Genomic DNA, 134,525 nt, shown 5'->3' with positions numbered 1-134,525 from the left:
TCAAGTCCAGGTTGCTGCTGCCAATTACACACTTTTGGCATGATCAGGAGTTGTGTAGGTTGGAGCTGGTGAACAAACCCAGGCAAGCTCATTTCAGCCACCCTGGAAGCAGGAGAGGAGAGGAAGGGGAGCACTGACTTCCCAAATGGAAAAATACAGGATCAATGTAGGGAGGGCAGCACTGGGGAGACAGGAGAGTTCAACCTTTTGGGTCCAACTAAGACCAGTCCTGGGCACACTCAAATTGAGTCCCTCAGGAAAGGAAAACAAAGGAGAAGCTCCTGCCTGAGCCAGGGAGGGAGCTGAGACCACTCTGCCCATGCAGGCAGCCCATGCCAGCCACCCAGTGTGCACCCCAGCCCACCTCCCTTCCACCCAGAGAATGTTGAGTCATCTGGGGGCCGTGCCTGCTCCAGTTCCTGAGTGTCAGAGGGGCCATTCCTTTATTTCCCACTCGCAAACAAAAGGCAGGACAAACCCCAAGCCAGAGGGAAGCAGTGTCCATGCCCAGCCAGGCTCAGAAACCCAACTGCAAGTTTGCAGTCAGTGGAAGTAGAGAGAAAAATGGCAGAAGTGCCAAGAGGTTCCAGGGAACCCCACAGGACACTGCAGGCACAACACAAACGTTGCCAAGCTGTGACTTGTGTCCCCACACACCCAGCACCAGAGAAGGGGCCACAACTATGTCCTGGCTCCTTGAATGTGAAGGACAGGAGCCCTCCCGCTCCCTGGGAAACCTGAACAAGCTGAGGGACAGGGCAATGCTGGAAGGCTCATGTTCAACCCCATTTCACCTGTTTGCCTTTCAGGATGTGCTGGGGCACAGGCACTTTGATCTCCAGGTCACTGTAGTCTTGGGACCAGGCATAATTCTCTCGTACGGCTCCGTTGTAGCTGTCAGGGTTGGTCTGGAACTGCTCCTGTTTCCTTGGGGGGGGAAGAGAAGGGATAAGTGTTGGTGAGATCTAAGGCAGAGGAAACCTTTGAGCAGGGTGCAAGGAGCAGCTCCACCATCCTGCCAGCAGGCTCAATGCCTCAGGACAGTGCCTGGTCGCTTCCTCACTGCTCAGGGAAGGTGCAGTGGGCAGTCCCAGGAGGCTGAAGGACCCGGGCCACCTGCAGGTGACTTGCACACCCTTCTCCCTCTGCCCCAGCTGAGGGTAGGATGCTGACAGGACAGCTACTGAGACACCTGATCATTTGGCTGCTCAGAAGGTGCAGAGCTGGTCCCCAGCACCTTCCTGGTAACTGTGCCAGCACAGAGCTCCTCTTCCCCTCCCTGCTGTGCCCACCATGCCTGGGACACTGGGGCAGGAGACTGTCACACACCAGAGGGTATCTGCTGCCTTCCGTCTGCTGCAGAGGTGATGGGCCATGGGTTCACCATGAGAACAGAGCTGGTTGCTGTCCTCCCCTCGATTTTGGCATGTCTGAGAAACCCAGCTGTGGAGATCTCAGGACAAGGATGAGTAGGTGGCTGAGAGGGTAGGATGGGATTTATCAGATCAATAAATAACAACCCGTGCAGTGTCTCATGCCAAGGAAGGAGACCTCCATCACACTCCTGGCCCTTCAAACCGGTGGCAGGCTGAGGTCCCCCCCATCAAGACCTCTCAAAGGGTTTACAAATAAAATAAAACCTCTAAAGATAGCTGTGGGGCTAACAAGAGGCAGTTATTTAAAAATGTTTGATACACACCTGGTCCCCACTCCAGTCACATAAACACAGGGCTGCAGCAAGTTACATAAGGGGGGGCTGGTGAGAAGTGCCCTTGGGGATCATGTCCCCTGCACCCCACTGCCTCCATGGTAGCCCCACACCAAGGGGCCCTCCCAGCAGCAGGCAAGGGCAGATCCCACAGCCCAGGCCCGGGGGAGATTACGTAAAATCCATCAATTTTAATGAAATTAGATCCTAAGCCGGTCGGAGGGAGCTGTCAGAAGAGCTCTGTGCACACTCCCCCCCATTTCTAACCTTCTTCTGGATGGCTTGGGAGGGTTTTACCCTGGGGGGTTCTGATCTCAGTCCCTGGGCAGTACCAGGACCAGGAGCAGCTCCCAGCCTCAGGTTGGTGATTTCAGAGAGCACCTCATGCATCACTTCGGGCACCTCGGCCTTGCCTGTCGGTCGCCCATTGGGTGCTCATTGCCATGGCAACGGGGTTGGCATTGGTCACCCATTGGGTGCCCATTGCCATGGCAACGGGGTTGGCATGGCAGCACCGATCCGGCACTGGCACACGGTGGCTCCAGCTGTCGGTTTCCCAACCACCCCCGGACTGGGGGAGTTGAACAGGCAGGAGGATGAGAGGGGAGACAGTGTGGGGCCATGGGGGTCTGCAGGGCCACAGGGGACTGTGGGGCCATAGGGGACTGTGGGGCCATGGGGGTCTGTGGGGCCATGGGGGTCTGTAGGGCCATGGGGTTTGTGGGCCATAGGGGACTGTGGGGCCATGGGGGTCTATGGGGCCATAGGGGACTGTGGGGCCATGGGGGTCTGTGGGGCCATAGGGGACTGTGGGGCCATGGGGGACTGCAGGGCCATGGGGGTCTATGGGGCCATAGGGGACTGTGGGGCCATGGGGGTCTGTGGGGCCATAGGGGACTGTGGGGCCATGGGGGTCTGTGGGGCCATGGGGGACTGCAGGGCCATGGGGGTCTGTGGGGCTATGGGGGACTGTGGGGCCATGGGGGTCTGTGGGGCCCCTTGCTCATCCTGTGGGAAGCAAAGGGGCTGCAATGAGGCAGCATTGCACTGGGGAGACATCCCCAAGGATTGTCTTGTGTCCCCAGGTCCTCACCATTCCCAGGGCACAGTTGTCCCTGCAGGAACCCCAGCTGGAGCAGGGACACTTCTCTCCTGGGTGACATCACCTGGGGCAGCTCTGTCCCTTCACGGGACGTGTCCCCATGGTGGGGTTTGCCCTGGCACTGTGCAGCTCTGTGAGGCTCCTGCCCCAGTTCCCTCAGGCCACACAATCCATCACAGCACAGCCTGACTGGGGCTTAGAACTTGCTGGCATTTTTTCCCCCTAAGAGAGTGTTTCCTTCTCATGGCTGTTTACTTCCAGGCTGTTCCCCTCCCAGCCTTCCCCAGACCAGCTCAAAGGGCAAGGAGGGAGCTCCTGCTGGGGCTGGGGCAGACACAGAGCACCAGAGATGGGAGAAGACCCAGCAGCAGAAAGGCAGCAAACACCTCAGGGCCACAGCACAGATAAAAAGGACCTAAACAGGATCCTGGGGCAGTCGTTTGCTGCCACACAGCCACCAAGTCTGTCCTTGACGTGTCTCCTCTCCCTTGGGAATCAAGTGCTGGTTCTGAGCAGACCCCAGTCAGGTCCTGGATGTTTCAGCCCTCCCAAGAGCTCACTGAGCACCATGTCACTGACCTGCGAGGGCATCAGTGGCTTCACAGCAGCCCTGGGAGCACTCGGTGTTCAGTGGGTGACATCCACAGAGAAGCTGAGACAGAACTTGTTCTGAAGTGACTCTGCTGAACTTCTCTTTGAGTGAAGAAGCAGCAGCTGCCTCCCCCCAGCCCTGACCACCCCCCACCCTGAGACAGCTCTGTCCTTGCTCTCTCCATGCCCTGACTGAGGCAGTGCTGGGGATGTCTCACAGCCACCCCTGTGCTGTGCACAGGCTGCTGGGGATGGCTCTGCCCCCCTGCCTTGTCCTCACAGCCCTGGGCTTGCCAGGAGACCCGTCCCAGCCAAACCATCCCATGCTCAGCTGGAGATGTTTCCCCTTGTCCCTAAACCTCCCTTCACCCATGGCTGCTGTCCCAGGGGTAAGGCACCCAAACTGCCAGCCCTGAGCCTTCCAACAGAGCACTGCCACCCAGCTCTGCTCCTGACATTCAGATCCCTGGGATACGAAATCAATGGGGTGACTTTGTACCCCAGAACAGGATCAGGGGGGAGACTCACAAGGTACTCAGTAAACTCCCTTCCTAGTTGAACCACCTGCTCTTGAGGAAATGAGGATTTGGGGTAGTAAATGCAGGCCTCAGCCTTGTTAGGCACCTCTGACAAGCAGCTGACAGCTCCACCATCTTCTGGAGCAATTCTGCCTTTCCTGGAGGTTTTCCAACCAGATTCTCCCTTGCTCCAACTGTGCTTAGCACATGCCACCCTTCATGCTGGCGGCACTCAGGAAATTGGACCCAGCTCCTTGGCTGGGAGGCAGTTTCCCTTGCTGGCCCCAGGAGACAGCCCCAGCTCCGGATGAGCTGTGCCACCACCCAGGTGGCTCCCTGGCCAAAACTGCCCCTCGTGTTGTTTCCACAGCACCACTGTTCAGCAGGCAAGGCAAGTCCCTGCCTCAGTACCATTGCTGGGAGACAAATCTGTCCCCAGGCCCACTAGGTGAAGCTTGAGGTTGGCTGCAGCGTGGTGTGGGTGATTCCTCCCGGCAGCCCGGTGACAGCAGAGTGGCTCTGGTGCTGTGGTCACTTTGCCGGGACCCCCAAGCACCCACTGGGCGGGGGGAGGTGGTGACAAGGTTGAGGAGAGGGAGAGTGAAAAAGCATCAGACTTAAAGCAGGGTTTAGCTCTGCGTGCACTTGGCTGCCGGGTGGTGGGGATGGTGTGGGTGGGTCTGTGTGTTCTGTCTTGTTTTATTTTTGCTCGCAATGTGTCATTTTGGGGGAGGTGAAACCTTTAACAATGCACCACGGAGAAGCAGCCGATCTGTTTTCCACTCCTTGGAGCTGTCTTAGGCACCAGAGCCGTTTCCCTTGCCTGAGGTCAGACCCCTGATGGACCTGAGGAGAGGCAGCAGTGTCACCAGGAGGTGCCACTTGAGCAAGGCAGAGCTGGCACCAGCATGCTGGCTGGATGCCCAGGGTCGAGCTGCACACCAGGCTCCATATACAGATTTCAATCCGTTTCCTATTCCAGGATTTCCAGCTCTGAGGGTTGGTGAAGCAGGAAGAGCAAGATGAAGGAAGAGAAAGGCTGACAGAGCAATCCTCTCCTCTGTGGACACGGGGCTCTGTCCTCAGCGTGCAACAGCTACAGCACCAGCTCTGCACAAGCACAAACCAAGAGCAGGAACCAAGCACTGAAGGATTTGGTTTAATGTTTTATACCAGGAGAAGCAGGCAGCTCACTGAGTTCCTACTCACTCAGAATTTTTGGTGCAAGAACATGAAAGTTGATGAAATAGATAGAGCAGCAGGGGAGCAGCCATCCATCAGCCCAATGCTGCAGGCTAAAGGGGGAAGCAGGGGTAGGCAGGTGCCATGGGAAGGAGATAACACCAGCCTAATCTAAGTGGACTTGGTTTTCTCCATTTAAAAAACAAAATCCCAGGGATTTTCAGAACCCCTTAAGGAACCTGATCCTCTTAGTGTGGAGCACCTTGGCTTTACAAAGCAGGATCCCTGCCCTCTTGGGACACAGGTGACAGAAGGGGAGGATATGCAGGCTTGCTCTGCAACCACTGCTGAGCTCCAAGTGGGGTCTGCACCCTGCAAGCCCCCCCCCCCGGGGGCCACTGCCCAGATACCTTCCAACCACTTGGCATTCACAGAGAGCTTCTTCGGGGCCCAGCCCCGCTGTTTGCTCTTAGTCAAGGTGAATTATTTAGGCAGCATTAAGGAAAATGTGTCAAGCCAGTTAAGTGATGCAGATGTGGAGGCGGGTGGAGAAGAGAAACAACCTCAACAGCTGAAGCTGGGACTGGCTGAGGCCAAGGAGGATGATGGGGGGAGGAAGCCAGACTGGTGCTGTGTGTACACCCAAACGGAGACCCAGACCTGCTCCCATCTCCAGGGGGAATTTGAACCAGTCCTGCCCCACCTACACTCTGCTACCAGAACACTCCCCTCGGGCCCCACAAGCACACCCCAACTACAGAAGCAAAGCTCTCCTGCCTCAGAGCGGGGAGAGAACAGGGGCAGAATGGTGCACAGAGCCACCCTGCCAGCAAACAGCAGAGAGAACCCTCAGCTCCCTACTTTAACCACTGTCAGAGGCCCCGTGTGATGCATGAAACCTTCTCCAAGCTCGAGAGGTTGCCAAGAATGGAAAGACCTCATTAATTAATAATGAAGTTCCAAGCAAGCAGGAAAAGGGAAAACCAGGCACAAGGCATCCGCATGCCTAACCCAAATACTCAGGGAGGGAGCGGGGCCTTCCGGGGAGACGCGCTGCACGCGGTTGTTCCACTCAGGGGTTTGGATCGGGGCTGTTGCTCCAGGACAGCAGCCCAGAGCCAGTGCCCTCCCTCAGCAGAATTAATCCCATGGCCCCGGCGCTGTGATGACTCAAGGAGGCACCAGCACACTCAGGAAGAGAAACTGCTGCTGACATGCAAGTGTCTGGGGCAGGTGGGTGCGCGGGCTGTAGCCGGGGGGCTTCTCCCCTCAGAGCCATTGGAAATGTGGGCCTTGGGGTGGGCTGGAGGCCAGGAGGGAAGGGGGAAGAAGGGCCTGAACACCCCATGACTCCAGCAAGGCAGCAGAATTCAGCTCTTCCCACAGCTCACAGCTGGCACTGCTTGGCTCATCCAGTCTCACTGGGTTTCCCAGCAAGGCCAGGGACAATGCTGAGCATCAGCAGAAGAATGTTTGCAGCCTGTCCCCCCAAAACCACTGCAATCTGCTCAGCTCTGCTGCTGCTGGGGGCACAGGGCTGCACCAGCACCGTGGCAGCAGTGCCCATCCTGCCCTGGCAACGGTGCAGGAGCCCCCAGGTCCTGCTCCCATCAGACCACAAATCCCCTCACCTTCCTCGTGGAACACCCTGGACCAGCCCTCCAGGGTAGCAATCATGGTCAGAGAAGAAGGGTGAAGGCTGGGCAAGCTGGGCAGGCAGCAGGAGGGTGGCAGGACCCTCTCCACATGGTCCTGACAGCTCCACATGCACTGGAATGCAGATTTCCAGAGCTCTGGGCTCCCAGCTCCTGTTCACCAGCATGAACAGGGGAAAACTTCAAAGCCACCTCGAGGCACAGGATGGTCTGTGCACCCTGTACAGCTCCTGCCAAGCCCCAGCTTGAGCTGGACTAGAGCCAGAGAGAAAAAGCCTGAGCCTCTGAGATGGACTGAAGTCAAATGCATCCTCTGCTCCTCGGGGTCCCAAGGCAGGTGCTGGAGCAGCTGAGCAACAGGCAGTGAAGCCAAAAGTTTAACCTCTTTGTAAAGCTGCATTTCCAGAGCTGCAGGGATCGTGTGTGAGGCCACCACCAGTCTGTGTTCAACGTGCAAGGAACCACGCAGGGGCCCCCCTCCTCCTCCAGATTTAACATCTTTTAGCAACAAAACACCAGGCCTGCTGCACTTTATCTCTGCTGGGTTTGCCCAAGAAGTGCCATGGCAGGAGGAATGGTTCCTGCGGGGTGAGGTCTTGGAGGCACCCAGTGCTGGGTGAAGCCACCTTGTGCAAGGAGGTACCCAGCAGAGCAGCTGCACTGAACCCTTCCCTCTCCTGCTCAGTTCACACCCACCATCAGCTCCAGGTTTCTCCCAGCCCAGGCATGTCTGTGTTGCTAAGGAAGAGCATCCCAAATGGAGCTCTGAAGGTCTTATTCTCCTGCACAGCAGACAGCAGTTCATCAGCAGTCCCCCAACTGCCCAACACCCTGGCCTGAGGGCTCCTCTGCACACAGCCCCAAGGTTGCAATGGTCCTGTGCTCAAAAACCAGACTGAAAACCAGAAGCCTTCCCCTGTACCCCCAAAGCCAGCTTGTGTAGCTCCAGCTCCAGTGGTGCCCACCACCAGCTTCACAGGAAGGTCTCCTTGCCTTCAAGAAGCCTCAGAGCTTTATCTCATCGCCAGGATGGGACCAACAACTGAGCATTAAGAGCATCCAGACACCTTCCCCCTGATTCACACTGGACCATGAAGCCCATGTGATGCTGCAGGGGCTGAGTCTCTTCTGCATGAGGTGCCCAATGTGCCCACAGAGGAGGCAAAGCCATCGCTGCCCAATCCAGAGCCCAAGCATGAATCAACCTGATCCACAGCAGCTGGAGCACCACCAGTCCCTCCACACAGGACCAGGATGCTCTGCCCTCACCCAGGTGACAGCTTGGCTCTTCCCCAAGCTCACACTCTTCCGGGGAGCTCGCAGATCTTCCCTTCCAGTTTCTGAGTTATTTAGGGAGCCGTTTGACAGAGCCAACTTCCTGACATTCGGGGAGCTGAAATGCCACCGCCAGCTCACAGGAGAGCTTCGGAGCATCGTCACCAGAGGACTAGATTTCACTGCTGCTGGAATATTTAGGTCAAGGACAGCAGGACAGGCCACTGTTGAGAAAAGTCCCCTGGGATCCTCATTGTTTGCACAGAGCCCATCCAACCTTGGGCTTCAGAGGTCTACCTCCAAAAGACCTACGTGTAGCTACACTGGGCTGGATACAAACAGAGCTCCTCTGGAAAAGAGGGATACGGCCAAGGAAATCCAAGGGGAATTGAGCAGTGGGAGCACAGGACAAGGTGGCCTCGGAGACCCCTGCACCAACACCACGACCTGGCCCAACAGGGCTGTGCCAGACCCTGGCCCTCCTGGTAGTTTTCCACATTCTATGTTTCCTTTGGTGAACGAAGAGATATTAAAGCAAGCAAACAGATATTGCTTTTTTAAATAAGAATCAGGCACACGCTGTCCCTCGGCCTCCAGCCCTGGGATTTTCTGCTTGTTAAGAGAAAAATTTATAGGTTTTAATTTAGTTATTTTTGGTCCCAGGACCTAATTTTGGAGCTCAGTACCTTGGTAGGGCAACCAAAGCCCTAAGCGATTCAGTGCATGACAGGGGAACTGGCACTCGGCTGCTGATCTCAGCAGCCCAACTGGAGGAGCCTCATTCCCCATGAAAACACTGGAAAACTGGGCCCTGACCAATGCCTCACCAGCTGTGAAAGGTTCATTAGAGTCAAGGGCTGCACCAGCCAGAGGGCTGGGAGGATCTCATGCTCAGGTCAAGCACTGCAGCCCTTGGAAAAGATGGTTCTGGAGCAGTTGGGTTCCCAGAGAGACGTGAGGATTATGTGTTAAAATAACTCTCCCAGTGGGAAGCCACGGCCTCTCCCTGCCTCAGGAACAAAGACTCAGCTTGGAAGGGATGACTGAACTTCAGAAGTTTCCCTGCTTCCCCCAGGGTAACCTGGGCAAATCCCTCCTAGAAGCCCAACAGGAGAGTGCTGCAGGTCCTGGCCTTGGTGCTCACCATGAACTGGGGACACTTTGCCTGTCCTCTCCTGGGTGTCTCAGAGGAGGGAGCTCTGGCCAACACAGGCCTTTGGAGTGCTGAGGTTTTCTTCAGGCTCATCTTCCTGGCCCACACAGGCTGCAGCTCCCACCTGGAATGCTGGTAATCAGCATTGGGAGGGGATGAAAAGGGTGTGAGTGATGCTCCTTGGCTAGAGCAGACCATGCAGCTGGAAGTTTCTTGGCCTTATGGACGGTGGGACAGCCCCAGAGCAAATAAATGGGGTAGGAGGTGGAGAATCCAGTGGTGGACGGATCTGCTGCAGGGTGGTGAACCTTCTGCAGGATGGTGCTGCCCAGATCCCAGGCGCATGGCAGTGGAAATTCAGAGACAAAAGGAAAAACCCATCAATCCATCAGGAGACACAAAGGACCAAGTGTTCGCTCTGGCTCACAAAGCTGCTGATGGTGGAAGAGAAACAGAGTGGAAGTGTCACTGCCTGCTCGTTCTGTTCTTCTCCTCTTCCCCAGGCATCTGCCACTGCTGGAGACAGGATCCAGGGCCAGATGGAGCTCGGCTGCCCCAGGTCAGGCTGTTCCCGAGAGCTGTGCTTGGGTCCTGCTCCTGACAGGCCTTGGTGGCCCCGGGGGAATTCCCCACTTGATGCCCCAGGTGCCTTGTGGCCCCTCTGCACAGCTCCTGCGTGTGAAAGGAATCAGAACCAGGACAGACTCTCCCTTAAATATGGATCAGGATGAGCGGCGTCTTTCTGGGTCAGGCTGGGAGAACAGCACAGAGCCTGTGCTCCAGTGGTGAGCTCACCAGGAAAGCCCACAGGGACATCAGGGCAAGAAACCAGTTTAACTGGCTGCTGGTCCAGATGGTCCCAGACAAAGCCTGCTGAACAGGAGCATTCATGGGATATGTGTTCTCTTGGAAAAGGCTGGAGAGAAGGTAACGTGGGATAACGCAGCACTGTGCATCACCACCTCCTCTCATCCTGCTCCTCCACTGAGGGTGCCCAGCAGTGCAATCCCCCTCCCGGCACCCCGGGAAGAAGGCAGCCATGACAGAAACCAAGCCTTCCAGCACCTTGCAACAACAGCAGCAACAAAACTCCATCTGGGTTTCTGGCAAAGCTGAGTCGTTGCTAAGTCGAATTAGATCCACACAGGAGCCTCATGGAAATTTCCCACAGTGCTGCTGCAGCATCTCAGGACGTGGCCCACAAAGGGTTAACCCCAACCTGCAGGAGGAGCTGCCCAAGCCCAAAGGAACACATTTCAGTTCCATTTTGCTCAGCAAGCTGGGACCTGGTGTTTGTAGGGCACTGCCTCTCTCCAGCAGGCACTGCCAGGACTGCAGAGCCTGTCCAGATCCCTCTGCAGAGTCCCATCCCATGGATCCATCCAGTCCAGATCCCTTTGCAGAGCCTCATCCCATGGATCCATCCAGTCCAGATCCCTCTGCAGAGCCTCATCCCATGGATCCATCCAGTCCAGATCCCTTTGCAGAGCCTCATCCCATGGATCCATCCAGTCCAGATCCCTTTGCAGAGCCTCATCCCATGGATCCATCCAGTCCAGATCCCTTTGCAGAGCCCCATCCCATGGATCCATCCAGTCCAGATACCGCTCCAGAGTCCCATCTCATGGATCCCGCCTGTCCAGATCCCTTTGCAGAGCCTCATCCCATGGATCCAGCCTGTCCAGATCTCTCTGCAGAACCTTCCTCCCCTTGTCCCAAGATGGTCTCTAACAGAGTAACCCACACAGCTCAGCCCTTACCACCCCTTGGCAGTATCTGGGAGAGATGCAAGGCTGGATGGCGAAACCGATGAAGGTGACACCTCCACCATCATGTGCAGACTTCCTGCCCCCACCTCCTGCCCCCACGCAGAGGAACCCTGAGATGGGGTCACAGGACAGGGGAGGAGACTGTACCCCTCAGTTCCTGCTCAGAAGGAACGAGCAGAGGGAGCCAGGAACTGGAGTCAGAAAGCAGAAGCTGAGCAGGCAGGGCCGGGCTGCACAGTGCCACTCGTGGGCTGCTGGGCTCTATTTTAAATGCTGTGTGGCAAATATATGCGGGATGAAATCCAAGCTGTGGGAAGGGGAGGGTGCTGGGTGGCAGAGGTGTTTAAAATTAGGAGCTGAGCTCAGGCAAGGGTGGCTTCAAGGAGCAGATGGGGGAAGGGCCAGGACCTGTGCGAGACGTGCAGCACATCAGCTTTGGCCAAATGCTCCTGGGCTGAGCAGCCCCACTGGGGGGGGATGTGAGGGGGGATGAGTGGGGTTTGCTCCCCTCTGCCCTTCTGGTGAGGTGGAGAGAGCACACGAGCCATGGTGACCAGGGAAGAGCAGCGAGAACCCCCAGGGCAGCTGGGAGGTGGGCTGAGGAGCTGCCTCCTTTGGTGACACAAAGCAGAGCTCAGGTTCCCCCAGTGCAGCTCCTGCTCACCCCCAAAAGTACCCTCCTTGGGGCATTTGTGGGGCAGTGCTCCCAGAGGAACTGCAGCACTGCAGGGAAGGTGAGGGATTGCTGGAGGTCTGGCTGAGCCCACAGCAGAGTGAGGCTCCCTCTGCACCCAAAAAGTGGCCTTGATTCTGCTCTCCCCTTCCTGATCAGTCCCAAAACACTGCTGCCATCTTGGCAAGGTGCTCAGGAAGAGCACCCCAGCACCAGGGCACTGGGAGGCCCTGATGGGAACTGGCAGATCTGGGCTGGGACCTGCCCTACATTCCCAGAGCAGTCAGGTTGACAGAATGAGTGAGTTTTAATATAGATTTTGGTGGCAGTGGTTTTCTTCACTGGCAGTGGAAGGGAGGAGGGAGACTGGGGGGGGGCAGATGGAAAATATTTTCACTTAAGATTTTTTCTGTCTTCTTGCTGCCTGAGCTGCACATTATTCATGCATCCCTCATAACCAGGCTGGTGGCTCTGGGTTTTGCTCAGGAGGGGCTGTGCAGAATTAAGCAGCCAGTTAAATTATTAATAGTCTGTCGGGGGGTGCCCAGGACACCCACTCCTGATCGTTGCCTCCTTTTGGGGGGGCTCCAGTGCCCCCCACAGGCACAGGAACCAACTACAGCCCTCTGACAAACCTGTTGGCTGCTCTGCCCTACTTAGAGCCCTCAGACACCCCCTTCTCCTGGCCTGAGAGTCACCAAGCTGTGAAGCCCAGGCTGATGCATCCCCGTGCACATCCCTCACACCCAAACCAGGTGGGTTTTACCCCATTTGTGAGTCCAGAGCAGTGGGAGCAGGCACAGGCAGGAAGAGGAAGGGAGGGCGGGAGGGCAGGGAGGCTCCAGGGGCCCTTGCATTCACCTGAAGGCACCTTCATTCCACAGCTGCCCTGACAGGAGCACTTCCACACTGAACCCACACAGGGCTCTGCACCCACACAGGGCTCTGCACCCACACACAGGGCTCTGCACCCACACACAGGGCTCTGCACCCACACAGGGCTCTGCACCCACACACAGGGCTCTGCACCCACACACAGGGGCTCTGCACCCACACACAGGGGCTCTGCACCCACACACAGGGGCTCTGCACCCACACACAGGGCTCTGCACCCACACACAGGGCTCTGCACCCACACACAGGGGCTCTGCAGCTGCAAAACAGACCCCAAAGTGTGTGGAGTCTGTCAGGGGCTGCTCACTGGTGGGGCCAACACAGATGCTGGAAGGGTGGGGGATGCAGGGACTGGGGGGCTCAGCTGTCCCTGGCAGACAGGTCCTGCCTCCATACCAGCCCTCAGCTTCCTTCCTAATCCCTCGGGATCTCCTTTTCCCAGACTCCACATCTGTTTTCAGGCACCTCAACACCCCCACAGCAGCTCTGCCCCCACAGCCAAAGGCTCAAGTCCAAGTTCCTCCTGGCAAACACTGTGGGGCTGTGAGGGGCAGAGGTGCTCAGCCAGCCCCAGCTCTGCCCACTCCCAGCCCCTCTCCCTCTCCTCTCCAGATGGGATGCAGCCAGGCTGCACACATGGGTCAGTGCTGTGGCTGCAGAGCTCTCCCAGCTCTGACAGGGCTTTCCTTGACCACTTAATTTTGTGCTGGGAGAGATGTCAGACTGACAGCCCAGAGCTCTGCACAGGTGGCAGAATGTGGCTTTTCAGGTGATTTAGTTTTTGGCTTGTGGCTTGTTTCTGTCCCGTGGGATGTGTGTCAGACCAGTGGAGTTAAGCACTGAGTCCTTCTCTCCCTTCCCACTGGATCAAGTTCTTTGGCAGGCATTTTTGCTGGGATGCAGCTGGTACCTCTCCCCTTACCCCAGCAGCTTTCACTCGGGGCTCCAACTCCTTCCATCATGATTTTGGTCCTCAGACCATCCCCTTCCACACACACCAAGGGCTGACAGTCCCCAAAGACTGCTCTCTGAATCCTCTCTGCCCCTCTGGGACATCAGCCACCCCACTCCTTCCAGGCCTTGGGGCTCTCCCTGCACATCCCATGTACCAGGGCAGCTTGCTCCCACTTGTCCTGGCCCAGAGGACAGGGATCACTGTCCCAAGCTGTCCCCCATGCCAAGCACCAGTGGGGATGAATGACAGCCCCATGTACTAGGAAGAAACCAGTGGTGAGTGGGTGGGAGGCCCTGGCAGGGTCTCCAGAGACACCAGGAAGGACAGAGGAGATGGCAGTGTGCCCACAGCATCACTTCCTGAGGCAGTGCAGACACAGGAGCCTGAGAGGGGGTGAGGGCTTTGCCTCAGCTCAGGGTCAAGGTGAGCAAACCCTGCTCAAGGAAGTAGTTTGTAAGGGCCATGCCCACCTGTTGGAGCTCCCCTCCCAACTGCATGGGGCAGCTGAGGAGCCACAGAAACCCCAGGAGGCCTCTGAAACAAGGACAGTTTTGTAAAAGCCCAGGCTCCTTATGCTGGCTTGAAAGTGACTGAGCCTGGCCAAGGAGCACAGGGAAAACTCTTTGCAGCCCCTGACTGATCTTCAGTCAGCTCTGCTCTGAGCACACTGAGCTCTGACCACTCCACACCTCTCTGAACCCAGTTGTGCTGCCCTGCACCAGGCCTGCCCATGCCCATGGGTGCTGTGGGCGTCAGTGTGAGCTCCTGCCAGGACATCTGTGAGAAAAGGATCCTGGGGTGGGGCAGAGGAGCATCAGCCCAGCAGGACACATGCAGGGATGTGTCACCTTCCTGCTGAGAGCAGAGCGGGAGCCACCAAACAGACCCTCCCGTGGGCACCCACAGGGGATCCCTCACAGCCCCCCAAAGGGGTGCAGAGGGGGCTCCCCCAGCAACACAGAGGGCCCTATGGCGGGACAGGGAACATCAGCTCAGTGGTTTTGCCAACCCCCCCCCAGCCAGGAGCACCAAAAAAGTAGGAGACCCTTACGTGGGCAGTGCTGCTGGGGCCGTGGCCCCCGGGGGCTCCGCCAGCCCCGGGCTGGGGGCTGCGTCCTGCGCTACGGCCGAGTCCTGCGTCCCCGCGGCTCCCCCGGCAGCTGCTGCTGGGACGGCCTCAACTGTGGTCTCTACCTCAACCTCCTGGGCTGCAGGGGACAGCTCCACCCCCTCGGCACACACGGTGGCCTCCTCCTCCTCCTCCTTCTTCCTCAGCTTCGCCTCCAGCTCCAGCTGCCTCTTCTCATCATCCTGCCGGGCCATCCGCTCAAAGACTCTGAATGCCTGAAAGATAAAAAGCAACCCAGGAGGTGACACCCCTGTCACCCCCCTGCCACCTCCCTGTCACCCCCCTGCCACCCCCCTGCCACCCCCCTGTCACCCCCCTGTCACCCCCCTGCCACCTCCCTGTCACCCCCTGCCACCTCCCTGTCACCCCCCTGCCACCCCTCCTGCCAGGGGAGAGGGAGCAGAGAGCACTGCAGAGCTGGACACTGAGCTGGGAGCCCCAACACTGCCTCAGTCCCCAGCAGCAGCCACATCAGACAGCTCAGGAGAAGGTCTGAGCTCCTGGGAATGGCTCAGGAATCACTGAAATTCCTCCAGCACGGGGGAAAGGGATGAGCTCTGATTCCTGGCTGGGACAGGGGCTCCAGGGCAGGCACTGCCCCTCCACCCTCCCTTCGCCCCAGGTCCCAGCACTCCCTGAGGGGCTCTTTGCAAGCCCAAAGCTCAGACCAAACCCCCGAGGTGCTAAGGAGATGCCCCAGGACAGGAGAAACTGCAGGATGGGTTACATGGAGCTGGCTGAGCCTGAAGGGACTGGGAGAGAAGGAGTGAGCTCATGTGGGATTCTGAGCCAGGACTCATTGGTTCAAGCCACAGAAAGGACATTGCTCAAAGAACCATTGCTCCTGCCCACAGAGGGGTGGCAGCTGAGGAGGTGGCTGCCCAGGCCAGCAGCAGGAAGTGGAATCCCACCTTGCAGTTTGCTTCCAGCACAGGCCAGAGGTTAAAAGTCCAATCCCCAAGTAGGGGGCACAGCCAGGGGGCCCAACCAGCAGCTTCTGCTACCCAACTGCCAGGCCTCTGCCATGAGAAACAGCCTGGAGCTCTCTTGCTTCCCAGCTGCAGGGCAGAGCTGGATACCCCAGGCTGCAGCAGGATGGGAGCTGCTCTGCCGTGGGGTCTGCTCCTTCCCCTTGGGATGAGGGCACACAGAACAGCCCTCTCACTCCTTCTGCCTTTCTCTGCCATGGCTCTCACCCCGTCCAGAGCCACCATGACCCTTCCTGGATCCTTCTCGCCTTGCCAAGCCCAAGCTCAAGCTGGACCTGCATGGATTGTGCAGGGCAACACCTCGGAACTGAGTTCTCACCCTGGGCTGTTGCTGGCCCGGGATGAGTGGGGTCAAACCCTTCCCAAGCTGCCCCCCCTTGCTCCAGGTCCCTCTGGCTGCAGCAGGGCCCCCCTGGCCAACACCTCTGTGAAAAACAAATGCTGGGGCCACAGCACTGCACCTCCCTCCTCGTGCCCCAAGTGGTTCCTGAGGGCCACACAAGGCTGGGCACCCACCGTGGCTGCCCCACTGACAAGTGCTCTGCACTCTGCCTTCCATAGCCAGAGGCCTCCTTGGGCTCCCAGGACACAGGGATTATCTTGGGGACATGAGGCCGGGGGTGACAGGGAGCTCCTGGTGCCACTGAGCACTGCAGGACAGTGGGCAGGGGTCTCTGGCAGCCAGCCCCTGCCAGGCCTGGGCAGGGCAACTGGCCCCCTCCCAGCACATGAACCCCAAACCCAGCAGATGAACTCCCGGTTTAATGAGCTCGTTCCCTCCCTGCTAATGAGCCTTAACGCCAGCCCGGCCGGAGCCCCGCAGTGCCGCCAACACCTGGGAAGGGCTCTGGCCATCTCACCCCCCGCTGGAGGGAGCTCAGTGCCGGCAGCAGCTCCCACCCGGCTCTTGGGACCCCGGGCGGCTCTCCAGGCTCCCGGTGCAGCCCCCCAGCCGGGACCGGGCTTCAGCGGGGGACGGCACCGGGCTGGCTCCGTCGGGCACTCCGAGCCCTGGGGCTCCTCGGCCTCTTACAGGGGCAGCACCCACCCCCGGCCTGGCCTTCCAGGGCACCTCTCCCACCTCTCCCTCCCCGGGACAGGGTCGGTAACCCGGGCGCTGCCGGGCTGCCCGGGCCCGCTCTCCCCCCAGCCCCGGGCTCACCCCGCTCGGCTCGGGAGGGGACAGACGCGGCCCTGCCAGGGCCACCACCGCCTCCCGCCCGAGGGCCCCGTCACCTCCGCAGCCCGCCGGGGGACGGCGGCCCCGGGACAGCCCCGAGGGCGCAGCAGGCCCGGGCCCGGGGCCCCCGCCGGTACCTGCAGGGCCATGGTCTGCGCCGCGCCGGGCGGGAAGCCCAGGCGGTCCCCGGGCCGCAGGAGGAGGCGGTAGAAGTCGGTCTTGCGGTAGAGGAACCCGAAGAGGACGCGCAGGAACTCCTCCACGTTGCCGACGTGCTGCAGGATGCCCAGCAGCGCCTGATCGTACAGATCCGTCAGCGCCTCCATGGCGGCTCCGGCACCGCTCACACCGCATCCGCCCGGACCCGCTTCCGGTCCGACCCAAGCTCCGATCCGGAACCCGTCCCGCGCGGTCACGTTCCGGGCCACGGGCGGACCCCGCAGATCGCCACGGGGGCACCCGTGGGACTCCCACCCCCCCACTGGCAACCGGCGGGTCCCCACCCCCCCGTGACACCCAGGGGACCCCCTGCTGCCCCCCCAGTGCGCAGAGCACCCACAGACCCCTATTGGCACCCGGGGGGCTCCCACACCCTCAGTGGCACCCATGGGACCCCCAGCCCCCCTCCCACTGTTCCCCGCGTCCCCCGTGTCCTTTCCACCAGGAGGAGTGGTGTCCGTGCTGTGGTGGGGGGGCAGTGTGGGGCTTTTGGGTCAGGGCCTGACTGGTGTTGGCCAAAGGTCGGACAGGGGGAGCTTGGGGGTCTTTCCAACCCAAACATCCCGTGGTTCTGTGGTTCTGTCCTGGTGCTTGGGGTTGTTCCTACCCAGATGCAAGGCTCTACACCTGCCCTCCTTGTAATTCCTTAAATCTTTCCCTGCCCAGCTCTCCAGCCTGCCCAGGTCCCTCTGAATGGCATCGCATCCCTCTGGGGAGTCAGCCACTGCTCCCAGCTTTGTGTCAGCAGCAAACCTGCTGAGAGGACACTGTCCCATCACCAGGGACATTGACAGAGATGTGGAACAGGACTGGACCCAGCACTGATCCCTGGAGGTCTCCATTTGTACCCTGTGCCCTTGCTCACCACTCTCTGCTGCAGTAAGTTCCCAACCCATCTCACTGCTCGTTCTTCCATCCCACATTTCCTGAGCATTCACGAGGATTTTATGTCAGACTGTGTCCAAAACCTTGCTAAGGGCAAGACAGACCCCATCCACTACCCTCCCTGCATCCCCCTTCAGTCACCACATCACAGGAGGCCATCAGATCAGTCAGCCAGGACTTAGAATCATAGAATCCTGGAATGGGCTGGGTTGGAAGGGACCTCAGAGCTCATCAAGTCCAACCCTTGATCCACTCCTGCTGCAGTTCCCAGCCCATGGCACTCAGTGCCACATCCAGGCTCTTTGGAAAGATCTCCAGACACGGAGAATCCACTCCTTCCCTGGGCAGCCCATTCCAATGCCTGATCACCCTCTCCAGAAAGAAATTCTTTCTCATCTCCAACCTAAACCTCCCCTGGCACAACTTGAGACCCTGCCCTCTTGTCTTGCTGAGAGTTGCCTGGGAAAAGAGCCCAACCCCCCCCTGGCTCCAACCTCCTTTCAGGGAGTTGTAGAGAGGGAGAGAGACTTGGTAAGTCCTTGCTGGCTGCTCCTGATAACCTCCTCCCCTTCCAGGTGCTTAGAGCTGACCTCCACGAGGAGCTGCTCCATCAATGTTCCAGGGATGGAGATGAGGCTGCCTGGATCTTCCTTCTTGCCCTTTCTGAAGTGACACTGACTTTCCTCCAGCCCTCAGACACCTCTCCTGATTGCCATGATCTTTCAAATATGATGGAGGGTGGTGGGGCCCTAACATCATCCTGCAGCTCCCAGCACTCCTGGGTGCATCCCAGAAGGGCCCATGTGTCCACATCCCATGATATCTTCCCACCTTGTTGGAGAATCTTTGGAAGAAAAGGGACATGTGAGCAATCCTGACTGTCTGGCTTTAGGCAGAGTGAGCTGAGGACCTCGAGGCCCAGCTGCAAGGTGTCCTGGTTTGGGCCAGGATAAAGGTGATTTTCTGTCTTGTACTTTTGCTTTCAGCTCAGTCTCTTGTAAGTAGTTGCACTTGATGAAATGAACTGCAAGTTCCTCAGACAGTGTGTGCTTCTGGGACTGATAACACTTGATGTTTAGAGTTACTGCTAGAGACTGGTGTGCAGAGCCAAGGACACTGCTCAGCTCTGAGGAACATTTTACCCTCCAGAAGGAAGAAAGAGGTCCCACCTGCAGCCTCCTTTGGGGAGGGATAGATGCCAGACAGATGCCAGAATTGACCAAACAGAGGATTCCATCCCATACACGTCATAGTCAGTATAATTTGAGGCATCACGAGGGCCAAGCCGGATTTCCTGATTTCCTGCTTCCCTTCCTTCACCCGGCATCCTGGGGGGATTCCATCTCTTCCTCTGCCTGTGGTCCTGATCCGTGCCAGCCTGAATCTGTGTGTTCCTGCCTCCAGCTCCTGACTGCTGCCGACTCCAGGAGTCCAGCCTGGACTTTCCCAGGGCTGCTCTGCAGCCTCAGTGGTGACGTGAGAGTTACTGGGGGGGAGGGGGGAGGAATGTGGTTTCCATTTTCCTGTGTATTTGTATATATTTAGTAATTTCTCCTATTTATCATTACTGTTTCATTAAAGTTGTGTAGTTTGGTTTCCAACCCATCAGTCTCTCTCCCTTATTCTCTCTCCTTTCTTTATCAAGGAGCAGAGAGAGATGTATAGAGAGCGTCTGTCACTTGGTTTAATGGCCGGGCCAGTGTTAAACCCTGACACAAGGTTCTTAAAGGATCAGCTCCGGGCAAAAGATAAGGGAGTTGGCAGCAGAAAAGAAGAAGAACAGGATGGGAAAGCATCACATAGACAGCACATAAACAGCTGTGTTTAACCAGTTAGATAGAGCCCTGTGGCATGTGAAGAATGTGTGGTACCAGTCAGCAATGTGCTTGTGTCATGTCATCACCCTGACTGTGTATAAAAGGGCTGCTGCTGCTCTCAGTAAAGGGCAGTACTGTGATTATATTGATCTGTGTGCTGTGCACACCACCTCATGGATTTCCCATCCTAGGAATGATTTCCCATCCTCACCATTACTTCTCACCCATTCCAGTAGTGCTTACCAATCCTTTCAGTAGTTCTGCATCCCAACAATGTTTTCTCAGGCTCCCTCTCCCAACAATCTCTCATCTGCATGATTGTTTCCCAGCCTAATGGTTTCTTAACCCAGTAGTTACCCACCCTAATAATTTCCCACCCAAGGATGAACTCCAGTCCCAAGGATGATTTCCCATCACCATGGTGGTTTCCCACCACAATGATGCTTTCTCAGCCCTGTGATGGTTTCCCATCCCAACAATCTCCTCTTCCCACAATAACATCCTGTCCCAATACTTTCCATCCCCACAGTGGTTTCCCATTGCAAGGAGAAACAGTTTTTAATGGAAAAAATCCCAAGCAAATGTGTCATGAACTATCACAGCGTGTCACCCCCAGCCCCAAAGCAATCCTGCCCAGGATCCAATCCCACCCCAGCCAGGTGCTCTTCGGCCTCTTCCCAGGATTTTCTGGGCTCTCCCACTGTTCATGTACCCCCTGCTAGGCTGGGATCTCCTCACAGCTCCTGGGGCTCCAGTCCCATGATGAATTCCTCGAGGCTGAGGATGGCATCTGTGGTCTCAGGGACGCTGTAGTCAGGGGACAGCAGCTCCGGGGGCAGCAAAAGGGAGGTGAAGTCAAGTGGGGGAGAGGCTCCGCTGGTGTCCCTGGGGATGCTGCTGGGATCATCCTGACTGATCTGGGGCAGTGCAGTGTCACCTGCCGGGTCCCCGAGGGCTTGGATGCAGGGGTTTTCAGGGACACTGGAGTCAGGGGACAGCAGCTCCGTGGGCAGCAAGAGGGAAGTGAAGTCAATGGGGGACACAGCTCTGGCGGTGCCCCCGGGGATGCTGCTGGGATCGTCCTGACTGACCTGGGAGCAGCCCAGCAGCATCTCCAGGGGCAGTGCAGTGTCACCTGCTGGGTCCCCAAGGGCTTGGATGCAGGGGGCAGGACAGGGACTGGGGGGGACACCGCTGCCCGTGGGGGTGTTCCTGCCCCGGGGTGTCCCCAGAAGGGCAGCTGTGCTGGAGATGCTGAGCTGTGCTGTCTGTCCCTGGATGTGCTTGTGGTTGGGGTTGGATGTGGGCAGCACCGGGTGGGCTGGGGGCACCAATATCCTCTGATTTCCTGGGAGGTCTCTGCCCTGGGGGGGCCCAGGGGCTGCCCAGGACAGGGGTGTCACCCAACCCCCAGGGCCCCAGAGGGCAGCAGTGGTGACGTGTCCCGGGCCAGAGGTGGCTGGTGGCAGCGGGTTGGTTCCCATCCACTGGGTGTGGAAGCCTTGGGGCTCGATGCAGCAGCTGCACGGTGCCCTCTGCAGCCCTGTGGAGGGGGAGAGAGGGGCTGGGCTGGGGAGACCCTCGGGGAGCCCCCATGGCCCCTGTCCCCCAGCTCTGCAGCAGGCAGGTTGGGAGCTGGTGGCCAGGGCGCTCCCAGGGCAGAGCTTGTGGGATGGTGGGATGGCCCCAGGTATTTAGGATGTTCTCTGGAAATGGGATCGGGTGCCCTCAGTCAGTTTGCAGAGGACACTGAGCTGGGTGGAAGTGTTGTTCTGGGGTCTGGAGGGGTCTGGAGATGCCTGATGGATGGGCCAAGGCCAATTGTAGGATAAATAAAGCCAAATGTCAGGTCCTGAAGTTTGGCCACACCAACCCCCAGCAGAGCTGCAGGGGAGGAGTGGCTGGGGAGCTGCCCAGCAGAGAGGGAGCTGGGGGTGCTGAGTGGCAGCCACAGCCTGAGCTGCTCCTTGGGGAGCCCTGGGGAGGCTGCAGCTTGAGCTCTGTGGGAAGTGTTGGGCACCACAGTGATGGAAAGACATTGGGGTGCTGCAGGGGGTGGATGGTAGGGCAGCTGGGCACAGGGAAGGGCAGGTGGGCTAGTGGGGGGGTCTGGAGATCTGGGCTGATGAGGAGAGGTTGGGGGGAGAGCTGATTGCCCTCTCCAAATCCAACTGAAAGGGTTGGGAGTGAGGGGGCTGTTGGCCTCTTCTCCCCTGTGAGAAATGAGAGGACGAGAGGTCATGGGTTCAAGTTGCTCCAGGAGAGGTTCAAATGAGATATCAGGAAAAATTTCTTGACCGAAAGAGTGGTGAAGAATTGGAACAGATTGCCCAGGGAGGTGATGGAGTCACCATCCCTGGGGGCATTGAAAAAATGGGTAGAAGTGGTGCTTCAGGAGATGATTTAAGGTTGGTTGGGTGGTTGGGTGGTTGATTTAAGGTGGTTAAGGTCGGACGTGGTGATCCTGAAGGTCCTTTCCAGCCATGATGGTTCTATGATTCTATGACTGGGCACGTGTCCTCCCAGGAGGGCAGGGACCCCCAGGGCATCCCTGCAAGGGGCAAAGGGCTGGGGGGATACCAGGGAATGCTGGAGATGCTGAAGGTGTGCACAGGGTGCCATAGCTGCTGGGGGACCCTGGGGGGGCAAAGGGTGCCCCCTACAGCGGGGGTGCCCAGGCTATGGGGAGAAGCTGAGCCTGCCCAGGCAGTGGGTGCAAGTTGGCTGAGGCTGGAAGAGCAACAAGAGCTGGTGGGCACCTCTTTGCCTGACCCAGGTCCATCCCCGGGCTGAGGGGTCAGTTCCTACCTTGGAAGCAGACATTTTCGGGGAGCACAAGGAACTGGGGTGCGGGGGGGGGCTGGGGGAGCCGTGGCTGTGTCCGTGCCATGGCAGCTCTTTCTGTTTGGTGGCTGCTAAGGACTCCCTGGCGTCTCCCAGGAGAGAATGTGGGGGCTCCCAGTGTTCCATCCCCCAGCCCCCCAAGAGTGTCCCCAGCTCCTGCTGTGGAGGGAAAGGGTGACAAGGGGCTGGGGTGACCCTGGCCCCTACAGGGCTGGAGTAGCTGGGACATCCCTGGGGGCAGTGGGACCGAGTGGAAGGAGCCTGAAGTAGTCAATGTCACGAGACAGAAGGAGAGCAGAGGGAGCAGAGGTTCAGGGAGGTCCCTGGCAGAGTCCCCTGGGGATCTGCTGCCGAGGGCTCAGGAGTGGGTGGGTGCTGCTCAGCCTTTGAGAGGCCCCTTTGAGCTCAGAGCAGGCAATTCTGTGCTGGAGGGCAAGCAAAAGGGGCAGAAGAACATCTTGGCTGAACAGGGAACTTGTAAGGGAACTCTGGAGGAAAAAGCAATCGTATGATCCTTGGCAGGAAGGTCAGAGCCATGGCTGGCATGAAGCTGAGTTGAAAGTGGTCAGTGTTGTGTCAGACAACAGGGAGGGCTTCAAGGAGCTTCACAGCAAGAGGAAGTCTAAAGGAAACACCACAGGAAAGTGCTGCTGATGGTCACCTGCCTGAGGATGGAGAACACAGGAGGAATTTGATGGCTTTTTTGCCTCAGTCTCTAATAACACCAATAGAGGGTGGGCTGCCCAGTCCCCTGGGCAGGGGACATCAGGGGACAGTGACTTTCCATTTGTGGACACTGAAATTGTCAGGTCAGCTGTATGGGCTGAATGTTCACAAGACCAGGGACTCACCCCAGAGCAGTGAACCCCAGTTCAGCAAGGCCCCTGCTCACTGAATGAAGTTGGTGGTCGATGGAGTTTTCCCAGATTTCTGTAGAGCTGGTGGAACTGACCTCAGCATCCTTCTGGACAAGTGGTCCAGCTGTGAGACAAGTGGGTGGAGGTCTGGCTGAAGGGCCAAGCTCCAAGTGTGGCAGAGAGAGGGGACTGCTGGCCTGTCACCAGAAGTGTTCCTCAGGGCTCAATACTAGGGTCAAAATGCATCAAAATGGATCGTGCATTTTGATCCATGATCTGGATGCAGGACCTGAATGCCCCGGGACCAACCTTAGTGACAATAACTCCCTTGTAGGTGCTGTTGAGGAACAAGAGGCCTTGCAGAAAGATGTAGAAAGATGGGAGCACTGGACAGTGATTTATGGGATAAAATTAAATGAGTCTGAGTGCTGGATTCTGCACCTGGGAGGGAATAATAATAATGAGCACAGTTATAGACTGGGACAAGAGTGGGTAGGGAGTAGCCCTGCAGAAGGGGACCCATGTCCCTCATTCCCACATCTCCAGGGCTTTAGGGCTTTGAAATCCCTGCAGGGATGATGGGGACTCCACCACAGAATCACTCTGGTTGAGAAAGAACTTCAAGGTCACCCAGTCCAACTCTTCCCCCATCACTGCCAGGGTCTGAAACCCCTCCAGGGATGATGGGGACTCCAGCCCTGCCCTGGGCAGCCTGGGCCAGGCCCTGACAACCCTTTCCAGGCAGAAATTCTTTCCCAGCTGCAACCTAAACCTCCCCTGGCACAACTTGAGTTGTGCCAAAAGTTCCTCTTGTCCCATCCCTTGTTCCTGGGGAGCAGAGCCCGACCCCCCCTGGCTCCAACCTCCTCTCAGGGGGTTGCAGAGAGCCACAAGATCTCCCCTCAACCCTCACAGCCCAAATAATTTTGAGCGATTATCTCACTGTCTGCACCTTCTTTCAATATTATTCCAGATGGCAGAGTAAAAGTGTATCTGAGGTTTAATCACAAGAGTTCAAATAAGGTTCAGTCGCAGTTTGCAGCCTAAGGCCTGAGCACTGCAGCTCCTCATGCTAAGTGCAGTTACTCGAATGCCAGGCAGTTTCCAGTTGGCCCAAATCTTCAACATTTACACCCGGAATTCCAGTACTCCTTTACCTAACCCCTGCCCTGCCCACCACCCGTGTCCCGTCCCCATCTCCGCAGCCACAGGAACTACATCTCCCAGCATGCCGCGGGGCACTGCGCTTGCGCTCTGAGCGGGACGCGCCGCGCTGTCTGCTGCTCCCCCTATCGGCTGCCTCCAGCGCAGCGCCCGTCTCCATGGCAACCGCTCCCCCCTCCGGCCCGGCCCCGGGGATCGGGGCCCTGGGGGAACTTCTGCTCCATGGAGCCCCGGGGTGCTGTGAGGTGGAAGGGACCTCAGAGCTCCCCCAGTGCCACCCCTGCCATGGGCAGGGACACCTCCCCCAGCCCAGGGTGCTCCAAGCCCCATCCAACCTTCAACACTGCCAGGGATGGGGCAGCCACAGCTTCTGGGGGACACCTGGGGCTCAGCACCCTCACACCAAACAATATCTCCCTCATCTCCAACCTCAATCTCCCCTCTTGCATATTAAAACCCTTCCCCCTCATCCCATCCCTCCAGGCCCTTGTCCCAAGTCCCTCCCCAGCTTTCCTGGAGCCCCTTCAGGCACTGGAAGGTGCTCTGAGGTCTCCCCATTGCAGCCTTCTCTTCTCCAGCCTGAACACCCCCAGCTCTCTCCCCCTGGCTCCAGAGCTGCTCCAGCCCTCCCGGCATCTTCAGGGCCTCCTCTGCTGCTGGGAACCCCAGAGCTGGACACAGCTTCACCCCACGGGGGTCTCCCCAGAGCAAAGTAGAGGGGGACAATCCCCTCCATGGTGGCCGAGGTGCTGGTGATGCAGCCCAGGACAGACGTGTTTTCCAGGGTGCCAGCACACATTGCTGGTTTGTGTTGGGGTTCTTATCACCCAGCACCCACAGGTCCTTCCCCTCAGGGCATTTCTCAGCCCGTTCTCTGCATCCCAGGTTTGTGCTTTCTCCCAGGAAGGACAGCAAAGTCCTGGCACAAATGGTGGTCAGGATGGTTGTGCCTGCCCTTTCCCCAGGTCGCTGAGAGTGGGCTCCCCAGCTGGCAGGGTGTTTGGGGTGAGCCAGGACAGTGCTTCCCCAGGTATCCTCTGCAGCCAAGACCCTCGATGGAAGCCAGGAGCTGTAGGGGAAGGTGGTGTTGCTGATGGCGGCTCCTTGCCCACGAGCTGTGCTGATGACAGACAGCAGCCCAAGAGAATCCGGGGTGCTGCATCCTCTGGGAGGACCTCGAGAGACCAGGAAGGGGTCCTGTAGTGAGGCTGGGGGCTTCCCAGGCAGCTGCAAGCACCCAGGTACCAGGAGGAGAGGGAGGAAAAGCCCACCTGGTTAAGAGCAAACTGCTGTATCTTGTCCTGGGGGACACAGCTCCAAATTCCTGTGACTTCTGAAAAGCAAGGGGGAGATAAGTCACACGTGGGCTCCGTACCCCCCAGTGCCATTCCAGCCCTGGAGCTGAAGGGGTCCAACCCCTCAGATCAAGCAGGGCCACCCAGAACCAGTTGCCCAAGGCTTCTGGATGTCTCCAAGGATGGAGACTCCACAGCCTCTCTTGGACAACAAGTTCCAGTGGTAGCACTGGAAATACATGTGGTGGGAACCCAGGGCTTTCCAGCAGCTCCTGGTGCTTGGCTTCCTATCCACTAAAACAGAGCAGCACATGGGAGCAAAGAGAGGTTCAGATGGAGAGAGTGGAAAGTGCAGGAAAACTGTTCTCAGGACGGGGAGCCTTGGCAGAGCCCTTTGGACATCCTCATGGAGCTGTGGGCTCTCCCATTCTCAGAAAAGCCAAGGGAAGGAAGCAGTGAGAGCCCTCGGGGAGGGCAGAGACTGATCAGCCCCTGCACAACTGGAGCCCCTCACAGCAGTGAGCCCCCCGAGGGCTTTTTATTCACTGAACTTTGTGTTATTTGTGTCCCCGTGGAACATGGGGTTGGAAGAGGGCGGGTTTGTGGATTTGTTTGCTTTCAAATCCTTAGCAGCAGGATTGTTTCACAAGAATTAAAGGAGGAAATTAAAATGCCCACCAGCTTCAGCAGGCAAGGGATGGAGCCTCCAGTTCAGAGTTGGGAAAATGTCCTTGGGGCTGAGCCATGTGAATATGGCTCTGGCCATCACTAGAGGGCTCCTGGGCTCTGCAGTGGCACGGCCTGGGTGGACACCTCAGGTTTGCTCCTCTTGTTCCTGCTCTGTCCCCTTCCCTGCCCAGGGTTCTGGGGACCCCCAAAGGAACCTCTCAAGGTGGGTGGGGTGACACTCCTGTTTCTTCTGCTGGTGCAGCATCTTAACAAGGGACAAGAGAGAATTCTTCCCTGCTGTTGTAGCATCTTGAAACCTCTTCCTGGAAAGGGCTGCCAAGACCTGGCTCAGTCCCCATCATCCCTGGAGGGGTTTCAGACCCTGGGGATGTGGGGATGAGGGACATGGGGTGGTGGGGCTGGAGCAATGCTGGGATGGGCTGGAGGATCTCCCAGGACTTTTCCAACCCGACCAATTGTATGATAAGCATGAGAGGTTGTGGCAAGGCTGGTGACACCCCAGGGAGAGGCGGGGAAGATCTGTGGCCCCGGGATGGTGGTGGAGCCTATGGGGTGGTCGGAAAGAGGGAGCTCACCCCAGTCCTGTCTCATGAAGGGAGGGAAAGAGATCACCCAGCAAGGGACATGGGGGACACCAGGGGTATGGTGCTCTCTGAAGGTCAGGGTTAGGACGTGTGGGACCTCAGGGCCTCAGATGAGGCAGATGAAGAGAGTGAGCACTGTGTAGGGGACATGGAGGAGGCACGAGACCACAGGAGGGGAAGGGGAGACAGGAGCCATTGTCATGGGGGGAAACCAGCAAAGGGGCACGTGGGGAGTATCTGGGCTCAGGTGGGGATCAGTGGAGATGTCAGCACAAGGGGGGGGAAAGAAGGGACTTAAGAGCATCACAAGGAGATGGGACTGATCCAGGATGGAGAATCATCAATTCACCAGTGGGGTGGTTTGGAATACACCATAAAGCTCCCCCAGTGCCACCCCTGCCATGGGCAGGGACACCTCCCCCAGCCCAGGGTGCTCCAAGCCCCATCCAACCTTCAACACTGCCAGGGATGGGGCAGCCACAGCTTCTGGGGCAACCTGGGGCTCAGCACCCTCACACCAAACAATATCTCTGTCATCTCCAACCTCAATCTCCCCTCTTGCATATTGAAACCCTTCCCCCTCATCCCATCCCTCCAGGCCCTTGTCCCAAGTCCCTCTCCAGCTTTCCTGGAGCCCCTTCAGGCACTGGAAGGTGCTCTAAGGTCTCCCCATTGCAGCCTTCTCTTCTCCAGCCTGAACACCCCAGCTCTCAGCCTGGCTCCAGAGCAGAGCTGCTCCAGCTCTTGGAGCCCTTCTCAGTCTTGCATTGTCACCTGGTGGTGCTGCCCAGCTGAGCTTTGGCTCTCTGCATGATGTCCTCTCCCTCAATGCCTTTCCCATCTTTACCTGAACAAGTCCATGTCCACTGTAAGCTCTAGAGTTGTCCTATATACTAAATATATACAAATATACAGGAAAATGGGTACCACAAGGGTTTCCAACCCATAAGCCTCTCTCCCTTATTCTCTCTCCTTTCTTTATCAAGGAGGAGACATTAATAGAGAGCATCTGTTATTTGGTTTAATTGCTGGGCCAGTGTTAAACCCTGACAAGAGTACAGATGTCAGCAGTGGCTGATGAGCTGTCACCCAGCAGAGGTTGCAGGGGGCTCCTACACACTTCAGATAGGCACCCCAGGGCTCCTGCAGCACCACTCCCACCCAGGACACTGCAGTCCCCCAGCCCATGGCCCACACCCTCAAATTCACTGACAGACCCACCTGCTGGCAGGGATTTCAGTCCATAAATGAGCTTTTTGTTTCCCCAGGAACAGAAGTATCACCACAGGTGACAGTAGTCAATATAAAGCTCTGCAGAGGGATCAGGACAGGCTGGATCCATGGGATGAGGTTCAAGCAGGCTCAGTGCTGGATCCTGCACTTGGGTCACACCAACCCTGGGCAATGCTCCAGGCTTGGGGCAGAGCAGCTGGAAAGTGCCCAGAGGGAAAGGAGCTGGGGGGTTGGACAGCAGGGTCTGAGGATGAGCCAGCGTGTGCCCAGGTGGCCAAGAAGGCCACCAGCATCCTGGCTGGGATCAGCACTGGGGTGGCCACCAGGAGCAGGGCAGGGATCATTGCCCTGTGCTGGGCACTGCTGAGGCTGCACCTCCAATCCTGGGCTCAGTTTTGGGTCAGAAAAGAGACAAAGAGGGGCTGGGGGTGTCCAGAGAAGGGCAAGGGAGCTGGGGAAGGGTGTGGAGCAGAAGGAGAAGGGTCTGGAGAAGTTGTGAGGAGCAGCTGAGGGCCCTGGGGGTGTTGATCCTGGAGCAGAGGAGGCTGAGGGGAGACCTTGTGGCTCTCTGCAACCCCCTGAGAGGAGGTTGGAGCCAGGGGGGGTCGGGCTCTGCTCCCCAGGAACAAGGGATGGGACAAGAGGAACTTTTGGCACAACTCAAGTTGTGCCAGGGGAGGTTTAGGTTGGAGCTGGGGAAGAATTTCTGCCTGGAAAGGGTTGTCAGGGCCTGGCCCAGGCTGCCCAGGGCAGGGCTGGAGTCCCCATCATCCCTGGAGGGGTTTCAGAGCCTGGGGATGTGGGGATGAGGGACATGGGGTGGGGGGGCCTGGGCAGTGCTGGGATGGCCTGGAGGATCTCCCAGGGCTTTTCCAACCCAAACAATTCTGTGATTCTATGAAAGTCTTGGGGGTCAGATATGACTCCTGAAGTGACACTCTGTGCTTGATCTCATGGGGCTGTTACCAGACCTGCTCACCAGAACTCTGCTGACACAGACACAGATCCCATCTGTGTTCCTGGATGCTTGGGAGCTGGGGATGTCCCTTCCCTGCTTCTGACCCCTGAATCTCCTGGTGTCCAGGCAGATCCTTCACCAAGCCACTGCACCTCTTCTCTTCCCAATAAGCCACCAGTCCAGTGGGGTCGTGGTGGCCTCGTGTCCTCTCTCCATTGGGCTGGGGATGGCTGTCATTGCCACAAAGGGGCCAAGCTGAGAGCCACAGCTGTAGGGTGGATGTCACCCCAGCTTAAGTCAGCCACAGTCCACAGCACCTCTGCTTAGAACCACAGAAGGCAGTGTCAGCAGCCATGGGAGGCAGGAGATCCTGAGCAAAAGACCCAAGATGGGTCTGGGTAAAAAGGAGAGAACTTAGGAGGGCTTTGAGGAGAGGAGTGAGAAGGAAGCACCCCCTGTGCTCAGAGCTGACCCTGGGATGCCCTGTGTTGCCTCTCACATGCCCAGTGCCCTTGCTCGGGTTCATGACTCCCTGGGTCCTTTCTCAGCTTTTGGGGTGCAAGAAGATGGCACCCAGGACCTGAGCCATGGCTTCTCTCAGCATCATTCAGGGCCTCAGTTTCCCCCAGACTCACCCACTGGGGACCAATGGGGCTGCCTGGGAGTGACAGGATCCAGGATGGGGTGGGGTCACCTCTGCTACCCTGGGGGGCTGAGAAGGGTGAGGGGATCCCAGGCTCCAGGAACAGCCCCCCTGACCTCAGGGCCACGCCGTGCTCTCTGTACCCCACACTGCACGTGGTCAGGGACACGGGGCCCGCAGGGACACAGGATGGACTCTGTCCCAGTGACGTAGAGGCAGAGGGTCACCCTGGCTGCTCCCCCTGCCCGCTGGTGCCACCCCAGGGCCCACGTCCCTGGCAGCACGATGGGCTGTGGCAGACTGTGACAGACCGGCCCTGGCCAGCCCCGCACCACTGACCCGTGCCCTGGCACAGCCACCGGCCGGACGTGGCACCGGGAGGTGATGAGCTGCTGGTCCAGATGGGCAACGGTCACTGCCAGGGGGCAAGGGGCTCCGGGGCCACACATGTGCACCCAGTGCCTGCTGGCACCACGTCCGGGCCCCACCGGCAGTGGGGTCAGTCCCCGTGGGGTGGCTGGGGTGCCCCTGGGGTGCTGGGGAGCACTGGGACACAGCCCACGGGTGACCCCGCATCACGTGCCCCCCGGCCTGGGGCTGGGACCAGTGCAGACTGGCCCAGATCTGTGCCAGACCCTGCCTGTTATGGGCAATGCTGAGGGCAGATGGGCCCAGCCGAGCCGAACCGGGTCAAGCTGAGTCAAACTGGGCTGAGCCGGGTCAAGCTGAGCCAGGCCCCGACAAGCCAGACCTGGTCGAGCTGAGCTAGACCGAGCCAGGCCAAGCAAGGCCAAGCTGGGCAAGGCCAAGTGGGGCCGAACTGGACTGAACTGAGCGGGACCGGGCCGGGCCAGGCCAAACGGAACCAGAACGGAACCAGAACGGAACCGGGCCGGAACCGGGCCGGACACGTGGTGCCGGGAAGCGCTGCCCGCGCGGGGGCGCGTACCGGCCGGCTCTCAGCTGGGCGTCGGCCAATGGCAGCGCGGCCCCGCCCCCAGGCGGCGAGCGGACCAATGGAAGCTGTGGGCGGTGCCGCGAGGCAGGCGCGGGGGCGGGGCCTCGGTCACATGAGGCTGCGCCGGTACTTAAAGCGCGGCGGGCGGCAGCGGCGCCGCCAGTCGGGGGCGGCGGGAGCGCTGCGGGACGGGGACCGGTACCGGGCCTGCTCTGCCCCGCTCATCTCATCTCGTCTTATCCCCTCCCATCGGTTCTTGCCAGCGGCGGGCCCGGCCCAGCCGGTGAGCGGGGGCGGGGCGGGCACATGGCGGCAGCGCTGGAGGACGGCGGGGGTGGCGGGGGAGGGGGAGTGAGAGTCTTGCGCGGGAGCGGCCGTTGCGCGGGAAGGGCCGGGATCCGCTTCTCCCGCGCTCAGCCCCATCTCTCCCGCAGGATGAAGAGCGGTGCAGGCCATGGCGTGGCTCCCGGCTCCCTGCCTCCGCGGCCGGCGGGACCCTAGAGCGGCGCAGCTCCCTCGTGCCCTATGACCACCCCCCTATTTAATTTTATACCTAACTTATTAACCACACCCCTCCCAACCATGGAGCCGACCCCCACCGTGCCCCCCGCCCCCATGGCGGCCTTCCTCTGGATGCTGATCCTGGGCTTCATTATCGCCTTCGTCCTGGCCTTCTCTGTCGGTGCCAACGACGTGGCCAACTCCTTTGGCACGGCGGTGGGCTCGGGAGTAGTCACCCTGCGGCAGGCCTGTGTCCTGGCCAGCATCTTTGAGACCGTGGGCTCTGTCCTCCTGGGCGCCAAAGTCAGCGAGACCATCCGGAAGGGGCTGATCGACGTGGAGATGTACAACTCCACCCCGCAGCTGCTGATGGCAGGGTCCATCAGTGCCATGTTTGGTGAGGAACTGGGGGTCCCCAGCGTGGGATGGGGATAATGCACACAACACGGTGTGACCCCGGGTTAGTTTCCTTACCGGGCTTCTCCTCCTCCAGGATCTGCTGTCTGGCAGCTGGTGGCTTCATTCTTGAAGCTCCCCATCTCTGGGACCCACTGCATTGTTGGGGCAACCATCGGCTTTTCACTGGTGGCCAAAGGGCAAGAAGGTGTCAAGTGGTCTGAGCTGCTGAAGATCGGTAAGTCCTGCTGGTGTGACCACCTCTCTGCGTGGCCTCCGTGTGTCCCCTGGGCTTCTCCTTCCCACAGCAAGGTGCTGATCCTGCCTCTTCTCTCCTAGTGTTGTCCTGGTTCATCTCACCCCTCCTTTCAGGCATCATGTCTGCAGTCCTCTTTTTCCTCGTCCGGAGGTTCATCCTCTTAAAGGTAAGGTCTCCCCACCCTGGTTTTTGACACCCTGGGGCTCCCTTGGACTTGCTGCTTGGCTTATGAGCACCACAGCTTCTCCAGACACATCATCCTCATGCTGACACTTGGCTGAGCCCTTCCAGGTCTCTTCTGTGACAAGTGAGACCTGGGAGGTGAAAAAGCTTTGCTTGGCCTCCTCCAGAACATCTGGGCCAGTTGTGCTCTGGCCTCAGTACAAGCTGCTGCACTTTCCAAGTAGCAAATTAGCCCGGAACTGCTGAGATCAGAGCTGCTCTGCAGGGCTTTTCCCAAGTCCTGGAGCAGGGCTGGACACCCTTTGTGTCATGCTGCAGATGAAGGCTGTGATTTGTTACTTGGCCAATGGGGCCACAATTGTCCTGCTTGCTGTGGAACCTGCTCTTTCTTCCTGGCTGGAGCCCCAGGTTGACCAAGGGGTGCTCAGGGAAACACTCTGCAAGCCCCGAATGAGAGGGCACTCAATGGGGGTTGGGATGGAGGTGGCAGATTTAGCTGTAGCCTTCCTGAGGTGATGCTGACCCTGGAGTACAGGATGCTGCCAGCTCAGAGCAGGGCTGCCCAGCGAGCAGAGGACCTTCAGCTTTTTCTTCTGCATATTTTAGGTTAACTTAAATTTTTTTAGGTCTTAGCTCTGTTTCTGCTTCAAGAGATGTTAAGATCTTAATTGCTGCTGGTTCCTACCTGGCAGCCCTCTAAAACAATTCAGCATGGCTGCTGTCAGAGTTGACCTGTGTTAAATGGCCCTTGGCAGCAGGGCTGGCCCCATCCCCTTCCCTCTGACCCTGAGCAGCCTGGTTGCTCTGTCAGCTCAGTGATGCTGGGAGTGTTTCTACCCTTGCTAGACCCCAAATGCTAGGCAGCAGCAGAGGTTGAAGTGCTCCTGCTGCTGGGGTGAGGGTCTCTCCATGCAGGCATGTGGTCAAATGAGGTGCTTTGCAAGTAAGGGACTTTTAAATTTTTAAAATTTCATCCAAGTCAGCTGGAAAGAGGCAAAAGCTTTGTCTGACAAATGATCTGGTCCAAAAGTGCCCCTGGGGAGTGGAAAGAAAACCCATCTCTGCAGCTGGGAGTTGCTGGGGGGTCTGTAGGCCTTCAGGAGCCTGCAGAGATGCTCCAGCCTTGGCATGGTGGGACAGCTGGTTGCTTAGAGGGAGTCTTGTGGGTGCTGGGGTGTTCTGGCCCCTTCCCCAGATCACTGTGTGGGTCTGGTGGTGGCAGCTCTTCCAACACCCCCATGGGTGGTTCTCTAGACGTGGTCACTGTTGGATGGAGCTGCTGGTGGAGTTGCTGTGGGTGGCTGGAGCCCCAAACTCCCCATCTGGGGGGGGGGGGTGGCTGCTGCGAGGCCCTGAGCTCAGCTTCCCACAGCACTGTCCCCTCTCGTGCAGGCAGATCCAGTCCCCAATGGTCTGCGAGCTCTGCCCGTTTTCTATGCCTGCACCGTGGGGATCAACCTCTTCTCCATCATGTACACTGGTGCACCCTGTAAGTACGCCTCAGAATACTTGAACCTTAAATTTAAAATTCTTTACAAAACCTCCATTAAATGCACGATTTTACCCCTTTTCTGCTTTACAGGGCTGAAATCTCCTAGAAGGCGGCCGGCCTGTGCCGGTTACAGAAGGCTGCAGGCTAGCGTGCGCCGAGTTCTGGGCTAGGTAGTTGCCCAACCAAAGAGATCTGCTCAAACTAAACCCCTCCAGACCTTTCTCCTTAGTCTTCCCGGGATAATGTGACTTCCCCTTCCCTTCTCCTGCCTGTGATAAAACTCGGGTACCCGGCTGCCACCCAAGATACTCCTCAGGCTGTTGGGAGCCAGGGTAGGGGCAGAGCTGGACACTCTGCCTGCTCCTTCACCTTGGGCTTTGGAGTAAATTAATTATCCCTGGCAGGAAGAGCTGGCACCTGTACCGAGGAGAGAGTCAGGCTTTCAGTTTGAAAAGCCAAATGGAAATAATTGTTTGGCTGTGGTGTAGGACAGGTTGTGGCAGGACCAGGAAGGGTTTGGCAGGGGACCTCCACCCGCCGGGGTGACTCTGTGTGAGCTGTTTTTGGGTTTCCTGTTGTGGAGGAGTCGCTGGAGGTGGGACAAGGGCAATCAGCTCTGGCTCCGCAGGGTTTTCTCTAAACAGTGGCTGGAAAAATTTTGGAAGGGTTGTCAGCTTCCCCTCAGCTTTCCAGGCTGGGGGAGGAAGCAGGTTGCTGCAGGGGGCAAGGCAGCCACACTGCTGCTCCAAGATGACTTGGTCATTTGGCACCTCTGGGACAGGTTTGTGGTTATCCTGAGCTGCAGGAGGTTGGGTGAGCTCCGTGCCACTCGAGTACAGGGGCTGTAGCCTTCAGTGAGTTGGGCTCTGTGAGCAGCTAGCCAAACATCTGGCTCAAGTGGCCACCATGTTGGTGGGGTGTGTCAGGAGCAGCGAGGTGTTGTCTGCAGGAGTTGGGGGTCATGAAGCACCCGATACCCTGACCAGGGGCTGCAGCACACCAAAGCTCTGCTTGAAGTCAGGCTATGTGTGTGCAGGCTGGTAACCAGGTCACCCAGCACCTCTGCTGCCTCCAGACTTGGGTTCCTGGGGGCTGCTGGAGCAGAACCACCTTCCCCAGCAGCTGAGGAGATGTGGGGCTCACCAGGGGGAGCAGCTCAGGTCTTGTGTGTGTCCCCCGAGCCCGGGGACGCAGTGCTGGCACTGCAGCAGCCCTGCTGGGTATGCGTTTGGGGTTTTTTTTGTTTTTTTTTTTTTCCTTTGACATTGCAGCAAGTGAGGAGAGGAGGGCTGTGAGGACGCTTCTGTCCCTGCCCTGGGCAGGTTTTGGCTGTGGAAGGGAGGGAAGAGTGTCTCCACAAGGGAAAGATGGGCTTTGGATGGGGGAGATGGTGACTGGGGGATGTTCTGCATAGGTTAAGCTCTTGGTTTTGGTGTGGTCGGTGCTGGTTTTCAGGCAGCCTTTCTCCCTGGCAGGTGAATTAGCTCAGGGATGTTGCAGGTGATGGGAGTCCCTGTGCAGGGAAGAGCAAAGTCGGACATGGAGGAGGCTTTTGGCTGGAGGTTTTCAAAGATCCGTTGTTTTATTTCCTAGTGCTGGGCTTTGACAAACTTCCTCTGTGGGGTATCCTCCTCATTTCGGCGGGGAGTGCTGTTGTCTGTGCTCTCGTCGTCTGGTTCTTTGTATGTCCAAGAATGAAGAAGAAAATCGAACGTAAGTAACACCTCTCTCTCTGCAATCCTTCAGGGAAGGGCATTCTGGGACTAACCAACTTCTTTTCCCTGTGGGAGATCTCATTAGCTGCAGGGCTGTTATTAGCAGGGATCCTCAGCTCCAGTTATCACTTAAGCTGCTCTGCAAACCCCGAGGCATCTGGAGCCAGGCCCTGCTTGCTCCTCACCCCCCCAGGCTCAGGCAGGTCCTCCCGGGGATCCCAACCCCCCTGGGAGGCTGAGGGGGCTGCTTCCCCATGGCCCCTGGGAGCTGCCCATATCCAACAGCCCCCTTCTCCTCTCCCCCAGGGAGCAGGAGCCAACCTGTCCCTTAGCCCCAGGGTAACCTTTAATCCTCCACATACCTGCGGATCAATCCCTGGCCTGGCAGAGACAGATCACAAGTTTCAGGCTGGGTGAGCTGATGAAATCTTTGTCCCTGTAGCCAAAAGAAATAAATAAAAAACAAAACCAAAACAGCTCTCTATTGAAAGGCATCCAAAAGAGCAGCTCTGCCTCCTGGAGAGGACAGGCAGTGTTCCTAGAGCTGTGTGTGGCCTCGCATATAAATCTCATTTGCAGTCCTGGGGCACTTAAGTAGCTGGAGATGAGGGGATAACCAGTGTCCTTGCTGGACTGGTGGAATTGGGGTGTGACTAACAGCTTTATGGCTGCCCTTGACATTCTTCCAGTTGTTGCATCTTGGGCTTAACTCCTGCCTGCAAGGCCAGCTGCTTGCCTGCTGCAGCCCCAGAGCATCACTGAGGGGGTGGGGGGCTGAGCTCTGCCTGTGCCGGATGCCAGGGTGGGGGGCTGGAGGCCCTTGCAGTAAGCAGACTGCCTGGGACATATTTGTGACAAGGAGATGTTTTTTTTTGTTGATGTCTGAAGGAGCTGACCTCATGTTTTCACCTGGAGAAAAACATGCCTTTCCTGGTAGAGGGGGAGGAACAGTCTCTGCTTCCCGGGCTGGGTGCCGCTGGTGTGGCTGCTCTGGTGGGACAGGAAACCAGCTGCCCAGGGTGGGGGGAAGGGCCCCCCCAGGGTTTGTCACCCACTGGTGGGAGCTGGAGGGGAGCCCAGGCAGGCAAACCCTGCCAGAGGCTGGAGCTGGTGGGTGCAGAGGAGCCAGGCTCTTCCCAAAGCACCTCGGGAGCAGGGCCAGAGCATCCCGCAGCCACCGGGATGGGACAAACATGGCTCCAGGAGGAACCTCTGGCCTGGGAAGAATGGGCTTAAAAGCCCCATAATGGTGCTCACCACACCCCGTGTGGGTGGTGGGGGCCTAAAAATAGGAGATGAGCTGACAGGGGACAGTTTGGTTGCTGTGCCCAGGACAAGGTGCCACTGCCCAGCAGTTTCCAAAGTTCAGGATGAGGGCAAAGCTGTAAATGTTTATTTGGCTCAAAACCGAGGGGTAAGGGGTGTGGTCTTGTTCCGGGTGTTGGATGTGTGGTGGCGGGAAGGGTTTGATGGCAGCTCTGTCCACAGGGGAGATCAAATCCAGTCCTTCAGAGAGCCCCTTGATGGAGAAGAACATCAGCCCCAAGGAGGACCAGGAGGAGCCCAAAGTGCCCCTGGGTGATGCCAAGGGCCCCGTTGCTGATGAGGGCTCAGCTGCACCCCCCCGGGCAGTGCTGGAGGAGCGAACGGTCTCCTTCAAGCTGGGGGACCCAGAGGAGGCCCCAGAGCAGGAGAGGCTCCCGAGCCTTGACCTCAAGGAGACCAACATCGACAGCGGTGAGTGGCGGGGGCCACGCAGGGGAGGTTCCCCTGACACCCCAGCTCCCCCCCGATGCTAAACTCTCCCCTGCTCTCCCTTGGCAGGAGCCGTGCCCTTGCCCAATGGCAACCTGGTCCAGTTCAGCCAGGCTGTGGGCCACCAGCTGAGCTCGGGCGGGCAGTACCAGTACCACACTGTGCACAAGGACTCGGGCCTCTACAAGGAGCTGCTGCACAAACTGCACCTGGCCAAGATGGGGGACTGCATGGGGGACTCGGGGGACAAACCCCTGCGCCGCAACAACAGCTACACCTCCTACACCATGGCCATCTGCGGCATGCCCCTGGACTCCCTGCGAGCCAGGGAAGGGGAGGAAGGGGAGAAACTGCCCTGGCCAGCAGCAGAGGCCAAGAAGAGAGTCCGCATGGACAGTTACACCAGCTACTGCAACGCGGTGGCTGATGCCCACTCAGCTGCTGAGGTTGACCTGAACACAGCCCAGGTGGAGATGGGAGTTGGCAACCGCAAGGGCAGCAGTGGCTCCCTGGAAGAGTGGCAGGACCAGGACAAGCCCGAGGTGTCCCTCCTCTTCCAGTTTCTGCAGATCCTCACTGCTTGCTTCGGCTCCTTTGCTCATGGAGGCAATGATGTCAGGTCAGTTGGGTCTGCGGGAGCTGTGGGCTTGCTGGCCAGGGCCCACCTTGCCCAGAGCCTCTGGCCCCCTAGCCCAGCTCTCCTTTCTCCCCAGCAATGCCATAGGGCCCCTGGTTGCGCTCTACCTGGTCTATCAAACGCGTGATGTGTCCACCAAAGCGGCAACTCCCATCTGGCTGCTGCTCTATGGAGGGGCTGGGATTTGCATTGGCTTATGGGTCTGGGGACGCAGAGTCATCCAGACAATGGGGAAGGACCTCACCCCCATCACACCCTCAAGGTAAGGGCTGCTGAGGGGTGGGAGAGGGTTTTTGGCAGTCCTGGAGCCCCACCCTCCATACTCTTTTGCGGGGTTTCGTTGCTCAAGTGGTGGAGCTTGGGGCACACGTGGCCAAAGAACAGCTCCCTTCATTCTGTGGGGGCTGTGTCTGGAGGTCTGGCAAGCTAAGGGAGGATCCTCCCTGTCTCTGTGCAGGGTCTGGCTCACCTCCTGCCCCCCCGTGGAGGATCTGTCTGGGGGGAGCAGCCCCAGCTCAGGCTTGGGCCAAGCTAAACGGGGCCGGTGGGGTCCTGTGCTGGGGTCACACACACTTCTGTCTCTGCAGTGGCTTCAGCATCGAGCTGGCATCTGCCCTGACGGTGGTGATCGCCTCCAATGTTGGCCTCCCCATCAGCACGACCCACTGCAAGGTAGGTGGGAGGACAGGATGGGAGAGGGTGCTGGCTCAGCTGTCCCCAGATCCTGGTGGCACTGAGGCTGAGCTGTGTGGGAGGTCCCCAAGTGAGCTGCTGGCTGCCCTTTGGATCCCAGCTCTGCCGTTTGCATCTCAATGCCGGGTGGCAGCTGAGTTCTCAGGGCTGGGGACACTCAAGGAGGCAACTGGAGAACAAAACCCCTTTGACGGGTTCCTGGGCCCTGCCAAGGAGCCGTAGGAACCCAAGCACCAGCTCCTGTCCCCATCACTCTTCTAGAAGGGCAGCCTCTTCCCCTTCCTCTCCCTGGCTCTCTGAGGGCTGGAGCCAGACCCTTGGCACCATCTTCAGCTGTCCCTGAGTGCCCTGGGGAGGGGTGTGGGTGCCTGTGTTTCCTGCTGCCGTGCTGAGCTGTGCCCCCTGCCCGGGCAGGTGGGCTCCGTGGTGTCGGTGGGATGGCTGCGCTCCAGGAAGGCAGTGGACTGGCGCCTCTTCCGCAACATCTTCATGGCCTGGTTTGTCACTGTCCCCATCTCCGGCCTCATCAGTGCAGCCATCATGGCTGTCCTCAAGTTGCTGACCTGAAGGTGTGAGCCACCCTCTGCTGCTCCCCTGCTGCCCCCTCCCCTCCAGGGGGTGGGGGGCTTGTCCTACCATAGCCAGCGGCTGCCCTTGGCTCTGCCTAGTATTGTCACTGAAATACCTTTTGAAATACCTTTTTTTTTTTTTTTTTTTTTTTTAAATGTCAATGTCTTGGCAGTAGGTCTCTAGCGGAGGGGGGTGGGGGTGGGCAGTGCTGGGCACCCACCCTTGATGTGACTCCCCTTGCTGCGCTCTAGCTTTAGATTAGCAGTTTTGGGAGGCCACTTTTCTTAATTTTAATGACTCAAGATCCTCTGGCAGTGATTCTTCCTTGAGTACGGAGTGGGGGCTGGGTCCTTGCCCGCCTCCTTCCCCGGGGGAGGCTGGGGGGCATCCTCCCATCGCAGGCTCTGCTACCTTCAGCTTTGCGCCCATTGCTGTACTGGTGCAGACATCAGCTGCTGCCCAACCATCCTGCTCTGGGGGGCAGCCCCTGGCACCCCCTCACTGCTGCTACCTCGGACTCAATAAAGATTTCCTTCGTATGCCAGTGCTGCCTGTGGTCTGGGGGAGCCCTGCCCTGTGGCCTCTGCCCGGCTCCTCCTTGGACTCGTGCCCTGGGAGGGAGCCGGGGCTGGGGCAGCTGATAAGAGCCACACGTGTCCCCTCGTGTCACGGGACTGCCTGCATCCCAGCCCTGCCTGGGGATTATCAGGGCCCTACACGTGTGGGGCAGCTCCTGGCCCTTACCAGCCCTGGAGCAGGAGCTGTTCTTGCCGAGCCCCTTCCATGTCCCCATCCCCAGGACCCCCTCTCCCAGGCTCTCTGGCCAGGGGCAAGGGCAGAGGCTGGGCCCACGTTAGTGGGTCGGGACCGGGTGTTGCAAGAGCTGCGGGAGGGCAGGGGGTGGCAGCGAGCCGAGGTGGGTGGGATGTGCTGGAGAGATAGGGATGTGGATAGCCAGGGGCTTGGGGCCATGCCCGGTGGGGTTCGGTGATTCACCCGGTGGTGTTTGGGTACGTGGGGTTGGGGAGGTTCCGGACGAAGGTGGTGACGAGTGAGTCTTCCGGGGACTCGTATGGGGACGTTTCCCCGGGGACCAGGCGGGACGTGGGTGACCCATCCTGTCCCGGTCCTGCAGGTGTTGGGGGTGCCGGGGGCGGCCCCTGGATCCCTCTCCCCGGTGCAGCGCAACTCCCGCCCCTCTCCTGGCGCCCATCGGGGCCTTGACCCCGGTTAATGATTCCCCAGCGGTCGGTGCCAGCGGCCCCGAAGTCAAACAGCAGCCCCGGGGGTCGGGCCGGGAGCCCGCGGCCGCTCCTGTCGCTGGCGGGGCCGTGGGAGGGACTTTCACGGGGGGCACGGCGGGGGGGGCTGTGGAGGCATGGACGGGGAGGGGGGCACGAGGGGGGGAGAACAGGCGAGGGGTCCCCTTTGAGGGGTCCCCTTTGAGGGGTACGCGGGGGCGGCACCGTCCCACTGGGGGGTGGACGGGGCGGGTGGTCAGTGCCCCACGTGGATGTGTGCCAGGTGGGGGTTTCTGCCCCAATTTGGGGATGCACTGGGGGCGGGGACAGAACACCCTGCTCCATGTGAGGGCGCATTGCCCTGTTTTGGGGGTTGCATGGGGCGTCCCCGCCCCGCTTCGGGGTTCCCCACCCCGGGTCCTTTGCGGCTGTTGCTCCCGGGGGGCCGGGCCGGGGCGGTCCTGCGGAGCCCCGTTAAAGCAGCGGCGGCCGGAGGCGGCCCGAGGAGGCGGCGATGGGCAGCGAGGGGCAGCGGGGCCCGGCGGCGGCCCCGGGGCAGGGCGACCCTCGGGCGCTGCGGAGGGACTGTCAGCATCGGTAGGGCCGGGGGCGTAGACAAGATGACGAGGGGGCTACGGGGCTGATCGAGGGCAGGAAGACCTGGAGCTGCGAGGGAAGATGGGGGGGGGGGCGGAGCAGGACCCGAGGGAAGGACACTGGGGGTGCAGGAATGGGGCAGGATGCAGCAGTAGGGAAAGGTCTTGGTGAAATCCCCCCCATATAGACATTCCGGGGGGACAGGCTGAAATAGGGGCCTCCCCCCGCCTCCGGCTCCATTTCCAGCTCAAAAGCCCGTTTTTCTGCTCCAATAATTCACTTTGGGGCCCCTGGGCCAGGACAAGGCACACAGCCCCTCTCCTTTTGGTGAAGGATGGGGGGGGGGGGGGACGTAGAGGAAGGGGGGGGGGGGGCTGCGGGTGGAGAACAGGTTTTTCCCTCCCCATGTCATCCCTAGACCTGAATACCCTATAACCCCCCACTTTCCATCCACCTTTCCTTCCCCCCCACCTCCGATCCCAGAATTTTTGTCAACCGGAGCCTGGCACTGGAGAAGATAAAATGCTTCGGCTTTGACATGGACTACACCTTGGCCAGTGCGTTTCTGGGAGGGGAGAGGGGCTGGGGCAGAGTGGAGGGTGGCAGGAGACCCCTCAGCCCCTTCTCCACCCTGAAGTGTACAAGTCCCCTGACTATGAGGAGCTGGCCTTTGCCCTGCTGCTAGAGCACCTCGTCTCAATTGGGTACCCCCAGGAGATCCTCTCCTACAAGTACGACCCCACCTTCCCCACCCGGTGAGTTTTGGAGATGGGGGAGAACTGGAGTGTGGGTGGTGGTGGGACACTCTCATCCCCCTCATCCTGCTGATGGTGTGTGGGGCACAGGGGACTGGTGTTTGATGCCCTGTACGGGAACTTGCTGAAGGTAGACTCCCACGGGAACCTGCTGGTCTGTGCCCACGGCTTCCGCTTTCTCAAGGGGTGAGTCTGGGACTCCCCTCCCTGGGGAAGCGCATGGGGTGTGTGGGTCCCGCAGCGTGGGGTGCAGGTTCCTACTCCCTCCCCAGGCCCGAAATCCTCCACTATTACCCCAACAAGTTCATCCAGAGAGATGACATGAAGCGTTTTCACATCCTCAACACCCTCTTCAACCTCACGGGTGAGTGAGGTCATACCCTGTTCCTGCAGCCCTCCCCAGCCCCTCCTGACCCCCACGGGGGGGTGGTGCCCCCACCTGCCTCCTCATGGCCCCCTCCCTGGCAGAGGCCCACCTCTATGCCTGTCTTGTGGACTTCTTCACCAACTGCTCCAGATACCTGAAGTAAGAAGGAAATGGTGGGTGGGGGGCTTGGGCCTGATGGATTGGGAAGGGCAGAATGGGGGGGGGGGTCTTCACCCTCTTCACCATCCCCACCCCCCTCCTTTTCTGGACCATTGCAGCTGTGACACTGGCTACAAGCACGGGAACCTCTTCATGTCCTTCCTCAGCATGTTCCAGGATGTGCGTGAGGCAATGGACCATGTCCACCTCTCGGTGGGTGCAGGAGGTGGGGGGCTGGGGGACAGGCATTGCTGGGGGGGCACATTGAAGGTACCTCCCCTGCTCCAGGAGTGCTTTGGCCAGCCCCGTCTGTCCCCTCTGCAGGGCTGCCTGAAGGAGAAGACACTGGAGAACATAGAGAAATATGTGGTGAAGGATGTGAGTGGCTGTGCATCCCCTCCATGGGACTCCCCCCTCCCCAGCTCGGTCCCCTTGGCTGCATCCCCGTGTTTCCCCCCCGGATGCTCCCTGAGCTGACTTGTCGCTTGCCAGCCCTGTGTGCCGCTGCTGCTGAGCCGCATGAAGGAGGTGGGGAAGGTTTTCTTGGCCACCAACAGTGACTACAACTACACTGACGTGAGTAGGGGGTGTCTGTGTCGTGTGTGGTCCTCCCCCTTCTGCTTGGGTCCAGCCTGTCTGGGGTTGGGGAGGGAAAGCAAAGCACAGGCAGGGCTCTGCCCTTCCCAGGGACTGTGGTGTAGACATAGGCTGTCCTTGCAGGCCATCATGTCCTACCTGTTTGACTTCAGTGAGGGAAAAAAGGTGAGTCTGTCTGGTGTGGGATGGGTGAAAAGTGGGGGGGATGCTATCAGCAGCCCCTTGCTGACCCCCCCTGTCCTCCGGCAGGCCGGGACCCAGCAGCGCCCTTGGCGCTCCTACTTTGACCTCATCGTGGTGGACACCCGTAAGCCACTCTTCTTCGCTGAGGGCACCGTCCTGCGCCAAGTCGACACGGTGGGGACCCCTACAGGGGGCACAGTGAGGTGGCTTCACCCTTGGGTGGACACAGATGCCAGCACACCCCCTCCTCTCGTCCCACAGGACACGGGGAAGCTGCGCGTCGGGACGTACACCGGGCCGCTCCAGCACTGCGCCATCTACTCTGGTGGTGAGCGTCCGGCTGGGCTGGGTGGAAACATCAAGGATGTGCCTGCACTGTCACCATCACTGTCCCCTTACCTCTACCTGCCACAGGCTCCTCAGACCTGGTGTGTGACCTGCTGGGTGTGAAGGGCAAGGACATCCTCTACATGGGGGACCACATCTTCGGGGACATCCTCAAGTCCAAGAAGCGGCAGGGCTGGCGCACCTTCCTGGTGGTGCCTGAGCTGGCCCGCGAGCTGCAGGTCTGGACGGAGAAGAGCGGTGAGCAGCACCCAGGGACATGGCTTCTGCTCAGCAGGGACATGGCTGGACCCAGGCAGGGGGGTAGTCTGGAGGCTCCTACCCCCCACCAGGGCAGAACTGGCCCCAGTGGGACGTGCCCCACACAGTGCCATCTGGCAGTGGGGGATGATGCCGGCCCTGTTGTCCTTGCAGAGCTGTTCGAGGAGCTGCGGAGCCTGGACCTCTTCCTGGCAGAGCTGTACCAGTGAGTGGGCATAGGATGGGTGAGGAGCATTGGGGGGGAGCACAGACACCCCTGGGGACCCTCCAGATGGGTCTGTCCCTCTCCAGGCACTTGGACAGTGGCAGCAGTGAACGCCCAGACATCAGCTCCATCAAGCGTCGCATCCAGGTGACACCCAGGACCCCTGTAACCATCCTGCCCATGAGGGGACACTCTGGGGGGGCATTGAGTGCCCTAATCACCTCGCTGCACCCACAGAAAGTCACACACGAGATGGACATGTGCTATGGGAAGATGGGCAGCCTCTTCCGTTGCGGCTCTCGCCAAACGCTTTTCGCCAGCCAGCTGATGCGCTATGCGGACCTCTACGCCGCCTCCTTCATCAACTTCCTCTACTACCCCTTCAGCTACCTCTTCCGGGCACCCCCTGTCCTGGTATGCAGCTCCCAGCTCCCTCTGCTCACCTGCCTCAGTATCCCAGAGTGGCACTGATGATGTTGGGTGGGCACCCAGCACCGTGGCCCCTCTCTGCAAGCCCTCTCCCACCACAGATGGCCCATGAGTCAACGGTGGAGCATGGCCTGCGGGACTCAGCAGAGGCTGGCACAGCCCTGGCACCCTGGCTGGCACAGCAGAGCCACCCCGGCCAGCAGGTGGGTGGTATGGGATAGGGGTATCCCCTGGATGCTAGTGGAGTGCTGTGCCTGCTGAGCCCCCCAACCTCTGTCACAGGTTGCTGGAGGCATCCAGGATGCCAGTGGGGGTGAGGAGGAGGAGGAGGATGGAGAAGCCTGAGCCTACCCCAGTATCTGTGGCTGCTGAGCTGGCAAGTGCCAGCCCCCAGGAAGGCATTTGGTGGCCCCAAATCACTCAAGGATCCAAGCCACCTATGGGCAGTCATCACTTCCAGGTGCTGCTCGTGTCTGGTGTCACATCTGTCCCCTTGCAGAAGGGCCCTTCTCTTGACTGTGGCAGGAGGTGGGTGAAGGGCCCCCCCCGAACCCCCTACAGCTTCCCAGGCATCAGCAGCTTCTCCATGCAGAGAGAGTGGGTATGGTTGGAACCCCCCCAGGGTGGTCCCAGCAGCTCCCGTCCCTCCTGCTGTGGGGCTGGGGCCCAGCTCTGCGGGGGGGGGAGGGGTGATTTCCCTGGGACTCTCTTCTGTTTTCTACCCTTTTCTATTTATAAGAGACACTCAAACTCCTGGCACCACAGAGATGTCAAATTGGCCATTGCAAAGGAAAACTGCTTTGTTCCCCAGCCTGGGAAGTGGCTGGGGGGCAAAAAGCAATTCCCAAGTCCTCAACCCAGCAGCTGGGACAAGTGCAAGTTCCTGGGCAGAGGGTGGTCCCTGTAAGACCTCCCCACTGCAGCACTGTCCTGCACCCAGGGGGTCTGCACTTGCCCCCTTCCCCAGACCTCAGCCAGACTTACAGCTCCTGCTCCCAGACTTCTTCCAGCATGGATATTTCTCAATAAAGACGCTGAGCCAAGGCTGGTGGTGGCTATGTCAGGAAGAGGGAAAGAATGGGATGAGGAGAGAAAGGTGACATCGGGGATTTCCTCCTTTCCCCTCACCCTAGAGCAGAGAAATGGTGCCAGCCCCAGGGACAGGCTCCTGACCAGCAGCCCCAGCACCAAGGACTCAGCCATACCCAGGCGTCTGGTACCCTGGCCTGCTGCACCACAGGAACCTCAGCACCCCTCATGTGTGTTGCCTCCAGCCCCCTCAGGGTGGGTGGGGAAAGTGCTGGGTCCCACACTCCTCCATCCCCCCAGCACGGCCAGTGCTGCTGCCCATGGCTCTGTGTATGCCTCAGTGGGGAACACCCAGCTGCTCTGCAAGTAGGGCTCAATGTGGCTCTGGAGCAAATCCCTCAGAACATCGCTTCCAAAACCCAGGGAGGTGCCTGGAGCACTGCAGTCTGGCATCATTCCCCAGCAGGAGTCAAGGGTGGTCAGTCCTGGGGCTCCCAGCTGCTGACCTTGCACAGGGCCACACACATTCCACCTCTACTGCAAGTTTTTATATATATCTAAACCAGTGCTTACATGTTTGAAACAAGCTCATTACATGCTACTCCTACGTATTTACATCCCAGGGGTGATGAGAAGTCAATGGAGTGTGTGCAAGGAACCAAGCTTCCCCCCCCCAGGAACCTCTCAGGAGAACTCTGGAGGATACAAACTCAAACCCTCCAGCTCTGCCACCTCTGGCAAAGCTTTGTTTTTCCGGAAGAAGAACTGAGTCTCCTCCTCAGCATCCAGGAGTTCACTGAGGGAAGACACTACAGGGTCATGGTCCTTCAGCATATCTGGGTAGTGGCTCCCAGCCCCATCTATCCGCAGCGAGCGTCGCACTGGTGTCACGAATTTCAGCTCCTGGCCTTCTAGAAACTCCTTTCCTCTACAGGGAGGATAAGAACTTTTGGGTAAATCCTGCAGAGGATTCCCCCAGAGCAGAGAGGGTGCTTGCTGCCAGGCGAGGGCAGCTGAGCCTTACCTGGACGCAGACTTAACTTGTAACTTGATGGAGAGGGGCAGGCTGAGTGGGGGCCTCCTGGTAGGGCAGGGAGTTGCTGCCACATGCTGCTTCTCACTGGAGCAAGGTGTTGTAGGCTCCAAAGGAAGGGGATGCACAGCCTCGTCCCCTGGCAGGAGAGGAAAAGAGCAGCAGCTGCAGAGGAGTCACAACATCTTGACACAGGCAAGGGCACCTTGCTGTGGGGCTGTGATGGGCTGGAACCATCCCCAAGGAATCTTGCCCCATTTTTGAGATCAGATTTCCAGCCTTTCACAACCATCAGTCTCCATCAAAGTCAGCAGGGACACAGCATGCTGGGACAGACTAAAAACTGTGCTGCCTCCCTGCCTGCAGCAGCAGGGAACCCTGTCTGCCCATGCCACCCAGCCCCCGCATGTACTTGTTACCTCCTGATGTTTGGTCTGTAGCCTTCAAAATATCAAGGACAACTTCTCTGAGCTCCTGGAGTGGCTGCAGGAAAAGCAGAGAGCAGGTCAAGGCAGGCCTGACTTGGGAATGGAGTCTGGAGTTACAACTGAATAGGAGAAAAGGGTTCTGCTGCACTCTGAGCCCCTGTGCTGGAGACAGCAGCCAAAGGCTGCAGAATTTCCTTCTCTAAGCAAGATTATCAGCACACAGGCTTGGCAGGGTAAACCCCAGCAGATGCAGCAGTTCGGAATTCCAGCCCAGAGCTGCTGTCATGTTGGTTCCAGCTCCAACACAGCACAGGATGCGTGACCTTCCCATGCTCCCCAGTGCCTGTCTATGCCCACCCAACACCATCTGCTTAGCTGGTCCCGGGACACAATGGGACCAGCACCTCTAAAGGGCTTTTTCACCAGTGACTGGTGAAACTCAACTCATCCCAAAACCTGGCCTCTGGATCTCAAGCAAACCTGCTGGTGCAGAGAGAGAATATGAGGAGCAGCACAGCCCCCCCAGCACTCACCGCAGCACCCGCGCAGACTGCAGCTTTGTACAGCCCTGTCACATCAAAAGGACCATTCTGGGAAAGGAGTTTTGCTTTGCAGATCCAGAACTTGGCAAATTTCTCTGCCTGGGGCACACGGGACAGCAGGGCAGAGACCTCCTCTGCCTGGGCACCCTGCAAGGAGAAGGGCAGTGTCCTGGAGACAGCCAGAGGCATGGGGAGCCACCAGCATGGCACTGTGCTCCCAGTGCTCTCTAGGAAATGAGCCTCAGAAGAGTCAGGTTTGAAAGTCTCCTACATGACCATGGACAGAGAAGAAGTTTCTAGCTTCAGTTTTGCCCTTGGTAAAATGACTCTTGTATTTCAGAAAGACATGGAGGGACAGAGCGCTCAGTGGCACTCACAGAGCCACTAAACCACAGAGCAGGGCAAGTGGTCAGCTCTGCCAGATGTGGTGCCCCACAGCAGCTGTGAGGTCCACCAGGGAAGCACCTCAGGCTGGCTCCATCAGTCCATGCTGCTTCCACAGGAATTCCTGGTGCAGAACGCACGCTGGTCACCAGGACACTGGCAGGGACAGACATGCAGAGGTTTTGTTCCCATGCCCATAACCACATGACCAGGTTTTGTACCAGTTTCACCATGAGTGTATCTTGCTGCCTGCCCTTGGCCATTCCCTAACTCCATGAGGAGTTCTACTTTTCCTATACACAATGTTACCCCTGTGGCACCCACAGCAAGCAAGAGCACTTGCCCCAAACTCCTCTGTGCTGCTGGGGGGCATGGCCCTTCTGTCCTGGGATGTTCCAGGAGGAGGCTGTTCAAGCAGCTCCTTTCCTACCTCCTCAATGAGCTTCAGGCACTCAGTGAATATGTTGTTGATCTTTTCCAGGAGGAGCTGCTCTGGTTTCTCTTGCTTCTCTTTCTCCTTGGTACTTCTCCAGGACAGCTTTGCTGGCTGTTTCTGAAGCAGCATCATAGGTGGACGTTTGTATGTCTTGCCTTTGGATGCCAACCACTCCTGCAGCTGTTTCCTGTCAAAGGACGATGGGATCAGTGTTACCACCCCAGCACTTGCCAGGCTACTGGAATCCCCTTGGAATCTCCCTCCAGCCAACTCCAGCTGCCCAGAAAGAAGCAGCACCAGTACATCTATCCTTAAATGCATCCAAGCTCTAGGATGGGAAGGGAAATTCCTCAAGTTTAAGCATGCTCTGAAGAGAAAGAAGAGAAGCTGTGCACTCTCTTGCTTGCTAAATCAGTGGGAGAGGAACCCAGAGACTGCCAAATCTCAAGCCCTCCCTCCTCTGGGGCATCAAGCTCCAGACTGGCATTCACCAATTCAGGGACTTTGGACCCAGTTTCTGGTAGATTGGCACTGGTTCACCCAGTTAAACACTTTAACCTCTGCTGTCCCCTGGAGGTGAGGACAGTCAGCCAAGGCTGCCACTTACTTACGATCTGCAGCTGATGGGGTCCTGGGGACACGCCTGGCCTGGATCCCTCCTGGCTTGTGTGCCTCTGCTTTAAGTCTGTCTCCCCCACTCCTAAGACCACTCACAAGTGATGGAGTTTTGGAGCTGTGCGTGCTGCCTGGCTGGTTTTGGGTGACTGTCACTTGGGATGCTGCCTTGGCATCCTTCACAGCCCCCTTTTCCAGAGGCCTTTGCCACTGCAGGGTCCCACCTGCTTTCAGGCTGGGTGTTGGGTTTGTGGGCCTCCAGAGCCTGCTGCTGGCTGGAGGCTTTATGGAATTTCTTTTAACTTGAGGGGGCCCGCTGTGGTGCTCAAGGCCTCCTACAGGAAGCCTGCCCTGTGGCTTTACTCCAGCCTCCCTTGCTGGATGAGTTTTTTCCTGATTTGCCCCCATTTTTTTATGTAGCAAATTAGTAGAAGCAGAAAGTGACCAGGGGGGCTGCAGTAGCTGAGTTTTGACACTTGGTTTTTGAGACATGCTCTTGGAGCCTGGCAGAGGTTTCCTGAATTTATCCTGACTTGGCTCTTGCCTAGCCTGGTGGCTACTAATTCTGTCCTTTGGGCCCGTAACAGTTCTTGACATCATAACTGAGCTTTGCTTGTGAGCCAAGACTCTCTTGTTTCCAAGATTATTTCCATCAGACTTGAAAACCCTGTTCAGCACAGGTTGAGCAGACCCCTGTGCTTGGAGATTTTCCTTGTTGCAGACCAGCCTGTCCTGCAGGCCCTGGTTGAGGGAGGAAGGTGCCCTGGGAAGGGCATGGTCACTGTTGGCCAGAGGGGCTGCAGTGGTGACAGTCTCCTGTGAGGGCTTCTTGGTCCTCTTTGGATTTGGGCGAGTAGAGGTTGAGGTCAGGAGCCTCCCTCTGGGCTGGGTAGGGTGGCTCATGCTTGGCACGTGCCCCAGGGGAAGCTTTGTGCCCCTCCTTGGCTGCTCTGGTTGCACCACTGCTGCTCTCTGGGAGGTGTTTGAAGGTTTTTGCTGAGCAGTGTGACCAACATGCTGTGTGGATTTGACACCAGGCTTGCCATTCCTCTGAGGGCCCTTCACCACATTCCTGGAAACATCCTTCTTATTCCTGTCAACCTGGAGAGACAGAGAGAACCTCAGCCCTGAGGAGACCTCGGCTGGGGCAAACCTGAAAGCTTGGTCCTGCCTGTGGACCCCCGGTGAAGGTCTGCAATGACAAAGCAGGTGCTGACAAAACAACAATACAGCACCCACCAGTGTGTGGGTGGGTGGGTGGGTGGGTGGATCTTCCAGTGCTAAGTTCCTCTGAAAAATAATGAGTTGAATTATTGCCATCTCTTCAGCAGTCTGCTGACTGCCCCATCAGGGTCAGGAACTCAGCACTGAGTTCAGAGACCCTCTTCTGTCCAGACTCAATTCAAGCATGAAATACAAACCAAGATTCAGATGGTTTCTACTTACGTGCTGTAGTTTAGACACTGGTGCTAAGGCTGGATCCAGGCAATTTGTCTGGTTCTTCAAATAGGGTCTGTAGGAAAACAAACAAGATTTCAGGTTATTTAACAGCTGTTGCAGAAATTATTAAATGTCTGAACCACCACTGGGTTCCTCAGTCACAGGACCTTACAAGAAGTTTTAAGTCAAGGCTGTCAAGGAAGTAGCATTCATTCTTTTTCTTTTGTGTGGAAACAAAAACAACACAAAGCATCAACATCGAAGGTTGTCAGAAATGTTGTGGCTTCCACTGAGAACAGAAGTAACCAAAATGGTTTCCCCAGGCAGCAATGCCTGCAGGCAGGAACCAGCAATGGTTTGGAGGCCCCCAAGGCTGCTGCCTGGGGCTGGCTCCTGATTTCCCCATGCCCAGAGCCTGAGCCACCAGGGACTTAGGGCACCTGGGCCATGGTTTGCTCTGCCAGGGTGAGCTCCAGTGCTGGTTCACCAGCCCCTCAGCTGCCCGGGCCCCCCAGCCTCTCCTCCTCCTCCTCTCTGAACTGAAACCCTCCAGCTGCAGGACACTGCAGGGTTCTCCCACTCCTCTGCTCCAGAGCAGGCAGCTCAGCCTTTAGGGCAGATCGATGCCTCTGCAGATGTTTTTCTGTAACAAGAGTCTGAAGAGCTCAGGTATGGTCCTGTTTGATACACGAGCTGTACTATGCCATAAAAAATGAGCATGAATCTTCTCTGTTCTTTCACCTGGGACTGGTTTGTTCTTTATGGACTCTAATCCTACTTCCCATTATCTTCTTCCCAAGGAGAAGTTTTACAGTGTCCTTTGCAGTACAGCACCACAAGAAATACTCCCAGAGAGGTGCACCCTTTCAAGCATCCAGATCTGCCAGCACATCAGCAGCTTCAATCAGAGCTCTGCAGCAAGGTGCCTGCCTCCCTGCAGCCTGCAAGCAGTGTGTCTGCAGGGAGTGAGGAGCCAAGGCAGAGATGGGTTTCAGAGCTGTAACTCATTTAAGCCTGAACCACCCTTTCTCCTAGACAGAGTTCTGAAGCAGAGTTGTTGGCAGAATATCAACCAGTAGGAAACGTCAACAGGCAAACCACCCCTCTGCTCCTGCAGCCAGGCAGAGCCCCCTCTGGTTGGTGCCCTGAAAGCAGGGACACAAACACGAGTGAATTGCTGTGGAATGATGGGATGGGCTGGAAAAAGCCCTGGACATCCCAACTGTTCCCCCAGCACTGCCCAGGCCCCCCCACCCCATGTCCCTCATCCCCACATCCCCAGGGCTCTGAAACCCCTCCAGGGATGATGGGGACTCCAGCCCTGCCCTGGGCAGCCTGGGCCAGGCCCTGACAACCCTTTCCAGGCAGAAATTCTTCCCCAGCTCCAACCTAAACCTCCCCTGGCACAACTTGAGGTGTGCCAAAAGTTCCTCTTGTCCCATCCCTTGTTCCTTGGGAGCAGAGCCCGACCCCCCCTGGCTCCAACCTCCTCTCAGGGGCTTGCAGAGAGCCACAAGGTCTCCCCTCAGCCTCCTCTGCTCCAGGATCAACACCCCCAGGGCCCTCAGCTGCTCCTCACAACTTCTCCAGACCCTTCTCCTTCTGCTCCACACCCTTCCCCAGCTCCCTTGTCCTTCTCTGGACACCCCCAGCCCCTCTTTGTCTCTTTTCTGACCCAAAACTGAGGCCAGGATTGGAGGTGCAGCCTCAGCAGTGCCCAGCACAGGGGGGGAAGAAGGAGGTAGACACTGGCAAGGCAAGAAGCCAGCTTTACCTCAGGGAATCATTGTGTGATTTGGGTCAGGAGGTACCTTTACAGACCATCTAGCCCAGCATCCTCCCAACTTACTTTGCATTTGAGCATTTCAGCCTTTCTTTGGCTGTTACATCGTCCTGGAACCACCTTCTCCGCTCTCCTGCAAGAAGACAGTTGAAGAATGCATTGCACAACCACATTACTGAGCATGTACCCCATGCTCTCTGCCCCAGCCTGGCAATGCTGTTCCCAGAACTCCCAGAGCATTTCCACACATGTGATGCTGCCCAGAGTTTCAGCAGCACATCAGACCCAGAGCTCCCTGATGCTCATAGCACGTGATGCCACTGAAATCATGGGGCCTGGTCAATGTAAAGAGGAGAAGATGCTGCTGATCCCACTTTGGCTCTGTACCCCATAAGCCTGCACCCCACCGTGGCCAAGCCCTTTAACACAAGCAAGTGGGACAAGCAAGAGTGTCTTGACAGGAGACAACCCTGACAGCTTCAGTTTGGCTGTGTATACAGGACATCTCCTGGCAGGACAGCCTAGCCAGGCTGGGCTCCAGCAGTGCCTGTCCCCAGAAGTGTCAGCACTGTTCCTAAAGCTCTCTCACCCTCGTTTGATGGCCCAAGTGCCCAGGGCTCTCAAGCCTCCCTCCCGAGCCCTCTGCCCCCGAGAACATTGCACCCTAAGTCTTCCCAAGAGCAGCAGGGCACCCCTGTTGCCTCTGCTCTCCCCAGCACCTCACAGCCCACCCCAAGCCCCTCCACCCCAACCCACCTCCATGTGCACACTTTGGCTGTGCCCCTGCCCATCCCTTCAGGCATGAGCGTGCTCACCCCAGCCCTCCTCCCAAGGCTCCAGCAGCCACCCAGCCCCTCTGCTCCCCACACCAAGCTCGGCCCACCTGCCCCATAGGGCCACCCAAGCCTCTCTGGGATCCCCCCAAGTCCCGAGCCACCAGCAGCCTTCGTTCCAGGGGCACCCAGCACCCCCCATCCTCTCACGGCCCCTGTACCAGCGGGGTGTCCCCTCCCCGCAGAAGGTCTGTCCCCCACGGCCCTGCTCCACAGGGTCCCCCGGAGGCCCCTTCGTCCCTGTGAGTTCCTGTTCCCCCTCAGTGCCCCATCCCGCAGAGCCGCCCCGGTTCTCCTCCCTTGGCCCGCAGCCTCTCACCTCCCGCCGCAGCCGCAGCCGCAGCCCCGTCCCGCTCCATGCCGGGCGATCGCCTCAGCGCAGCCCGCGGCCCCTCCAAGGCCGCCGCCGCCAACCGCCGCCTCGCGCCTATTGGTCACCGCCTTCTTCAAACTGACCAATGGAGAGCGCCAAACCGCGGGCTCGTGCGGGGCGGTCGGGGAAGGAGGGCTGTGATTGGCTGGAGGAGGGAAGGGGGCGGGGGGCGGAGATGTGGGCGGGGCAGACTCGGGTTCCGCCAATTAGCATGCGGGGGCGGGGCTTGGCCTGGAAGGGGCCGCACACTGTCGTGTCGTGACATGTCGTGATGCCATGGCATGCCGTGCCGTGCCGTGCCGTGTCGTGTCACACCGTGTCACACCGTGTCATATCACGCTATGCCATATTATCTGTGCCAGCCCATGCCATGCCACCCGGTGCTGTGTCTCCTCATGACACACCAGGCCATGGCATGCCACCTGCTGCCATGTGATGCCATGTGACGTCATGCCATGTCACGCCATGTCACGCCACGCTGCACCATGTCAGGCCATGCCACACGGCACCAGACCATGTCATGCCCCAGGTGATGTCACACCACGCTGCGTGATGTCACAGCAGGCCATGGCTCACTGTGCCATGGGGGGGGTGGCAGTGGCAGTGCCTGGGACAGCAGCGGTCCTGGGTTGGTGGAGAATCTTTGGAAGAAAAGGGACATGTGAGCAATCCTGAGTGTCTGGCTTTAGGCAGAGTGAGCTGAGGGCCTCGAGGCCCAGCTGCAAGGTTCTTAAAGGATCAGCTCCGGGCAAAAGATAAGGGAGTTGGCAGCAGAAAAGAAGAAGAACAGGATGGGAAAGCATCACATAGACAGCACATAAACAGCTGTGTTTAACCAGTTAGATAGAGCCCTGTGGCATGTGAAGAATGTGTGGTACCAGTCAGCAATGTGCTTGTGTCATGTCATCACCCTGACTGTGTATAAAAGGGCTGCTGCTGCTCTCAGTAAAGGGCAGTACTGTGATTATATTGATCTGTGTGCTGTGCACTGCGCCCTTCCCGACACTGGGTGGCTTCAGGGTAGCCATGGGGGCTGAGGAGTCTGCCTGAGAGGTCGTGTCCCTCACCTTGAGCTTTGCACTCAAGCCCCAGAACCCCAAAAAGCCACCAGAAGAGACGATTTCCCACCCATAACCTTCTGCCCCCCACAACATTCAAGGCCCACTAGAGCAATGAGCTGAGCTGCATGTCCTGGAACACTTTTTATTCCCCTCTGTCCCCAGCAAATACCCCTAGTCACAAACCTGCAATGTTTGCAATAAATTAAAAACAAGGGACGGGCACAATAAATAAGTAGAAAAGCAAGAGGTGGGTACAATACATCAGTAAAATAGGGGTGATTTGGCCCACAGGGCCCAGAGCTGCTATTTCACCTGAAATAGATGGGAGTTCTGGGGGTCTGTACTTGGTACATACAGCAGCAAACTGGCGACTGCCAGTGGGGTGGTTGTGGGTGTGGGGCCACAGGTGCCCTCAGTGCCCACTCAGCTCGTAGGTGGCAATGTTGACCTGGTCAGGGTGGTTGGTGATGCTGACAGGCTGGCGTGGCTGCAGCGAGGTGCAGATAAACCACCCGGGGAAGGCGGCCGACTCGAAGCGGGTGGTGCCCTCGGTGGGGCTGTCCAGGCGGTAAAAGATGAAGCGAGTCAGCTCCACGCTCTCAATGTCCCTCCTGATGTCAGCTTCCTACAGCCAGAGAGGTGAGGGAAGGATGGAGACCCCAGCCACCCAGGGATGGACTTGGTGGGACCCCCTGGGGGTGCTGAGCATAGGACAGTGCCCCCATTCCCATTAGGGGTGGGACCCCCTGCTCACCTCCAGCTGCAGCACGGGCTCGGCCCCACTCATCACACAGGACATGTAGAGATGGTAGCCCTTGATGCCTAAGGCCACTGGAACTCGCCCAGCCCCCAGGCCACCCTCTGATGCCTGGGGACGGTACAGAGCAATGTTGAGCTTCACTGCAGAGAGAATGGACAAGATTAAGGGGTGGTCCTGCAGCTGTGGGGTGGTCTAAAAGGCTGTGGAGTGGTCCCAGGGTCAGGGATATTGGGTAGGGGTTCTGAGCCCTCACCTTTCCGTCCGGCCGAGGGTCCTTGCAGGTGCAGGGCCACCAGCTGGGTGGGTGACTCCAGCACGAAGCACTTATGGTCGATATCAAAGATGTCAAAGGACTGGGAGCGGGTGTAGCGATAGACGGGTGCCCCAGCGCAGCTGACCTCCATCCGCTGGAAGGAGACGGGCTCTGGGGGAGGAGAATGGTCAGGGCACTGCTGATACACCCAGAGCATCCCTCAAGAGCATCCCCTGGATGGAGGTGCAGCCCCTTACCAAAAACCCTGTCCAGGAAGCCCCCAAGGTCACTGTCAACAAAGTCCTCGTACGCGGGCCGCTTCAGGAGCTTGGCCGTGGCCACCACAAGGACAGCAGCCCGGCGAAAGGTCCAGGTGGGGTGTTCATTGGTCACTGTCACCTGGATGTCCACTTCAGACGATGTCATCTCTGAGTCCAGACGGAGTTTCTGGGGAGGGAAGAGATGGGGTGTGAGAGCCCAGCTTCCCCATTACAAGGGTCCCAAAGCCATCCCCACCACCCCAGTGTTACCTTCTGTGGGCAGAGGCCTTCAGTGCTATAAAATATCTCCTCGTTGAGGCTGCAAGGAAGAGAGGGATGGTGAAGTCAGGTCCGGAGAGATGGTGAAGCCATGGCCACTATGGTGTCAGGGTGGCATCATGTCTCAGGTTCCCCCAGCACGGCCATGCTTACCTGCTGCTCTCCAGCGTGTCCAGATCAGGGACGAATGCCATGGCTGCAAAAACCCGTGCAGAGACCTGCTGGTGTGGGTGGAGTGCTGCGCTGTATGCTGCCTGCTCCTGCCTGTCCTGCCGGCAGAGGAGCTTGGCTGCTGTCTCAGCATGGCCTCAGCACTGCCAGTTTTCAAGGGCTGCTGGAAGGAAGCACCGTCAGAGTGGGATTTCCACCTTTCGCAACACCCGGGTTTGGTAAGTTCCTCCAGGGAAGGCCAGGGGGTTGGCTGCCCATGAACAGCACCGTGGCGCTGGGCAAGGGGCTGAGCATGGGGCAGAGGATGGGGATACTCTGGGGCTGCTGTGTGGGGCTGCTGACCCACCACAGCCCCATCCCTGTCCCCACCCCTGTCCCCATGGCAGTGACAGCCATGGCACCCGCTCTCACAGCCACCCGCAGCCGCCCTGGGAGGAGCTGATGTCGCAAGTGCTGAAGCTCCAGTTTCCTCACAGCTTCCTCTTTGCTGCCAGGCCAGGCAGAGAGTGCCCTCTGTCCCCTGTTCTGTCCCCACTATCCCAATGTCCAGGGGTCACAGGACCCCACTGTCCACTCAGTCCCTCGTGCCCACTGGTACCACCCTACAGACGTGGTCTTTGGAGATGGGGGATCAGGGGCCTTGGGGACGCTCCTTGTCCCACCCTGCTCCCTGCAGGATGCTCCGTGCCTATCGGGGTGTCCCGGTTGCATCACTGCGGCCAGGCCGGGGATGTGGGTGGCCAGGCTTACGTGGCTGCAGGCTATCAGGGTTTTTCCTGGTGCCTATTTCACTTCCTGTCTGTTTCCCAGGCCTCTCTCAGGGCTGGCCCGGCTGTGATTCACCCGGGGTGAAACCACTCCAGCCCCAGAATGCCCCGGCCCTGCGCTGCCCATCCCTGCCCACACCACAGCCCACTCTGCCAGGACCCCCACACGGCCCCATGGCTGCCATTGACCCCTGGCCGTGCCTGAAGGACTGGGGTGGCCCAGGTCATGAAGATCTCTGATGCCAGAGGATTGCCCACACCACAGTGGGGGTGCCCACCCCATGTGAGAGCCCCCCAGCCTGTGATGACAGTCCCAGGTCATGGCGGTGCCATAGCAAGGTCCCCAGGCCATGGCAAGGGTCCCCAGCCTGTGGTGAGGGTCTCCAGGACATGGCGGTGTCCCTGGGACACAGCAAAGTCCCCAGGCCATACCGGGGGTCCCCAGATCATGCTGAGAGGTTCCCAGGCCACACTGGGTGTCCTCAGGCCGTACCGGGGTACACGGGACATCCCCGGGGTTCCTAGGGAGCGGTGAGGATCCCCACTTCCAGGCGGGGTCCCCCGGTACCCGGGTTACGGCGGTAACCATGGCGACCGCCCCTCCGCCTGGCCCCGCCCCTCGGGCTCTGCCTCCCGGTGCCCGTCGAGGCGGGGGGCGGGGCCACGCCGTGACGCAGTGCGCGAGAGGCTGAGGGGCGGGGCCACGCCGTGACGCAGCGCGCGGGCGGGGCGCAGCCGGCGGTCGGTGCCACTCTCAGAGCCGGGGTCGCGCGCGGGGCGGACGGAGGTGCGAGAGGTACCGGGCGGGAAAGGAGGGGACCCGGGCGGGCGGCGAGGCTGCGGCACGACGCGGCGGTTCGGGGCGAGGGCCGGGGCCGGAGGGAGCGGGAGGCCGCTCCGGGGGACAACGGCCGCTCCCCGGTGTCCTTGGCGCCTCTGCCCGGGCGCCGCGGGGAGGGGCCGCGCGGACGGGCAGCTGGCGCGGCCAATGGGAGGGCGGCTCGAGGCCTCGGCCCGCTGCTATTGGCGGGGAGCGGCTCGAAGCCCGGGCGGCGGCGGCGGGCGCTGATTGGCTGCAGCGGAGGGGGGGGCGGGCCCAGCGCGCCCGCGCCTTTGTAGAGCCGCGCGCGGCGTGGGGGGGTCCCGCAGCCCCTTCCTCATTGACCCCCATAGCAACAACCCCCATAGCAACAACCCCCATAGCAACAACCCCCATAGCAACAACCCCCATGGCAACACCCCCTCCATGGCAACACCCCCTCCATGGCAACACCCCCCCATGGCAACACCCCCCCCCATGGCAACAACCCCCCCATGGCAACAACCCCCCCATGGCAACAACCCCCCCATGGCAACACCCCCTCCATGGCAACAACCCCCCCATAGCAACAACCCCCCCCATGGCAACACCCTCCCCATGGCAACAACCCCCCCATGGCAACAACTCCCATGGCAACACCCGTCCCATGGCAACAACCCCCCCATGGCAAGCTCCTGGGGTGCCCGGGACCCCTCCACGGAGCTCTCTCGGCATCCCTGGAACCTCCCCTCCGCCCTGCCCGTGTTTTGGGGGGTTTGAAGCCAAAAAGGGGAATTTTCAGCTAACTGCCTTTGGAGCTGCTGTCCCGGGTTTGCCAGAGGTCAAATTTAGTTCCTTAATCTGTGTAGCAGAACGCTGTTGCCCGGGCCAGCATTGATTTGTGGTGAATGTTTCTGTGGTGAGATTTGGGCTGTGATGTGGCTGTTGCCAGGACGGTGCAGCCTCCCGGCCCGGGCTGTGCCTCCTCAGGCCCCGGCAGCTGTAACTGCGGGGTGACCTTCGTGTCCACGTGTGGCCCCCATGTCTCAGCTGTGCTTTCCTATGCCCTTCCTTCCAGTCCTGCTGCTCCAGTTGGAATTACCTCATAAACATCTTTGCTCTGAGCTAGACCTGGTTTGTGGCCCGGCCTGGGCTCCTGCACCATTAGGAAGCCAACCCTCTCTATGGGAGGCCCTGAAAACTCTCCTGATTCTGCTCATTTTGGGTCAAACCCTGGCATTAACTCAGCTGTTCTCCAGAGAGGTCACCAGGACCTGCTGGAGGGCAGCACTGAAACCAGACACCAAAGCCCGAGCTCCTGCCAACGCTTTTGCCCTAAAGCTTTTTTCCCCTGCAGTGGGTGCCTGGACACTTGCACCTGGTTCAGTCAGTTCTGTAAAATACCTGTGTGTTTTGCTGCCTAATTCAAAGGAGGGAAAGATGGGAAAACCTCTGGTGCTGCCACCCTTGCTGTCCTGGTCTGACTGCAGGCAGAAGAGAGCAAGCAGCGTGGGAAGCACGAGTGGTCTTTCCCCTGGGTAAATCTGTATAACCCTCTGGCTCAAGTAAGAGTGACCCAAAGTCTTCCTCAGGCTCTTGGGTTTTGAGGCAGAAGTGTGGCTGCAGCCCTGCCCAGTAGCCCTAGCTAGATTCAACAAGGCAAACCCAGAAACCTGGCTGATGAAACCCTGGTAATGAGGGTGTGTTTATTTCCCCAGTCCACTGTGAAACTTGGTTTTAATCTGGTGAACACGATAGCTGCTTTGACATTGGGTTGCTCCTTGTTAAACTGTTTGGGGATATGGAAACCAACCACTTGGGTCACCTCCAGCCTTGGGTCCTGCCTCCTGTAGGAGCAGCTGGGTGGAAAGGGCAACTCCAAGAAGAGCTGTCTTTAAGTGCCAGCACCTCTGAGTTGTTTGTGCTCCAGCACTTTCCTCCAGGTCACTTTCCCTTGAGCTGTGAGTGTCAGTCGGATGTCTGTGACCAGGAACATGGTTAACCCCAGGCCTCCCTGTCCACACAGGGCTGCGCTCCACCAAGATCTGCAAGGTGGATGTTTCTGGGGGACCTTTGAGAGGTCCCACACCAGCTCCTGGTTCCTTTTCTGGGTTCTCTGGGCAGGGGAGAGCCCTTCTTTGGGTCTTTCAGCTGCCTTGGCTCTGAGTTTTGAAGGAGAAGTGATGAAGCAGTCTGTCCTGGATCCCACATCCCAAGTGCTTTGCACCACCATAGGTTTTTTCTTCCCAGCTTTATTCCTGTGCATGTAACATGAACAGGCAAGGAGAAAACTGTGGCCAAGCAAAGTGTCTGTGAGGTAACAGCAAAAATCAAAGTCAAAAACCACCTGTGTGAGAGAGAATCCAATGGAAGAAGCTTCTGTGCTGGGTTGGCATGATCAGTTGTCCTCCTGTGGCTTGGGCAGACCTGGAGGATCATGTCCTGCTGATGTGAAGGAAAACAGTGTTCAGCATTAGAACCCAGCTGGTGACAGGGTTTTTTTCTAGCACCCTCTGGGCAGGGTGCTTTAAAGTGTTTTTCTTTTAACTCCTACAACATCCCTGCAAAGGGGAAGTTGAAGGGCTGAAGTGTCCAACTCCTGTGGGAATCTGAGCTGCAGGGAAAGGATCTTCCTGTCAGGATTTTTCTGATTTTTCCTTATGCTGTGAATATGGGCTGTGTTTCACTGTCAGGCATGCCTGATTCTGTACCAAGGTGCTGATGTCAAAAGGTGCAGGTGGCTTTGATGTGCAGTGGCTTGTTTGAGGTTAGCACTGGGTATCTCAGAACAAGTCTGCTTTTCACTGCTGTGTCAGGGGAGATGGAGGCCCTGTGCTGGCAGGGCCAGGGGGGGCAGACTCAGCTGTGCTGGGATTCTTCAGCAAATACTTTTCCATCCATCGAGGGCTCAGCTGTGGGACAGGGTGCATGGGTTAATCCGAATTAAAAACTGATCCTAAGATCAGTTCTCTGAGCTTGGGGCTGGCAGGGGACAGAAGAGGGTGGCCTGTGCTTTCCTGTAATAATTTCTAACCCAGCTTTTCCTTCTTTCCCCACAGGAACTGGTGTGAGGTGACAGAACAAACATGCTTAACTTAAGGACTTGTGCAGCAAAGCTGAGGCCGTTGACGGCCTCGCAGACTGTAAAGACACTTTCCCAACACAGGCCAGCAGCACCCAGGACGTTCCAACAGGTCAGGTGCTACAGTGCACCAGTGGCTGCTGAGCCTTTTTTGAGTGGGACTAGTTCAAACTACGTGGAGGAAATGTATTATGCTTGGCTGGAAAATCCCAAAAGTGTACATAAGGTAAGGAGCAACCTGGCCAGGATATTGGCTTCTCTGTGTCTGAGCAGTGGGTTCAGGTAGGTGCACACCCCCCCAGGAGGACTGAATTCAGCCAGAGGGGCTGGATGGTTGTGGATGGTCCTTCTGCCTTGCCATGCCCTGAACAAATGACAGCGATTCCTGGAGCAAGAACCAAGAGGAGTTTCTCTGTCCAAGAGGGAACACCGTGGGCTTGTGGGACGGAGGCAGCATCCTGGATCACAAATGGATACAAGGACAGCCTTCTCCTGGGAATCCACCTTTAACAAGCTCCCAACGATTGTTTTTTTATTTTTTCCCCAGCTCTGATGGCTCATCAGTGGTGTTTGTGGGAGTGCAGGATGGGATGGAAGCAGGGAGGGTGTTCACACCTTGACTGGTTTTCCTTTTCTCTTCAGGCACGGATGGTGTTATGTGTTGGGGTGGATGGGCTGTAGCTAAGCTTGACTTAGAGTTCTTGTGCATAAAGCTGCTGATGTGCAGCCTGGGAGGGGACTGGGTCTGGTGGCCAGAGGGATTTCCACCAGCTGCTCCCAAACTTAAAATTAGGTGAGCAGCCCTGCCACGGGCAGTGGTGTGCAGAGGTCTGGATTGATCTGAGGTACAGGAGTTCCTCTGGTGAGGACAGCTCTAACATGGAGCCCAGCAGGTGAGGTCTGCACGGGGAAGAGGATTTCTGAAACCCAGGTGCATTTTCCCCCATCCCCATTGTTTCATAAAAATATGTTCTTATAGTGACCAAGTCTTGGCATTCCCCAGAGAGTTTTTAAGACAGTCTCATACATGTCCTGATGTAGGGCAGGGATTTTCTTTATTCAGCAGCACATGAGCAGTCTGCAAAGCAGGACATGGTGTTTAAATGAGCAGTCAAGGGTGAGTAAGGAATTTCCCACTCACTGTGGGATTGCTGAGTGTGTGTTTAATGACACTGATCCTGTGCATCCAAAACACACAGCCTGCAGGGTGCTGTACAGGTCTTGAGGTGGGATCAAAGCAGGATTTTCACAAATACTGACTTTATGCTGCTTTTGATGCCCACGGGGAGCTGAGCCAAACAGTACAGACTGGGGAAGCAAGTAGTGTGTTCAGGTTGTGCCTGGTGTAAAATGGTGGCTTGAAAGCTACCTGAGCACACATATGTGGTGCAGCCCAGGCCTTTAGAAGAGGAATGTTGCATTAAAAGCCACAAAGCCAACTGCTGTAATCTAACCTGAAAATGAGTGAGGGCACAACTGTCTTTGGCATAGAGTCTCCATGGTTTGGTAGTGGCTCTTTGGTCTACAGACACTGCTCAGTCTTGGAGGTCTCTCTGAGCTGATAGGAGAGTAAATATCAAGGGGGGCAGGTGGCTCGGAGGAGTGTTTGGGTCCTAAGGCCAGACCTCCACATCTCTTCTGCTCTTTTCTCCTCTCTGATGCAGCTTCACCAGCTCATCCTTCAGCTGGCAGTGCATGCCAGGAGTCCTACTCTCTTGGCTGAATAAATTCAGGGAGTGTAGTTGGAAGCAGCCTCTGGAGCCTCTGCCTTGGTGTGGATGGCTTCAAGACATCCAGCATCAAGATCAGACCAGGTCACTCAGTGTCTTGTTTACTCAAGTGTTGAGCACCTACAGGGTGGAAGTTCCACCACCTCGTCAGGCCCCCAGTCCAATGTTTGTGGTGAAGAATTGCAAGTGTGTGTTATTCACCCTGGGAATCAATGTCCCTTGAAGGGCTTTAAGTGCTCAATGAGCAGTGCAGGAGCTGATGTAAGATTTTGCCTTCAGCCTGGCTGGGAGTGGTTTGTGGCAGTAGAAGAAAAATTCTGAAATTCAAACAGGGTCTTTCTTGTTGCCAGGAAGCAAATCTGATGCCAATAGTGTAAAAAGCATGTCTTAGTGATTCCTTTTTAACCAAAATCAAGCTGGTGTCCTCTGTGGTAGAAAGGGAGTTGGACTAGGTGATCTTTGAAGGTCAGAATCATTGTATCTCAGACTGGTTTGGGTTGGAAGGGACCTTAAAGATCATCTAGCTCCACCCCCTGCCATGGTCAGGGTCACCTTCCACCAGCCCAGGGTGCTCCAAGCCCCATCCAACCTGACCTGAGACACTGCCAGGGATGGGGCAGCCACAGCTTCTCTGGGCAACCTGGGCCAGGGGCTCAGCACCCTCACCCCAAAGAATTTCTTCCTAAGACCTCATCTCAATCTTCCCTCTTTCAACTTGAAGCCATATCCCCTTGTCCCGTCTCTCCATGTCCTTCTAAAAAGTCCCTCTCCATACATACTTCCTTGCTGCTGAAGCAGGAGGTGTTGCCAAAGAATTTCCTCCTAATGTCTCGCCATCCTGACACCAAATTTTCCTCCTAATGTCCAAACTAAATCTCCTCTCTTTAAGCTTGAAACCATCCCCCATGCTCCATCCCTCCACATCCTTGTCCAAAGTCCCTCCCAGCTTTCTTGGAGCTGCTTCAGGCACTGAAAAGTGCTTTGTAAAATCCGGCTCCAGCTCCCAAAGTTTAGTGGTGGTGTTGATACCTGATGTTTGGTGTGGACTTTGCTGGTGCTCCCTGATGCACTTGGCCCTCACACTGACTTTTCTGAGTGGATCCCATCTTGTTCCAGTGACCCTGCTACCAAGATCCCTTCCTAGCCCCCAGCTTCACTGCTTTCTCCTCTCCACTCTTTTTTATGGCTCACCCTGTCCTGACTGGAACACCGAGCCTGGGATTGGGGTTGTGGCCATCCCTGGTCCTGGCTCACAATCAGCCCCTCTCAGCCCCTGTCCTGCCTGGCATGCCAGTGGAATGTGTCACCCTCTGTCCCTGGGAGGCTTTGGCCTCCATCCCAGTGGATGTAGGGTCAGATGTGAGGGTGGTGTTCCCAAAACCAGCGAGGCTGTCACGCGGGCCTGGCTTATCTGTTCCATGCAGGGAGCAGGGCCTGGCTGCACCTCCCCTGGCTGCTGTCTGCTGGTGGGGGCAAGAGGCTCAGCCAGGGAAGAGCTGGGGAATTTTTGCCATTGTCACCAAAACCCTACAAGACATTCAGCTGACACTGCTGTCTGGCTGAGTAAATTCATTCATGTCTGGTGAGCAGAGCTGGGGTAAAGAGGAGGTGAGGGTGGTGGTGGGCTGCTCAGAGTCTTGTGCTACTTCTGGCACCCTTCCCCTGGGAGCTGGGACACTGCTCCTGCTCCCTCCTTGTCACCTTGGGCACAGCCCACACGTCACCCCAGCACCCTGAGCAAATCACTCACTTTGAGGCAGGTGGCCAGAAGTAGGAGCTACCTGCAGTGGTACATCTGCCAGAGGTTCAGCTCTTCCTAAAGAGCAGCCCCTGTGTTCAAGTTGAGCTGATGGATATACACCAGACCACCTTTAACATGGACTCCCTGGCAGTGTCTTACACCAGGCTGGATGGAGCTTGGAGCAGCCTGGTCTAGTGGAAGGTGTTCCTGCCCATGGCAGTGGGGTAGACCTTGGTGATCTTTAAAGTCCCTTCCAACCTGAAACAGCTACTGTTTTCTAATATGCCATTTCTGCATGGCCATGCCCCTACTGGGCCCCAGGGAGGTGCCCTTGCTGTGACCTTTGCTGTGACCTTTGCAATCCTGCTCACAAAAAGGGGCCCAGGTGAAATTTGGTAGGGGTCACATTAAGAGTTTGAAATACTGGGGTTTCATCCCCCATCTTCAGCAGTGAGTTACCAACGAATTGAATGTTCTTGTTTATGTTGCTAAGGGCCAAGGTGATGTGCATAGTCAGTTAATGCCTTAGTGATGTTTATTGGGGTACCCTCAGCAAAAGTTTGTGAATTTGATTCAGGCTTCTTCCAGCCTTAAGCTCTGAATATAGAATCATCAAATCCCAGCCTCGTTTGACTTTGAATAGACCTTAAAGATGATCCAGTCCCTACGCCCTGCCATGGTCAGGGACACCTTCCACAGCCCAGGGTGCTCCAAGCCCCATCCAACCTTCAACACTGCCAGGGATGGGGCAGCCACAGCTTCTGGGGGCACCCTGGGCTAGGGGCTCAGCACCCTCACACCAGAGAATGTCTTCCTAAGATCTCATCTAAATCTTCCCTCTTTCAGCTTGAAACCATCCTCCCTTGTTGCATCTCCCAGTCTGGAGCAGCCCCAGCCCAATCTGGGGAGACCTGTGTGAGTGAGAAATGTCACCTCCCCCCTCGCCTCACCTTCCAAGTGGCTTTGTGGTGGAGGCTGGGACCCCCCTGTGTTCTCCAGGAGCTAAGTCTGATAAACTGACAGTCACACTGACAGTGCCCCCTGTGCTGGGCACTGCTGAGGCTGCACCTCCAATCCTGAGCTCAGTTTTGGGTCAGAAAAGAGACAAAGAGGGGCTGGGGGTGTCCAGAGAAGGGCAAGGGAGCTGGGGAAGGGTGTGGAGCAGAAGGAGAAGGGTCTGGAGAAGTTGTGAGGAGCAGCTGAGGGCCCTGGGGGTGCTGATCCTGGAGCAGAGGAGGCTGAGGGGAGACCTTGTGGCTCTCTGCAAGCCCCTGAGAGGAGGTTGGAGCCAGGGGGGGTCGGGCTCTGCTCCCCAGGAACAAGGGATGGGACAAGAGGAACTTTGGGCACAACTCAAGTTGTGCCAGGGGAGGTTTAGGTTGGAGCTGGGGAAGAATTTCTGCCTGGAAAGGGTTGTCAGGGCCTGGCCCAGGCTGCCCAGGGCAGGGCTGGAGTCCCCATCATCCCTGGAGGGGTTTCAGAGCCTGGGGATGTGGGGATGAGGGACATGGGGTGGGGGGGCCTGGGCAGTGCTGGGGGAATGATTGGCTGGAGGATCTGAAAAGTGTTCTTTTCACCCCATTTCAAATGATTCTGTGATTCTAAAATAAGTGAAAGATGGTGGTTTCTCCTGGTGAGATGGTTTGGTGCTGTTCTTGGCAAAAGAGCCAGCGTTGAGTTGGGTGCTCAGAGCTGAAGTCCCTCTGAAGCTTGACCTCTCCAGGCTTGGTGCAGCCAGCTGCCTCTCCCAGCCACAGGAATGGAGGCACAGAGCCAGTCTGGGCCCAGACCTCATGCTGTGGCTGTGGTGGGGCATGTGGCTGTGGTATGGTCACAGCATGGCCCCAGAACCATGGTACTCTTCAGTGTGCCATGACCTCGGGGCTGACTGCTTGCCTGGGAGCAGGGAGGTGGCTTTGAGCCCTCTTCATTAAAATGAGATGAAACTGAGCTCTCTTACAACCTATAGATATATAAAATATCCCATATACAGAAGAGCTGGAGGAGCACTGGTAGGGCTGCTGTGGGCACAGAGAGGGATGAAGGGGAATAACCCCGGGAGCTTGATGGCTGCAGGGCTGGAGGAAGGCAGTGTCCTTCCCTCGGCAGAGTGGGGGATGTGGTGTGGCTGCCCAGGATCTCTCACAGGATATATCGGCTCCAGAGGCACCTCTGTGGCTCACAAGAAAGCCCCAGGCTGGCTTTCACGTGCCCTTGATTTTGAAACCACATCAGCAACTTGAAAGCTGACATTTTTATAGCTCTTATCAGGGCCCCAACCTTCACTGGGGGCAAAGCCCACAGTCAGGCAGCCTGAAACAGCTGTAATTATATTGGGCAATAAAGGATTTAGTGAAAGTGTCTGACCTGACTGAGATGGTGCCCCACCTTGTTTGGAGAGCTTAAAGTCAACTTTTTCCTTTCAGAACTGAAGAGAATTGCATCTCTGAGTGGTTAATATTGCTGAGTGTCAGAAGGGAGAAGGTCATAAAGGCAACACCTCTGCCTCGTGGCTTTTCCCCCAGCACCACTTGCTAGCCCCTGCCCTGGGCCAGTGCATGCTCTCTCTCTCCTGGCTATTTCCTAGTACATTAAACAACTTGAACAGAACACCCAAGCAACTTCACAGAATCACAGAATGTCAGGGGTTGGAAGGAAGGAACCTCTGGAGATCATCCAGTCCAACCCCCTGCCAGGTCAGGGCCACCTTGAGTAGGTTGCACAGGATGACCTCTCAGCAGGTTAGGAAAGTCTCCAGAGACAGAGACCCCACCACCTCTCAGGGCAGCCTGTACCAGTGCTGTGCTATCCTCTGAATTAAGAAGTTCTTCCTTATATTTCAGGTGCACCTCCTGTGTTCTGCTTTATGACCCGTTTCCTCCCCATCTCAAGGGCACTGGAGCCCATCCTGGTTGCTTGTCCCTCCTGCTGGCAGGAGCTCAAGTGGCTTCTGGGGCACCAATGAGCTCTGCTGGCCTGGGGGAGGGAAGGGGCTCAGGGTGCTCTAGTGAGGGCTGTGCAGATATCAGCCCTCCCCCATTTCCTACTAAAATTCCATTCAGCAGGCAGCAATCAGAACACGATCAGGAGCTTTCTGTCTTTGCTTTTGTGTTTTTGGTTTGGTTTTTTTTGCTTTGCTTTTTTTCCTTTGGGGAAGCTATTGTTTTTCAGTTATGGTGCCAAATTGTTCCCAATTTTATTTAAGTTCCTTCAGCGTGACCAGTTTCTAAATTTAATCACCTTGCGCAAGCGTGTGATGGGGCGTCTGGGTAAATCTGGGCTGGAAATAGCTTCCTGGGGCATGTGATGGGTGCTGCAGCCAGAGGAGCTCCAGGAACAGGGACAGTTCGTGCTTCTCCAGCAGAGATCAGTTTTTCAGTCCTCTCCACCCTGCTGCTGGGGTGCAAAAGCTGCGTTTTCTGCCCCCAGCTATCACTGGATGTGCTCATAAGGCTCTTTTTGCCTTGGTTTAAACACGTAGGAGCTGCCCAGGCAGCCCCTCACCCATCTCTGCCTCACCAAGCTTGGGTTCTGCCCTCCCCTCAGTTTGAGGCTGAGCACTGGGCTCTTGCTCCCATTTGGTGGAAAGATCCACGGGCTGAACCCAGTGTGCAAATCCAACAGAACTCATTTAGAGCAGCTGGTGCCCTGGGTCCGTGCAGGCACACGGTGCTTGTCCTCCTTTTGTTGTTCCCAGTGGCACGTGGGAAGTGGGTGAGGGTGGGAGCGTGACTGCAGGATGTGGCTTGGACTTTGCTCTGCTGGTCTTTCCCCTTCCTCCTGTCTGGTGATGCCTCTTCAAGCAAATTTGGGTTTGGCCTGAGAGGCCTCCAGCTTCTTCAGGCATTGCGGGATAAATACAAATCTGTTGGGGCCTTTTTGGAGGGGGTTTTGCTTTGTTTTCTTAACACCTGGAAATGTCCATCTGCAGAGATGGTGTCTGCCTTGCTAAGGGCACAAGAGAGCTGTCACAGGAGGACTTGTTTAGTCCTCCTGGAGCCTTGGCATCACTGAAAGGCTGGGGAAAAATCAGAGAGGGGACAGAAAAACAAAAAGCCTTTGCTGACTGAGAGTTGGACAATGTGGGTTTTGCTGCAACCTGGGTCTGGGGTCATTTGGACCAAGGAAAAGAGGAAGAGTTGTATTTAATTACAGGGTCAAAAATACTCTGCAGAAAGTTTTGTGGGTATTTTAAGAGGGCAATGCCCAATCCTGCAGAGAAGGAGACATGAACCTGAAGAGCAGGGTGGGGCTCATTGCACAGAGGAGCAGTTCTGGGAGCTGAGCCAGGCAAGGGGTGTGACCCATGTCCCGTCCTGAGTACTGCTGCTGAGGCAGGTGGGCACTGGTTATGGTCTAATGCCAAAAGAAACAATTCAGATGGAGGGGAAGTGGGATAATGGTGTAACTGGAATAGTGGGAGTGCATTAGTGTAGGTGGGCGTCCTTGGCGGCAGGAGTAGCTGCACTGGGAGGAAGCAGCTCTGCCCACAAAGGATTTGCCTCTCCTCTGTGGCAATAGAGATGAGTCCCCAGTAACCTGGAATGAGGTGTTTGTGTTGCAGGTAATGACCCTGTCACCTCTCTTCCTTCCCTTCTCCTAGTCATGGGACATCTTCTTTCGCAATGCCAACGCTGGAGCTGTTCCAGGTACTGCCTACCAAAGCCCCCCTCCACTGAGCACCAGCCTTTCCACACTGTCCCAAGCCCAGTTCCTGGTTCAAGCACAGCCCAGCGTAGATAAGCTGGTGGAGGACCATCTTGCAGTGCAATCTCTCATCAGGGCATATCAGGTACGGAGGTGGGCTTTGCTCCCCGGAGGAGCATCTCCTCTGCAGAGGGGCTTGAGGTGGGCTGGGGTCAGTGCAGTGATGGGTGTGTTTTGCACAGGAAGTGTGCAGGATGCATGTTGGGCTGCCTGGCTTTCTAACAGATGCTGCTGATCTACTGGGGCAGAAGCTCAGGTGATGCTTTGCTGGACAATAGGCAGATAAAAGCTATTGTCACCCAAACAGCAATGACAGTGGCAGCGAGGGTGAGGTGGTGCCTGTACAGGGTGGTTTCCTGGCTTCCGGAATTATGCTTCTGTTCTGTGGGCTTCCACCATGCTCAGCAGAGTTGTGAGACAGTCATCCTGCTTCTTTTGTGTTTCTGAGATCCTAAAATAAAAGTTCAGGAAACACTTCCTTGTTATTTGCAACCTGGAAGAAGGCTGTGGTGCTGCTGGGCTGAAACTCGGACCAATGCTGCTGGCGTCAGCCTGCTGGGAGGAACAGGTTTCAAGGAGGAAGGAAACATCCTCAGGCTGGGGCATGGCCAGCCAGTATTTTAACTTGAGAGAACATTTAAATGTGTTTCTACATGTGTGTCGTCCTTTCACCTTCGGTTGCACTCTGGTTTGTCAAGTGTGGAAGCTTTAACTGGGGCTGTGGTGAGAAGAGAAGAGAACAAACACAGCTGCTGAAGAGGTGTGACTGCTGTCTTCTCACCTATTCCTGCAAAGAAGCACCCACTGCAAGTCATGTTGCTGCGCAGGTATGGGGGAAATCCAATGTACAAGGCCACAGGTTAAGGCAAGAACTGCAGTACTGGGCAAATCCAAAGGTCTGCCCGGCCAAGGCCCTGCCCTGCCTGCTTTGACTTCAGCCATGGGGCACTGCCCTGCTTTTCCTTAAGATGGGGAAGCTGGGGTGTGTTTGTGAGGACCTGCATCTTCCTCATGGCTGATTTTTCTGGGAATTGACTGCCCTGCTGGCTCTCTCCGACTCGAGCAGATTCTGACAGTTTCTAAAGGCTCTGCAGCTCCTGCTGGTGGAACAAGCATCAGGCATCAAGTTTAAACAAGTGGTGACTGATGTATTTGAAAGCAGCAGCTCCCAGTCTACACTTTGGATACAAAATCTATGTCCAAACCTCATCTGCAGTCCTGTCACTTCCCCAGTGACAAACCTCATCTACCCCTAATGTGGGTGCTTCATTCTCCCACTCACTGCCTTCACCTTCTGTGTGCTGTGGCCCAAGCACTTAGTGAGGCAAAGAACTTGATGAATACCTCATCCTCCTCCATGCAGGTTGTGCCAGGTCTCCTGTTTTGCTCACTGGGGCGTTACAGTTTCTTTCCCCTTCCTCTATTGCCCTGTGTACCTGAAGAAACCCTTCTAATTATTTTTCAGGCCCCTAGACAGCTCCAGGGCTCTCCTTATCCCTTCCCTGCATTCTGGAGCCACATCCCTGTCACTTCTCCAGGATGTGTGTCCCTGCTTCCCCTGCCTATACATTTTGGTTTTGTTTGCTTGAGAGGTCTTGCCTGTGGCCTGCTGGCTTCATGCCTTCCCTGCCTGACTTCTAGCTGAGACCTCTTCAACCTTAAGAAACATTAGAACATTAGACATTAAGAAAAATGTCTTTAAATATCTCCCAGCTCATGTTGCCTCCAGTGGAAGTTTCCCAAGGGGTCCCATGCCGCAGTTCCCTAAACATCCCAAAGTTTGCCTTTCTGAGGTTTAGGTCCTGACTCTTCTTTTTAGCTCTCTACTTTGCCCCTCAAGACTGAGAGGGTGTGGTAACTGCAGCCCAGGCTACCTCCAGCCTTGACCTCTCCCAAGAAGTTCTTCCTTCTCAGTGAGCAGCAGGTCCAGCCTCTGGTTGGGCTCTCCCATCAGCTCCACCAGGAAGTTGTCCTCAACACACCCCAGTAGTTTCCTGGACTGCTTATATTTCTCTGTGCTGCTTTTCCAGCAGATGTCCAGGTGGTTGAGGTCCTCTCTCAGGATCGGGGCCTGTGAGCATGAGACTTCCTGCAAATATCTGCTGTAGTCTTGTTTTGGGTTGGAGGCTTCTTGTTTTGGCTTGTGTTGCATGTGGAGAACAACAATCAGCATGTCTCCCATGGGGAAAGAGACCTTCTCCTCACTCCCCCTCTGGATTAAGGATTTGCTGCCTACTTGCAAACTGCTGAATTGACCTCAAAAGTCACCAGATGCCCCCAGCTCGAAGCCCGTTGCTGGACAAAGTGGTCTCCTGGTCCCAGTGAGAGCGTCGTGGCTGCAGGAACAGTGTGGTGAACTTGTGTCCTGCTAACTGACAGCCTACCCCTGTGCTTTGCTGCAAGATGGATGAGGAAATAGTTTCTGGGCAAAGCTGGCCCAGAAGAACTCTCCATGTGGCCACCAGTGCTCAGGGACACAGCAGCATCTGGCTCTGCCCAAAGCGTGGGGGGATTGATGCTTTCTTAGCAGTTTGCCATAACATTGATGGCTGATTTCAAGCTCTTTGGCTGGTAAAACCACAAAATTCTTCCCTCAAAATCCCCTTGGGATGCTCCCAACAGGAATGCCTTTCTGGTACAGAAGATGAGATCAGTAGGTGTGTCTTGTACAAGAGGTTTAGTAAGCCCCTCTTACATGAGCGGTTTTTCTCACTTGGAACAGACTTGATGGTTGGAATTATTGCTGTCCCATCGTGTTGAAGGCACTGCACGCCATCCCGTGACAGGAGGATGTTGGGACCCACTCACTCCTGGTGTAGCTGAGCCTGAAGTTTTGAAAAGAACCTGTCAAAAAATAGATGGTGGCTTGGCCAGCAAAGATGAGTAGAGTTTACCCAGCAGGACGTGGTGGGGTCCATCCGTGAGCACCTCCTGAGAAGGTGAAAAGTAGAATTCCTCCTTACCTCATTTTTCTCTATGGCTCCCAGTACAGATTCAAACCTGGAGTGGTGACTTCTGGCCTGACTGCCACTGCTAGGATCTGCCAAGACTCTCTTGGCACCAAATCCCTTTGATGTTTCTTCACCTTCCTGAAAGACTTCTCCAAGCCCTTCTGTAGGCTCTCTCCAAAAGGATGCTTTTGTTGTTGTTGGATACAACAGCCAGGCAGATATTCCTCAGGCACATTTCTCTGCCTTCCAGGAGCTACCGCTGCAGGTGGCAACACTTGTTGGCAGGAGAGTGCCTAAATCTGCCAGAATCTGGAAAGCTGCTGCTTCATTTGCTACAATGCTTAGGAGGAAACCATCAGTGTGGAGCTACTGGGTCTGTAGGAAGGAGGTGCTCAGGCTGGACACCAGGCAAGCAGTGAGATATCCTTGGATCTCAGTTCTGGGAGGTCTCTGCTGTGAAGATAACCTTCCCCAAGCACACCCCACCAGAGCCTGGCTGGTCCTTGCAGCTGGTACCACTCACATTCACACGCTGCAGCTGGAAGCAAACCCAACTCCTCCAGGCTTTAGCTGGAGCCAGAAACGGGGGTGGTTCTGCAGAAAATGTGCAGAGGGAAACTGCATGGCTTGGGCTGTTTTTTTTAAGGAATGTCTCTTCAATTAACTTGTTTTAATGACTAATCTGTGTTATTGCTTCTAGGTCAGGGGTCATCACATTGCAAAGCTTGATCCTCTCGGCATTAGTTGTGTAAATTTTGATGATGCACCAGTAACTGTTTCTCCAAACGTCGGTGAGAATTACTCTGCAAATTAATTCTAATGTAATTTAACTTTTTTACCCCTCCCTTTTTGTTTTTCTCCCTTTCCCCTCTCCCCCTTGGTTCCTGTTCTCCTTTCCATTCCTGGCCCATTTCATAGATTCGAGGGCATCATGTAGCACAACTCGACCCACTGGGCATCTTGGATGCAGATCTGGACTCCACCCTTCCAGCCGATATTATCACATCCACAGACAAACTGGGTGAGGGCTTTGAGAGCAGTTCGTGCTGCATTGCTTGAGCTCCTCTCTCTTTCACAGCTTCATAGGTAGATTGCTTCACCAGTAAGGGGGGAAAGGTCTTAAGTTTCCTTAGTAATGATCACTCTAAATTTCTAGCTGCCCGTCAGCCGTGGAGCAGTTCTGCCCCCCACCGGCTGTCCTGGCCAATGGGTCCTGTGCCAAACCCTGGTGCTTGGCTCATGTTTCTCTTCCAACCTGTGCCAGTTAATTATGTCACTGAACTCGCTCATCCAGGCCTGGAAGCAATTGCACCTTCTGGAAACTCAAAGCAGAGAGGTTTTGTGTGGTGAGAGCTGGAGATGGGTTCCCTTGGCTCCTCTTGCTGCTCTTGGGGCCCTGAGAGCCAGGGGGAATGGGCTGGCTTTGTCCCCATGGGGCTGGGAAGCACTTCTGGGTGTGCTTCTGTCACCATGCCCTGCCCTCCTCCCCTCCCAGCTCTTCAGCCTTTGTAATGCCATGATTTCCCCCTTTTCCCAGGCTGAGCTATGAGTCTCTGCTGGTGATCATGACAAGGAAGCTTTGGGATGTGTTCCCATCCAAGTAGAGAGGTGGAATTCCCAATGCCCATGAGTGGCAGAAGGTGCATGAGTGTTGCACAGAAGTGTGTGTGGTGCCCAGGCCTTGAAATCCTAATCTGAAAGTGCCTGAACTCAGCACCTCTCCACATGCTTTAGTTTTGATCTCTGTAGTATGCTGCCATTCTTCCAGCTCAAGTGAGGCTGTGGTGCTGAGCTCCTTCACCTTGCTGGTGCTTCCAGGGGTGGTCACCCTGGCTCTATGAGTGCTCCAGAGGCATGCTTCTAACCTAGAGTAGAGCAGAAGCAATGATTACTAACCTTGCACAACTGAAACAGCTGATCAGAGCGTACGGTGCATGTCAACCATCTTGATTCCTTCAGCTGCCAGCACAGGGACACCAGCCCTGCACCTGCTGGACCTTCATGCCGGATTACCTGTGCTGGGAGTGGTAGGGAAGGATTAGATTTTTGTTGTCCCAGCTCACCAGAGGATGGGAAAGCTGCTTCATCCTGACCTCTGCACTGCCCATGTTCATATCTGAAGGACCAAGCCCTGGTGTGCCCTGGCAGCCCAGCCCTGGGTTGGAGAAAGCCCTGTGCCTGGAAGGTTGTGGAGGTGTCCTGGTTTGGGCCAGGAGGAAAGGGGTGGAAAGATGATGGCCATGAACCCAGGCACAGGAGAGGACACAAATACTTCTAGTCCACACTGGGAGGGGAGCAGGGAGACTTATTTAGATGACCTTGAAGTCCTTCCCGTTGCCTGGGGAGAGAAAAAGAGGAGGAAAGCCTCTTCTAGCTGAGGAGTTCTGGTCTCCACTGTGGGCACTGTGGTCCTTCTGAGACAGAGCAGAGCCCTGAAGCTTTGTGCCTGGACATGGTTCCTGTTTGATGAGAGGAGAGCAGGGTCTGCACAAAATCCAGAGCCAGGTGATTGCAGGTGGTCACAGTGACTGAGAGAAGGGGCTGGGAGTGGGGGGCAGATCCTATGTGGTTCAGGAGGTCAGAGACTTACGTAAGGGTTTGGGCTGGAAGGGACCTTCAGAGGTCACCTAGTCCCACCTTCCTGCCATGGTCAGGGACACCTTCCACCAGCCCAGGGTGCTCCAAACCTCATCCAACCTGGCCTGGAACACTGCCAGGGATGGGGCAGCCACAGCTTCCTTGGGCAACCTGGGGCAGGGGCTCAGCACCCTCACCCACTGCCCAGGTCCTTCTCCACAGGACAACTGTCACTCCCTCCCCTAGTCTGTGCTGGGACTTTACACCAGCTCTTGCATTTGGACTTGTTGAACATCATGAGCTTCAAACAGGCCCATTCTTCCAGGCTCTCCAGGTCCCTCTGCATGACATCCAGGGGAAGCCAAAGTGGTCCAAATGCAGGTCCTTCCCTGGAGTCCCAGCTGCAGAGCTGGGCTGGTGTTGTCACAGCTGTAAGGGAATTGGGGTGAAGTGGTAGAAGTTCCATTTTTCCTGCTACCCCAGAGTGGCACAGCAGTGTGGCCCATCCTGGCTTGCCATGGTGGGAGGTGTTCAGGCACTGCTGGTCCTTGGGCATTGGCTGGAAGAGAATCTCAGCCCACGTTCTTCATGTCTGAGCCAGGCACACTGAGTTTAATTTCTGTTTCATTGTGGCTTTCATACTAAGGTATCTGACCTTGTGGTTCCTGGTGTTGATTTAATTACCAGGTATCCATGAATTTGTAGGAAATAAGGAGTCCTGGGAACAAACTGGTATCAGCTGCCAGCTCCCACTGGGGTGATGTCCTGTGGTAGGACCCCAGACTCAAAATGTCCATGTCTAATCAAAAGAGATTTTATTATCTTGCTGTGAATGTTATTTATGACTGAACAGACTTTCCCCTGGTATCCTCACCCTAGAAAACTTTATCTGGTCAATCTTAAAATACATCTTGTGTCATCACAGCTTGCAAACATTGCTCAGCTAGAGGGAAGGAGAGCAGCCCTGGTGCCCAGCATGGGCAGAGCTCCGGCCCAGCCTAAGGTCAGGTGTCTCCTGCTTGTGGCAGAGAAAGCCAATTCCTAGGCAGATCCTGCAGGTTTTTGTGTGCTTTGAAAGGGTGTTTCTTAGCACTTGACAGAGCAGTTAATAACAGGAGTGATTTTTAAACCTGGAAACAATCTTGTTTCCTTTTTCTGAGCAATGAAATCCTTAAAGGTCAGCTCTTGTGGTGCAAGCTCTGCTGCCAAGAGCTTAAACTGTGGCCAGGCAGTGCTGTAATTCAAAGGAGTTGCATGGTTAATCTTGGAAGTAGATCTTTCTTCTCAATGGCCTTTTGTTTAGCAACTGGTTTGTATCTGGTTTGGGAGCTCTCTTTGCACTGAGCAGTGTGAGCTTTGGAGAATATGTAAAGGGAAGAAAGCCTGCCTGGGGGTACTTGGTCTAATGAGTGGCAGGACTGGAACCACCAAATTCCTCTTTCTCTTGTCTTTTTTTAAAAACAAATAATCTCATCTTGGTCTTCTGCTGCAGCTGATCTGGCATGGTAAGTAGTGTAAAACAAGGGCAAGATGACTGCAGGGACTCAATGTGACCTTAGCATTCTGAAATCCAGGTGGTGTGTGTCTGAGCATCCCTCCGTCTGTCTGTCTCTCTGTGGAAGGCAGCTTCTCCTGCCTCTTGGCCAAGGGAATCAATGAAAATTGTCCTTCAGCTCAGGGGAAGCCAGGCCACCTCCTCTCCCCTCACTCTGAGACCTTGCTAACCAAACATCTCACTTAAACACATGGTTTTTCCCTGCTGACCAAAATTTCCAAGGTTTTTCTTGTAACCTGGGTGTGATGAGGCTCCTGGGTTGTCTAACCTGGCAGCTCTGGTGGCACACACTGCCTGCTGGCATCCCGGTGCTCCACTCTGTAGCCTTGCCTGCCCTGAGCATGCTGGAGAGATGATAGTCTCTCTTCCTCGTTAACAACCTGCTCATTAGCACCCTGATCCCCCCTTCTGCCTGCGGGGAGGCAGCAGCAGTGCCTCCCTTCCCTGGGGGTGACCTTGAAGTCCTCCTGTGAGCAAGGAGCAGAGCAAACCAGTCTGGAGCAGATGATGGGCAGCAGGTCCCTGCTCCACGGAAGATCCCACTCCCCTTGGTGCAGCCTGGGCAGATGACTTTTGGCTCTGGTGGTGCCAGGTGGGCTCCTGCTCCCATTCCAGGTGTGTGTATGTTAGAGGAGATCTCAAACCATGCAGCTCAACTGCTCCCCAGTGTCTGATGCCCATGTTCCTCTCCCTGCTCCATCCTCCTCTTGCCAGTCTTTCCACTGGGATTTTTTTTCCACCTAGTGTGTAGTCATCCTCCATCACCACCCTTTTGCCTCTGATGGTTTTGACTGTATTTTAAATACTGTTGAGTTGGGTTTTTTTTTTTAATTGTGCTTTCCATTACTAACTTTCAGGGTTCCAGGTTTTTAGGGTTTTTTTACTAACTTTGACTGCGTCTCTCTATGTTCTCTCTTGATGCACCTCTTTCCCTGCCCACCTCAGATCTGGCAGTGTTCAAGGAGCGACTGAGAGTGTTAACAGTAGGAGGTATGCAATTAATGAGCATTTAACCCCCTGGAGTGCAGGACTCTCTTTGAATAGGTTATTCTGGGCATGATCGGAGCTGGTAAAGCCTCTCTTCTCATCCTGCACCACTCTTTAAGTTTTGTGATGTGTTTTTTGTTTTTTTGGGTTTTTTGATTTGTCCCACTAAGTCTTGATGTAGGTGCTTGGTTAGTGATGCTTCATCTGTGGAAATCCCCTATTTACAGCCTCACTGGCCTTTTCTGTACTGTGTGTTTGCATGTCTAGCTTGCTAGGGTACCTGTTTTGTTGTGAACATGTATTTTACAAGGCCTCAATCTCCTTGATTGGTTCAAATCTCCTAAAAATCCAAGCTGTCTTCTCCCATTTCTGCACCAGTTTTGTCACAGTGAAAATTTGGCAGCTCATCCCTAGCCTTCCCCTCACCTGATGGTAACACTGCCTATAAATACTGAATGCTGTCAAAAAGGCTGCAGCAAAGCAGAAGCAGAACGCTGAGAACTCCTTGTAAAATCTGATACTCCCAAAGTGCTCCTGAGTCTTCAAACCAGTGTGGCCGAGCAAGCCAGAGCCCTGTGCCATGGGGCTGGGAGCCACAGCAAATGCTGGAGGCTTCCCTGAACCCTCCAGCCAGCAGCTTGGCTGGGATGCTCTGTAGTAATGCTGCCTTTCTCCAGGACTTCTCCTTGGACAGGAACTGTGAAGAAGTCCTGGAGACATGGGCCCAAACCCTCAGCTCCTGCCAGCTGTGAGTCAGAGCTCCCGCACACAGGTCTAGAGCTGAGCTCCTCGTGGTCTGAGTTAATTCCTTCCCCAAGGACAGCAGCATCCAGGAGGGGGTTATATGGGCAGGAGTGGGGAGGGACAGCAGTGGCAGGCAGGAAAACCTCCTCTCTGGGCTGGCTGTGGGTGTTCCCCACCTTCAGTGAGTGCTGTCCTTGAGGACTAGCCATGGGCAGCCCCATCCCCTCCTCACCCACCCTTCCTGACCAGAGAGTGAGGGATGGAGTCTTTTAAGATTAAACTTAAATCTGGAGTGGCCAATTTCTGCCTCCCTTTGCCCAGAGGAAGGTGGGTTATGCCACCCTGCAGTGTGTGTGTGGGGGATCTCCCACCCTCTCCCCAAGAGACCCCAGCTGGGGCACAAGGCTGATTTGAGGGGACCTGGGAGGAGCAGGGGCAACTCTGCTTCCTCTGTGGCTCCTGCTCTGGGTTAGAAAACCCCTCATTTGGGAGGATGAACTGGAGTCCCAGGGAGGGATTTGGGCTCTGGGCTGGCAGCTCCACTCATTCACCCCCCTTCCAGCCAAGCTCCTGAGCTCCTGCTTCAAAAGAGTCTCTGGCCTCCCCTTCTGGCTCTGCTTCTGCATTGCTGCATCAGTTCAGCTAGTTCATTGTCCTTCCTCCTCTGTGCCTCAGTTTCCCCAAAGACAACCAGGAGTGTTATCAGGTGCTTGGGCACCTCCGATGGCTTTGGGGGATGGTGGAGCTGCTGCAGGGCTCTGCTGATGCTGGAGCAGCAGTCAGTGGTACTGGGGCTCATCTGCAGCTCCAAACCCCACAGCACAAGCTCCCCAGAGCCACCTGTGAGCCACGAGTTTCCAGCACCAAAAAGGAAGGAGTTTGCTCCTTTGGAGCAGAGCTAGGCTAAACTCCTAATTAAAAAGCTGCTTAATCAGGTGAAGGGGCATGTGAGCAGCAAACTGCTATGGGGCTGGCTGGCTACCCCACTCCTGGGCTGAGCTATTCAGGAGAGTCCATTGCTGAGCCCTGATGCCATTTTCTCTCTTTTTCTTCTCTTTCTCTACCTCTTTGGGGTTTGTCTGTTTTAACTGTTTCTTTCTCTGCTTTGACTCTTAATTTTGAATTCCCGATGTGTGGTGACACCTCTCTTGTGCTTGGTGACTCCTCAATTCCTCTGTTTCTTTTCCATCTCCTCTCTTTTACTTTGTGGTGTATTTTTGTGCATTGTTGGGGTTACAACCCTTCTGACTGTCACCCTGGATTTTAATTACCAATTTCCATGTGTATATATATTGCTTTGTGGTTTGTTTCCTGCAATACCATCCATAACAACCTTGTGGTTTTGTGCTTAATGGTTTTTTGTTTATTTATGACTTGGTTTTTATGCATATAAACCTCCTTCATGCTTATTTCTGGTTTTATGCTGCTTTTTTTTTTTTGTTCCTTCCCCACCTTTCCAAATGCACTCGGTCACTGCGTGCCGGTGTCCCCCTGTCCCTTTTCCTTCTCTCTCTTGCTTTCGCTTGTCCCACCCATGACAAATCCTGCAGGTTTTTACGGGCTGGATGAATCTGACCTCGACAAGGTCTTCCAGTTGCCCACAACCACTTTCATCGGTGGAAATGAATCTGCTCTTCCACTCCGGGAAATCATCCGCCGGCTGGAGGTGAGAGGTGGGGTGGCTGTGCCAGACCCATTTGTGTTTGGGGTTGGAGCAGTTGTGTTTTGAAGGTCCTGGTTCCCACTGCTGCCCCCAGCCTGGGCCAACCTGACCGTTTTAAGCTTTTCAGGTTGTGAGCTGCTCCTTCGTGCTTGCCCCTCTTGTAGCTGCCACTCTGCTCACATCTGATCACCTCAGAATTCACGTTGTGTTGGGCCAACGTGTTTGGTCTACCCAAGGGGGAACAAACCCCAGGCACTGAAATACTGCATTTTTGGAAACCTCTCCAGTGACATTTTCCAATTTAAAGCTGCAAATGGTGCTGGGAGAGCACAGGAGTGGGCTGGAGGCAGGCAAAACCCTTTCTGTGTCCTGCTGCCACGCTGCTGCCCTGCATGGTGGTCCCTTGGAGGGTCTCAATAAAGCAGATGCTCCAACCTTGGGCTGGGGCTTCCACCTCTTACAGCTGCAAAATTACTGCAAAATTGTATGCCCTGCTCTGCCCAGCCTGAGAGCACAGATGGCTTCCAGGCAAACTGCAGACTTGCTCGTGTGGTCTCTGCTGAGACAGGTTGACCTTGGGAGAAGCAAAGCTGTATCAACATCTTAGATAAGCAGCAAGAACAGGCTCTGTATTTCTGGGAGGAGGTTGGTTGTCTGATTCTCTCCCTGTCAAATGAAGTGGGTTTTGGATCTGGTAACAGGTGATGGCACTGAGAGAGAAAATCTGGCCTCTGAGGCAGATGCAAAGGGCTCCACTGGGTCCTTCAGGGAAAGAGAATTAACATTTTGATGCTGGGTCACGTGCAGGGACTGAGCTGCCCTGCAGCATCCCAGGACATCCTCTGCAGTGTCTCCTTTCCTGGGAAGACAGCTCAAACCAGGGTCCCAGAAAGGGGCTGGTGTGGTGCTGGCACTGCTCGTGGGTTCCCTGGGCTGCCCTTGCAGGCAGCACTTGCCCGTGTCCAGGCCGTGCAGTGCAGTGCCAGGCTGGAAGGCTTTGTCTGTGCTGGTGCAGAAGGGCTCTTTGTCTTGCTTCAAGGTGAAGGCAGGGAACGAAGGAGCCCTGTGATCTGATGTGATGCTGCGTGTGCCGTCCTTGTGGGAGGTGGGGAGGGGCTGTAACTCTGGCTCTTGTCTCACTGCCTTTCTCCTCCCGTGGGGGCAGATGGCCTACTGCCAGCACATTGGTGTGGAGTTCATGTTCATCAACGACCTGGAGCAGTGCCAGTGGATCCGGCAGAAGTTTGAGACCCCAGGCATCATGCAGTTCACCAACGAAGAGAAGCGCACGCTGCTGGCCAGGCTGGTCCGCTCTACCAGGTACCTGGGGGGGCTTCACTGCCCCCTTATCTTCCCTTGTTGCACGGAATGCTCCCGGCTGGAGCGACACTGTCACCACCTGAGTCACATCTTGACGTCATCTGTCACAGTCAGCTTAATCAGCAGGGTGATGTCAGCAAGCTGGCAGGCTGGCAGTCTCAGGTGCTGGCAAAAAGCCTGAAAACATGGATGATCTTGAAAGAAGAGGTCTAAAAATAAGGTTTAAGGGCAACAGAGTATTGTGGTGGGAGAGCAGCCAGCCAGGCTCTGCGAGAGGAGGCAGGTGACTGGGACAGCTGTCAGGCTGCTGCACAATGCCTGCTTGAGCATCATGGGTGCTGTGGCTATCTCGGTACAGTCCCCATCCTTCCTCTGGTCCCTGACCTTGGCTGCAACCCTGGCACTGATCCCTCTCTCCCTTTTCCTTCCAGATTTGAGGAGTTCCTCCATCGCAAATGGTCTTCAGAGAAGCGTTTTGGCCTGGAGGGCTGCGAAGTGCTGATCCCAGCCTTAAAAACCATTATTGACAAGTCGAGTGAGAAGGGAGTGGACTATGTTATCATGGGGATGCCCCACAGGTAACCCTGCACCCCACCACAGTGGTGTGTGGGGTGCAGACGGGGGGAATGCTGTGGGGTTAGGTGTTGGTTTTCTGGTTTTTACCATGGTGTAACTGGGCTCAGCTGGTAAAATTCAGCTGGAGAGCTCAGGCCATGGCTGCTTGCTTCTCATCGCTGTGTTTTCAGCTTCAGCTTATTTGTGAACACATCTGGAGAGGGCTTGTGCAGCAGACCTGGGATGCCAGAGCAGGATTTGGCCTGTCTGCTCTGGGGCAGCTCTGGGGTGGGATGGCTGCTGGTCCATCCCTGTGCTGAGGGGCCCGCAAACTGCTTCTCGGGTGAAATCACAGAACCCCTCCCTGGCTGACCCTACAGTTGTGGAGTTATTACACCACCTCTGTGTGACAAGGATGATGGCAGGTGACTGTTGGCACTTGGTACCAGGCTGGTTCTGCTGGCTGCCAAAAACAATCTTGCTTTTGCAGGGGACGCCTGAATGTTCTTGCCAACGTGATCAGGAAGGAGCTGGAGCAGATCTTCTGCCAGTTTGACTCCAAGCTAGAGGCTGCTGATGAGGTGAGTCTCTGCCCATAGCAGGTTGCGGTCACCTGCCCCCATGTGGTCCTGAAGTCTCTGGCTGTGTAGTGGGAGCTGGACTGTGCCACTGCTTGTGTTGTCTCTTGGTTGCATCAGCATCACAAGGATTTCCTGTGCCTGGAGCCTCCTTGTTGGTGCTGGTGCCGCTCTGTCCTTGCCTGTCCTGAAGGGCTGACCTGTGTCCTGGCTGCTGTCAGTGTTCTTGGAACAGGCTGGGTGGTCAGTGGGTCACCATGTGTCTAAAGCAGCTTTGGGGTGAGCGACGAGGTGTGGGGAAGGTGGACAGGAGCAGAGGGTGGCTTGTGCCCTTGCAGCAGCTCCTGGCCCCTGTACAGGGCCCGAAGCTGGAACCGCTTGTACCACAGGCTCTATCACTGCGATGCAGTTGTGCTCCAGAGCTTCCAGCATCGTAAGCTGGGATGATTTGGCTATTGGAAAGCTGGGCTGGGCTGGCTTTAGCCCGCCATGCCCTTCAGGTGGGGTTTCAGGGTGAGAAAGCAGCAGTTGAGGTGCCAGGACTGGAAATGGCAGTGTACTGTGAGAGGTGCCAGGGTCTGTTTTCCAGCATCTTCCCCAAACCCACCACAGTGTCTTTTTCCCCTGCACCTTCAACCTCAGTGCCTGGAGTTTGTTGGCCCCTGTGACTGGTGACTTTTGCATTGATGAATGCCAGGTCAGCAAATGATTGCCTGCTGCTTTCTGCCAGTGCCTCCAGAAAATGCCTCCTTCTTCCAGCCCTTGGGGCACAGCCTCAGGTCTCCTTCCATGTCCCAATGTTCCAGCTGCTCGTGTTCCTGAAGGTGACTCTCCTCTCCCCTCCAACAGGGCTCTGGGGATGTGAAATACCATCTGGGAATGTACCATCGGAGGATTAACCGTGTCACTGACAGGAACATCACCCTTTCCCTAGTGGCAAATCCATCTCACCTGGAGGCAGCTGATCCTGTTGTTCAAGGCAAGACCAAAGCAGAGCAGTTCTACTGTGGGGACACAGAAGGGAAGAAGGTGAGTGTTGCTGAGACACCCACAGTGAAGTGGGGGGTTGGTGGGAGGCAGGCTGGTGGGAAAGAGAAAAAACCCACTGGTTTTTGTTTGCCATGCCCCTTGCCCTGCCTTCTCCCTGACTTTGTACCCCAAGCCTTCCCTCCTGTCTTTGAGCATAACTTTGGTAGGGGCTCACCCACCCCAGGCAGTTGTTGCCACTCCCTCCCTGTTGGAGCAATCAAACCCTGTCTGAACACGTTAGGAAGCAGGGAAATGAGGGGCAGTTGGGGGGCTTGGCAGTAGGAGCCTCAAGCTGAAGGACCTTGCTGTGACCAGACATATTGCTGGTGCTGGGAAAGCTGGAGCAGCACCCAGGTGAGGGAGCAGGTGAGAGCGGGCTGGGGGAAGTTGATTTGTGGTCTGATTCATCGCAGACCTGTCTCCAACACCAAGAAGTGGGTGAGAGCAAAAAAGCTTCCTTTCCTCCTACACCCCGAGGGCTGCACATAAATAGACAAACTCTGTCCTCATCTGACTGGCGGCGTCCCCAGCCAGCCCTGGGCACGACTGCAAAATAACATCACCCAGGCTGCAGCAAGCTCCTGGCCTGGCTCCTGCCCCAAGGTTTTCTGGGGTGAAAGCATGAGAGAAAAGGGCATTTTTCTCATCCTCTCCCAGTCAGTAAAAGGCTTTGCTTTGAGATGTGTGTGTTCGGGAGTGGGACTCACAGCCCAGCTGCTGTGCACTGCGTGCTGCTGCCCGAGCATGCTGGTCTTGCCCAGGGGGAGGACTGGTGGCCACAGCCTTTTCCCCAGTGGTTGTGTGCACACCATGGCCAGCTCCACTCCCATCCCATCAGATGCCTTAATGAGCTTCCTTGCTCATGGGGATGAGACCAGGACCTTTCCTTGTGCCTGCCCCTGCCTACCATCCCCCTGACTGCTGTGGCTTCCCCTTTCCAGGTGATGTCCATCCTCCTGCATGGAGATGCTGCTTTCGCTGGGCAGGGCATTGTGTACGAGACGTTCCACTTGAGCGATCTGCCCTCCTACACCACCCATGGCACTGTCCACGTGGTGGTGAACAACCAGGTGAGGATCAAAGCCTCTGCTGGCAGGGGTGTCCTCTGTGTGCTCTGGTCTGGATGGAAGCTGGCAGCATGCTGTAGCTGTTTCCCAGTCAATGTTCCTGGCATGACTTGTGACCCTGGAGACAGCAGAGGGTACTTTACTGCTCAACAGTAGCAGCTTTGTGTCCAGCCTTGTGGAGAGGTTGCTGGATGTGTGAGATCCCATGGGGCTGCTCTGTTCTGGCCCTGCTGAAATCAGAGACATTTCACTGGTACCAGCCCATCCCAGTGGGTGCAGTGAGAGGAGGGCCCAGGCCAAGGGATGAGGACAGTGCCTGGGGCACAGGGACAGACAGGTTGTCCTGCAACTGAGCTGCCCTTGGAGCTGCGTGCGGGCTCACCTGGTTCTCTCCTGAGCCAGCAAAATGCAGCTGCCCCACACCAAGGCAGCTTGAACACCATGGGGACCACAAAGATGATCCAAGGGCTGGAGCAGCTCTGGCGTTGTTCAGCCTGGAGAAGGCTGCAATGGGGAGACCTTAGAGCACCTTCCAGTGCCTGAAGGGGCTCCAGGAAGGCTGGGGAGGGACTTTGGACAAGGGCCTGGAGGGATGGGAGGAGAGGGAATGGTTTTGAGCTGAAAAACTGGGGATATTTAGATGAGATTTTAGGAAGAAATTCCTTGGTGTGACAGTGGTGAGACCCTGGCCCAGGTTTCCCAGAGATGAAAGGATCTTTGGAAGTGTTGAAGGCCCCAGGTTGGATGGGGCTTGGAGCAACCTGGACTGGTGCGGTGTCCCTGCTCATGGCAGGGGCTGGGACTGGATGAGTTTTGAGGTCCTTTCCAGACCAAAGCAGTCTGGGATTCTGTGATTCTATGATCAGCGTTCAAAGGAGGAGCTGCTTAGCAGAGCTGTGTTACAAATCCTTACTGCTGTGCTGGTTCTGTTCCTTCTCCCCCGTACAGATTGGGTTCACAACAGACCCCCGCATGGCCCGCTCCTCCCCGTACCCCACTGACGTCGCCCGCGTGGTCAATGCCCCCATTTTTCACGTCAATGCAGATGACCCAGAGGCTGTGGTCTACGTCTGCAATGTGGCAGCAGAGTGGCGAAGCACCTTCCATAAGGATGTGGTGGTGGATTTGGTAAGAAACGTGGCACAAGGATTTATCCTGAAGCTGTGGCTTCACTGTGGGTACTTGCTGAAGTCTCTCGGGGTGCATCTTCTGAAAGCTGACATTTCTTGTCAGGGCTTATCTGGCCCTTTTGATGTGAGGGGAGGGAGGAGGTCTTGCAAAGCAAGTAACAAGGCTCTGATAGTAGTTAGAGAGTTCATTTTTTCTGTACCTCAAGCCTGCCCTCACCACTTGCACTGGGGTGGACACACTTAGGTCTCTCCTGGCTGTTTGGGGCCTATCCTTGATACCTCTGACCACTTCAGGAGCCGTGGTTTGCAAGCAGCTGCTTTCAAAGGCTCTTTCCCTTCCTGGCAGGTTTGTTACCGGCGCAACGGTCACAATGAGATGGATGAACCCATGTTTACACAACCCCTGATGTACAAACAGATCCGGAAACAGAAGCCGGTGCTGCAGAAATATGCAGAGCTGCTGATTTCCCAGGGGGTGGTAAACCAGCCTGAGTATGAGGTACTGTCCCCTGGGGCCTGGAAGGAAAACTGCAGGCAGCATCTCCTCGGAAAATTGCTTCTTTGATTGAGATCTGGGTGTGAAGGATGTGACGGGGCCATCTCTGCTTTTGTTTGTCACCTAGAGGTGGCAGAGCTGTGCTAGGGTTGAGCGAGTGGTGAGATCTGGCAGCAAGGGGGTTGGAAGCCGAGGCTCATCCTTGGACAGTGCCAGCTCTGAACAGCACAGGAGCATCCAGTTCAGGGACCACCCTGAACATATGGTGCTCGGCTGTGGTGTGGACCCATGGGAGAGCTGGGCTGAGCAGCACTGGGGCTTACCATGGCCAGGGGGTTTCTGGGACAGATCTTGTGCCCCAGCTTTGCCAGCCTGGTAATGAGTGCTGCAGCTGCTCTGCTGCCTCTTCCCTTGCCCTGGTGCAACTTGGCAGCATCTTTAAGGCTGAAGGCAAGTTGTTGGTTCAGATGGCAGCAGAGCTGTCCTGTGGGGTACAGGGACCTCCAGCAGCAGCTCTGCTTTCCAAGGCTTCCCAGCTGTGGGCCCTGCTGTGTCTTCTAGCACTCCTGCAAGCTTGTGTCAAGGCCTCCAGATTGGAGACCCCTGGCTAATGCTTTTCCACCTTCTGGTTCTGTCTTTCAGGAGGAAATTGCCAAGTATGATAAGATCTGCGAGGAGGCTCATGCAAGATCCAAGGATGAAAAGATCTTGCACATCAAGCACTGGCTGGACTCCCCGTGGCCTGGTAACTCACTAGTGATGTTGTGGAGGTCCCTAGCAGAGAGCTGGGCTTCTCAAGGGCCCTTACAGTTCATTTCTAATAAATCACCCTGGTAGAGAGGTGGGATGGTGCTCTGCACTCCTGGCATCCCTGCCCTTGCTTGGGGGTCTCAGTGACCCAGGCATGGGTGGACTCCTTCTCTCCCTGCAGGTTTCTTCACGCTGGACGGACAGCCCCGGAGCATGACCTGCCCTTCCACTGGTCTGAATGAAGAGGACTTGACTCACATTGGTCAGGTGGCCAGCTCAGTGCCAGTGGAGGATTTCACTATCCATGGAGGTAGGAACTTGCAGAAGCTATGTCAGACTGGGCATTTGTTCCAGCAAAGATGTGGGTTAGAGCTGGGATGTGGCCTGGAAGGAAGGGACCTGTTACAGTGCTTCAATATGCATGGCCAGCAGGTCGACACCAAATTGGGTGGGAGTGTTGAACTGCTTGAGGGTAAGAAGGCTGTGCAAAGGAACGTGGACCAGTGGGCCAAGGTTTGTAAAATGAGGTTTAACAAGGCCAAGCACCTGGTCATGCACTTTGGTCACAACAACCCCGTGCAATACTACACGGGGGAGGAGTGGCTGGAAAGCTGCCTGGCAGAAAAGCACCTGAGTACTGGTTGACAGCCAGTTGAGTATGAGCCAGCAGTGTGCAAGGGGGGCAAGAGGGCCCAACAGCATCCTGGGTTGGGCCCCTGACTGCAAAAAAGACTTTGAGTTGCTGGAGCAAATTCAGAGAAGGGCAGCCAAGCTGGTGAAGGGTCTGGAGAACAAATCCTGTGAGGAGAGGTTGAGAGGACTCATAGGGGCATGTTGAGAGGGCATGTTTAGTTTGGAGAAGAGGCTGAGAGGAGACCTTATTGCTCTCTGCAGCTCCCTGATAGGAGGTTGTAGGGAGGTGGGTGCTGGCCTCTTCTCTCAAGTGAACAGTGAGAGGACCAGAGGAAATGGCCTGAAGTTGCACCAGGGGAGGTTTAGACTAAATTTGAGGAAGGATTTAATTACTGTGAGAGTTGCTAGGTGTTGGAATGGGCTGTCCAGGGAGGTGGTGGAATCACCATTTTTTTTTTAAAAAACATGTAAATGAGGTACTTCAGGGCATGCTCCAGTGGGTGAAACAGATATTGATACATATTTTTCCTTCTGCAGGGCAATGTTGACAGTTTAATGCAGTGGTCTTAGAGGTCTTTTTGAACCATGACAGTTCTGTGATTCTCTGATTCTGTCCCTTTGCTCCGTTCTGGTGAGACCCCACTGCAGGGCTGGGTACAGCTCTGGGGTCCTCAGTACAGGACGGACATAGAGCAGCTGGAGTGAGTCCAGAGAAGGCCACAGCAATGATTCTAGGGCTGGAAGAGCTCTGCTGTGCAGAAAGGCTGGGAGAGTTTGAGCTGTTCAGCCTGGAGAAGGCTCAGGAGACCTTACTGCAGCCTTTCAGTATATGAAGAGACTTATGACAAAAACGTCAAGGACTTTTTACTAGGGCCTGTAGAGACAAGACAAAGGAGCCTGAAAGAGAGAAGGGTTAGACTGCACAAAAGAAATGTTCTTCTGGTGAGGGTGGTGAGACCTTTGCCCAGATTGCCCAGAGGTGCTGTGGCTGCCCCATTACCCTGGCAGTGTTGAAGGCCCCAGCTTGGATGGGGCTTGGAGCAACCTGGGCTGGTGCGAGGTGTCCCTGCCCATGGCAAGGGGCTGGAGCTAGATGAGCTCTGAAGGTCCCTTCCAACCCAAACCCTTCTGTGAGTCTGTAAGAATTTGTTCATGAGGGAGCTGTGGTTAAGGGAAGTGAACTGAGAATCAGCTCTTTCTCTGAGCTGATCCTCACAGTCCTAATTCCCCATCCTTAGTTTGTCCCTCTGGCAAAGGTATATCTGTTCCTCTGCCCCAGGCATTTGTAGTTTGGCAGCCTGTGGGCAGGCTGTCAAAAGACAGTCATTTGAGCTCCTGTACCATCTATGAACCCCCTTTTTGTCTGGGCAGGTTTGAGCCGTATTCTGAAAACCCGCGGGGAGATGGTGAAGAACCGGACGGTGGACTGGGCCCTGGCAGAGTATATGGCATTTGGCTCCCTGCTCAAAGAGGGCATCCACATCCGCCTGAGTGGCCAGGACGTCGAGAGGGGGACATTCAGGTAAAGCTATGCTTTTGGTGGCTGTAAAGGCCATTCCAGAAAGGATCTGAAGGGTAACAAGTTTTCTCCTCGTTCAGCCATCGCCACCATGTCCTGCATGATCAGAATGTGGACAAGAGGACCTGTATCCCCATGAACCACCTCTGGCCCAACCAGGCTCCTTACACTGTCTGCAATAGCTCTCTGTCAGAGTATGGTGTCCTTGGTGAGTGAGAGGGTCTGCACCCGCTGAATGGGGAGGCTGCTCTGGGAGGATAACCCCCTCACTTCTCTTCCATCCCTCAGGATTCGAGCTGGGCTTTGCCATGGCCAGCCCTAATGCCCTGGTGCTTTGGGAAGCTCAGTTTGGGGACTTCCACAACACCGCTCAGTGCATAATTGACCAGTTCATCTGTCCTGGGCAGGCCAAGTGGGTCAGGCAGAATGGCATCGTCCTGCTGCTTCCCCATGGCATGGAAGGCATGGTAAGGACCCCTGGTTGCCTGCCCTGCACCAGAGGCAGAGTGAGGGGCAGCAGGTAGCACCACTCACGAGACTGCCATGCCCAGCAATTGGCTTCTGGTGCTGCCTGCTCACTCTGGCCCTGCCTGATCTCTGCAGGGTCCTGAGCACTCCTCTGCCCGCCCAGAGCGATTCCTGCAGATGTGCAATGACGATCCTGATGTCTTTCCCGTGAGTGGTGGCTGTGCTGAGCTCAGCCTGGTGCTCCTGGGTCCTGGATCCCACCGTGGCCTCAAAATGGGAGGGGGTGGGGGGAAAAGGACACCTGGGTGGGCTCAGTGCAGGGCTGGGGCCAGGTGCTATGGAGCCAGTAGCAGGTGGCTGGGATGCTCTGAGCTCCCACTGCTGTTTGGAAGGTTTGGGGAAAGGGGCTGAACCTGGCACACTGGGGCTGCTCCTCAGCATAAGGCTGAAGGGGTCCCAAAAGTGGCATGTGAGGGGGCTGCCTCAAGGTGAAGGCACAGACATGCAGCCCCTCCAAAGCCTCTGGAGTGGAGGTCTGCATGAGCTCCAGAGGAGAAAAGGAGGGAGGGAATGGGGCTGGGTGCCACTCCCTGCTGCTGTCAGAGCTGCGAGGCCAAGAGGCACCTTGTGTTTCTTGAAATCTCCGTGACCATGCTCGATGAGGCAGAAACTGGATGACTTCGATGTGCGCCAGCTCTACGAGTGCAACTGGATTGTTGTGAACTGCTCCACTCCAGCCAACTTCTTCCATGTTCTGCGGCGCCAGATCCTCCTGCCCTTCCGCAAACCGGTCAGTGCTGGCAGCCCACGTCCTTTCTAAGCCTGGAATAGGAGTTGGGGAGGGTTTGTTTTGGCACCGTACAGCAGTAAATATGGCCAGTATGCCCCTGCTTGGGCCAAGAAGCTCTTGGAGCTTGGATCTGGGTTGGCCCCTGGCCCCTGGGGGTCAGCAGTGGCTGAACCCCACCCTGTGTTCAGAAGGAAGGTCAAGAGATATCAGGACTGGCGGGTGTTGGGAAATAACCCACTCCAGCCTTCGGTTCCAGCTCTGGGGTTGAGCAGGTCCTCCCAGGACCTCAGCCTTCCCAGGGGAAACCTGGCCTGGGGAAGCTGGTGCTGTTGGGGAACCGCTGCCTGGTGTGGTGGAACACGGCAGCTGAGCGAGGAGCAGACCTCTTGGGCTGCTCCTGCAGTGAGGCATGGGGGACAGGTTGACACCTTGGCCATTGCTCGCGGGGGAGGTGTTCCTGGCAAGGCTGACGCCTTTCTCTGCCTCTTCTCCAATCCAGCTGATAATTTTCACTCCAAAGTCTCTGCTGCGCCACCCTGAAGCCCGCTCCAGCTTCGATGACATGTTGCCAGGTACATGCAGTGTGGGAGTGTTTGCCTCCCCCGGTGCCTCTCTGCAGGATGAAGGGTGAAGGGCAGGAGCCCTCCTTTGCTGGGGGATAAAGTCCACCTGGCAGCAGCTGCCCCATATTAAAGAGCAGCTGAGTGAGGCTGGTGCTGCTGGCACTTTGTGTGCAGGGGCCTTCCTCCAGTGCTGAGGCAGTGTGCTGTGCCATGGCTGCAGTGGGATGATTGTGGCCATCTACCTACCCCTCGATAGTGCAGTTTGGCATCCTGGGGGGAATGTGGCTCAGCTTTCGGGCTTTGCTGTGGTAGTTCCTCTATCGGTGGCTGCTTCCTGACAGGGTTTGGCAGCCCTGAGTCTGACAGAGCCATGATGCTTTGTACTGGGTCAGCCAGCTGGTCTGGCTCTGCCTCTCCAGTTTGCTGGCCCAGTCCGGGATCTCTGGGTAGCTGTCTTGCTGTGGTGCCCCAGTAACAGTGCTGTCCTCTCCCCTGGCAGGTACCCATTTCCTTCGCGTCATCCCTGACACTGGCCCTGCGGCGCAGAACCCTGAGCAGGTGAAACGGGTCCTGTTCTGCACTGGAAAGGTTTACTATGACCTTACCCGTGAGCGCAAGGCCCGGCAGATGGAGGCCGACGTGGCCATCACCCGGGTGGAGCAGGTGAGCAGTCTCTGGCCACCCCCATGCCCATGGACTGTGGTTGGTGTGGCCCCCGTGATGACCTGGTGACACTGCTCCATGTCCCCTGTAGCTCTCGCCATTCCCCTTCGACCTGCTCCAGCGGGAAGCCCAGAAATACCCAGCTGCTGAGCTGGTGTGGTGCCAGGAGGAGCACAAGAACCAGGGCTACTACGACTATGTCAAACCCCGGCTCCGCACCACCATCAACCGCGCCAAACCAGTCTGGTAGGGACTGGGGGGATGACAACGATGCTGGGGGGAGGTCTAGGGAGTGCAGACCACCCTTCATCCCCTGTTTTCCCCCCACAGGTATGCAGGGAGGGAGCCAGCAGCTGCCCCTGCCACTGGCAACAAGAAAACCCACCTGACTGAGCTGCAGCGGCTCCTGGACACAGCCTTCAACCTCGACGCTTTCAAGGACCTGGCCTGAGCTCCAGCGTGACAGTGGCAGCATGTCCTGTCCGTCCGTCTGTCCATCTGTCTGTTCCCTGCTCGCCTCCCCCCTCCCTCAACTACAGACCTTGTCAAATGCCACTCTGGTGCCTGAATTCCTTGTGTGGCTCCACTGGGGCCAGCGCCGCAGCCAGCATCAGCTGTCCCCCCAGGCTGTGGTGGGCAAGACCCCTGAATCCCTCAGCCCTCCCACTGCTCTCCTTTGGGGGCTTCCAGCACGATGGATCAAGCCACTTCCCAGTTCTCCCAGTCTGCTACTGCATTTGCCACTGTAGGGGAGTGAGATGGGGTGGCTGTCCCTGCTGCAGGACCCAGGCAGGTCTGGGAGTGCTGCCTCCCCCATAATCCCTCCCTATTCCCAGTTACCTTGTCCCCAGGGGGAACACTTCCCCTCTGCCTGCACCCCCTTGGCCTCAGGTCCCAGCTCAGCCATGTCGTGCCCTGTGGGGTCCTGGGGGCAGCCCCCTGGCTGGGGCTTCCACTGCCCTGATAGCCCCTGAGGGTGGGGGGCTGCAGCCACACACCCCACTCCTGGCCATTTGCATGGCCACTCGAAGTGCAGCCCCAGTAGCGGGGACCAGCAGTCACACACCTGCTCACGTGGTGTCACTGGTCACCCTGGCATGTACCCTCTGCGTGCGTGTTCTCTCACACGCTGCCACATGTGGTCCTACCCCCCCTGTGTCATAGACACTTGTCACATGTGTCATGCCCCATTGCCCTGAACAGCTGGTCACACACCATGTCACAGCTGACACGTGTGTGAGAGCACATGCTGTCACATGGGGCCATCAGTCCTGCCTGTGTCAGAGGTGCCTCTCACACTGTCGCATGTGTGTCACAACCCATTGCCCTGCACTTGCCGTCACTGTCACATCTGCTCACACATACGCGTGTGCTGGCACACACCATGACATGGCCCTCACTGCCACCCCTGCTGTCACCTCCTGTCCCATTGCCCCACGTGCACAGCATCACACGTGGTTACACACATGCTCTCACACTTGCCACGTGTGGCTCTTGGTCGTGCCTGTCACACAGGCAGATGCTGTCCCACAACTGCACTCTTACACTGTCACACCCAGTGTCACACACAGTCATGTTGTCACACGCATGTGCTCTCATGCACTGTCATGTGCAGCCTCTGGCCCCACCCCGTGTCACACGCACGTCACGCATCGCGTCATACCTGCTGACGCAGAGGTTGTCCCACGCACGGTCACAGACGACCCCCCGCGTGTCAAGACACCCCCCGACCCTACCCCCCACCCCCGCCCGCTCTCTTGCTCGGTGCTCGGCTGCCCGCGCCTGCGTGGGGTGGGGCGGGGCCACGCACACTGATGAGTTCGCGGCCCCATTGTGCTCGCGGACCGTCGCGGCCCGCTGCGCTGCGGTTCGGTGCGGTTCGGCTCCGTCGGGCCCCGCCCCCCAAGGCAGCCCTGCCCACTCCTCCCTCCTTGTCCCCGGGCCATGGATCCGCGGCCGCGCGCGCGCTGAAGATCCCGCGCAGCCTCCGCGCAGCCGCGCGCGCCCGGCGCCGCCAGGGCCATTTTGGGTCGTTCGAGACGGTGAGTGCGGGCAGGGAGCGGGGAGACGGGACGGGACTGGACTGGGCTGGACTGGACTGGACTGGATGGGACGGGCAGGGCAGGGCACGGCACTACGCGCAGCCCCGCACCGCGCCTGAAAATTGCCCCGCGAACCCCCCAGCTCTCCCGCGCTGCTGCCGGAGGCGGTTGTCATGGCGATAGGGGCGGGGGTGGCGGTGGTGTTGTCTGTCCTCACGCTGCCACCGGGAACGGGGGTGGCTGTCACCGCCGGTGGGGCGGATGTCCCCGCGCTGACACCTCCCAGGCCCGGATCGGCGCGGGGCCCCCTCCCCCTCCTCGCCACCATCCCGGGGGGAACTGAAAGCGCCGGGTGAGATGCGGCCGGGCTGGGCCGGGCTGGAAATACCCCTGGCGAGGGCGATGCCGGGGTGGCTGCGTCCCCCTTCCAGGTCTCGCCCCGGAAAGTCCCCGCGGTTCCCCCCGCAGCAGGCCTGGGGGAAAGCCCCCTGACTCCGGGTAGAGGCGGTCTGTTCCTCTGGTCCTGGGGGGCCCGCGGACCGGGAGGTTCTGGGCGGAAGCCGCGGTGGACCAGCACAGGGGTGGGAGCTCCCTAGGGAGCCACGGACGCCCCCCACCCGGCTCCCCGTGCCTGGTCGGGCGGGGGTGAAGGTTTCGGGCCCCCTCGGGATCCGTGGTCGGCGTCCCGCCATCCCTCTGCCTTCCGCAGCCCCGGGGACGGGGACGGTGACCCTGCCACCATCCCGCAGCGCCCACCGCGGGCCTGGAGGAGCCGACCTGCGCCCGCCCGCCACCGATGAGCTCCATGAACCCCATGAAACCCTCCTTGCCGCCCGCGCCCCACGGGTGAGCCCCGGCCCCCGAGGATGCTCCTGCTGCCCCCCTGCCCTCTGCTTCTTCGTTCTTCCTCTTAATTAATTTGTTTTTCTTTCTAGTGATGGTTCATTTGCATACGAGGCTGTTCCTTGGCAACCGAGCACCAATCAACCGGCGGGATCCCTCTCCGTGGTAACACCGTCTGGGGGGTCAGCAACACCTCCCAGAGCCAGGTACCCACAGCATCCCCCCGCCCCCTGCTGATGCCCATATCTAGCTCTGCCTGACCTGCTGTCCACTCTGCCTGCCCTCTCCCCCATCCCCACGTTGTCCCCCAGGTTTTTGGCAGCCCCATGGGCCCTGGGGGGAGCAGCTCCAGCACCCCACTGCTGCCTGGCATGGCTGGCACTGGCTCGGGCATGAGCTCGCCGCCGTTCATGCCGCAGCAGCCCTTTACCGAGGGGGCACCTGGGAAAGGCTACATGCAGCCAGGTGTCTATGGCCGCAGTGCCTACCCCGGCGGACCAGGCTTCACCGCGAGGTAAGGCCAGCTCTGTGCATCCCATCCTGGCATGTTCCCTGCCAGGGGGCTGCCATGCACCCCTTCCCCGTCTGTCTGTCCTCCAGCTATGCCGGAAGTCCTGGCACCCCTGCTGGGATGGGGATTCCCTCACATACCAGTCGCCCCCCCGCTGACTTCACCCAGGCAGCTGCTGCTGCTGCTGTGGCTGCTGCTGCTGCCACAGCCACAGCTACGGCAACGGCAACGGTGGCAGCGCTGCAGGAGAAGCAGAGCCAGGAGCTGAGCCAGTTCAGCGCGGTAAGAGACCAGCAGTGGCAGAGCTGGGATGCTGGTGGCCGCCCCTGCCGTGTCATGAACCCCCCTCTCTCTGTGCTGCAGATGGGGGCAGGGCAGCCATTCAGCAGCCAGTTCCTGCCTCACGCTGGCCCCCGTGGCCCTGCCACCATGAGCCCTGCTGGCATAGCAGGCATCATGGCTCCTTCCAGCATCTCCCCCATGAACATGAGCCCTGCACGGGCCTCCGGTGCCAGCCCCCTTTATGGTGGTCAGCGGGTGCCCCAGCATGCTTATCCTGGCTCCCCCGCGAACCAGCAGCTCTCCCGTCAGGGCCTGAAGCGGGCGTACTCCAGTGAGGTGAGCACCTGCAACCCTGGGGCCACAGCGGGACGGGACTGTTCGCCCCCTGCTGGCGCTGACACCCCCCGTGGTCACGCAGGGATACCCAGCACAGCAGTACCTTCAGGGAGCGCAGTACGCTGCAGCTGGTGCCCAGTACATCCCCAGTGCCCCCCAGCCCTCTGCTCCGTCCCCCTCCTTCCCTGGTCACAGGCTGCAGCAGGGAATGAGCCAGTACCTCTCAGCCTCGGGCACCGCTGGACCCTATTACAAGGTATTGGAGGAAGTACAGCAGTGTGGGGTGGGGGTCTGCCATCCCCTTGTGCTGACCCCAGGGACCCTCCTCCTCACGCAGACAGCTGAGCAGTTCGATGGGCAGAGCACCGGCTTCAGCTCCTACAGCCAGGTGGCGGTCACTGGGGTGAGTCCCGGCACATTGGGGGGGAGTTGCTGCAGATGGTGTGGGCCCGGCTGGGCGCTGAGGCTGTGTGGTGCCTCTGCAGCCAGGCCGGGCGCTGCCGGGCTACCCCAGCTCACCACTGGCCGGGAACCCCACATCACCCATGACGCCAGGCAGTGGCCTCCCCCCCTATGCCTCCCCGGGCCAGGATGTCAAGTCGCCATTCCTGCCAGACATGAAGCCCAGTGTCACCTCCCTGCACTCTTCCCCCTCGGGTAGGTGACCGCTGGGGACAAGGGGGCTGCGTGTGGCAGGGAGCACAGCACAGGAACAGCCCCGCTGCCCCCCAGCCCAGTGATCATTGCATCTTTAAAGTGGGGAGGGGTCTAAGGAAAAGGGAGGGGCTTCAGCTCAGGGGGCGGGGCCACTGCCAAGGTTTTTGGGGGCCCTGGCAGGCACTGCCCAATGGAAAGGGGGGATGGAGCGAGTGGGAGTCTTTCAGGGTAGGAGGGCGGGGGGCTATGGGCTGTGGGCGCGGCTTGGGAAAAGGGTGGGGCTCCAGTGGGAGGGGCTCTCGGGGGGGTGGACTCAACGGGACTGGGAGGGGCTTGTGCAGGGGCGGGGGGACCCGAAGTGGGCGGGGATTCCACCATGGGGAGGGGGTTTGGAGGGGTACCCTGCTGGGGCCGGAGGTGCCTGGTGACGCTGTCCCGGCAGGGCCGGCCCCCGGGGAGGAGCTGCGGCTGACCTTCCCGGTGCGGGACGGCGTGGTGCTGGAGCCCTTCCGCCTGCAGCACAACCTGGCCGTCAGCAACCACGTCTTCCAGCTGCGTGACTCCGTGTACAAGACTCTGATGATGAGGTGGGGGCCGGGGCTGCGCAGTACAGGAAGGCACCAGGGCACAGGGTGGCATGGCGTCCTGCTGCACAGCCCCACGTGGTGCTGCTTGGGCTGGTGCTTGCGTGGCTTGGAACAGCGTGGCACAGCACTGCATGGCACAGCACTGCATGGCTCAGCACTGCATGGTGCAACAGTGCTTGGTATGGCATGGCATGGCACAACAAAGTGCAGTGCTTTTCACCACACAGTGCTGTGTGGTTTTCCGGTGTGTGGTGCAGAGTGAATTGGCACACTGCTGCATTGTATTGTAGTATTTGGAATGGCACTGCATTGCATGGTTCAGGCTGGCACTGCTCTTGGGCAGTATGTGGTTCAGCTTGGCATAATGTTGAGTGGTGTGGCAGTACCTGGCATGGCTTGACACAGCACTGTGTGACACAGCGGTACTGGGCACAGTATGTCACTGTACGATGCAGCGGTGCCTGACATTGCTTGGCACAGCATGGTGCTTTGGGGTACTGCGTTATATGGCTTGGAATGGCATGGCACAGTGGCACATGGCTTGCCACGGTACAGTGCTACATGGCAAAGTGCTAATGGTGTGGTGGCACCTGGGGCAGTGGTGCAGAGTTTGGCACAGCACAGCAGCACCTGGGGTGGTGGCTTGCCTGCAGCCCCCCCTTGCCTGTATCCTTGCCCATGGCCCTGCCTGCCCCGCCAGGCCCGACCTGGAGCTGCAGTTCAAGTGCTACCACCACGAAGACCGGCAGATGAACACCAACTGGCCGGCCTCCGTGCAGGTCAGTGTCAATGCCACACCGCTCACCATCGAGCGTGGAGACAACAAGACCTCCCACAAACCTCTCTACCTGAAGCATGTCTGCCAGCCTGGCAGGAACACCATCCAGATCACTGTCACCGCGTGCTGCTGCGTGAGTCCCTGGGGATTGTGGGGTTGGGGGCCTTGGCTGGGGCCGCAGCTCAGCCCTCTCCGTCTCTCCCCAGTCCCACCTCTTTGTCCTGCAGTTGGTGCACCGGCCGTCGGTGCGCTCGGTGCTGCAGGGGCTCATCAAGAAGCGCCTGCTCCCTGCTGAGCATTGCATCACCAAAAGTGAGCACCATGTTTCTGGGGGGGTGGGCTGCAGCATAGTGGGGGGGACGCCCCAGTCTGGGAGGGTTACCTTTGTGCAGGAGAAGATATCCCAGTGCAGGGCTAGAGCACAGTGGAGGGTGATGGGGCACCAGATGCTGCCATGGAGCCCCCCCACTCCTGGTGTCCTGGTTTTGACTCTGGGTGCCCCTCACCCTCCCTCAGTCAAGCGCAACTTCAGCAGCGGGACCATCCCTGGACCCAATGGCGAAGATGGTGTGGAGCAGACAGCCATCAAGGTGTCCCTCAAGTGTCCCATAACTTTCCGGAGGATCCAGCTTCCTGCCAGAGGCCATGACTGCCGGCATGTACAGGTGGGGGTGGTAGGGGCTGAACAGTATCCCTCACCCTGTGTTGTCCCACTCCATGCCCCCCCTTGGCTCAGCTACCATTCTTTCCTTGCAGTGCTTTGACCTGGAGTCCTACCTGCAGCTCAACTGTGAGAGGGGGACGTGGCGGTGCCCTGTCTGCAAGTGAGTAGGGAATGCAACACTGCTGTTTCTCAGTTTCCCTGCCTGTGGGGAGGTTTCCCTGCTCTCACCCTGCCTCTCTCTGCCTACAGTAAGACAGCCCTGCTGGAGGGACTGGAAGTGGACCAGTACATGCTGGGCATCCTGATCTACATCCAGAAGTAGGTGTCCTCACCGTCAGTCTGTGGCTGGCACCACCTTTGGGGGGCTGTGCAGCCACATCTCTACATCCACTGCTGTCCTGTCACCTCCAGCTCGGATCATGAAGAGATCACCATTGACCCGACGTGCAGCTGGAAACCTGTACCAGTCAAACCTGATCTCTATGTCAAGGAGGAGCCGGAGGGGCCAGCGCTGAAGCGGTGCCGGACCCTCAGCCCCACACACATGGTGTTACCCAACATCATGGAGATGATTGCTGCCCTGGGCCCTGGCTCTGCACCCTTCCCGGCTCTTGCACCACCCCCAGCAGGTGCTGCTGCGGACTATGGCACCACAGGTATGGGGACACCCATGGGGGACAAGGACAGGCTCTGCCCAGACCACTCTCCCATACAGTCACCTTATTTTCTCCTGCAGGTTCCAGCTTTCCAGCACCAGGGGGCTTCCCAGAGCCGTTCCCCACCCCCGGAGCCCCTGGCACACCGACGCTGAGTGACTTTGCACCAGGGCATCCCCCCATCTCCTACCAGCCCGACATTCCCGGTGGCCTCCTGGCCCCTGAGAAGCCCCCACTCCCTGCACAGGTCAGATGGGCTGTGGGTGGGGAGTTCCTCCGCTGTCTTCCCAGGGGGGCCTGGTGGAGAGAGGATCTCACTGCCGTGCTGTTCCCCCGCAGCTGCCCCCAACAGGGCGGATGGACCCGTCCCACCCCCCGGTGCAGCCTGGGCTGCACAACCCCTCCCCGGCACAGCCATTGCATCACCGGAGCACACCAGCTCGGCCCCCCCTGGGACTCTCTGGCCCAACCCATGCTGCCGAACTCCCCTTCCCTGCCACAACAGGTGATGGGCCTGAGCCTGCCCTTGACGTGAGTACTGCTGGGGGGCAGCTGGGGGTCCTGCTGTCAGCTGGGGACCCCAGCTGCTGTGAGGTGTGGGGACTTGGAGGGGCTGTGAGGGGTGCTGGTGGTCACATGCTGCTGTCCCCAGCTCCTGCCCGAGCTGACGAACCCTGATGAGCTCCTTTCCTACCTGGGCCCCCCTGACCTCCCCAGCAGCAGCAATGACGACCTCCTCTCCCTCTTCGAGAACAACTAAACCATCCTCGTCTCCCCACTGGACCTCCCCGTGGAACTTGGAGGGCAGCACTGGCATGCCCCTGCCCACCCAAGAGTCAGGACCTGCCCCACTATGGGGCTTCCCCAGAAGGGACATGATAGGACAGAGAGAGGGATGGGCTTGCCACCAACCCCCCCCAGAAGCACAAGGCTGTACATACTGTAGAAACTGTTCTCCCTACCCCCCCACTCCCCAAAACCCCCCACCCTGTATTAAAGGCAAGTGCATTGGTGTGGGGTTGGCCCACGCCCCTGTGTATATGTGCACACGCTGCTTCCCCCTGTAACACGTGCCCAGCCAGGGAGTGCAGGGTGCATCCCCCCAGTTGCTCTGTGTACCCCCTGCTGTCCCCTGCCACCCAGCTCCCTGTATTGTCTCCTCATCCCTGGCTATTAAAGGATTTTGTTTCAGTGGGGCTCACATGCATCACTGGGCTGAGTGCACCCCTCTGTGCCCACTTGGGCCCTCATCTATGAGGACACCAGGTTCACAGAGTCACCAATGTGGGCTAGAGGGCTGGCAGCAACCTGGGGTGCGTTAGGAAGGTTCTCCTGCCCTGATGAGGCCAACTCTGGAGTGCTGGGTTCAGCTTAGGGCTCCCCAGTTCAAGGACAAGGACAGAGTCCAGCCCCTCATCCTCTTCACAGCCCTCCACTGGAGCATTTCTTGTATGAGGAAGTGCTGAGACCTGGGGCTGTTCAAGCCTGGAGAACAGCAGTCTGAAGTGGAATCTCATTAGTGCTTATAAAAATCTAACGGGTGAGTGTCAAGATGGGGTCAGGCACTTCCCAGTAGAGCCTGGTGAGGGGATGAGGGGCAATTGGCACAAACCAGAACGTGGGAAGTTCAATCTAAACAAAAGTAAAAACTTGACTTTGGGAGAGATGGAGTCCTGGGAGAGGCTGCCCAGGGTGCTGCAGAGTTTCCTTTTGAGAGATCCCAGACCTGCCTGGACACAAGGCTGAGCCAGCTGCTCCAGGTGACCCTGTGTTAGTGAGCTGACCAGCAGTCCCTTCTGCTCCCGCCGTGCTGGGGTCCATCCCCCTGGAGTGGGGCCCAGGCCTGGCTCCCCACACGGGCTGGAGGGATCCTGCTGCTCCGCACGAGTCTGCACCAGGCCGGCCGCTGAACCGTGCCGGCCGCCGTCAATCATTAACCGCAGGCAGGGCAGGCAGAAGGGGGGCCCGATTGACTGGGGCAGGGCTGGGGATCTCGGAGGGTTCTCCCCACAAGCCGGTGGAGGCCGCAGCTCCCGGCCCGCACGCCCCCATTCTGGGGGGCTGCTGACAGCCTCCCTGCCACCCCGCAGCCCTTCGCCCTCTCCCGCACCACCTCCCCCGCCTCAGCACCCCTCAGTGCCGGCGCTGCCCGACTGCTCCCCCCGCCCACCCAAACCCCCCAGCCCCATCCCGGCCCCAGCCCCCGCCAGCACTGCGCACGCGCGCCCTCCCTGCCCCGCCGCCAGGCCCGCGCGCCCCCCGCCCCCGCTTTTTTTTTCTTTCTGGTTCAAACTCGGAGCCGCCGATTGGCCACACGTCCTGCCACTCAGCCACAAGACGGGCGGCGATTGGTCCTTGCCCAAGGAGAGGTGGGCCCTCCCTGACCCTATATAGCTGCGGCTAGCAGACCCTCTCCTCCTGCTGCGCCGCGCCCTCTTCACGGATCCGTTGCTGCCGCCGCCCCGCTCCCGCCCCGCCGCGTACCGCCATGGCCAACCCCGTGGTCTTCTTCGACATCTCCGCCAGTGGCGAGCCCCTGGGCCGCGTCACCTTCGAGGTGGGGAGCGGGATGGGGGGAGGAGGAGGGAGGAGGAATGGGTTGAGGGAGGAAAGGGGCGGGGCGAGCGGGCTAAGGGGGCCGCCGCCATTTCCTTCCCGCGCCTCGGGGGGGTGGGGTGAGGGTGAGGGGTAGAGGAAGGGGAGGGGGCGCCGTGCCTGCGTGGGCGGGAGTGGCGGGCGGTGGTGGGGTCTATGATATGGGGGGGGGGGGGGGCGGCGGCCGAGTGCGGGAGCTCATTCCGCTTCCACGTGGCTGCGGCTCCTGCGCTCGGGGCGGGGGCGCAGGGGGGGGGCAGGGGGAGCAGCGGCCTTGATGAGGAAGGAACAAAGGCCCCAGCACAGCCCCCGGCGTCCGTTTCGGGGCGGAAGATGCAGCCAGCCTCGTCTGGCAGAGACGGCGGTGGTGCCAGCCTAGGGCGTGCCGCCGCCCGCGGGGAGCCCCGCCGCAGGCCTGCCGGGCAGCCCCAGCCCCCCACACCTGCCGCCCGCCCGCCCGCCCTGGCCGTGCCGCTGGGGCGGCCCCGCCTCGCAGAGGGGCTCCCCTCCACCCCGGAGCGGCTGACGCGGTGGCTTCCCCTGCTGCGGGTACTGAGGCCACTGCTGCCCGCGTCGCCATTTTGTGCCAGTGCCCCGGAACGGGGCCGCGCCTCGGCGAGCGGCAGCAGCCCCCGGGGCGGTGGAGGAGCCCCGCGTCCCCTCCCACTCCCCAGGGGATCTGTTGGGGCCCGTCGTTTTGCATCCTGAGTCTGAAAATGCCGTCGGGGAGTTGGGAGCAGGGGCAACCCGATCGCCGCAGGATTGTCGCCCTGACGGGGAGGCATTTGGCGCCCGCGGAACCCCGTGAAGCATTCCCGGGGACCGCGCTCCAGGAATGGCTGCGCAGCGGCTGCCGCAGTGCCCGTGGGGAGCGCGCTCCCGCCCGGCAGCACTTTGCCATGCAGATGGCTTTGGCTGCCCAAAATCCTCCTGGAGCGGTTGGTAGGCGGGTGTGTCTGCTGCCTGGGGAAACTTGAGTCAAAGAGGATTTTAATTTAATGCTGGTTAGGAGAATAAAATACATCTGCTCTGCTGCTAAGACCTGCAGCATATTTGCAATCGTTTGGATGCTGCTGGTATTAGTTCAGAGTTTTTAGATGCTGCTGCATGAAAGTGAGAAGTAGGATATGCTCTGCAGCTGCAGGCACAGCTGGGATCTACCTCCCAAAGGGAAACCCCGAGTACTGAGGGTGTCGGGGGGAACCCTGTAGGCTTGGGTTTGCACCACAGTGGGGCAGCTGATCTTTTGCTCCAGCCTAAACAGCCTCTCTCTCTTTGCAGCTGTTTGCAGATAAGGTCCCCAAGGACAGCAGGTTGGTAAAGTGACCACTGGCCACACAGTGGCTGCATCAAAACCCCAGCATTCTTCCTTGCTTTGGACAAAACAGTTGTTGACAGTGAAATGCCTTTTCTTTTGTTAGAAAACTTCCGTGCTCTGAGCACTGGTGAGAAGGGATTTGGGCTACAAGGGGTCCTGCTTCCACAGAATCATTCCTGGATTCATGTGCCAGGTTTTGTGCTGCTCCATCTGTGGGTGGATGAGGAGATCTGGTGTTGGTGTGTGTTTGGGAGTTGGCAGATTTGGGGTGTGATGTTCAGGTCTGCCATCTGCATGCAGCCTGTAGTTCAAGAGTCTCCTGTGTCCATGACTTGACACCCTCCTCCCCTTTTTTCTGCAGGGTGGCGACTTCACACGCCACAATGGCACTGGCGGCAAATCTATCTATGGAGAGAAGTTCCCTGATGAGAACTTCATCCTGAAGCACACAGGCCCTGGCATCCTCTCCATGGCAATGCTGGGCCCAACACCAACGGTTCCCAGTTCTTTCATCTGCACCGCCCAAGACTGAATGGTGAGTGGGGTGCTGTGGGGGGTCCCTGCCAGGGAGGGAGGAGGCCTGGTCCCACGGTTCCCTGTGTGGAGCTGACAGCACCAGCTGTGATCACCTGCTTCTCCTGCAGGTTGGATGGCAAGCATGTTGTCTTCGGCCGTGTCAAGGAAGGAATGAACGTGGTGGAGGCTATGGAGCGCTGTGGCTCCAAAGATGTGGCAAAACGAGTAAGAAGATCACCATCACCGACTGTGGGCAGCTCTCATAAACCCTCCTTGTCCTTTCTGACCATTCCTTCAGCAGCCTGGGCACTGCTGCCTGCTGCAGCTCACCCTGTCCTGCCCTGCCCCTGACTTACTGCTGCGTTTCTGCTGGGTCTCAGCCTTTGTGTGCACGGTCCAGCTGGGCCTCAGTTACCTTAATGAATCTAAATAAAACGAGTTAAACCAGGGTGGGCCCTTTTCTTCCCCTGCCTGAGATGTGGGTGGGACTGGGTGGGGAAGAAATTAGAGGGTAGGGCAAGAGGGATCCCAGTAGTACAGCTACATCAGGTCCTTAGAGTGAACAGGCACGGGCAGCTGGGCAGTGGGGCCCTCAGTGTTGCAAACTGGGAAGGGGACCCACCCTGACACTACTCTCACGCTCAGGAGGAGTGATGCCCACCACCTTTGGGTGCCCTGGGGGGACTGTGTCAGCAGGGACTGCTGCTCTGGTCTGTGCTGGGCTCATGGTGCTTCCAGAGAGAGAGAGGGGCCAGGTCTGGGGGTCCCAGTGCTCCAGTTGTTTTAGTCCTGGTCGGGGGACCCCAGTCTTACCTGCTCTGGGGCAGTGGTGCTTAGCTCTGTCCCCAGTCTAGGGTGGAGGGGGGGTGATGCTCTCCAAGGTTGCCTAGCTGTAGGATGATTGCAGTGCTCCCAGCTTCAGGGTTTGGGAGATTTCCACCTTGGGAGCCACCTCAGCACTCCTGGAGTGCTCAGCTTCAGAAGCTGCTGCTCCAGTATGGAGAACACCCAGCCCAGGAGCACCCCAGAGATGCCCGCCTGCACCCAGAGCTGCTCTGCCTCACAACTCCCCATTGCTTGTGGGTCAGTTCTAGAATTGGGTTCTGTCTGGAACTTTGGACTGCCCCAGGAGGCCCAGCAGGAGGTCTCAGTCCTTCACCATAGGAGCATGAGTGGGTTGTGTGGGATGTGTACCTTTTGAGGACTCACAGGATAGCTTTGGTTGGAAGGTACCCTTAAAGGTTAAATAGAGTCCAACCCCTGCAGTGAGCAGGGACATCTTCAACTTGGATCAGTGCTCCATCCAACCTGGGCTTGTGTGGCTCCAGGGATGGGCTGTCTACCACACCTCTGAGCAACCTTTGCCAGTGTTTGACCACCCTCATAATAAAAAAAAATCTTACATGTAGTTTGAATCTCCCATTTAAACCCCTTGGTTTGTTACTACAGGCTCTGCTAAAAAGTCAGTCCCATTTTCTTATAGGTCCCCTTACAAGATTTGAAAAGCTGCAGTAAGCTCTACCTGGAGCTTGCTCCAGGCTGAACCATCTCAGCCTGGCTCCTGGAACCAGAGCTGCTCCAGCCCTCCAGCATCTCTGGGCTCTTCTCTGGACTCACTCCAACAGCTCTGTGTCCTCCTGGTGGTGGGACCCCAGAGCTGGACCAGCACTGCAGGGGGGAAGGTCTTCCCAGAGCAGAGGGGAGAGAATCCCCACCTTGAGCTGGTGGCCTCAGTGCTGGTGCTGCAGTCCAGCTCATGGTTGGCCTTTGGAGCTGCCAATGCCTGTTGCAGGCTCGCCAGTCCCCAGAGTCCTTTTCCCCAGGGCTGCTCTCAATCCTCTCTTCTGCCAACCTGTGTGGATCCTGGGAGTTGCCTCAACTCCTGTGCAGGACCCTGCACTTCATCTCATTGAACCCCATGAGGTTCCCATGGGCCCACTTTTCAAACTTGTCCAGGTCCCTGGGGGCTGTCAGCTGCACCCCCCAGACGTGTTCTCAGCAAATGTGCTGAGGGGCCACTCGAGCTCCATGTTTATGTCATTGAAGACATTCAACTGCTCATTGCAATACAGACCCCCCCGAGGGATACCACTCATCACTGAGCTCCATCTGGACAGAGATTGACCAGAGTCCATGGTCAGCCAGAGAGTTCCTTACCCACTGACAGCCCAGCTCTCAAACCTGAATCTTTCCTATGTTGAGAGAAGGATGCTGGGGGTGGGGAGGAAGGACTGTGACACAGACCCTACAGAAGTCCAAATAAATTACATTCATAGCTCCTCCCTTGTCCACTAAGTCAGTCACTCCATCATAGAAGGCCAGCAGGTGGGTTAGGCAGGACTTGACTCAAACCACTTTGCTGTCCTCCGTGGACTAGAGTGTAGCTTCCAGGATGATCTGCTCCATGATCTTGCCAGCTCTTGCCTGAGGTGGCAGGATGTCCTTTGTGGACCTGGGCTGTGTTGAAGATAAGGTGGTGGAGCACACACAAAGGTTGGGCCCAGAGCCTGGAGGAACCTGAATGGTGATGGCAAGACTTTTGGCATGGGTGGCAAGGAGAAGATTTTTTGACCCTGATCTCATGGAATGTTCCTGCTTGGTGAGGCAGGTGGTACAGTAAGGGGTTTTGGGGAAACTGGGATAGTTTTAGGAGATAAGTGTGGAGCCCCAGTGTTGGAGGGGGTTTGGGGAAGTTGGTGAGGCCCAGCAACAGCTTTCAGGCTTTGAACTTTGCATTTGGGAGCCACAGCCAGACGTGTAGAACTTTGGAGCCACACGTAGTGTCTGAGGGTTTTAGGTTTCATGTTTAGGTGCCATGACAGGTGCTGAGTGTCACTGTTAGTGGGTCCTAGGAATGTCTGCCAGGGAAAGGTTTGGTCCAGCCTCCAGCTTTCAGGACTTCATCTGGTGTTTGGGAGCCATGGAGAGACGTTTAGGATTTTGGAGCTGAACTTGGTTAGAGTTTGAAGTCGAAGTTGGATGTTTGAAGTACAAGGTTGTAAGACAAGCACAGAGTCAACAGTGTTCTGGGAGCTCTGGAAGGGTGCCAGGAGAAGGTGAGAGGCAGCAACAGCTTTCAGGTCTTGCACCTTGCATTTGGAAACCATGGCCTTATGTTTTAGAATTTTGGAACCAAAACTTGGCTGGAGTTGGAGGCTGAAGGATTGGATGTTTGAAGTTTAAAGTTCTAAGTGTCATAGTCCTGTCAATTCCTAGAAGAGCTGCCCAGGATGAGGAGAGAATGCCTCAGGTCAGGCAAAGGGACCAAGCGCAGTTTTCCTGCCCGTGTTGCTCAGTACAAAATGGCGCCCAGGAGAGCCCTCTGGTGGCTTCTCTGGCTGCTGCGCATTTCTAGTTGGGAAGTAATTACCCGGCTGAGGAAGGGAGTTCCATTACTTATGTATTTTAGATGTATTCACTATCACAGAATCACAGAATTTTCAGATTTTAGAGATCATGGCACTCCAGCTCTCCACTAAAGCAGGATCACCTGTGCACAGACACAGGACTGCATCCAGGCGGGTTTTGAATGTCCCTAGAGAGGGGACTCCACGGCCTCCCTGGGCAGCCTGTGTCTGTGCCTTGCCACCCTCGGAGTAAAGAAGTTTTTTCTCCTGTTTAAGTGGAACTCCCTCTGTGCCTGTTGCCCCACAGCCTCTCACTGGGAACTACTGAAAAAAGTCTGGCTCCATCCTTTTTGCACCGCTCTTAGGTATTTGTAGGCATTAATGAGGTCTCCCCTCAGGCTCTCCATACTGAAGTCCCAGCTCTCTCTGCATTTCCTCACAAGAGAGTTGCTCTCCAATCCCCCAGTTATCTTCCTCACCTCTTCTGGACTCTATCCAGCTGTTCCTTGTCTCTCTTGACTGGGGAGCCAAGAACTGGATGCAATATTCCAGCTGTGGCCTCACCAGGGGAGAGCAGGGGGCAACAGGACACACTCAACCACAACCATCTCAAGCACATGGACAGCCACAAGTCTATGGTGCTGAAAAGGATCCATCCAATAAAGTTGAGGGAGCTGGCAGAAGAGCTAATGAAACCTCTTTCCATATCTACAACCACAGTTGGTAAAGAGAGGAGGCCCCAGGAATGTAGACTTGTCAGTGTGACACCCATCTACAGGGAGGGCAAAAAAAAGAGGATATGAGGAGCTATAAACCTGTCAGCATGATTTAAAATGCCTGGAAAAATTTGAGAGCAGTTCATACTGAGTCTGCCAGAAAGCCAGCCCCTTTTGTTCGGGGTTTTGAGAGCCCTACTGAGCAACAGTGAAGAGAGTGGCTGCCGGGGGCTGGGACGTTGGAGGTTTAAGGTAAAATGAAAACCCATAGCCCGATTGTTTGGTGGTGCTCTGGGTAGGATTCCATGTGGAGGCTTAGGCCAGCAAAAGTTTTCAGTGTCACTCTTTGCATCTGTTTGCCAGTTTCTTTCGTTCGGTGTATTGAAGGCCTTTTGAGAAACAGTGGAGAGTGGCTGCCCAGGGCTGGTATATTCGACATTTGTGGTAAAATGCAAACCCGTAGGCCGATTGTTGGTGGTGCTGTGGGTAGGGTTCCATGTGAGGGTAAAGGCCAGCCAAAGTTTTCAGTGGTCACTCTTTGCATTTGTTTGCCAGTCCCTTTTGTTCGGACTTTTAGAATACCTCTTGAGCAACAGAGGAGAGTGGCTGCCCAGGGCTGGTATATTTGAAATTTGTGGTAAAATGCAAACCTGTAGTTAAATATAAGAACAAAACCACAATGTGAAACTGGACTATCACCATATGAGATGTTATATGGAATGTCTTATTGTCAAGGAATGCCATTGGAATATAATATAATAGAAGATAAAAGTGTCAGAAAATATATTGTAACATTGGGGAAGCTGTTAAATGAATTAAGGGAGATGGGAATGTTAGCACAAACACCTCCATTGGGGTTTGTGATACACCAATTTCAACCTGGGGATAAAGTTCTGATAAAAACCTGGAAAGAGGAAAGTTTATCCCCTCTCTGGGAAGGACCTTTTCTTGTTCTATTGACCACAGATACTGCAATTCGCACAGCAGAGCAGGGATGGACTCACGCTTCTAGAGTTAAAGGGCTGGTAAAGGAATGGAAGATCACTTCACAACCTGGAGCATCGAAGATAATGAGGAAGACCTGAATGGATAAGTAACTGGGGAATCTCACATGGCAACTCCAGGAAAATAAAATATAAATATAGATAATTGTATTAGTGGGAAAGTGTATACGGAAGAGAGAATAAGGGAGTGGGAAACACAAAAGGCAATGTGTAAGGTGGATGACTGGAGCAACGTTGTGAAATCTTAGGCTCCACCCATCCTTGATATCATAGGAAAGGGGCAAGACTGGATGAGACATTAAGGCTGCAGCTGAAAAAGATCTGCCAAGGGATACAACTCCTTTGGGCTGTGACCACTGCACGTCATGATCCCTGCCAGACTCTTTCTGATTTTGATGGGAATGCTAATACCCACCTTGGCCAACAATTGTAGCCTATGTGTAATCTACCCACACAGGGTAGATAATCTCCCAAACCTTGGTTTATCATACTATCTATGAATGTAAAGTAACTCAGGCGGGGAAATGTATTCATAATCAAACTCAGTATCATTTGTGTAATGATACTGGAAATTAAAAAACAGGGTAATTGGTTATGACCCAAAGGAACTGCTCTATTCATATTCAATGGAATTAAGGGCTAATAATTATGAAGGACCATTGATAACAAAAAGTGAAGTATTTACAGATTGGAGCAGCCCAATAAAGTTATCTTTTGATGCCTGTAAAGGAATAGATGAGGATCTGTGTAGTAGCTGTGGAAATATGGATTGGAGGCAATATTACAGTAATCAAGACAAAGACCTCTGTATACCAAGGATCTTATCCGCGTCTATGAATCACGCTGTCACTTTGTGATGGTGGTGGATGGGGGCTGTGTGTGTTGGGTGACCACAGGACACAGGGAATTACCTACAGGAATGTAGTCCTTGGAAAAGCTACCTCTTAGAGCAGAATTACAAAAGTAAACGTGAGTAACCCATGTACATCTCACACTTGCAACCCTGTGATAATGACCCTCTACAATGTGGAACGAATGGAAGAAAATGGGAATAGGCCTGAAAATTTATAGAACTGGTCAGACCCAGGAGTGAGAATATTTATAGAATTAAAAGAAAGAAACAGAGAATCAAAACAGCATAGACTGCTTTTCAATTCATTTTATCATGAATTGGAAACTGAATGAAGTACGAGATTCCACAGCTGCTAAAAATTTGTTTGTAAATCTTGCTGAACATATCACTAACACATTAAATATTACTAACTGTTATGGTATGTGGGGGTACAAATCAAGGAGAAAGCCCTGAGAAGCAATGGAGAGTAATATAACTAACCCAGAATATGGAAAATTCTGAAAGAGGGAACAAAGGGTGGTTACAGGACTTCCATAATCAGAAGAAGCTGTTGGCAAAGTTTGGGGAAAGGGAAAACCAGTAGGCAACCTCATCTGTTGAAGGGGTTATCTTTGGCATGTAACTAAATGGATAAATGGGGAAGACCCCTAGAAATGACCCCATCATTTAAAAACTGGACCAATGGGACAAATATACCAAAGGGATGGCCTGCTCCAGAAGGTCAATGTTGGATCTGTGGAAAACTGGCCTATGCATTCTGCCAAAGAATTGGCAGGATCTTGTGCATAGGGACTATTCGACCCAGTTTTTTCCTATTACCTTATAAGCAGGGGAGAACGACTTGGAGTGCAAGAGGCAGATGAATTGTGAAGATTCAAAACGAGACTTAAAATAGGTAATTGGAAAGGATGATGAATGGCTCCCTGAGAGAATAATTGCCTACTATGATCCAGCCACATGGGCTGCAGACAGGTCATGGGGTTACAGGACCTCCTAATTTATATGCTTAATAGAATTATTGGCCTACAGACTGTAGTGGAAATGGTTGTAAATAAAAAGGGGATGCTCTGGTTGTTAACTGCAAAACAAATACTAAAATGAGGACAGCATTACACCAAAATTGCTTGGCATTAGATTATTTGTTAGCAACAAGAAGGGGGAGTGTGTGGGAAATTTAATCTTACTAATTGCTGTTTAGGAAACAGATGACGAAGGAAAGGTGTAAATGAACTAGTAAAGGAAATGAGGAAAGTTGCACACGTCCCTGTTCAGACATGGAAAGGGATGAATATGAAGGAATTTGGGATGGATTCTTGAAAAACAATCGGATTACAAATATTGTAATGATAGCACTTGGACTTCTGGGGGGATTATTAACTATCCCTTGCTCGGTACTCTGTGTAATAAAAATAATACAAGCTGCTGTCCAGAGAATTCAAAGGGAAAAATTATAAGATGTTTCTACTCAATTCAACTCAAACCTCTTGGACTAGAGTTCAGAATCTGTACAAATTGATGTAATTGACCGAACAGAGTCATATGAGAAATTAATTTGACAACTAGAAAAAGACCCGAATATGAGAAAGAAGCAAGTTTCCCATTTCTCTTCCCTGTTTAATACCCTCAAAAGCAGCTTGTTGTTCTGAGCCCCATTTAAAGTCTTTCTTCTTCCGGGTAACCTCGTAGAGAGGTTTCACAATCTGATTATAAAAGGAATGCGCATCCTCCAGAAACCAACAGTTCCTAAGAAGGACTGAGTTTCCTTTTTGGGTAGTTGGTGGGGCCATAGCTGTTATTTTGTCAATCACGTCCATTGGGATGTGGCGACGTCCATCTTGCCACTTAACCCCCAGAAACTGTATCTCTGGTGCAGGTCCCTTGACCTTGCTCCTTTAATAGCAAAACCAGCCTCGAGAAGGATTTCAATGATCTTTTTACTTTCTCGTAGACTTCCTTTGCTGTGTCACCCCACACAATGGATGTCATCGATGTAGTGTAGATGCTCTGGAGCTCCACCCTTTTCCAAGGTGTCATGGATCAGTCCATGGCAGATGGTAGGACTGTGTTTCCACCCCTGGGGCAGTCGATTCCAGGTGTACTGGACACCTTTCTAGGTGAAAGCAAACTGTGCTCTGCATTCTGGTGCTGTAGCAAAAAATGCATTTAAATGGATTTATCTGAAAGGCCACTAAGAGCGTGCAGCCATCCTGCATCCTCAGCCTTACAGCTCTACTACCAAAGAACCATTTGTACCCTTTTGGGTCCCTGAAGTCCCCTCCCTCGAGGCAGCCGATGCCAAGGATCCCAGAGCATCTTGGTGACCCTTGAAGGTCTTTTCCAGCCGGGATGGTTCCCTGATTCCCGATTCTTCAGGCATTCCCAGCCTGGGCACACCCGACCCGGCTGCCGGGTGACAAGGGGAGTGATCCAGACACTGAAAACACAAACTACGCCTCTGGAATCCGTATTTTTTCAGCTCTTTTAAAAATACACCAAACATATTCTCAACTAACAGATTTTTACCCCAAACTTAACTCCTTCCTGTTTTGTATCAGACGCCTGACAGGCACCTAAAGATCAGAGTGCTTATCAGGTCACCTCCTGGTACCTGGGCCAGACAAAGCTGAACTTTAGCAAGGTGACAAGGACTGAGAGAGGAGTCGGTGGGATGGGCTGTAGGGAAACAAGAGAAACCAGGTGCCTCAGGTTGCCAAAGAGTGTGTGAGAGTCCACCTGTGCCTGGTTAGGGCAGGGCCCCTATTACCAGGGGCCAATGAAGGTGGGACACACACCACAGAGAGAAGCTCAGCTCACTCTGGTGTGAGGCATGGAGAGACAGCAGCTCGTCGAGCCTCAGGAGCAAGAAAGGCTCCTCCTGCTACAATGGCCAAAACTGTGTCCTCCTCAGCAAACCTGGGAAGAATGATGAGAAAGAGGTTTTTTCCCTCCTTTTTTGTTTCTCTTTTTGTTTTCTCCTTTGTTTTTTTTTGTTCTTGTTTTTTGTTTGGTTTGGTTCTGTTTCCCATTTCTCTTCCCTCAATTGTGATTTTTTCTTTCTACACTCACAATGGAAATACTGTTCAATCCCCATTAAATACCCCCAAAATTTCTGTACCCTAAAAGAAAAGCCCAAAGGAACAATTTTCTATCCCCTAAAAAATAAAGATAAAAAAAAATATATATACAAAGGAAATTTTTCTACCCCAAAATGACTTTTCTATCCACCAAAAAAATACCCAAAGGATTTTTTTCCTATCACAGAAAAAAAAAACACCTCATAAATTTTTCAACACCCCCCCAAAAAAAAAAGGATTTTTTTCTACCCAGAAACCCCAAAGGAACTTTTGTCCCCCACAAAGAAGCCCAAAAGAATTCTTTATCTTTTTATATTTTTCTGTATCTTTATATTTTATATTTATATTTATTTTACATATTATATATTTATATTTTATAGTCATATTATATATTTTTCTATCTTTATATTTATTTATACATAATATATATTCATGTATATTTTTATATTTATGTTTTACATATTTTTATTTTATATTTATATATTATATTTTATATTTTACATATTTATATTTTATTTAATACAAATAAAATATATTTATATTTTTACATATTTATATTTATATTTTTATAGGCATATTTATTTATATTTTATATTATCTTCTCTCCTGAAATCTTATCCCACTGAAACAGAAATAAATAAATAATCAGAATATATTCTTCTTATTAGATATATTGGATAATTAGTCTCCATAAATAAACTAAGGATTTCTCATGATTTTATTTATTTTTTTTATTTAGTCCTCACTTTGGTCTAAAGGGAACCCCAGGGACACCTGAGCCAAAAAAAAAATCAGAGAAAATAACAGATAATCCAAAGAATAGGGAAATGTATGAGTGTGTAAATACAGAAATATAAAACATATGTAAATATAAATAAATATAGATGGATAAAATCTAGACAAGTGGATAAATGCATAAATACAGAAATGTGTAAGTATATAAAGATGTGAATACAAATAGATATTATACATATTATTAAATTATATATATTATATAGACTGACATATATAGAATACAAAGTATGTAACTACAATCCCCACAATTACCGTCTATTTCTATACATCTATAAACATGTAAATACCTAACCACAGAAACACACAATGGATCAATACAGGAACATCCAAACGTATAAATGTGGAAACACAGAAATACACCACCCGAAATCCCAAATTTTACCCAAAATTCCTTTTTTCCTCAAAGTTCCCATTTTTCAACCCCAAATCCATGAATTTTTACCCCCAAACCCCCCTTTTCTGGCTCCTTTCTGCGGATTTTTGGTGCTTTTTGCCCCTTGGACTCCGTTTTGGGGCATTTCAGGGCGATTCCGAGCGGATTTGGGGGGCATTTTTCCCGGTGTTTCCGGTCCCTCCCGGTCCCCCCCAGTCCTTCCCAGTCCCTCCCTGTCCCTCCCAGTCCCCCCCAGTCCCTCCCAGTCCCTCCCAATCCCCTCCCAGTCCCTCCCAGTCCCCCCCAGTCCTTCCCGGTCCCTTCCCAGTTCCCTCCCAGTCCCCCCCAGTCCTTCCAGTCCCCCCCAGTCCTTCCCAGTCCTCCCAGTCCCCCCCCAGTTTCCCCAGTCCCCCCAAGTCCCCCCAGTCCCTCCCAGCTCCTTCCCAGTCCCTCCCAGTCCCCTCCCAGTCCCTCCCAGTCCCTCCCAGTCCCCCCCAGTCCTTCCCAGTCCCTCCCAGTCCCCCCCAGTCCCCCCCAAGTCCCTCCAGTCCCGCCCCAGTCCTTCCCAGTCCCCCTTTCCCTCCCAGTCCCTCCCAGTCCCTCCCAGTCCCTCCCAGTCCCTTCCCAGTCCCTCCCAGTCCCTCCCAGTCCCTCCCAGTCCCCCCCAGTCCCTCCCAGTCCCTCCCAGTCCCTCCCAGCTCTCTCCTCCCCCCTCAGTGACGTCACTGCCCCTCCCCTCTCCCCCCACATCCGGGCCCTTCCCCCACGCGGAAGTGGGGGGGTTCAAAAGGCGGAAGTGGGAGGGGGGAGGGGCAGAGCTGCCATGGAGCGCGGGGACCCCCCGGACCTGAGGGTACCGGGAGGGGAAACTGAGGCACGGGGGGGGGGAGGGGACCGATTTGGGGGTGACGACCCAATGGTGTGGGACCCGTTTTGGGCGGAGCTCGAGGGACTCAATGTGGGGGGGACCGAAAGTTTGGGAGGGGAAACTGAGGCACGGGGGAATGGAGGGGGAGGGAGGGACCCGTTTTAGAGGGGACCTGGGGGTCTGAACCACTCTGGGGGGGAACCCCGGAGGTGTGGGACCCGTTTTGGGGGGGAACCCAAAGGTTCAGGAGGGGAAACTGAGGCACGGGGGGAGCGGGGGACCCAATTTTAGCGGGCACCTGGGGGTCGGAACGACTTTGGGGGGGGACCCAAAAGTTCGGGACTCGATTTGGGGGGGACCGCGGGGGTTGGAACGCATTTTGGGGGGGACCCAGAGGCTCATGAGGGGAAACTGAGGCACGGGGCCCGGGGGTCGGTGCCAAAAGTTTGAGGGGGGGGAAACTGAGTCCCGGGCGGGGGGGGGGGGGGGAACCCTGTGACCCGGGGGGTTTGGGGGAGTTGGGGGTCCCGTCCCGTCCCCCCACGTGATCCTGTTTTTGGGGGGGAGGGGCGCGTGGTGGTGGTGACGGGGGGGGCGGGGTTTCCTGGGGACGCATTTGGTGCGGACGCTGCTGGAGGAGGAACCGGAACTGAAGGAGCTGCGGGTGCTGGACCTGGAGGGACCCAAAGAGCTGCAACACCCGGGTGGGGAAAAGGCGGAAGTGGGGGAAATGGGGGAAATCGGGGGGGAATTGGGAAATCGGGGGGAATCGGTTCGGGAGGGGAAACTGAGGCACGGGGGGGAAACTGAGGCACGGGGGGCTTTGTGTCCCCGTTCTTGGGTTCCCCCTTAACCCCCCCCCCCCCCTTCCCTTCCCCCCCAGACCCTCGCGTGCGGTGGCTCCGTGGGGACGTGGGGTGACGCGGAGGCCGTGGGCGGGCGCTGCGTGGGGCGGACGTGGTGTTCCACTGCGCAGGAAAAGTGGGGGTGGGAGAGGGGACCCCCCCCCGGGGAGCTCGGGAGAGTGAATGTGCAGGGTGAGAGGAAACTGGGGAAACGGGGAGGAACTGGGAGGAACTGGGATGGAATGGGAGGAACTGGAGGGAAATGGGGCTGGGAGGGGCAGAAATAGGGTAGGAGTGGGATGGGATGGGATGGGATGGGATGGGGGAAACGGGGAGGAAGTGGGAGGGAAGTGGGAGGAAATGGGGTGGGGAGGGGAGAAAATGGGGAGGAAATTGATGAAAATGGGGAGGAAGTGGGGGGGGAGTGGGAGGAAATAGAGAAATGGGGTAAAATGGGGAGGAAATGGGTTCCTATGGGTCTCTGTGGGGTCTCTGGGAGTCCCCACGTCCCCCCCGTGTCCCCCCCGTGTCCCCCCAGGCACCCTCAATGTCCTCGCCGGGTGCCGCTCGGGGGGGGTCAAGGTCCTGATTTACACCAGTTCCATGGAGGTGGTGGGGCCAAACGCCCTTGGGGATCCCTTCCTCAGGTCCTGGACTGGGAGGGGCTGAGTGGGAACTGGGACACCCTGAGACAGACTGGGAGTTACTGGGAGGGAACTGGGAAGGATTGGGGGCTACTGGGAGGGAACTGGGACACCCTGAGAGAGACTGGGAGCTACTGGAGGAGAACTGGGAGGGGCTGGGTGGCACCAGGAGGGTGCTGGGATGAACTGGGAGGGAACTGGGACACCCTGAGAAAGACTGTGAGTTACTGGTAGGGAACTGGGAGTAACTGGAGGGGAACTGGGAGGGACTGGGTGGCACCAGGAGGGTGCTGGGATGAACTGGGAGGGACTGGGATTGGGGGTTGGGGTCACTCTGGGGGGGAGTCACTCCGGGGTCTCTCTCTCTGTGGGTCGGGGGAGGGGTGTTGGGGTCAACTCCGGTTTCACTCCGGTTTCACTCCGGTTTCAGGGGTGAGGAGCAGACCCCCTACCCCGTTCGCCATTCCCACCCCTACGGGCGCAGCAAAGCCCAAGCAGAAAGGAGGGTGCTGGAGGGGAACGGGATGGAGGTAGGGGAGGGGCAGGGGGGGAACCCCCAGGTGTGGCGTGGGGGTTGGGGGTCCCCTGGGTGCTCACCCCCCCCCGTGTCCTCCATTGTTCCCATTCTGGAGGGAGAGGGGGAGGGGAGGTGGGAGATGGGGAGGTTGGGGGGGGGTCCCTCTGGGTGCTCACCCCCCCCCCCCCACATGTCCCCATTGTCCCCCCCAATTGTCCCCCTCCTGGGGGGGGGGGAGAGAGAGGGGGGGACTGGAAGTGGGACCCACAACTGGGGGGAGAGGGAACCCCCCTTCAGGGACCCCCAAGTGTGAGGGGGTGGTCCACCTGAGTGTTCACTCCCCCCTGTGCCCCCCCCCGTGTCCCCCATTGCACCCCAAGTGTGGGGGTCCCCAGGTGCCCCCCCCCATTGCCCCCGAGATTTTGGGGGGGGTCCCTGGATGCTCACCCTCCCCCCTCTGTTGCCCCCTAGGTTGCTGGGGGGGGGTTCCCTGGTGTCCCTGTCCCTGCGCCCCACGGGGATCTATGGGGGGGGGGGCTTCCCCTCCTGGCCCAGATCTACCGGGAGGGCAAAGCCGGGGGTGGCTGCCCCACACCCTGCCCCCCAACGCGGAGCACGGACGGGTGTATGTGGGTGAGACCCCAAAACCCCCATAAGTGACCCCAAAATACCATGGACTGACCCCAAAACCCCTCCCAAACCCCAGAGTAACCCCAAAACCTCCTGGAGTGACCCAGAACCCCCATAGTGACCTCAAAACTCCCTGGACTGACCCAAACCCCCATGGAATGACTCCAAAACCCCCCAAAACCTCATGGAAGGACCCCAAAACCCCCATAGTGACCCCAAAACATCCCCAAAACCTCGTGGACTGATGCCAAAACCCCCTGAACCATAGAGTGACCCTAAAACCCACAGTGACCCCAAATCTCATGGATTGATCTCCAAGCCCCAATCCCAGTCCACCCCCCAGTAGCGCCCAGTTCACCCCAGCTCCCTCCCAGTCCCTCCCAGTAGCCCCCAATCCTCCCCAGTTCCCTCCCAGTAACTCCCAGTCCACTCCAGTGCCTTCCTGCTATATTCCAGCCTCCAACTGTACCCCCACCCCACATCTGGCCCATAGATCCCCCCATTTCTTCCCCTTCCTACCCCATTTCCTCCACTCCCAACTCAATTTTTTTCCCCTTTCCCCCCTTTCCTCCTCTTTTTTCCCCATTTCCTCCCCTTTCTAACTTGTATTTTCCCCATTTCCTCCACTTCCTAACCCATTTCCTCCCCTCCCAACCCCATTTTTTGCCATCTCTTCCCCATTTTCTCCCCATTCCCCTCCCTCTCCTGCCAACTCCTTTTTTCCCCATTTCCTCCCCATTTCCCCCATTTCCTCCCTTCCCAACTCCTTTTTTTCCACATTTCCCCATTTCCTCTCCATTTCCTGCATTTCCTCCCCTTTATACCCCATTTCCTCCTCATTTTCCCCATTTCCTCCTTTTTTCCCCCATTTCGTCCCCACTTCCTCCCCATTTCCTCCCGTTTCCCCCATTCCTCCCCATTTCCTCTCCCTTTTCCCCATTTCCTCCCCATTTCACCCCATTTCCTCTATTTCCTCCCATTCCTCACCATTTCCTCTCCATTTTCTCCCATCTCCTCCCAACCCCATTTCCTCCATTTCCCCACCATTTCCCCCCTCCCAACCCCATTTCCTCCCCATTTCCTGCCCGTTTCCCCTATTCCTCTCCTCACAAACCCATTTTTTGCCATTTCCCTCCCCATTTCCCCCTCATATCCCACCCCACTTCCCCAGGAAACGTCTCCTGGCTCCACCTCCTCGCTGCCCGTTCTGCTCTGTCCCGCCCGGAGCTGCTGGGGGGGGAAGTTTTTTTCTGTTCTGATTTTTCCCCTTTCCTCCCTTACGACGTTTTCAACTTCCAGCTCCTGGGGCTGCCCCCGGGGGGTCACTTCCTGCCCCGTGTCCTCCTCCTCCTCTGGGCCCACCTCAACTCCTTCCTCGCCCGTTTCCTCCCCCACTTCCACCCCCTCCTCACCCCCAGCACCTTGGCCATCGCCTCTGCCCCCTTCACCGTCCGCAGCTCCAAGGCCCAAAGACTCCTGGGGTATCGGCCCCGGTATTCCTGGGAAGAGGCCCAGGAAAGAACCCGGAAGTGGAGCCGGAGCTTGGATTGAGGGAAACACCCCGGAAACACCCCGGAAATACCCCGGAAACACCCCGGAAACACCCAGGAAATACCCTGGAAATATCCCGGAAACACCCCAGAAAAACCCCAGAAATACCCAGGGAATACCCCGGAAACACCCTGGAAATACCCCAGAAACACTCAGGAAATACCCAGGAAACACCCAGGAAAAACCCTGGAAATATCCCGGAAACACCCCGGAAAAACCCCGGAAATACCCAGGAAATACCCCGGGAACACCCCGGAAACACCCAGGAAATACCCAGGAAATACCCAGGAACACCCAGAAACCCCACAGAAATACCCAGGAAAAAATGGACATACCCAGAAATACCCCCTGGGACCCCAAGAAATACCCGGAAATACCGCGGGAGTATGTGGAAACACCTCAGAAATACCCAGAAACACCCGGAAATATCCAGAAATAGAGGGAAATATCACAGAGATGTGTGGAAGCAGCCCGGAATTACCCAGGAATACTTGGAAACACCCAAAAATACCCCGAAACACCCCAGAAACACCTGAGAAACACACAGGGAAACCCCGGGATCGGGGGAATCCGGATTGGGGGTGGGTGGGAACGGAGGTTGGGGTAATCAAGGAGGTGATTCGGATCAGGGGTTGGGTATAATTTGGATTGAAGATGGATTGAAGACTAAATTTTGGCTTCTACACCAATTAAAGTGTTGATTGGGATCAGGGTTTGGCTCTAATCTGGATCCAAAATGAATTCCAGATTGGGATTTGATTCCCACACCAATAAAAGAGTTGATTCAGATTGGGATTTTGTTCAAATCCGGATCCAGGATGGGATCTGGGTGGGGATTTTGGCTTTTACACCAATTAAAGAGTTGATTCAGATTGGGATTTGGCTCTAATCCAGATCCAAAATGGATTCCAGACCCAATTTTGGTTTCTTGATTTGATTCACACGGGGATTTGGGTCCAATCCAGATTAAAGATGGATTCCAGACTACGATCTGACTTCCACACCCAATCCAGATCCAGAATGGGGCCCAGAGCAGAATTTGTTTCCAGTCCAGATCCAGAATGGAATCCAGTCCAGGATTCTGTTCCAGTCTGGATCCAGAATGGGATCTGACCATGATCCACTTCCGATCGGGATTCAGAATGGGATACAAAACTCAATTCGGTTCCAATCCAGATCCAGAACAGGAGTCAGAGCAGGATCCAGACCACAATCCAGTTCCAAACCGGATTCAAAATGGGTTCCAGGCTGGGATCTGGGTCCAGTCCAGATCCACAACAGAACCAGATCAGAATCCAGACCAGAATCCAGTTCCAATCCGGATCCAGATCACGATTTGGTTCCAATCCAGATCCACAAGAGGAGTCAGAGCAGGATCCAGACCAGGATTCGGCTCCAATCAGGATCCAAACTGGAACCCAAACCGGGATTTGGGTCCAATCCGGATCCAGAATGGGAGTCAAACCCGGATTTGGACCACGATCCAGTTCCAAACTGGATTCAAAATGGGATCCAGACAGGGATTCGGTTCCAATCCAGATCCAGCCCAGGATTCCATCCTTATCCCAATCCCAACTGTAATCCAGTCCGGGATTCGATTTCCACTCCTGATCCTTTTTCCCCAGTGGGTGTGGCAGTGGGTGTGGCAGTGGGCGTGCCCTGCTCTGACCCCACCCCTCCCTTTTTCCCACACCCCGCCCCTCCCTTTGGCCCCACCCATTTTCCCAGAGGAGGACGTGAGGCACTGGAGGTACCCGGGGAAGGGGGGGGGGGAGGGGGGGGAATTACCCCAATTCCTGGGTCCCTTTTTTTTTGGGGTGGGGTCCCCAGACCCCCAGGTCCCCGCCCTCACCCCTCTCTTTTCTTCCCCCCCTCCAAGATGGCGCTGGGGCCGTTGGAAACGCTCAGGAGGGGCCTCCCCCCAGGCTCTTCCCTTTGGTATTTTCTCCTCGCCCTTCGCCTCCTTACCCTCAGCCTGGCCCGGGGGGCGTGGCTGGGACCCCCCAGTGACCTCGTCTGCGATTGGGCCACCCCCAACCCCCCCTCGCCCCCCCCCACCCCTGAGCGTCGCCGCCTCTGCCTCACCCTCTGCTCCGCCCGGGTCTCCCCTCCCATTATGGCTGCCCTGGGGGTCTCCTCCTTGCTCCTCGCCCTCTTCACCATCGCCCTTCACCACCTCCTCCACCCCCGCCCATCACCCCGCAACATGGCTGACGGCGATGCCCGGGGCTCCAACATGGCCAACGAGCACAATGTGGGCTCCTCCACTGGCAACATGGCCGCGGAGGGCGGGGAGGGGCTTGGGCAGCATTCCAATGTGGCCATCAGGCATCGTCATGTGGCTGCTGGGCACCCTGACGTCACCAACATGGCTGCCAACAACAACATGGCCGCTGGGGCTTTCAACATTGCTGCCAGGCACCACAACATGGCTGCTGGGCCTTCCAAGATGGCCACTGGGCACCCCAACATGGCTGCCGGGCAGCCCAACATGGCCACCGGGGGCTTCAAAATGGCCGCCAACACTACTAACATGGCCGCCGAGGTCTCCATGGCCAACGAGACAGCCACCAGTTCTTCCAAGATGGCTGCCGAGGCCACCAAGATGGCGTCAGGGGCTTCCAAGATGGCACCGGGCCCCACTCTCCTCATCCCCCTCACCCAATCAAGAGGCGCCTCCAAGATGGCGGTGGGCTGGCGTGCGTGGCTGTGGGTGGGGTCAGCTGCCATCTTGGCGCTGGGGGAGGGGGCGGTGCTTTGCACCTTGATTGGCCACTGGGGCCCCTGGGGCACCCCCCATTGGCTGTGGGGTCCCCCCTGCCCCCGCCCCCCCCTGCCCCCCATTGGCCTGTGCTGACCCCACCCCCCAAGCCAAGATGGCGGCCGCGGTGGGCGTGGCCGCCTCTGCTGCTGCCTCATTGGCTGCCGCCCTTGGGGAGGTGCTGCGGGCAGCCATCATGGCACGGCGGCCATCTTGAAATGGGAGGGGTGAGGGGGGGGATGGGGCGGCCATCTTGGATTTTTGAGGGTTAATGGGGCTGGGGAGGTTGGTTAGCTGGTTAGTTAACCCACTGGTTGGTTAGCTGTGTAGTGGGTGGTCAGCTGGGCACCTGGTGGGTTGGTTAGTTGTCTGGTTAGTTGGTTGGGTGGTTGGTTACCTGGTTAGGTGATTGCTTAGGTGGTTGGTTAGCTGGTTACTGGCCAGCTGGTGAGGTGGTTACCTGCTCAGTTAGTTGGTCAGCTGATGGGTTGGTTAGGCAGGAGATGGGTTGGGATGGGGGCAGGTTGACTAGTTAGCTGCTGGTTGGTGAGCTGGTTAGTTGGTTAGCTGACTGGCTGGTTGGTTGGTTAGCTGGTTAGTTGGCTAAAAGATTGGGTTGTGAGCTGGATGATTGGTTAGCTGGTTATCAGCTGGTTAGTTAGTTGGTCAGCTGGTTAGTGCTGGGCCACCATCTCCAGTAGCGCCCAGTCTGCTCCCTGTCTCTCCCAGTTCCCTCCCAATCCACCCCCAGTAGCTCCCAGTTCATCCCAGTTCCCTCCCAGTAACTCCCAGTATGGCTCACTGTGTCCCAGTTCACTCCTAATCCCCTCCTAGTGCCACCTAGTAGCTCCCACTCCCTCCCAGTTACTCAGCCTACCCCAGTTTCCCTCCAGTAGCTCCCAGTCCACCCCAGTAGCTCCCAGTTCCCCTCCAGTAGCTCCCAGTAACTCCCAGTTCACTCCAGTGGTCTCTTGGCATATCCCAGTTTGCACCAGTTCATTTCCAGTCCCCTCTCAGTGCCCCCCAGCAGCTCCCAGTATAACCCAGTGTGTCCTGCCTCACTCCCAGTAGCTCCCTTTGCCCTTCCCGTCCACCCCCAGTTTACCCCAGTCCCTCCCAGCAGCTCCCAGTATATTCCACTGCATCCCAGTAGCTCCCAGTTCCCTCCCTGTAACTCCCAGTTCCTTCCTAGAACATCCTACTCCATACCAGTCTGCCCCCAGTCCCCTTCCAGTACCTTACAATCCTTTCCAAATCCCTCCCAGTCCACCCCAGTGGCCCCCGAGTACATCCCACTGCATCCCAGTAGCTCCCAGTTCCCCTGCAGCAGCTCCCAGGTCCCTCCCAGTTCATCCCACTGCACTCCAGTCCACCCTCAATACCTCCCAGTCCCTCCCAATATATCCCAGTATGTCCCAGTCCCCTCCCAGTAGCTCCCAGAGCCTCACACTTCCAGCAGTTCCAGCAGTTCCACTGCCCTCCCAGAATATCCCACTGTATCCCAGTCCACTCCCAGTAGCTCCCAGCCCCCTCTTAATATCCCAGTATGTCCCAGTTCAGCCCTGTAAACCAGTTTCACACAATTTCATCCTTTGGCTTTCTGTGCAGATTGGCAGAAGCACTGGGGGCAGTTTCTCAGTTCCTGTGCAGGCAGCAGGACTGCACGTTCAGCACCGTGCTGCTTGTTTGAGTGAAAGAATCTGCTTAGATACAACCTGTAATTGTTGGGCAACTGCTGGTACGTAAAATACTGAATATAAAACCTGTCCAGGCACCATGGAAAGAAGTCCCTTCCCTCTCTGTAAGTAGAAGCAAAAAAGAAGCAGCTTCTTTATTGATGCAGCTCTTCATTTCCAATCAATATCCGGTCACTCTCTAATGTCGTTTATCCAGAACACGTGGGAAAGCAGCACAGGTTCACAAAGAGAGTTTTACAGTGATACGCTGGAGAGAAACAAGATAAACCAGGTGCCTCGGGTTGCCAAAGAGTGGGTGAGAGTCCACCTGTGCCTGGTTAGGGCAGGCCCCCTATTACCAGGGGCCAATAAAGGTGGGACACACACCCACAGAAAGAAGCTCAGCTCAGCTCAGCTCAGCTCAGCTCAGCTCAGCTCAGCTCAGCTCAGCTCAGCTCAGCTCAGCTCACCTCAGCTCACCTCAGCTCACCTCACCTCACCTCACCTCACCTCACCTCACCTCACTCTGGTGTGAGGCAATGGAGAGGCCAGCAGCTCGTTGAGCCTCAGGAGCAAGAAAGGCTCCTCCTGCAACAATACGCAGTGTAAGACAACATGAAATCGTTTTTCCTAAGGCAATACAGGTATTGCAGTACAACGCCTGCTCTTAAACAAAAACAGTCTTTCTGGTCCTTATCATACTTACGCAAAAAGATCACGTTTCTGTGTCCTGTTTCACAGTACAGTTCTTACCTTTCTTCTGAGCTGTACAGCCCTGCAAGCCCAAAATCTGCAAGCTTTGTCTGCCCTCTGGTGGGAAAACCAAATAATTATTTCATGGTAATCCTGTTAAGATTTTTTCCCCACAAACCAGCTGAAGTTTGAGATTTTGAGACATCTGCAACTGAGCTTTACCAAACTACAGGCAGCAGTGCCTGACAATCTGTGCATCTCTTCAATAAAAAAAATACAATAACTCACTGAACAGAGAAAACAAGTAAGCAAAATTAGGTCTGGTCATCAAGTGGCATTTACATCACAGGATGTCAGTAAAAATTTAGGTGTATACCGGAAAGTATTCCAATCAGCAACTTTGAAAGAAACAAAATGAAGCAGGAAACTGCGATTTTCTCACACTCACTTCTAGCATCTTTGTGTTAGCAAAAAATTTCAGTGGTCATATTTCATTCTAGGAAACTGTCAAAGTCCTGTTCTGCTCAAGTGATTTTTAAATACAGCCTTTAAATCAGTGTCACCGAGAAGATGAGGGCTTCTGTTTTTGCTAACAGTCATAGAATCATAGAATCATAGAATCCTTGGGGTTGGAAGGGACCTCGAAAGATCATCTAGTCCAACCCCTCCTGCCAGAGCAGGGCCACCTAGAGCACTTCGCACAGGAACGTGTCCAGACGGGTTTTGAATGTCTCCAGTGAAGGAGACTCCACGACCCCCCTGGGCAGCCTGTTCCAGGGCTCTGTCACCCTTACAGGAAAAAAATGTTTCCGGATATTCAACTTGAACCTCCTGTGCTCCAATTTACACCCATTACCCCTTGTCCTATCACTGGTCACCACTGAGAAGAGCCTAACTCCATCTCCCTGACACTCACCCCTTACATATTTGAACACATTGATGAGGTTACCCCTCAGTCTCCTTTTCTCCAAACTAAAGAGACCCAGCTCCCTCAGCCTTTCCTCATAAGGGAGATGTTCCACTCCCTTCATCATCTTAGTAGCTCTGCGCTGGACTCTTTCAAGCACTTCCCTGTCCTTCTTGAACTGAGGGGCCCAGAACTGGACACAATACTCCAGGTGCGGCCTCACCAATGCAGAATAGAGGGGGAGGAGAACCTCTCTTGACCTACTAACCACACCCTTTCTAATGCACCCCAGGATGCCATTGGCCTTCTTGGCCACAAGGGCACATTGCTGGCTCGTGGTCATCCTCTTGTCAACTTGCTGAATAACACAACGCAGGTTTTTAAGGGGAAGAGTAGAAGATAGCAGGGCTTGCTTAATAAATTCCACAGCTAAAAGGCACTGCTCAATCACCCCAAGTTCCTACTGTCTGTAAAGTCTGCATCTTTTAAATAGAAAGGTATCTGCAAAAGCTTCTCTAATAGATGAATTTAATGTTGGAATGTTACATGGGCTTTTTTTTTTCTGTACTATGACCTTTTAAAACTGCCATCATTTCCAAATACATAAAAAGGCTATTTTTCAAATCAACTTTTTTCCATCAAATAAAGGCAATACTTGCTGATGTATGCAAGAATGAAGATTTCGCTATAAAAAAAATGCACGTTCCATTTTCCCCCTCAGATATGTGCTTGGAATTACTGTAACACTTGGAAGAACACCTATAACAATTAAACAGTCCTCTCAAGTTTACGGACCAGCTGGGTTTTTTTTTCCTTGGTCCCAGTTGGTCTGCAAGACGATGTTCATCGCCTCTGTTTGGATCCAGAAAGGCTGGGAGCTGGGTTTTGGCAGGCAGAATGATTCAGGAGGCTCCGGGGAGCAATGTTCCTGAGGAGCGTGGTGTAGGCTGATAGAAGCAGAGAAACTGGAGCTGGTAGCTGAGAGCTGGTAGTGGCTTGTGCAGTAGTGCAATGAGGGTTGAGGAATTTTATTGGCAGTTTTAGGTAATAATAGATTTTGGTGGTAGGTGTTGTCTGTATGTGTAGGGATGACAACTTTTTCCCTTTCAGGTACTTAAAAAAAAAACAAACTTAGAATAAAAAAGCCCCAGCTGGGGGATTTTTTTTTTGCTCCCCCAGCTGGGTTTTTTTTTCCCGGGTCCCGGTCGGTCTGCAAGCTGATGTTCATCGCTGATGTTTGGATCCAGAAAGATCTGGAACCCGGGTTTTGGCAGGCAGGATGATTTAGGAGGCCTCCAGGAGCACAGCATCGTGGATTTATGGCAGAAGTGGGCACCAATGACAGTAAAATGTACTTGGGATCTTTGCAGGAGAAGACTGCAAAGGTGTTGTGTCGGAGGGGTAGTTTGGAGAGTTGATAGGCAACACTGAGATGTTGCCAGGCAGGCAAGAAGATGTTGCCAGGAAGGCCAGGCAGATGTTGTGAAGGGTCCTCAGTTTTATCTGTAAGTCACTTGTTTAGAGAAAGGGATTATAAGATGTATCAGGTGTGTGGGACAAACGGGAGCGAGTATAAAAAGGCATCTTTTTGGTTTTGTGTACTGTGCCATTATTTCTGTGGTTAGGGACCAATAAAACTTGACTAGAGCTGCGTTTTGCCTTGCTGTGCCCTGTGTCAGTGTTTCCCAAGGTAGGTTTGGTATGTCGTCTCTTTGTAGTGAAGGGATTGGCTGTGGATGTCTGTGTCAAATCCTATTTGTCTCTCTCTTGTCTGAGTTGGCCAACTCATTGTCCACTGTCCACTTTGTTCTTGTCTTTCCCTCTTCTACTGCCTCTTTCTGTCTCCTACTGTCTTTCTCATTATCTCTTATATTGTCTTTCTCTTATGTACTGCTTTCTCTCTTCTACTTTGTCTTTCTCTCTTCTACTTTGTCTTTCTCTCTTCTACTTTGTCTTTCTCTCTTCTACTTTGTCTTTCTCTCTTCTACTTTGTCTTTCTTCTACTTTCTCTTTCTCTTCCTAACTCCCAAGCCACGCCCACAAAACCACTCCTCCTATCAGCACACGCCCCCTTCCCTAAGCCACGCCCCTACCCCCCTTTCCCATTGACTCCCATGGGGGATAAAGAGCCCCAAGCACCGCCCTCTCCTTCAGGCCACACCCCCTCTCATAAGCCACCGCCCCTGTCAAACCACGCCCCTGGATCTAAGCCACGCCCTCTCAGACCCCGCCCCCTACCCTAATCCACGCCCCCTCCCTTTACCATAAACCCCTATGGGGGTTAAGGAGCCCCAAGCCCCGCCCACTCAACATGGCCACGCCCCCCGCCTAAGCCCCGCCCCCTGCCCTAAAGCCCCGCCCTCTCCCCTTTCCAGCCCAATTAAAGCCTAGAAGGGGCTCATTAACGCCTTAATTAGCATCATTAGCATGTTAATGAGCACCTCATGCGTATTAATGAGCCGTTAATAAGCCTTTAGCTCCCCCCAGGGATTAATTAACCCCGGGGATGGGGATTTGAGGGAAAATGGTGGTTTTTGGAGGGAAAGCAGCAGATCTGGGGAAAAATCGGGGGATCCCAGCAGTCAGAAAAATTTTGGGGCAAAAAGTGGAGATTTTGGGCAAAACTTGAGGGGGAAACACCAAAACGAGACCTTTTTGGGGGGTTAAAAATGGCAAATTTGTGTGTAACCTGGAAATTTTGGGGTTAAAAGCAATGGTTTGGGGCAAACCGGGAAAATTTGGGGTGTGATGGGGTAAAACGAGTCAAGTTTTTAATGTTAAAAAAGGGAAAATTCAGGCCAAGCAAGGAAACTGTGGGGAAAAAAGCGGTGATTTGGGGAAAAATGGGACCCCAGACCCCCTGAGGACCCCCATAGCCCCCCCCCAAATGGCACCCTGGACCCCCCCACGACCCTAAATGAGACCCCAAACTCCCTCACCCCTCTCCAGACCCCCAAACTCCCCCCTCCAGGATCCCCAGAGCCCCCCTAAAATGAGACCCCAGACCCTTACAAGACCCTAAATGGGACACCAGACCCCCCCAGGGACCCCAAATCCTCCCCTCAAAGAACCAAAATCCCAACCCAGGATCCCCCAGTGGGACCCCAGAACATTCCAGGACCCCCAAATTAGACCCCAACGAGACCCCCACCCCAAATAATAGGACCCCCCACCCACCCCGGGGCCCCCAGGCTGCCCCATGACCCCCTGAGTGCCCCCAAATGGAACCCCAGACCCGCCTAGGAACCCGCAAATCCCCCCAAGAACCCCCCAAATGGGGCCTCAGCACCCCCCAGGACCCCTAAATCCCTCAAAGCGACCTCACATGGGACGTTCTTGGCAATGTTCAGGGGCCCTCAGTGGATCCAGCTGGGTCACTCCTGTCAGATCACGGCTCAGCCAAACAGCATCTGGAAAAGGGAGGGAGCAAAGGGAAGGATAGTGAACCATGATGGATCAGGAAGGGAGGGAGGAACTGGGAAGGACCATTGGGGGAGGACTGGGGGGGACAGGGACAAATTAGGAGGACTGGGATGGGGTGGGTCCAGGACTGGGAGCACTGGGAGGGAGCAGAGGAGCATTCGCAATGCCAAAGAGCCCGGAAACTGCTGCAAAACCGCTCCAAAATCGACATGTGTGTCCCATCACACACCCCAGTTCCCACCCCAGTCCCATCCCAGTCTTTCCCAGTTCAATTCTTTATTGAGGGGTTGGGACAATGTGGGGATATCACTGGGACACGAGGGGAAGAAGGGCTGGGACACAAGGGGGACACACAGAGACAGCCACCTCCGAGCCACCCCCCCACTGTCTCCCTCCAACAGGGACCCCTCCCCAATTTCAGGGGATGCCAAATTTCAGGGATCTCCCCTCAATTCCAGGGATCTCCCCTCAATTCCTAAGACCCCTCCTATGTTTCAGGGACCCCATTCAACGCCAGCCCCCCCCCCTTCAGGGACACCTTCCCAATTCCAAGAACGCTCACAATTCCCCTATAAATTCCAGCCCCCGCTTCACGTTTAGGGAACCCCACTTATTCCAGGCCCCTCCCCCCAAAAACTTCCATGGCCAGCTTGCCCTCAATTCCAGGCACCTCTCTTTGATTCCAGGAACCTGTCAAATTTAGGTGACCGTTTTACTATTCCAGGGACCCCCTCAATTCCAGCCACCCCTCAAATTCTAGGGGACCCCTCCTCAATTCCAGGGATTCCCCCTCATTACAAAGCCACCACATCAATTTTAGAGAACCAACTGTTATGAACTGTAAATGTTTGTTCATTTAAACCTTAAGCAAGGTATATTTCTGATTTTTTATGAATTGTATGTAATGTTTGTTATGAGCTGTATATATTGTTTGCAAGGTATATTCCCTTTCTGGGACAGAAGCTTCACTGGAAGTTGTTATGAGGCACTGCAGGAACCTGGAGGAAGCCAACCTGGGTTTGGAAAAGGAACTGGGAGAGGCTAAATCCAAGGTAGATGAAGTTGTCCCAGAATTCCAGAACAAACTACATTGACAAATTATTTTGAAGGTCTCATGCTGAGCAGTCCCAAGTGTTGGTAACTCTCTGCTCCTTGCAGGTGGTTTGACTGCTAAGATACAGGCTCTCCAAAACCCCACAGGGCAAATCCTGTTCTGGGTTTGGTCACTCCTAATCCCCTCTACTGTTCCTGCCAGAGATAATTCTTTGTCTGCATGTTTCAGAATTGATGAAAAAAAAAGGAAAAGCCAACAGAAAGCTTCGTGGAAGGCAAAGAACACACTTCCCATCAGTGGAGGTCTGGCTGTCAGTCCATTTCACCATTCAGCTCACCTGGGACACCCTGGCACGTCTGGCTCTGAACAGAGGTCTGAGTTCAGTTGGAAGCTTCACAAGTTCACCCCTAGGAGCAGAGTCATTGGGGAACAGAGATTTCCTCCTGTGAATGCAGCCAAGGAAACATTTTGAAATCCTGTCCTCAGCTACTGCTGAAGAGCATCTGTAAGCAAGGTTGTGCTTTTTAGCCTAGGGTAACAACTCATTTGTAGTGCTAGAGCTCATGGTGTAGTACACCAAAACTCCTCCTCATCCAAACAGTACACAGCTACGTATGGTAGGGGTGATGAGTTTTGTTTTTGAGGGCTGTACTGTTTCCCAAGAGTGCTCAGAGACCACAGAAAATACTGAACTCTGAATCATGAACTGTGTTACTGCTTTCTTTTATAAAAGAAACTGTAAGAAAGAAGATGATGCCATAGGATGTTCCCAGCTAAGCTTAAATTCCTTATCTAGTATGTATGACTCTGAAGGGACCTGAAATAAATCTCACTTTATACCTCAATGTGGGAGATCCACTGTGTGTAGGAGGCATTTGGGTTTTTATGGGGTTCTCCTGGAGGAGCTGTGAATTTGGTCACTGCTCTCCCTTTAGTCCTGGAGAGAGGGCCCTTCCCTCCACTCTGCTGGTTTATGGCCTCACTTGTTTGGCCCTTGGAGTTACTGCCTGGTTTTGTGTGGATTGGAAGAAGGTTTTAGAAGTTTAATATTGCACAATGTTAATGGTGTGTTTTCTGTGTAATTCTAGTACAAGTGGGAACTGGATGAATTTGTCTCTTACCTGGACATGGTAATGTGTCATGGTAGAGCAAGTAAATAAAAAGATGACTGCTCCTAACTTGTGAAAACAACATCTTGAAAGCTGTTTAGTTCCTGTGCTAAGCACAGGGTTTTTTTCTGGTATCTTTACACTTACTTGAACATGGAAACTTTCTGCTTACAAAATGCTTTGTAGAGCTTTCAGCAGCTGCCAGAAAAAAAAACAAACCAAAACCAAGCAGAAAGAAATCTGACCCATTTCCTCCACACAGATACACTTGGTTTAATCTGAAGTCACCTTTCTCTGGAGTTAATCCTCAATCACAAACACAAAAGGAGCCCTACACAGAGTTTCACAGACTTCTGTGATGTGAGGCCAGATGTCCCAGGAGGAATTGCACCTATTTTGTGAGGATTCCTCCAGAGTCACAGCTTTGCCGGGACTGGTGCTGTTTCAAAGCAGGAACCCCCTGAGCCCATTTCCCTTCAGCTCACATTCCCCCCATCTCATTCCCCGCCCTCCCATTCCTCCCCTTCAATTGCTCCCCTTCCATTCCCCCCCATCCATTCTCCCCCTTCCATTCCCCCTCTCACATTGGCCCTCTCCCCTTTCCCCTTTCCCCTCCGCCCTCCCCTTTCCCCTCCCTTCCATTTCTTTTTTCCCCCCCCTTTCCCCCTCTTTTCCACCCCCTTTCCTCCCCTCCCCCACTCCCCCCCCCTTTCCCCCCTTTTCCTCCTTCCCCCCTCCTTTTCCTCCCCCCTTTTCCTCCCCTTCTTTTTTGCTTTCCCCCTCCTTTCTCCCTCCTGCATTCTCCGCCCTCCTTTCTCACCCCTCCTTTTTCACCCCCCCTTTCCCCCCCCCTTTTTCCCCCCTTTTTCCCCACCCCCTTTTACCCACCCCTTACCCACCCCCTTTTCCCCCACCTTTCTCCCCCTCCTTTTTCTCCCTTCTTTCCCCCTTCTTTTCGTCCCTCTTTCCCCCCCTTTTTCCCCCTCCCCTTTTTTCCACCCTTTTCCCCTCCACCCCTTCCCTTTCCTTTTCTCCCCTCCCCTGCCCTCCCCACCCTCTCCTTTTTTGTAATTTTTGTAAATAAATTGATTTGGATTTGGTTTTTAAATTGTCATCAGTCTCTCACCCTTATTTCTTGCTGCTACCAAATCTGCTCCTCTTACCCTTTTTCATTTTCTGCACCCTGCTTTATGAAATGCAATAGAAAACCCTCATATTTCTGAAGCAAAAACCATAGCCTGCTTTCCAAGAGTGCATAAAGGGCCTTGGCAGTAGAAAGACTGCTCCAGAAATCACTTGGGCACCAGCAATGTGCTCATGTCCTTTGCTGCGTGTCTGGCATGGCTCAGTTTTGAGGGCCAGAGCTCAGCTCCAGTTCCCTGGTGTGGGCCAGAGGGTTCATTTTCCTAAGGAAAGCACATGGACAGTGGATTTCTTCCCAGTGCTTTCTGATGCCACTCCAGTTTCAGAGCCTCATTCTAAAAGAGGCTTCATGGCAGCTCTGCTCTCAAGCTGTCACACGTGTCTCCACACCCAGCCCTCTGATCTGCTCCCTTTCCTTCAGGCACAACTCACAGCAGCAAACACTCATCTCACCATCTCCCTTTGGGGATCCAGTCCAAACTTGGGCTGCCTCTGCACAGAATGACTTCTGCAGCCTGACCAGCACACGACAGACACATCCTGCAGAGGGGGACAGGGCTTTCCTATTTGTCAGACAGAAAGAGGAATTGGGATATCCCCAGAGAGAGCAGCTCTTCAAGAAACAGGCAGGGAGCTCTAAGGCACAGACAGCTTTGCCATTCAACTCTCTTATGGAGAAAAGAATTCACTCCTGGATACTTTTGGTGGAAGCATTTGGTCCCTGCAGAGAAATCTCTGGGGCAGTCCTGTTCCCAGCAGGTCCCACAGCCAAGCAGAGAGCATCCATCCCTTGGTGGTCAGCAGCTGGAACAAAGGACCTCATCAACAGGTTTTCCAGTCTATTTGCTAGGTTGTGTTTCCTGTATCTAGGGTGTATCTCTTGATGTCACACCATCCCACACTGTCAGTCATTCTGAAGTTCAGAGGATATCATTTTATTTCTGCAGACCTCTGCTTAGTGTAAGGTACGGCTAAAAACCAGGTGTGTCCTGGTTTGGGGCAGATAAAGGTAATTTTCTGTCTTGTACTTTTGCTTTCTTTGCAGCTGCTGCCCACAGACACTGCTGCTGTTCAGAAAGCCAACGCTGCTGCTGCTCCTGCTGCAGACACCACAGCCTCTCCCCCTCAGCACACACAGATACTTGTTGACCCTGGGACTGGGAGAAAAGGAAAGCCATGGGAATGAGAAATGAGCCTGTTCCAGGCAGGTGAAGGACAAAGAGGGGATTGGTGAAGCAGAGTGGGCAGGGGACAGGAAGGCATGGGGTGCACCTGGCCTTTAGCAAGCCCTTTGCCATGCTCTGCCATTGTCCTGTTGTAGCCAGACTGGGGATGTCTGGATTGAAGAGGTGGGTGATGTGGTGGGTGGGAAGTTCACGAGATGATGAGAGTCACAGTGCCATCAGGGATCCAAAGTCCTCCTAGAAGGATGTGATGGTGCCTCAGTGTCATACACTTGATAAAAAACTGTTGCCTGCGATCACTTCCCTACTACTTTTGGCCATGTTATTCCTGACACAAGGCAGGATGGGTATGGTCTTCTTGGCCACCTGGGCACACAGCTGGCTGATACTCAGCTGTCTGTCCACCAGCTCTGACTGAGGCTGATGCTGTGGATGGGATTAAGAAGGGAGTTCCATGGGGACAGGGGCAGGGTTGGCTTCAGTTGAGTGGGATCATGGAATCATGGAATGGGTTGGGTTGGAACTAGATGATTTTTAACCCTTCCAACCCAACCCATTCCATGATTCCATTGTTCTGTGACAAAGTCCCAGCCAGTTCCAGGCCTGGGAGTCTCCACAGCCCCCCCCAGGGCTTTGTGATGCAGGGTCTGGTGCCAGGACACCATTGTCATGGGGGTCTCTGCAGTGACTCTGGGGATATATAAGAGGTGTGGGCATCTTGGGTGCCTATATCTGGGAGAGCACCTCCCTCAGGAGTCAGCAGCTGCCCCAGGTGACCATGGAATGTCTGTGGCAGAAAATGCCCAAGATGTCCCTGGAGAAGGAGGTGGAAGCCTGCTGCCAGCCCTCCACAAGACCCCAAGGTCAGTGACTGAAGGAAGGGCCAGAACAGAAGTTCCCCTGCAGGCTGTGGGGAGAGGGCAGCTGTCCCCTGCAGCCCATGGAGGAGCACGGAGGGGCAGATGTGGATCTGCAGCCCATGCAGGAGCATGGTGGGAGAGATGTAGATCTTCAGCCGTGGAGAAACCCATACCTGGGTGATGTTAGTTTTTAACTTAAATACATTAAATTTTAGAAAAAAAGTCATATTTGAGCAATGTGAGCACCACTGGGGCAAGGGGCAGGAAGGTGAGATGGCTTTTGTCTCTCTGTGTCTAGATAACTAGTGAGTTCCATGGGGACAGGGGCAGGGTTGGCTTCAGTTGGGTGGGAGGTGTCCCTACCCGTGCATGCATTGGGTTGTAACAAGATGATCTTTAACCCTTCTAACTCATAGAATCATAGAATCATAGAATCATAGAATCATAGAATCATAGAATCATAGAATCATAGAATTAGCCGGTTGGAAGGGACCTCAGAGATCATCTAGTCCAACCCTTGACCCACCGGAGCAGTTGCTAGACCATGGCACTGAGTGCCACATCCAGTCTTTTTTTAAATGTCTCCAGGGACGGAGAATCTACCACCTCACCGGGCAGTCCATTCCATAGCCTAATCACCCTCTCTGTGAAGAAATTCTTTCTAATATCTAACCTAAACCTCCCCTGGCACAACTTAAGACTGTGTCCTCTCGTCTTGTTGAAGGTCGTCTGTGAAAAGAGTCCAGTTCCCACCTCGCTACAACCTCCTTTCAGGTAGTTGTAGACAGCAATGAGGTCTCCCCTGAGCCTCCTCTTCTTCAGGCTGAACAGCCCCAGCTCTCTCAGCCTCTCCTCATAGGGCCTGTGCTCGAGTCCCTTCACCAGCCTGGTTGCCCACCTTTGGACCTGTTCCAGGACCTCTACATCCTTCTTAAACTGAGGGGCCCAGAACTGGACACAGTACTCGAGGTGTGGCCTAACCAGCGCTGAGTACAGGGGAAGAATCACCTCCCTGGACCTGCTGGTGACGCTGTTTCTGATACAGGCCAGGATGCCATTGGCCTTCTTGGCCACCTGGGCACACTGCTGGCTCATGTTCAGTTTCTTGTCAATGCAGACTCCCAGGTCCCTTTCTGCCTGGCTGCTCTCCAGCCACTCTGTCCCCAGCCTGTAGCGCTGCATGGGGTTGTTGTGGCCAAAGTGCAGGACCCGGCACTTGGCCTTGTTGAACCTCATCCCGTTGGAATCGGCCCAGCTCTCCAGTCTGTCCAGGTCCCTCTGCAGAGCCCTCCTGCCTTCGAGTTGGTCCACACTTCCTCCCAGCTTGGTGTCATCTGCGAATTTGCTGATGATGGACTCAATCCCTTCGTCTAAGTCGTCGATAAAGATATTAAACAGAACTGGGCCCAACACTGATCCCTGGGGGACACCACTAGTGACCGGCTGCCAACTGGATCAGCCCCGTTCAGCACCACTCTCTGGGCCCGGCTCTCCAGCCAGTTCCTAACCCAGCACAGGGTGCTCTGTCCAAGCTGTGGGCTGACAGCTTTTTCAGGAGGATGCTATGGGGGACGGTGTCAAAGGTTTTGCTGAAATCCAGGTAAACCACATCCACAGCCTTCCCCTCATACACCAGTTGGGTCACCTGATCATAAAAGGAGATCAGGTTGGTCAGACAGGACCTGCCCTTCCTAAACCCGTGCTGGCTGGGTCTGATCCCTTGCCCATCCTGCAGGTGCTGTGTGATTGCACTGAGGATGATCTGCTCCATAACCCTGCCAGGCACTGAGGTCAGGCTGACAGGCCTGTAGTTTCCCGGGTTCTCCTTCCAGCCCTTTTTGTGGATTGGCGTGACATTCGCCAACTTCCAATCATCTGGGATGTCCCCTGTGAGCCAGGACTGTTGGTA

General features: G+C 56.0%; 9 protein-coding genes and 1 long non-coding RNA gene across 19 annotated transcripts in view; 6 read left to right on the top strand and 4 right to left on the bottom strand.

Moving 5' to 3' along the window:
• The window catches only part of NUDCD3 (NudC domain containing 3), a 28,378-nt gene extending 11,233 nt beyond the window's left edge, over nt 1-17,145 (bottom strand). For both annotated transcript variants that reach the window (XM_030464090.1, XM_030464091.1), the window contains exons 1-3: nt 16,911-17,145; nt 14,527-14,819; nt 795-927 (exon numbers count right to left, since the gene is read on the bottom strand). In XM_030464090.1, coding sequence (XP_030319950.1) covers nt 795-927; nt 14,527-14,819; nt 16,911-17,099 — 615 coding nt within the window. In that variant the 5' untranslated portion in view covers nt 17,100-17,145. The remainder of the gene's footprint in view (nt 1-794; nt 928-14,526; nt 14,820-16,910) is intronic.
• Nucleotides 17,146-31,086: 13,941 nt separating this feature from the next.
• On the top strand, nt 31,087-39,660 carry SLC20A1 (solute carrier family 20 member 1). The gene is made up of 11 exons (XM_030463975.1): nt 31,087-31,203; nt 31,355-31,818; nt 31,915-32,055; nt 32,157-32,242; nt 33,652-33,748; nt 35,345-35,464; nt 36,955-37,203; nt 37,291-37,840; nt 37,935-38,120; nt 38,446-38,530; nt 38,966-39,660. The coding sequence occupies exons 2-11, from the start codon at nt 31,446-31,448 to the stop codon at nt 39,116-39,118; spliced, it is 2,040 nt and encodes a 679-aa protein (XP_030319835.1). The 5' UTR covers nt 31,087-31,203; nt 31,355-31,445; the 3' UTR covers nt 39,119-39,660.
• A 963-nt stretch (nt 39,661-40,623) lies between these two features.
• On the top strand, nt 40,624-44,753 carry LOC103525695 (cytosolic purine 5'-nucleotidase). 4 transcript variants are annotated; one of them, XM_030464002.1, is made up of 18 exons: nt 40,635-40,959; nt 41,443-41,516; nt 41,597-41,714; nt 41,805-41,900; nt 41,987-42,078; nt 42,183-42,240; nt 42,360-42,453; nt 42,565-42,618; nt 42,733-42,816; nt 42,961-43,002; nt 43,087-43,194; nt 43,282-43,348; nt 43,435-43,605; nt 43,780-43,831; nt 43,918-43,978; nt 44,069-44,245; nt 44,362-44,463; nt 44,543-44,753. In XM_030464002.1, exons 1-18 carry the CDS (start codon nt 40,877-40,879, stop codon nt 44,603-44,605), a joined length of 1,596 nt encoding a protein of 531 aa, XP_030319862.1. In that variant the 5' UTR covers nt 40,635-40,876; the 3' UTR covers nt 44,606-44,753. The 4 variants fall into 4 exon arrangements, with proteins under 4 accessions (XP_030319861.1, XP_030319860.1, XP_030319862.1 ...); XM_030464000.1 differs by lacking the exon at nt 41,443-41,516 and having other exon boundaries at nt 40,632-40,959; XM_030464003.1 differs by lacking the exons at nt 40,635-40,959; nt 41,987-42,078 and having other exon boundaries at nt 41,442-41,516; nt 41,578-41,714; nt 42,108-42,240.
• A 1,164-nt stretch (nt 44,754-45,917) lies between these two features.
• On the bottom strand, nt 45,918-53,233 carry CKAP2L (cytoskeleton associated protein 2 like). 2 transcript variants are annotated; one of them, XM_030463999.1, is made up of 9 exons: nt 53,103-53,233; nt 52,017-52,083; nt 50,174-50,240; nt 48,720-49,828; nt 48,107-48,299; nt 47,284-47,439; nt 46,742-46,805; nt 46,314-46,461; nt 45,918-46,217 (listed from the first exon to the last, which is right to left on the bottom strand). In XM_030463999.1, the coding sequence occupies exons 1-9, from the start codon at nt 53,140-53,142 to the stop codon at nt 45,974-45,976; spliced, it is 2,088 nt and encodes a 695-aa protein (XP_030319859.1). In that variant the 5' UTR covers nt 53,143-53,233; the 3' UTR covers nt 45,918-45,973. The 2 variants fall into 2 exon arrangements, with proteins under 2 accessions (XP_030319859.1, XP_030319858.1); XM_030463998.1 differs by lacking the exons at nt 50,174-50,240; nt 52,017-52,083; nt 53,103-53,233 and having other exon boundaries at nt 48,720-50,158.
• Nucleotides 53,234-54,352: 1,119 nt separating this feature from the next.
• On the bottom strand, nt 54,353-56,003 carry LOC103525680 (interleukin-1 receptor antagonist protein-like). The gene is made up of 6 exons (XM_008490643.2): nt 55,923-56,003; nt 55,761-55,809; nt 55,488-55,677; nt 55,231-55,401; nt 54,972-55,117; nt 54,353-54,842 (listed from the first exon to the last, which is right to left on the bottom strand). The coding sequence occupies exons 1-6, from the start codon at nt 55,961-55,963 to the stop codon at nt 54,630-54,632; spliced, it is 810 nt and encodes a 269-aa protein (XP_008488865.1). The 5' UTR covers nt 55,964-56,003; the 3' UTR covers nt 54,353-54,629.
• A 1,387-nt stretch (nt 56,004-57,390) lies between these two features.
• OGDH (oxoglutarate dehydrogenase) lies at nt 57,391-91,359 on the top strand. Of its 5 annotated transcripts, none has more exons than XM_030463947.1 (23): nt 57,391-57,494; nt 60,566-60,814; nt 68,663-68,851; nt 72,636-72,738; nt 79,131-79,246; nt 80,409-80,563; nt 80,995-81,141; nt 81,609-81,699; nt 82,546-82,725; nt 83,667-83,795; nt 84,741-84,920; nt 85,269-85,421; nt 86,061-86,163; nt 86,350-86,478; nt 88,173-88,323; nt 88,401-88,528; nt 88,609-88,787; nt 88,924-88,995; nt 89,456-89,578; nt 90,078-90,150; nt 90,641-90,804; nt 90,896-91,050; nt 91,135-91,359. In XM_030463947.1, exons 2-23 carry the CDS (start codon nt 60,593-60,595, stop codon nt 91,253-91,255), a joined length of 3,063 nt encoding a protein of 1,020 aa, XP_030319807.1. In that variant the 5' UTR covers nt 57,391-57,494; nt 60,566-60,592; the 3' UTR covers nt 91,256-91,359. The 5 variants fall into 5 exon arrangements, with proteins under 5 accessions (XP_030319807.1, XP_030319809.1, XP_030319808.1 ...); XM_030463949.1 differs by lacking the exon at nt 72,636-72,738 and adding an exon at nt 72,418-72,508; XM_030463948.1 differs by having other exon boundaries at nt 57,394-57,503.
• Nucleotides 91,360-92,610: 1,251 nt separating this feature from the next.
• Nucleotides 92,611-99,307, top strand: ZMIZ2 (zinc finger MIZ-type containing 2). The gene is given in 20 exon segments (XM_030463946.1): nt 92,611-92,846; nt 93,596-93,692; nt 93,782-93,855; nt 93,858-93,895; nt 94,001-94,203; nt 94,290-94,482; nt 94,564-94,818; nt 94,901-95,074; nt 95,156-95,221; nt 95,304-95,475; nt 95,918-96,062; nt 96,763-96,973; nt 97,047-97,152; nt 97,357-97,505; nt 97,597-97,664; nt 97,754-97,822; nt 97,916-98,160; nt 98,241-98,407; nt 98,500-98,691; nt 98,813-99,307. Coding segments are annotated over 19 exon segments (2,685 nt in total). The 5' UTR covers nt 92,611-92,846; nt 93,596-93,642; the 3' UTR covers nt 98,921-99,307.
• A 1,248-nt stretch (nt 99,308-100,555) lies between these two features.
• PPIA (peptidylprolyl isomerase A) lies at nt 100,556-103,036 on the top strand. The gene is given in 8 exon segments (XM_030464127.1): nt 100,556-100,717; nt 102,037-102,068; nt 102,154-102,214; nt 102,216-102,266; nt 102,435-102,596; nt 102,598-102,608; nt 102,718-102,802; nt 102,805-103,036. Coding segments are annotated over 8 exon segments (522 nt in total). The 5' UTR covers nt 100,556-100,648; the 3' UTR covers nt 102,856-103,036.
• Nucleotides 103,037-113,566: 10,530 nt separating this feature from the next.
• On the top strand, nt 113,567-117,894 carry LOC115599559 (3 beta-hydroxysteroid dehydrogenase type 7-like). The gene is made up of 7 exons (XM_030464125.1): nt 113,567-113,604; nt 114,187-114,323; nt 114,503-114,531; nt 115,003-115,111; nt 115,539-115,638; nt 116,097-116,258; nt 117,555-117,894. The coding sequence occupies exons 1-7, from the start codon at nt 113,575-113,577 to the stop codon at nt 117,804-117,806; spliced, it is 819 nt and encodes a 272-aa protein (XP_030319985.1). The 5' UTR covers nt 113,567-113,574; the 3' UTR covers nt 117,807-117,894.
• LOC115599560 lies at nt 116,775-117,075 on the bottom strand. The gene is made up of 2 exons (XR_003988494.1): nt 117,034-117,075; nt 116,775-116,828 (listed from the first exon to the last, which is right to left on the bottom strand). It is a non-coding gene; the product is annotated as an uncharacterized LOC115599560 (long non-coding RNA).
• Nucleotides 117,895-134,525: the final 16,631 nt, after the last annotated feature.

The sequence above is a fragment of the Calypte anna genome, chromosome 22 (genome assembly GCF_003957555.1).
Source record: "Calypte anna isolate BGI_N300 chromosome 22, bCalAnn1_v1.p, whole genome shotgun sequence".
NCBI lineage: Eukaryota > Metazoa > Chordata > Aves > Apodiformes > Trochilidae > Calypte > Calypte anna.
This window is presented reverse-complemented; position numbering and strand designations above follow the sequence as displayed.

What these genes read in the sequence shown, in the direction of transcription:
- SLC20A1 (XM_030463975.1), top strand. Translation starts at nt 31,446, where the DNA reads ATGACCACCCCCCTATTTAATTTTATACCTAACTTATTAACCACACCC. An exon ending in GGAGACCAACATCGACAGCG is followed by an intron (nt 37,204 to 37,290) that starts GTGAGTGGCGGG and finishes CTCCCTTGGCAG; the next exon opens with GAGCCGTGCCCTTGCCCAAT. An exon ending in ACCCCCATCACACCCTCAAG is followed by an intron (nt 38,121 to 38,445) that starts GTAAGGGCTGCT and finishes CTGTCTCTGCAG; the next exon opens with TGGCTTCAGCATCGAGCTGG.
- LOC103525695 (XM_030464000.1), top strand. Translation starts at nt 40,635, where the DNA reads ATGTGTGCCAGGTGGGGGTTTCTGCCCCAATTTGGGGATGCACTGGGG. An exon ending in GGCTTCCGCTTTCTCAAGGG is followed by an intron (nt 41,901 to 41,986) that starts GTGAGTCTGGGA and finishes CTCCCTCCCCAG; the next exon opens with GCCCGAAATCCTCCACTATT. An exon ending in ACTTCAGTGAGGGAAAAAAG is followed by an intron (nt 43,003 to 43,086) that starts GTGAGTCTGTCT and finishes GTCCTCCGGCAG; the next exon opens with GCCGGGACCCAGCAGCGCCC.
- CKAP2L (XM_030463998.1), bottom strand. Translation starts at nt 50,047, where the DNA reads ATGGCAATAATTCAACTCATTATTTTTCAGAGGAACTTAGCACTGGAA. An exon ending in CAGTCTGCGCGGGTGCTGCG is followed by an intron (nt 46,806 to 47,283) that starts GTGAGTGCTGGG and finishes CTTTTCCTGCAG; the next exon opens with CCACTCCAGGAGCTCAGAGA. An exon ending in CAAGTTAAGTCTGCGTCCAG is followed by an intron (nt 46,218 to 46,313) that starts GTAAGGCTCAGC and finishes TCCTCCCTGTAG; the next exon opens with AGGAAAGGAGTTTCTAGAAG.
- LOC103525680 (XM_008490643.2), bottom strand. Translation starts at nt 55,963, where the DNA reads ATGGCATTCGTCCCTGATCTGGACACGCTGGAGAGCAGCAG. An exon ending in AAGGCCTCTGCCCACAGAAG is followed by an intron (nt 55,678 to 55,760) that starts GTAACACTGGGG and finishes TTCCCTCCCCAG; the next exon opens with AAACTCCGTCTGGACTCAGA. An exon ending in ACCCTCGGCCGGACGGAAAG is followed by an intron (nt 55,118 to 55,230) that starts GTGAGGGCTCAG and finishes TTCTCTCTGCAG; the next exon opens with TGAAGCTCAACATTGCTCTG.
- OGDH (XM_030463947.1), top strand. Translation starts at nt 60,593, where the DNA reads ATGCTTAACTTAAGGACTTGTGCAGCAAAGCTGAGGCCGTTGACGGCC. An exon ending in CACATCCACAGACAAACTGG is followed by an intron (nt 72,739 to 79,130) that starts GTGAGGGCTTTG and finishes CAAATCCTGCAG; the next exon opens with GTTTTTACGGGCTGGATGAA. An exon ending in GCTGGACTCCCCGTGGCCTG is followed by an intron (nt 86,164 to 86,349) that starts GTAACTCACTAG and finishes CTCTCCCTGCAG; the next exon opens with GTTTCTTCACGCTGGACGGA.
- LOC115599559 (XM_030464125.1), top strand. Translation starts at nt 113,575, where the DNA reads ATGGAGCGCGGGGACCCCCCGGACCTGAGG. An exon ending in TGCGGTGGCTCCGTGGGGAC is followed by an intron (nt 114,532 to 115,002) that starts GTGGGGTGACGC and finishes GTGTCCCCCCAG; the next exon opens with GCACCCTCAATGTCCTCGCC. An exon ending in GCACGGACGGGTGTATGTGG is followed by an intron (nt 116,259 to 117,554) that starts GTGAGACCCCAA and finishes TTCAACTTCCAG; the next exon opens with CTCCTGGGGCTGCCCCCGGG.